Source organism: Symphalangus syndactylus, chromosome 14 (genome assembly GCF_028878055.3).
Source record: "Symphalangus syndactylus isolate Jambi chromosome 14, NHGRI_mSymSyn1-v2.1_pri, whole genome shotgun sequence".
NCBI lineage: Eukaryota > Metazoa > Chordata > Mammalia > Primates > Hylobatidae > Symphalangus > Symphalangus syndactylus.
In genome coordinates this window covers 117,865,883-118,007,424 of record NC_072436.2, presented here as the reverse complement: position 1 = coordinate 118,007,424, position 141,542 = coordinate 117,865,883, and the positions used below count along the sequence as shown (strand labels likewise).

The window sequence follows — 141,542 nt, the reverse complement described above, 5'->3', positions numbered from 1 at the left end:
CCACTTTTATGGAAAATAATCCAAATTCTCTGTTGATCGCAGGCAGAAAATTGAAGACTCGAGCCACCGTGCAGAGAGTGAAGCTGGTGGTGTCGCGATAATCTGGTAGGAACACGTGTTTTGATTCGACGTCTGCCCCGATGCTGGGTTTCACGGTGAGGTCTGGTGTCACTCTGCATTGCCTGGCTTGGGCAGTATCCTTCTTCTCTTGGTATGACGGCAAATTTTGGTTCTGAAAATCCTTTCCCGGGTGGCTTTGACCAGGATTTACGAGTGTGGTGGGCGTGTGTTCTGGATTTAGGATTGCGGTGGTTTGTGTTCTGGATTTAGGAGTGTGGTGGTTTGTGTTCTGGATTTAGGAGTGTGGTGGTTTGTGTGCTGGATTTAGGATTGCGGTGGGTTTGCATTCTGGATTTAGGATTGCGGTGGGTTTGCATTCTGGATTTAGGAATGTGGTGGGCGTGTGTTCTGGATTTAGGATTACGCTGGGCTTGCAGTCAGATAGTTTGGAAGCAGTGGCCACTCTTGTATGTTATGCTGGCTCATGGTCAGCCTGACCTCTGGGCTATCCCTTAGATGCCTTGAGGCTATCTGGGGTCTGTGGCTTCCCAGGAGAAAGTGAAATATCCTGGATGACAATGTCGTCTGATCCAAGAAGGTCCTTAAAAATGGAACCCCCAGAGGATATTAAAACCTGAGACTGCCCCCCAATCCCAGGTCGGCTTCAGGGAGCATTAACCAAAGGTCTCCACTGCCTGCAAACGTCCTGTCATTCTCCAGGGGCTGGGCCAGGGCTGGAGGGCCTCGATTGCCTCCTGTGAGGCTCACAGCCGAGTGCCGGGGACACAAGGGGACACCACGGGGACACCACAGGCCTCTGGGGCTGGGAGGCGCATCAGAGCCTTGTACACGCAGGGGCTCAAGAAAGACGAGAGGAAACCAGAGAAAGGCAAAGAACCCAATTAAAAGACGGGCAGAAGACCTGGCCTGACACCTGTCCACAGCAGGCCCACGACGGCCAGTAGCAGAGTGAGCTCGTCACACTAGGGGGACCCTGGTCCTCCGCCTTGACCAGCCCTCACCTGCTGCCCCCAGTCCCACGGTGGCGGCTATCCCCTCCCCAGGCCTGGCAGCGTGCAGGGAGGCTTGGGTCCCCCAAGTCTGTGGACAAACGTGGTCTGGGGACACCAGCCCCTGCCCAAGCCGTGAAACTGAGGGAGAGTGGACGCCACCCCCAGTGTCCTCGTGCTGTGTCGGGAAAGGGATGCCGCGGCAGGGATGCATCTGAGCGTCCAACCTGGTCCTGGGGACTGGGGCGGGGTGGGGGGGGGCTCCACATCCCTGCAAGGCGTTGGGAGCTGTGAGCCCGTAACACAAGTCATTCTGATGCTGGCTGAGCGTGGGCCTGCTGAGAGCCCTGGTGTGCACGCCACTGTCCCGTCCATGGCACCATCGTCCTGTCTACGGCACCACCGTCCCATCCACAGCACCACCATCCCGTCCGTGGCACCACCGTCCCGTCCGCGGCACCACCGTCTCTTCCATGGCACCACTGTCCCATCCATGGCACCACTGCTGGCCCGTCCAGGATGCATCCCTGCGGGGGGGCTGCCCCTGCTCTGAGGATGTTTGCAGCCTCCTCAGGCTCCACTCCCCTGATGCCAGGAGCATCTGTGATTCGAGATGGGCAAAAACGTCCCACGTTGCCCCGGGGTGCCCTGGAGGGTGGAGTCACCCCGGGTCTTCTCTGGACAGGGAGAAGCCACGATGGGGCACTGGTGCCGATTCCATCCGCGTCACAAAGCCCTGCCTCTTACCAACTGGTGGGTGCTCAGCCTGCCGCCTCTGCCTTCCCCCTCCCCTGCAGATCCCATTCTGTGCACCCCAGAATGTGGGCTGACTTTTGTTCTTCACCGTGAGAGCTTCCAGGAAGCAGAGGAGAGCGGGATTCGTTCCTCCTTGTCACTCTCCGAGCGGGAGGGTGATGGCCGACGGCGTCGGGGCAAATGTGTTGCTTTGAGAGGCTGCGAGGAGGACCCGGGGCCCCCACCCCTTCCCACGTGGCTTCGTGCTGTGAGCCGCAAATGGCCGTGGATCCCAGAGCCAGACGCCGGGTCTGCGCAGTCCAGGGGGAGGCCGGACTGCCAAGCTCAAGCACGTGGCCTCGGTTCAGGGACAGGCTCCCCGTGTGGCGAGGGGCACGGTGGTCTGAGAGCCAGATGAGAACCCGCTGCCTCCGTGCGGCCGTGCCCTCTGGCAGCTCCGGCTGGAGGGAGGTTTGCACGGCTGCTAGGTATCTTCCTTGCGGGATCCCTGGGGAATTCTAAATTTCAGTCACACGCTCTAAATTTTCATTAAGAGCCTTCACCCAGAGAAAATGATGGATTAGATTTTATTGTTGGAAAGGAGCCAGATAAAATTAGATGCCTCTTTTAGCTCCCAGCCCCCACCCCTCCATTCTTTCCTAAAACCTGTACTTTTCTCCCTCGGTTCCCGTCAAACCGGGATTTAAGAATGTTTATTTGCTAAAAGCAATTACGTACAGCCGCTTCCTTTGAGCGTCTGCTTTTATTTTCTGTGTGATTTCGCCTTTATTCCACTTTTTAAAGTCCAGGACGGCTCTCGGCGCCGGGCTCTGCGGGTGTGACAGCGAGGGTCGCTGTGGTCTATTTGTCCCCTTCAGGTAAGCGTGTCAGAATTTTACAGCTGAAAGCTGGTAAGATATTTTGCTGCACAAAATAAATTAATCTGATTCCTCATCCACCTCTCCTTCGCCCTCCCAAGTTCTCTTTCTCCTTGATGTGCTAACGTGCTCCTTCGGCCACTGAAACAGAATTCAGGGTTTGCCACAAAACTGCTGCTTTTTAACCCGGCCGGGCTTGTGTGGGCTGTGTGTGCTGTGGCTGCCACTGTGTCTGTGGATGGTGAATTTTAAAAACAGATGTTGGGCCGGGCGCAGTGGCTCATGCCTATAATCCCAGCACTTTGGGAGGCCGAGGCGGGTGGATCACCTGAGGTCAGGAGTTTGAGGCCACCCTGGCCAACGTGGGGAAACCCCATCTCTAGTAAAAATACACACACACACACACAGACACACGCACACAAAATTAGCCGGGCGTGGTGGCGGCACCTGTAGTCCCAGCTACTTGGGAGGCTGAGGCAGGAGAATTGCTTAACCCGGGAGGCAGAGGTTGTAGGGAGCCGAGATCAACCACTACACTCCAGCCTGGGTGACAGAGTGAGACTCCGTCTCACAAAAAGAATAAGAGGGTCGGGGAAATGTGTGAGTTTTAAACTAAAAAATGTAAAAGCCGTTTCAAGACTCACCAGGCCGAGGAGGGAGGTTCTCTGAGGAGCGGCTGTGCCGTTGGGGAGGGGAGGGTGCGCACATGTGTCTGTGTACACGTGTGTGTGTGCATGTTAGCATGTGCGTCTGTGCACGTGTGTGAGGTGGTTTTGGGAGACCCGGCCCTGGCTCTGCCTCTGCTTATAAACACTGAGGATTTGGTTCTCAGGCCAGGTCTGAAGACGTCTCCCCACCTGCCTGACCCCGTCGCTTCCAGGCCTCAGACGTGGCGCCGCGTCTGTTTTCCGAGGTGTCTCTGCTCGGCTCCCCACGTCTGTCTCGTGGATTTTGCCGCCTGATTCTCGGGTGGCCCCTTGCAGGCTGTGATCTTCCCTGCAGGTTGGTCTCCCAGTGGTTGCAAAGCGGGTTCTGGTGGAGCCCCTGCCCTTGGGCTGCACTCGGGAGGTGCCAGTCACTGCGCCCAGGGATTTCACGGACCTGCTTGTCACTGTGCTCCCCGGAGTCACCCCAGGGATTCTGGGAGGGTCCCTGTTGCACAAACAAGGAAACCGAGACAGAGGACGGAAAACGGGTCGGCCTCTGCTGCCTGGGTTGTGCTGGAGGCCGCGGGGTAGCTCTGGAGGCTGCATGTGTCACCTTATGTCACGGGTGCAATGGCACGCAATGCACACACACAACACGCGTGCACACACGTGCAGACGCAACACACATGCACATACGCACGCACACACAATACACGCACACACACGGATACTCGCTGCCATGCACAGGAACACACCCCTCTCCTCATGCCACACACATGACAACTGGAGCTGGGATGTGCGTCCTGAGGGGACCCTGCTGTTTCTCTCTTTGCCCCCCTGTGTCCTGGGAGAATGTGCTCCAGGAGCCTTGCAGCAGACAGGACCTGGAAGGGTGTCCCAGGCCCGGGGAACAGCCCAGCTCAGGCCTGAGGCGCAGGCAGCCAGGCAGGGGTCTGGCCCAGTCCTAGTGGGGGGAATGAACTCTCAGCCTCCAGGGTACAACTGGGACCACCGTACCTGGACCCAGGTCAGACGAGTCACTCACACATCCCGAAATCCTGCCAGAGGCTGGAAGCCAGGTGCATTAAATGCTGAGATTTACGCACCCAGGGCATTGGGGACGTGAACCAACAGTTTGTTCAAAAGCAGACACCTGCCTACAACAGGGCTGTTGTAAAGCTGGGTTCAAACACTGAGACTTGTGTGATGAAAGGGACCCAGGGTTGGTGTTTCAGGCCTGAGGTTGGAGGCAGGAGGCAGGGAGGGACGCTGGGCCGAGGCCTCGTCTCCTGGAGGCTCTGACCGCACTGGTGCAGGGTGGTGTGTGGGCAGGGCCACCTTGGGAGGGGAGGTTCGATGTGGAGCAGAGGAGCCGCTTTGGGTGGGAAGACCGAGGCCTGGGGGACGCTCAGGACTCTATCCTCAGGGGCTCTGTGAGCTAGAGTGGGGAATGGGGGGAGTGGACTGGGAGCCTCTGGGCGGCCGACAATGGGAAGGCCCCTGACCTGGGAGGCTGGGGGCCACCACCGAGGCAGCCCCATGCCCTCATGGGAAGGTCCTCCGCTCTCTGGACGGGGTCTGTGTTATGAGCAGGCCCCTGACGGCGGGTGGGGTCTTGTCCCTCCGTTCCCACCCAGCCTGGGGTGACAGTTCTGTCTTCCTCCTGCATCAGCCGACAGCCCCTTCCCAGGAGCTCTCTGAGTCCATCTGCTGCTCCAGGGCCGCTGGGGTGAGGACAGGGTGAAGAGGCGCGGCCTTGCCTATACCAGCACGGCCACTGCCCACTGGGGCCCACATCCCACCCACGGTGGCCAGGGACAGATGTCCTTCCTGTGTCCTGTGTCCCTTCACCACCACCAGCCTGGTATGTCCTTCACCCATTCCCACTTGGACACTGCCCTGAGATGGGGCTGCCCCACACCTGGGCACACACTCGGCCCGCACCTGGGAAGGCCTGGGTCCTGTTGGCTGGGAAGAAGTGGGCAGGTGGGCTGTGGAGTGGGCAGTGCTGTTTGCATTGCTGCTGATCGGAGGTGCCTCCTGCTGCTGTGTGAGGTGGACGGGCCTCCCCGGAGTCTCTACGAGGTGCTCTCAGAGAGATTCGAGGGGCCCTGGGCCTCTGACTTCTTTGTGGGGTGACGTGGGGGGACGGGGAATGGAAAAGCCTTCTCCATCCCGCCACCATTAGGAAAGAAAAACGGTTTCCATGGGGCCAAGTTTATTTTATTTTATTTATTTTTTTGAGGCAGAGTCTCACTCTGTTGCCCAAGCTGGAGTGCGGTGGTCCGATCTCAGCTCACTGCAAGCTCCGCCTCCAGGGTTCATGCAATTCTCATGCCTCAGCCTCCCGAGCAGCTGGGATTACAGGCGTCCGCCACCATGCCCAGCTAACTTTTTTTGTATTTTTAGTAGAGATGGGGTTTAGCCATGTTGACCAGGTTGGTCTCGAACTCCTGACCTCAGGTGATCCATCTGCCTCGGCCTCCCACAGCACTGGGATGACAGCCACCGCGCCCGGCCGGTGTTAACTGATTTTAAAGTGCATGCTTGGGCGGCGTTCAGCACATCGCAGTGTCAGGCGGCCCTCACCTCTGTCTAGTCGTGAATGTCCTCGTCACCCCAGAGGAAACCCTGTCTCCATCAGCACTGGCTTCCCACCCTTTCCCAAGCCTCGGAGCCTCCACGACTCTCTGGCTTTGCCTGTTCTGGATGTTTCGTAGAAATGGGATCAGACACTGTGTCCCTCTGAGCCTCCGTCACTCGAGGTCCTGCCTCAGGTTTCATCCCGGCGTGGTGTGTGCTGCAGCCTCCTTCCTTCTCGTGGCTGAGTGGCGCTCCGTGCGTGGCCAGCCTGCGTGTGGTTCGTGGCTCGTCTGTGAGTGGATGCCGGGCTGTTGGGCTGTTGGCTGTGGCGCGTGAGATGCTGTGGTTGTCCATGCACCAGCTCTTGTTGGACAGAGGTTTTTGTGGTGCCTGGGCGTGTACCCAGGAGTGGCGTTGTGAGTGGGTGTTGTGTGTGTTGTGTGTTGTGGGTGTTGTGGGTGTTGTGTGTGTTGTGTGTTGTGGGTGTTGTGGGTGGGTGTTGTGTGTGTTGTGGGTGTTGTGGGTGTTGTGTGTGTTGTGTTGTGTGTTGTGTGTGTTGTGGGTGTTGTGTTGTGTGTGTTGTGTGTTGTGTGTGTTGTGGGTGTTGTGTTGTGGGTGTTGTGTGTGTTGTGTGTGTTGTTTTGTGGGTGTTGTGTTGTGGGTGTTGTGTGTGTTGTGGGTGTTGTGTTGTGGGTGTTGTGTTGTGTGTGTTGTGGGTGTTGTGTGTGTTGTGTGTGTTGTGGGTGTTGGTGTTGTGTGTGTTGTGAGTGTTGTGGGTGTTGTGGGTGTTGTGGGTGGTGTGTTGTGTTGTGTGTGTTGTGTGTGTTGTGGGTGTTGTGGGTGGTGTGTTGTGTTGTGTGTGTTGTGGCCTCGGGTGGGAGGGCATTTGGTTCACTGCGTTTCCCGGCTGGCCTCTTCTGTCATCAAATGCTGAGCGCCCATGCACGGTCCATACTGGGGTTTGGTACCGTTTACCTACAGATTAAAAACGTTCACGGGCCTCTGCTTTCAAAACACCCGGGCTGGGCTTGTTGGTAGAACCCGTCTCACGCCACCTCCTCTTTTCCGAGGTAGGTGAGACTCTGGGCAGGGAAGGAGGGAAGGAGGGAAGGAGGCCGGCTTGGAGCCTTGACCACAGGGAAGAGGGGAGCCTGCCCCTGGATGCACCTTAGGAATGACATCGGCAAGGACCCTGCTTCCAGGCAAGGCAGCTTTTTGATATTTGAGTGGTCGGGGGCACTGTTTAGCCACCTTGCTGCCTCCTCGTAGGACTGAAGGGCATTTTTCCCTTGAGCAGGAGACTCCACACACGCGGACACTGATGTTAAGCCGCAGGGCTGGTCACCGTCCCCCTCCCGTGGCACCGGACGCCAGGGCCCGGCACCTTCTGCCGTGGCTCACGTGGCCTTGGGTCCGGCCCCTGACAGAGGCTGAGGCCCCAGGGACCCCGCTGGGCTGGAAGGTGCTGCTGACACAAGCGTTTTTAGATAAGCAGGAAGCTCCTGAGAGGAAGCTTTATTTTTACTTTGTTCCGGCCTCTGTGGTTTTTGGAGATGTCCTTTAAAGATTTGTTTTTGATTTTATCTCAAAGAAGATGCAGGAAAGCCCATGGGTCAGGCTCCAGAAGAAACATCCGGGAGGCGGCCCCTGGGCCTGGGACCGTGGGGTGGGGAGGAGGCCCCTGAGCCTGGGAGTGTTGGGCGGGGACGAGGCCCCTGGGCCTGGGACTGTGGGGCGGGGAGGAGGCCCCTGAGCCTGGGAGTGTCGGGCGGGGGCTGCAGGGGTCCCAGGAGGAGGCACCCCCGGCCCCGCACGGCCCTGTAGCTGCAGTCCCTGCCTGGGCCTGTGGGCCTGCTGTGTGGTGGTCCTGGGGCAGGGCTCACAGAGCCTCACTCCCCAAAACCCCAGCCTGTGTCCCCGAAGGGCCCCTCTCCTTAGAGGGGTTTAGTCCCACCAGGTGGGTGAAGTTGGCCTGCGTTGCTGGGCTGGTTTCAAGCGAGGGCTCTGCCTACCGTCATCACGGGTCAGGAAAGCCCTGCCGAGCCCTCTGTCCTTCGACTTCTGGCCCAGCAAGGCACCTGGAGCACTCCGCGGCCCTGCTGAATGTCACAGAGGCTGCTGGGCACGTGGGGACGGGGACTCGCCCGCTGGGAACAGGTGTGGGGGCTCCAGCTCTGACCAGCAGGTGCCTGGGAAGAAGGTCCTCCTTGGACAAGAGCTGCCTCCAGCCCCTCGGTCCCAGAACCCCTCGTGCCACCCCGGCACCCTCCGCCCTGTGAGTGTTTTCTCTCTGGGAGACGTTTCCTTTCCTGGCAGTTGGCCAGCATGGCACTCACAGAAAAGGTTAGGGCAGCCCCTCAGCCCCTTTCCTGAGGCCACACCGCCCTGAGAACAGGGTGCGTGCCCTGAGCAGAAGCAAGGACCAGGGCCTCTCCTCCCGGCTGGGCCCTAGGATTCTGAGACCCATCTCTAAGGCCAGGGCAGGGCCGGGGCAGGGCTGGGGCAGGGGGCGTTTATTAAATTCTTAGGAAAAAAAAGGCAAAATCAACACAGAAACAAATGGATGAACCCGGCAATGGGTGGGGCCTGTGGACTCTGCCCCGGCCCTGCTCAGGGCTCTGTGGCCCCAGCTCCTTCCCTGGCGAGACACCCACCCTGCCCCAAGCCCCCAGCGGCTTCAGAAGGAAATGTTCCAGAATGGAAGAGGAAGGGGCCAGGCAGGGGTGTCTCCCAGACTCTGCTCAGAGTGAACAATAAGGAGGCAAAGGGACTGGAGGGGGCGTGAGGCGGGAGAGGGCTGTGAGGCAGGGGAGGGGTGTGAGGCAGGGGAGGGGTGTGAGGGGGGAGGGGCGTGAGGGGGAGGGGCATGAGAGGGAGGGGGCATGAGGGGGAGGGGGCATGAGGGGGAGGGGCGTGAGGGGGAGGGGGCGTGAGAAGGTAGGGGCTTAGGAGAGAGGGGCACAGGGCGGGTAGAGCATGAGAAGGTAGGAGGTATGGGGTGGGGCAGGGGTGGGGCATGAGAGGGAGGGGCTTGGGGGAAGGGCTCAGGGGGAGGGGTGAGGGGAGGGGCGTGGGGGGTGGAGTGTGAGGGGGAGGGGGTATGAGGCAGGGGAGGAGCATGAGGGTGGGGAGGGAGTGGGGAGGGGGTGGGGAGGGGGTGGGGGTGGGGGTGGGGAGGGGGTAGGGGTGGGGAGTGGGTGGGGTGGTCAGGGTGTGGGTGAAGGCGTGAGCTGCAGTGCCTGGCCTCTTTCTGTTTTTAGAGCTGGGTCTTGCTCTGCTGTCCAGGCTGAAGTGCAGCGGTAAGATCATGGTTACTGTGCTCAAGTGATCCTCCTGGGCCAGCCTCCCAAAGTGCTGGGAGAACAGCTGTGAGCCACTGTGCCCACCTCCAGGTTTAGCTGTGGGATGTTTGGGCTTTGAAAGGAGCTGAGCGGACAGAGCCAGGAGGGCTGGCTGCAGGACGGAGCGGCCAGGGCACTGGTGTGGAGGGGACAGGACAGCTGTCACAGCAGCCTCTGCCCTCAGCCGGTGCCCTGTCCTTGCCATTTCTGTCCAGGTGGTCAGAGCAGCAGCAATCTTCTGTGCTGGCAGACGGGCCCTGACCACCCCGTAGGTCCTCAGCCCATCCACTGCCCCATCCCCCCTCGTCCCCCCCGTCCCCCCCATCCCCCCCGTCCACCCTACGGCAGAGGCTTTTCACAGCAGCTCCTAGAACAGGAGGACAGTCACCTCCAGCATTTGTTCTGAGTCTGTTCCCTGGCGAGGTGAGGCCCCAGCTGTTTTAGTGCTCGTGAAAATTTACGGCCATCACAAGGGAGCTCAGCTGGGTGGCTCATAGTGTCGGGGCTGCGCCCCCCTGAGCTACCTTTTGTGAGCCGCTCCGGACACCTTGGCTCTGGGCTGGCATCTCCTGCCACCCTCATGAGAGCAGTGGCTGCAGCCCCCGCCTCTTGGGCTGGCCCCGTTATGGCAGCGAGGGCTCTGCGTGTGGACGGCCGCCCCCTGCAAGTGTGCTTGTTAACGGGGAGTGTGAGGAACTGTGGGGGACTCAGGACACGGGGAACCAGGGTCGGGATGAACATCACTCCCTACTCTGAAAGGACAGCATTGGGACAATGTGGCCAGGCTGCGTGAGGCTGAGTGGGGCAGCAAGGCTGGGAGGGGCATGGGGAGAGGGGGTGCGAGGCATGAGGCTGGAAGTAGGGAGAAGGGGTGTCCCAGTCGCCATCAGCCGTCCCGCCAGTCTCGCTCACAAATCCCTGTAGTCCACAGTGGCTGCCCCTTTAGTCCTGGAACAACGGCTTCGGTTGGGGTCTGTGTCTGGTATGGGGGAGAGCAGGGGGCTCGGGCCCGGGAGCCCGTGGACAAAGGCACCTGCTCCGTGGTAGAGAAGGTTCTGCCCCAGGGAGGGGACTGTCGAGCCGGACAGCCCAGGGCCAACCACATGGGGAGGCTGGGTTGGGGACAGCAGCCTTGGCGCCTCTCCCTGAGAAGCAGCCTCCCCAAGCAGTGCCTAAGCCGAGGGCACCGTCCAGGTCGTCTCAGCCAGAGCCGTGCCTGGGTCCAGGGGAGGGTCGCGCCAATGTGATGACCTCCCAGCGGCTGCGTGATGTGAAGGTTTTCAAGCAAAGGCTGAATAGCCCGGAGAACATCCACACACCCAGCGCCCAGGGTTGGCCGTTTCGGCAACTTGCCCGTATGTGTTTTACACATTATGTACGTGCCTCTGTGTTTTCTGCCGACCATTTCAAAGAAAGCAGCAGACACTGTGACTGTAAATACTTCAGCGTCTCCTGACGTGGGGACACTCCCATTAGAGAACAAATCCAGTGAATTAGTGAACAGGTGCATGCATTCAAACATGAATCTGTGCTGGGCGCGGTGGCTCACGCCTGTAATCCCAGCACTTTGGGAGTCTGAGGTGGGTGGATCACTTGAGGTCAGGAGTTGGAGACCAGCCTGGCCAACATGGCAAAACCCCGTCTTACTAAAAATACAAAAATTAGTCGGATGTGGTGGTGCAGGTCTGTAATCCCACCTACTCGGGAGGCTGAGGCAGGAGAATCGCTTGAACCTTCGAGGCGGAGGTTGCAGTGAGCCGAGGTCGTGCTATTGCGCTCCAGCCTGGGCAACAAGAGTGAAACTTTGTCTCAAAAAAAAATTAATTTAACAAGAGAAGTGCAAGACTTGTACACTGAAACTACACTGGAAAGAAAGAAAGGTCTAAATAAATGAGAAGACATCCATGTTCATGCATAGGAAGTCTTAATATAGCTAAGATGAGAATACTTCCCAAATTGATCTACAGATTCAACACAATCCCTATCAGAATCCCAGCTGATTTTTGCGTGTGCAGAAATGGACAAGGTGACTGTAACGTTCATATCAAATTGCAAGAGACGGCAGAGAGCCAAAATCATCCTGAAAAGGAACAAAGTTGGAGAATTCAAATTCCCACTGAGGGATAGTGGCTCACAGAGCCCGTGTACCAGCCTGGTTGTCTTGGCAGAAGTTTGGCGTTTTGACGCCTGCCTGTGTCATTTGCCTCATTCCTCACTCCTTGAGTTCCCCGTGGGCTGGGGTTGAGGGGGTTGAGCCCACAGTCTCCACCCAGCACCCTCAGCCGGCTCCTCTGTTGGGTGCTGCCTCTCTACATTGTTCCACCACTGACACTGCAGCTGCACTTGTCCCTGTGATGGGCCCAGGCTGGGCTCCTCTCGCCCTGTGCTTTCCGATTCCCATTGCCTGTCACCAAACAGTTCGGCCCCCTTGGTGGTCCTTGCCTGAGTCACCGTGGGTAGCAAAATGGTTTCTTCTAGAATTTTGTGGCCGTATTATTACAGATTTGTCTTTAGTAGGGGCAAAATCCCATCCTCAAGTCCCTCACCAAATTAAATGGCTGTCCAGACTCCATGTGGACTGTGACCCTGGGCCTGTGGGACCAGACTGGCCTGGGGAATGGGCGTGACTCATGTTGTGGAGGGAGGCGGGGAGTGGAAGAGCGGATGCTCTTCCATGTGTGGCCCGCCCTGCCCTGCCCTCCCCACACAAACTCCCTGGTCTCTGCCTGTGCCAAGCCATGAGCCTCCAGGAGGGCCTGGACTGGGGGAAACCAGTCTGGGGGCTGCAGCTACCTCAGGCCCAGCTTCAGAGGACCCCACAAAGTGATGGACCTGAAGGGGAGGGGAGGGCATCTGCCTACCCTGCAGACCCCAGGCCAGGACAGGGGCTGTTCTTGGGCATGACTCCCCACCCCCCGCCCAAGTGAGGTGGCCGTGTGACCTTTGTGTTGGGCCTTTGTCTGGGACACAGAGCTGTGGCCTCGCCCTCTCAGCAGCGATGGCCGATCTGTCTCTTGGTACTGTCTGCCCCCTTCTGAGCCCCTGGGAATAGGGGGTGAGCTAGATGGCTGGACAGTTCTCCCCACACCTCGGCCTGAGTCCCTGTGATGGAGCACCGAGGGTCATCTGGGCGGGAGCTGCCTGCAGCCTGTGGGTGCTTAGCTGTGCATCTCTGGGACCTGGAGGGAAGAATAGCTCAGAAGGGGCTTTTCGGGGGTGACCTTGTAATGCAAATTAAGGAAAGAGAGTGAACAGGGAACATTCGAAGGTCAGAGATGCCTTTTCCCTTTGAGCATGTGTGAGAACATGCTAGGGTGGTCTGGAAGGTCTGTAATGGGGATGGTGCTGGGTATTGCCCTATGCGGGGGTGCAGCCTCCGCTTCACAGGGCTCTGCACCAACAGGCCCAGGTCCTGGTGGAGCCTTTGCATGAGCAGCTATGAGCACAGCAGCCACATGTAGGGGGGCCTCCCCAAGTGGAGCCCGCAGGGTTTGCAATGGTGAGTCCTCAACCCGCTAACATAAAATGCACATATTTTAGGTTATAACTGGATGAGTTTTGACAAATGTGACACCAGTCACCCACAGCTCAGTCAAGACAGAACGCTCAAGACCGAACACCCTGAACGTTCCTCATACCTCTCCCCAGGCAACCCCGCCCCCAACAGAGGGAACCATTGTCCTCGCGTGTGTTTCACGATAGGTTAGTTTCACCAATTCTGAAACTTTGTGTAAACTTTTATTCTGTCAGTGCCTTTGGCAGCATCCATGTTGCTTTCTTTTTTCTTGCCTTATTACTCTTGCTAGCAAGTCTAGCGTGATATGGAATAGAAACAGTGGGACTGGATGTCCTTGTCCTGTGCTTGATCTTACAGTGAAGCTTTCAGTCTTTCCCCATTAAATAGTATGAGGGCTATGGATTCTGTAGATGCCTTTTATTAGGCTGAATAACTTCCCTTCTCTTCCTAATTTGCTGAGTTTCTATTATGAATAGAGTTGAATTTTGTCTAATGTTTCTTCCTGTATCTATCAGAGATAAAATCATATGGTTTTTCTTAGTCTTTTAATTGGTTGATTTGCTTTTTTTTTTTTGATGGAGTTTCACAGTTGTCGCCCAGGCTGAATTGCAGTGGCATGATCTTGGCTTACTGCAACCTCCACCTCACGGGTTCAAGTGATTCTCCTGCCTCAGCCTCCTGAGTAGCTGGGATTACAGGCGCTTGCCACCATGCCCGGCTCATTTTTTGTATTTTTAGTAGAGACGGAGTTTCACCATGTTGGCCAGGCTGGTACAAGCTCCTCATCTCAGGCGATCCACCTGCCTTGGCCTCCCAAAGTGCTGGGATTACAGATGTGAGCCACCGTGCCCAGCTGATTGGTTTTCAAATTGAACCAACCTTGCATTCCTCTGTCACCCAGGCTAGAGTGCAATGGTGAGATCTCGGCTCACTGCAACATCCATCTCCTGGGTTCAAGCGATTCTCCTGCTTCAGCCTCCCAGGTAGCTGGGACTATAGGCATCTGCCAACATGCCCGGCTAATTTTTTGTATTTTTAGTAGAGATGGGGTTTCACCATGTTAGCCAGGATGGTCTCGATCTCCTGACCTCATGGTCCACCTGCCTCAGCCTCCCAAAGTGCTGGGATTACAGGTGTGAGCCACCGCACCTGGCCTCTTTTTTTTTTTTTTTTTTTTTTTTTTGAGACAGTTTCACTCTGTTACCCACACTAGACTGTAGTGGTGTGATCTTGGCTCACTGCAATCTCTGCCTCCTGGATTCAAATGATTCTTGTGCCTCAGCCTCCTGAGTAGCTGGGATTACAGGTGCATGCCACTACACCTGGCTCATTTTTCTTTTTTAACAGAGACAAGGTTTTGCCATGTTGGCCAGGGTGGTCTCGAACTCCTGGCCTCAAGTGATCCACCCACGTTGGCCTCCCAAAGTGCTGGGATTACAGGTGTGAGCCACCATGCCCGGCCTGTGGTTTTTTCTTTCTTTCTTTCTTTTTTTTTTTGAGCTGGAGTCTCGCTCTGTCACGCAGGCTGGAGTGCAGTGGTGTGATCTCGGCTCACTGCAACCTCCGCCTCCCAGTTTGAGTGATTCTCCTGCCTCAGCCTCTCAGGTAGGTGGGACTACAGGTGTCCGCCACCACACCTAGCTAATTTTTTGTATTTTTAGTACAGACAGGGTTTTGCCATGTTAGCTAGGGATGGTGTCTATCTCGTGACCTCATGATCCTCCTGCCTCGGCCTCCCAAAGTGCTGGGATTATAGACATGAGCCACTGTGCCCCTCTGTTTTTCTTTTCTTGTACTGTCTTTTTCTGGTTTTAGTATTACGGTAATGCTGGCCTGATGAAATACACTGGGAAGTGTTTCCTCCTCTTCTGTTTTTTGGAAGAGGTTGTGTAGAATTGGTGTTCTTTCTTTTATTAAGGTTTGGTGGATTCAGTCAAACCATCTTTGCTTGGACATTTCCTTTTATTTATTTTTCTTTTCTTTTTTTTGAGACAGAGTTTCGCTCTTGCTGCCCAGGCTGGAGTGCAATGGCATGATCTCGGCTCACCACAACCTCCGCCTCCCGGGTTCAAGTGATTCTCCTGCCTCAGCCTCCCGAGTAGCTGGGATTACAGGCATTGGCCACCATGAGTGGCTAATTTTTGTATTTTTAGTAGAGATGGGGTTTCTCCACGTTGGTCAGGGTGGTCTTGAACTCCCAACCTCAGGTGATCCACCTGCCTTGGCCTCCCACAGTGCTGGGATTACAGGTGTGAGCCACTGCGCCCAGCTGGACGTTTCCTTTTCATATCTTTACAGATTTAATTTCTTTAATAGCTGAAGGGCTCTTCGGTATCGGTTACATTTTGGGTGAGTTTTGGTTGTGGTTTTTACGGAATTGGTCCATTTCTTCTAAGTTATAAAATTTACGTGCCTAGAGGGGAGTTGTTTGTGCTTTTGACTTTGTTTTGAGCAGCCCTGAGACCAAAGATGAGTCTTGACTGAGCCTCTGAGGGGCAGATGGGCCCCGAGGCTGACGGGAGGAGCCAGACGAGGCCTGAGAAGATGGATCCGTCCCAGTGCAGCTGCGCGGCCGTCAGGAGGGCGCGGGGACTGGGCTACTGTAGCAAACTCAGGGGCTTAAAGCGACAGAAACCCACCCCCACTGTCCTGGAGGCCAGAAGTGTGAGATTAAGGCTTGGGCACAGCCGTGTTCCCACCGGAGGCCCCAGGGGAGGGTCCTCCTGCCCTTTCCAGCTCCCAGGGGCTTCAGGTGTTCCTCGGCTCGTGGCTGCATCGCTCCTCTCTGCCTCTGACTTCACTGGACCACGTCCTCTGTCTGTGTTTTCTCCTCGCCTGTCTCTTAGAAGGACCCTTCCCACTGGATTTAGGGCCCACCCTACTGCAGGACTATCTCTTCTCAAAGCCCTCAACCTACTGACGTCTGGAGAGACCCGTTTCCAAATACTGTAACGTCCACAGGTTCTGGGGCGAGGACGTGGCTTTGGGGTTCCGCATCCTCCCACTGTTACGGTCTCTAGGCCTCTGGGCTGGCCCCTCTGCTGCCCTGGTCTGTGGGTGGCTCCGGCCCCGCTCTGTCTCTGCCCGGGTATGGGTGTGCACGGCCCGACCAGAGAGGGGTGCCCCCCGCCCCCAGTGTGGACGCACAGACCCTGTAGAGCTGGGAGAAGGCGGCTCTGCAGCCCGCGGGCGCTTTGCGCATTCTCACCTCAGGGGTCATGGGACGAGGAGGCCAGCGGAGCTGGCGAGTTATTCACAAGGTGCTTGGTGTCTGGTTCCCACCCTGTGGACCTGAGGACGAAGCTGGGCGTGTTCAGTCACCATCAGGTCACTCCCTTACTGCCACCGAGGGGCCGGGGCTGCTGCTCGGTGGGGTTCCCATCACAGTATCGAGAGAGGGCTGAGGGTGCTGGTCACGCGCTGCCTGTGTTGAGTGGATGTGGCCAGGGCACATGGCCCGGCTGGTTTTCGGTGCCGCCTGCAGGGCGAGGACTCAGCATGGTCCCCACTGTGAGCTGGGCACCCGTGGTCGAGGGGACGCCCTGGGGGACGCTGGGCACTTGGGTCTGGGGGACATGGGTTAGGGGGGAGGCCTGGGAGGCCCTGGGCACTCAGGTTTGGGGGACGCCCGGGGAACGCTGCCAGTTGTGTCGCCCTGCAGCCTGGCCTCTGCTGTTGCCCAGAGCGGGAGGCTGGGTCTACGTGTGAGCACTTTGTTCTGAGCAGCCTGGGTCAGAGGCCTGGGCTCACACTGTCTGCACAGCTGTGCTGCCTGAGCCCCGACATGGACAGTGATGGGCCAGCTGTCCCTCCAGGGCCCCAGAGAAGGGTGTGGGGAGGCACCCCCCAGCTGTGGGTTTAACCCTCACCTGCCCGCACCCCTACTCCCTGTGGAGGGGCAGCCTGGCCTCTCCCATGTCCCCAGGTGGGGTGCGGTCTCCTTGCCCTCTCATTGTTCCCCCCTCCCCCTGCCAACCTGCCCCCAGGGAAGAGGAGTCTCATTGACATCCTGCTCCCCGGAGAGCCAGAGGCCCGGCTCCGAAAGGCAGATGCTTCAAGCCCGGGGACGTGGCGTCCTGGTGTGGTCGGGCTGAGGAGCCCTGGTTGTGTGGCCCCTTCCTTGCTGCAGCTCTGCTTCTGGCTGAGATCACTGGGCTGGGCTGGGGAGGGTCCACCCCAAGGAGGTGTGGAGCCCCTGTGAGGTGGCCACTGCCAGCCCTGGGATAGGAGAAGGGTGAGGACTCAAGGATGTGTGGATGGGTCCAATCAGCTGCCACCACCTGGAGGCCCCCAGGCTTTGCCGCTACCCCAGAGCCCTCAGGACAACAGAGGCCTCGAGTGCGTCCTGCCAGCCAGAAGCCTGGGGCCGGGTCCCCACACTTGGCTCCACGGCCCCCGGAAGGCGGGGGCTCTGTAGGTGTTTGTGGAACGAACACGCGGGCCTCCCACTGTGGGGGCTTCTGGGGGGCCTTGCTGCAGCTCCGGATAGGGTGCTGGGGGCTGCCGTGGACAGTGTCCCCCAAGGGGGTAGTGGACACTGGGCGTGGAGGGTGACGGGGGGGCAGGGCAGCCCGAGGATGGTCAGAGTGATGCGGGACCAAGGAGCCCTCAGGAGGTGCCACACGTGCCCTGGATGAGGTGTCCCCACCCCTGCCCTGGGTGAGGTGACCCCACACCCCCGGAGGCCGGACCTTCCTCTGAAAGAGGCTTTGAGTTCCAGAAAGAGGGTTGCTCCCCAGGTGCCATGTGGCTGCTGGAAGCTCACGTTTCCCCTTGAGAAAGAAAAGCTCTGAGCCCCTTTTTCAGGTGAGCACTTGAGGTCTTGGGCCTGGTGGCTCCTCCTGCAGAAGCCAGGCCCAGCAGCAGGGGCTGGAAACTGGAAAAGGCTCGGCCAGGCTGCTCCTTGCAGGGGCCACTCTGTGCAGCGGTTGCTTCAGGGACGTAGCTGGGGTGTGGTCACCTCCGGGGTCAAGAGCAACCGCCGGGCAGAGGCTCAACTCCACACGCCTCACTCCTATTTCCAAAATACCTTTCCATTCACACAATTAACACTGATGTTAGCAGGAAGTGTGGCACCCACGGCTGTGTACTTAGGTGTGCTGTCAGCTGGTGTGTGCACGTGTTGCCATGCAGGTGCTGTGTGTGTCCCCCTGGCCTGAGAGGAGCGTCACCGGTGCCTCTGTGTCCTGGTGCCCCGAGCCACACTCCCTCCTCTTCCCTCCCAGGGAATGTGGGGTTTCTCTCCCTGAGAAATAGCCACAAACCACGATGCCAGCTCCCGTCGCCTGGGGATCTTCTCTGAGGTTCCTGCACGAGGCTGTCCAGGCCCCGCCGACTAGCCCCCATTATCCCCTGAACTCTCAGACTCGCTTGGACCAGGGATGGCAGGAAGGGACCAGGGACCTGTCCACTCAGCACCTCAGGCAGGTGAAAGAAAAAAGAACCACTCCTGCTGGACGCGGTGGCTCACGCCTGCGATCCCAGCACTTTGGGAGGCCAAGGCGGGCGGATCATGAGGTCAGGAGATTGAGACCATCCTGGCTAACACAGTGAAACCCCGTCTCTACTAAAAATACAAAAAATTAGCCGGGCGTGGTGGCGGGCGCCTGTAGTGCCAGCTACTCGGAGAGGCTGAGGCAGGAGAATGGCGTGAACCCGGGAGGCGGAGCTTGCAGTGAGCCAAGATCGCGCCATTACGCTCCAGCCTGGGCGACAGAGCGAGACTCCATCTCAAAAAAAAAAAAAAAGAACCACTCCTGCTATTGCGTTTCGGGAGACTGGTGCCCTCAGGGGCGTGGCCGTGAGGTGGTGGCCTCGGGTGCCCCGACCTGCAGCCGCAGCCTCGAGCCTGGGCAGAGCCTTCCTCCCGGGGGAGCCTGTGCTTTTCTCGGTGCCTGCTGCGTCTCGGCCTCCCCAGGGTCCCCATGAGTGTGTGAAGGGGGCGCCCACTGGCTCCTCTTGGGATGCGGGGCTTGCAGAGGCCCAGCCCGACCTTCAGCTTTAGGTCCTGACCTTGGACTACAGGTTCTCACCTGGGCCGTGGGTTTTGACTCTGGGCCACAGGACCTCACCCTGGCCTGGGGAACTCGACCTGGGCTTCGGGACCTGACTCTGGGCCTCGGGTGGGGCTGCAGCAGGAGGCTGAGGGGGTGGTGGGGCCACTGCCTGGACGCAGGAGGCTGAGGGGGTGGTGGGGTGGTTGGCTGAGGAGGGGCCTCCACGTGCTCCTCTCGGTCGGAGCCGGGTCTGTGGGGCCCCTGATACCGCCTCCCACTCCTGCTGGGGCCCCGTCTCCTGGGCCTGCGGCAGCCCAGGGCTGTGTTGTGTCTCCAGGCAACGGTGAGGTGTCGCCTCCCAGCTCTGCAGAAGTGAGTCTCGGTGTCTTGGAGACGTGTTCTCTGCAGGCTCTGGGGGATGATGCTTCCTGCCCCTTCCACTTCCCGGTGGCCGGACGCCCCGGGGTGGGTGGATCACTCCAGTCTCCGTGTTCACGCGGCCTCGTTCCCTTGCTGTGTATCATCATCCCTGGCTTTACGAAGCCGTCACTGGGTCTGGGCCGCCCTCAATCCAGGATGACCTGATCTCAAGGCCCTCCCGTTAATCACATCTGCAGAGACCCTAGTTTCAAATAGGTCCCGTTCCGAGATTCCGGGTGGCTGTGAATTTAGGGAGACCGCATTCCGCCCAGTGTCCGCATTGTCCTGGGGTCAAGGCCGACCCTCAGACCCTCCTTGGGGGAGCTGACACCCAGTGAGGGGACAGACAACAGGAACAGCAAGCATGGCCACGCCTGCCCCAGAGGCACTGTGGACAGATGGGTGGGTGGCTGGGGAGGCCCCTGGCGGGGGTGAGAGTGACCGAGTGGGGGATGCCCCTGGGCCCGGGGTGGGTTGGCTGGGGCACCCCCTGAGGACGGCCCCTGACTCGCGGGCTGTGCTGTCCACCTCCACCAGACAGGGCTGTGAAAGTGAAGGGCAGGCAGACGGGCCGGGGCTGTAGCCTGCAGCTGTGCGGCACACAATGGGGCTGGCCCTGGCGGGGACACAGGCCCTGATCTGGCTGATGGTGCCGCGTATCTTGCATGGAGAAGAACTGTGAGTGTGGACATCGTGTGGGGAGATGAGGCCACCTGATGGAGAGCCTGGAGCCCACCCTTTAAAGGAACAAGGCGTTTTTTTTCCACCCTTTTTTTCCATGTGGCTCAGACAGCTGGCTCCTTAAATATTAATCAGGGTCATTGAGATGCAAATGCGTGCTCACCACAGAAGGCCCCGCAGCTGCAAGGCTGGCACCGAACATCCTGGTGGCCCAGATGCAGCCCTGACCAGAGCCAGAGGCGAAGACCACCTTCCCTGAGGACAGACGGGCGCCGGCCCCTCGACAGGAGCAAGGGCAGTGTGGGCCTCGCTGGGTCCTGTTGGCCGTGGCTTTCCTGGCTTTCACTGCCCTTAAAACGAGGTGTCCTGGACGGGCAGTCACTGGGGCCCCCCAGGTCCTCTCGAAGCTGTGAGGCTGGGGGAAGGCGCTGTGTGTCTGGCCTGTGGTGGGTTCAGAGGCTGAGTTTAGAAAAGTCCGGCTTGGGGAGCACATTGCTGGGTGGACATGGTGACCTGGATGCAGGGGGGCGGCTGTCCTCAGGACACGGTGACCCGGATGCAGGGGGGCGACTGTGCTCAGGACACGGTGACCCGGATGCAGGGGGGCGGCTGTGCTCAGGCTGCCTGGGGTCAACCATCAGCAGAAACAAAATAGGATGGAAGAGGCAGAGACGCCGGGAGCCACGATGGCCCCGCATGGAGCGGGGTCTCCTCCCGCTTCCTTACCACACGTGTTAGAGGACAAACCCCAGCTCAGCTCTTCATAATAAACACAGTGGAAGCTTCAGGGACTCGAAAGTGCAGCCCAGGTCGGGTGCGGTGGCTCATGCCTGTAATCCCAGCACTTTGGGAGGCTGAGGCAGGTGGGTCACCTGAGGTCAGGAGTTTGAGACCAGCCTGGCCAACATGGTGAAACCCCATCTCTACTAAAAATACAAAAATTAGCTGGACGTGGTGGTGGGCCCCTGTATTCCCAGCTACTTGGGAGGCTGAGGCAGGAGAATCACTTGAACCTGGGAGACGGAGGCTGTGGTGAGCCCAGATGGCATCACTGCTACTCCAGCCTGGGTGACAGAGTGAGACTCCATCTCAAAACAACAGCAGGACACTGGGAGCCGGAGGCTCACACGCCACAGTGAGAGAGATTTTCTGATGATAACAGTTTCCGTGTGGACTGGAACTCTTGCAAAGCAGCACAGAGTGGACGGTGGCCTCCAAAATGTCCATGGGGTGAACATCAGCGTGGCCACCACCAGGTCCAGAGCAGAGTAGTCCCCGTGCCACCAGTGTCCATCCTCCTCCACATGTGGCCGCAGTTCTGGTGCATGGGGCCACCCGCCGTCCTGCCGCCTCTGACCTGGGCCGTGGGCTTGTGACGCATGTCTGGGCTTTCCAGTCGTGGCCGTGACGCTCTGTGCGGAGGCTCCGTCGTGTGCTTGCTGCCTTCTTCCCCTCTGCCCTGGATGCCCCGTGGTCACTCACTACCTTTGTCTCTGGCCCCCGGGGTTTTGTGACCCTGGAGCCTCCACGTCCTGGTGCAGAGCCTGCCTCTCCGGGACTGGGCTTCGGCCGAGCAGACACTGCCCAGCTGCTCTTTGACCAGTGTTCTCTGCTCTGCGTCTCGCTGGCGTCGGCGGCTCACTGGGTCCAGCCTGGCGCTGACACGTTTCCGTGCTCATTTCACTTTCCAAATCAGCTCCCCGAGGTGAGGCGGGCTCGCGCCAGTAGGTGGGAGCTGGTCGTGCATGTCTGCCCAGCTCCCTGCTGAGTGAGGACGTGTTGGGGGCTTGAATTGGAGATGGGGGCAGGTGCGGTGTTTAGATCACAGAAATTCAAAACCGCATTAATCAGGACTTTATCCAGAGAGCCGGGCATGATTTCCAAACATAAAATGCACCCATTTAAATGTAACCGACGGTTTCTGACAAGGGTACCCGGTACCACAGCTGAGACTCAGAACATTCCTCTTCCAGATCTCGCCGCGTTCCCGCCCCGGCGACATGGGCCTGTGTCTGTCGCTGGAGTTGGGCCACTGTCCTCCCTGGAGTTCCCCGAGTGGAGCTGTGACCTGTGAGCTTTTTCGTCAGTGTTCTTTAGCTGCGCGTGGTACTTTGGAGGGTCCGATGCCGTGCGTATCAACAGCCAGATGTGGCTGTTTCTGAGGACGATGGCCCCGAGATGGCCCGGTTCACCCGTCCTCCTGCTGACGGATGCTGGCGCCACCCCTGGTCCCGGCTGCAGTAAATCGGTCTGCTATAAACGCTGCTTACACATCCTTGTGCTTCCATTTCTCTTGGGCAGACACCTAGCAGTGGAGTGGCTGCTTCCTGAGGAAGTTCGCGCTTCCTGTTTCCAGAACTGACACTTCTCCAGAGTGGCTGCCTCCTCCCGTCCTGGTGGGCGTATGAGGGCTGCCTCCTCCTCCATTCTCTGGAAGAGCTTGGATAGGGCAGTGTCATTTCTCTACCGAGTGTTGGATGGAACTGGCCAGTGAACACATCTTGGCCTCAAGTTTTCTTCGTGGAAAATTTTATATTACAAATTCAATGTCTTTGTTTTTTTCCTTTTTTGAGACAGAGTCTCGCTCTGTCACCGAGGCTAGAGTGCAATGGTGCGATCTCTGCTCACTGCAACCTCTGCTTCCTGGGTTCAAGCAATTCTCCTGCCACAGCCTCCCGAGTACCTGGGATTACAGGCCTGCGCCATCACGGCGGCTAGTTTTTGTGTTTTTGGTAGAGATGGGATTTCACCATGTTGGCCAGGCTGGTCTCGAACTCCTGTCCTCAGGTGATCCACCTGCCTCGGCCTCCTAAAATGCTGGGTGACAGACATGAGCCACCACACGTGGCCCAAATTCAATTTCTTCAATTGTTACGGGACGCTTGGGTTTTCTTTCTTCGTCGGTTGCAGGGAGAGGATTAGGGTTTGGGCTAGCGTACGTTTTAGTAATCTGCGCCTTTCATGGAGTGTTTCTCGTTTAATCTAGGATGCTGAGTTGATTAGAATAAAGTTGTTCATAATCTTACCTTATTATTCCTGTGGCATCTCTGTGGATTTGTGGCGATATCTCTTCTTTTCTTCTCGATATTGGCTATTTGTATTTTCTTGCCTTTTTGCTACATCATTGCAGCTTGGGGTTCACCAACGTTGTTCTGTAATGGATCCCGGTTTCCTGTAACCCGTGTGTGTCCCGTGTCTCTAATGCGTCCCGGTTTCCTGTAACCCGTGTGTGTCCCGTGTCTGTAATGCATCTCGGTTTCATGCAAACCCGTGTGTGTCCCATGTCTGTAGTGCGTCCTGGTTTCCTGTAACCCGTGTGCGTCCCGTGTCTGTAATGGGTCTGGTTTCCTACAAACGTGTGTGTTCCATGTCTGTAATGCGTCCCGATTTCCTGAAAACTTGTGTGGGTCCTGTGTCTGTAATGTGTCCCGGTTTCCTGCAAACCCTTGTGTGTCCCGTTTCTGTAATGGGTCCTGGTTTCCTGTAAACCCACGTGTGTCCCGTATCTGCAATGGGTCCCGGTTTCCTGCAAACCCGTGTGTGTCCCGTGTCTCTAATGCGTCCTGGTTTCCTGTAACCCGTGTGTGTCCTGTGTCTGTAATGTGTCTCGGTTTCCTGCAAACCCCTGTGTGTCCCGTGTCTGTAATGGGTCCTGGTTTCCTGCAAACCCGTGTATGTCCCATGTCATCTGGACAAGGTACCTCCTCCCAGCGGCCTGGGGCCCTGACCTGGCTCAGTGCCTCTTCCTTCCTTTTCTGAGTGTTCTTTCTTCTTTTTTGTGGTTCAGATGAGAGTTTGTTGATGTTTTTCCAGCGTGTCCACATGGCTGCGGGTGAAGGGCTTTGCAGTAGCTCACCGTGGGCAGGTGTTTAAGGGACAACTTCCAGGTTAGGAAAAAGATGAGGCAGAGGAGATGGCCCCACGTGCCGCCCAAGAAGAAAAAGAGGCTTGGGGCGGGGAGGAAAGGGTGCTGCGGCCCGCCATCTGTCTGCACACCAAGCGTCAGACCTAACGGAAGCTTCCGCCAACTTGCTTCCAGCAATGGGCCAACGACAGTCAAGGCGGCTATGACGGCCAGTCCAGGGCTGGTTTGAAAGCTGTAACAGTTTGGACAGTGTGGTACGACCTGGGCAGGTGTAGACCACACTGGGTCAGGTGTAGACCCTAGAACAGTGAGCCACCATCCCAGACGCAGCGCGTCAGCTGCGGCCCCTGGCCAGGCCGCCCAGGCAGAGTAAGGTGGCCGCAGCCCTGCAGGGAGGGTGGCATTGTCCACAGACCCTCCCGGTGCCCCGGGTTCCCCAATGCGCTCAGACCTGGGGGTGGGACGGAGGCCCCCGCGCCTTCCCCTGCCTAGTGCCTGGGGTGCTTCTCCCCAGCGCCCGGAGGTTTCCGTCCCTCCCACACACAGCGCTTGGAGCAAGATGGGAGAGGTGCCTGCTTGCTGCCTCTTGCTGGTGTGTGGGAGCCCAGGTGAACACTGGGTGGTGTGGAAAGCCACGAGCCTGATGTGGGAAGGCCATTTGCTAAGTGCCAGGTGGGCCCGGGTGAGGGCTGGGTGGGCAGCCTGGCTTGCAGCATCAGGGACAAGCTGTGCAGGCAGCAGTGGGCTGAGGATCGCCGGCATCGCCTGCCATTTGCTCGCGTGGTCCTTGGTGAATCGACGTTTGCATGTCTGCAACGAGGCCATCATCAGAGCTCGCGGGACCACTGGTGGCTGTGTGCGGCACTTCCGGGTTAACCAGCATCCAGGTGCACTGAGCCTTGGTCTTAAGCGGCTCCGGCCCCGTGCACGCCACAGAGAAGGAGCGAAGCGCGTTCCCTGCCCAGCATCCTGAGCCCCACTGGACCTTCTGGCGGGGTGAGGGTCTGGGCCCTGAGGCAGGGAGGCCCAGGGTCTCAGGATGCTTAAGACACTCTGCTTTGCTTTGCTATATTTTAAAACATTGAGGTGAAGTTGACATTTACATAAAATTAACCACTTAAAAGTCAGCAATGTGGTGCGTGTAACACATTTGCCACACGTACAACCGGCATCTTTACCTAATTCCAGATATTTTCATCGCCCGCCAGAGAACCTTCTGGACCTGTGAGCCGTCACGCCCGCTCTCCCTGTTCCTGCCAGCAGCCCCGAGTCTGCCGTCCGCCTTCTCCCCGCCCAGCGTCTCTGTGGGTTTCCCTGTTCTGGATGTTCCAGAGGCAGCATCGCAGGACCGGTGTCCTCTCTGTTTGGCGGGTTCACCGGGCATCAGGTTCTCAAGGCTCGTCTGAGTGTCAGGGCCTCGCTCCTCTTTGTGGCTGCGTAATGCTCATGGGTGACCACACCTGGTCTGTTCATCTGGGCTGTCCCGACCTCTGGGCTGCTGCAAATGTTCCGGTGCACGCACACCGAGGTCCCCGTTTCCGGCTCTCCTGGGTCTATGTGCAGACGTGGAGTTGCGGGGCCACGTGGTCATCTGTCTACACTGAACATTTTGAGCAACCCCCAGACAGTTTCCACATGGCCACATCATTCCGATGCATGGCAGGCGAGCCCAAAAGAGGAGCTTAGTCCGAGAGGGTTCTTGGCTTTGCCCAGGAAAGAATTCAAGGGCGAGCCAGAGGTGGAAGGAAACAGCCTTACTGAAGAGGTGGGGTTACAGCTGCGGCTGCCCTGCAGGGCAGGGCTTCCACAGACAGACAGACAGCAGCTCAGGGAAGCTCTGCAGTCTCATTTATGGGCACTTTTTTTTTTTTTTTAATACAGAATATTACTGTCTTGCCCAGGCTGGAGTGCAGTGGTATGGTCTCAGCTCACTGCAACATCTGCCTCCCGGGTTCAAGCGATTCTCCTGCCTCAGCCTCCCGAGTAGCTGGGACTACAGGTGCCTGCCACGCCAGGCTAATTTTTGTATTTTTGGCACAGACGGGGTTTCACCATGTTGGCCAGGCTGGTCTCAAACTCCTGACCTCAGGTGATCCGCCCACCTTGGCCTCCCAAAGTGCTGGGATTACAGGTGTGAGCCACTGTACACAGCCAGAAATGTCAAATTTTATTGAAGTCCAATTTATTTTCTGTTTTGTTGCCAGGCTGTTGGTATCATATCCAAGAAATCACTGCCAAATCCAATGTCCTAAAGATTTTCCCAGGTTTTATTCTGAGTCTTACAGTTTTAGCTCTTATGTTTAGGTGTTTCATCCTGTTTTTTTTTCGGTTAATTTTTGTGTATGCTGTTAGGTAAGGGGCCAGCTTCATTCATTATTTTGCATGTGGAGATGAAGCTTTCCCAGTACCACTTGCTGAAAAGACTGTCCTCTTCCCATTGAACGGTCTCGGAGCCGTTGTCGGAAGGTACCTGGCCGCGTGTGGGACGATTTCTCGGATTGTTCTCGTCGGAAGGTACCTGGCCGCGTGTGGGACGATTTCTCGGGTTGTTCTCGTTGGAAGGTACCTGGCCGCGTGTGGGACGATTTCTCGGATTGTTCTCGTCGGAAGGTACCTGGCCGCGTGTGGGACGATTTCTCGGATTGTTCTCGTCGGAAGGTACCTGGCCGCGTGTGGGACGATTTCTCGGGTTGTTCTCGTCGGACGGTACCTGGCCATGCATGTGGGATGATTTCTTGGGTGGTTACTGTGCTCCGTCCATCTCTAGGTCTCCATGCTGCTGCCACACTGTTTTGACGAGGGAGCTTTCTTTTCTGCCACCGTGGGCCAGCTGCCGCCGTCTGTGCTATTCTTGTGTGTTGCTGATCTAAAGCTCCAAAGCCGCCATTCTCCCAAACCTTCCTGCCCGGATGAGGACCTGGGCAGCCTGAGACCTCCAAGCTGCAGTGAGAATGGCTGAGGGCCTGACCCAGCCAGGGAGGCTGCTCCGGGGACTCCAGGGGGCCTCTCCCTTCCTCCAGGCCCACGGTTGACCCAGCAGACCCACACTGAGGGCCTGGCGCGGGACCAGGGGCAGCTTAGTGTCAGGGCGTAGAGCGGGCCCTGGGGAGCCAGGGGGTTGCTGTGTGGGTGCTGGCAGTGGTTGCTAGTGCAAAGGCCCCACGGCCCTGACCACACAGGGACCCCAGGCATTTGGGGGAGATGGGCTCAGTGTGGTGAGGCCTTGGGAACATCTGGCAAAGACTGATGAGGTGAGGGGAACCCAGCCTTGGAAGGGTCAGGTGTGATGGGCTCTGGGTCTGCAGAGGGTGCAGGCTCCACTCCAGCTGAGGCTGTCACAACCTGACCTCAGGTCACCTGTCGGCCCCAGGTGAGTGGATGTCTCTGGGAACCTGGATCTAGAGACTGGACGCCACCATTAGGGCCCCTCTGCCTGCCGGGTGAGGGGGTCTCCCTGAGCAGGGCTGGACACTCACGGGTCAGAGCCAAGGGCTCTGTGGAGTGGGTCCCCGAGGCCCCCAGCTGGGTCCAGGGGCCCCCCATTTTGTGACCTTGGTGGGGTACCCAGGTGTGGTAGCAGACCTACCTTCCACAGTGACAAGCCCCCGAGGCTGGCCGAGATGGGGAGGGCAGATCACACCATGACTCCCACCCCAGGTGCCCCGACGTCCGCCCCCAGGGGACTTCCTGACCACAGGCATCGGCCTGACACGTGTGGGGGCCACTGGCCCCATTGCCCCACACCGGCAGGTGGGACCCTCCGTCATACAGAACACAGGCAGCCGGGGGTGGGGCATCTCGCACAGGCTCTGTGGAGAGAGTTCAGATGTGAAGGAAGAAGCTGACATGCCCGATGGGAGGGCTGAGGGTCGTGATTCCATTTATATGAAGTGTCCCGAACAGGGAGACCCACAGAGGCGTGAGATGGATTCCCTGGGGCTAGGGGCTCTGTCCGGAAGATGGAAATGGGCTGGACGGACGGGTAGTGGACGCACGGCCTCGGGAGTACACTCCACGCCACAAACTGTTCGCTTAGTGACGGCCCCTGGTCTGTTTCATGCTGTGTGATTTGACCCCACACGCCCTGTGACCCCGCCCCCAGGTCCCCTGGGAAGTCACAGCTGCCATCCCCAGCGGAGGATAAGGGTGCCCGCTCCAGGCTCTTGCAGGCCCTTCCTGTGGTCCCAGGACAGTGCTGCAGCGCCTCTGGGCTGTGGGTCCCATGAATGGGCTGTGCAGTCACTCCTGCTGTGGGCTCCTGCCCTGCGCCCCTTGACCAGGACCTGCAGCCCCACCATGGGGCCCCCAGGAGACCAGCGGTGCACAGCTGCCCTGGGACAAGAGGAGCCTGGAGCAGGGTGAAAGAGCCCAGGAGGAGGGGCTGTGGGATTCGGGACCCACCACGGGGAGGGCGGCCACACGGGAGGGTTCTGGGCAGGGGGCATGGAGGGCTGTTGGCTCCTCAGGCCTCCCCCTTGCAGAGGCTGGGCAGGGGCACCCCGTGGCACCAGCCTTTCCCGGGCGATGGTCCCATGGGTTCCCACAACTCCTGCCACTGCCCGAAATGTCCGCCCCGAGCTGTGCCACAGGGCTGGGCCCCACCAACAGCAGAGTCCCCGGGACAGCCCCCCAGGAAGGGCCGCCCAGGCCCCCGTGGCCGACAGCTCCGCGTGGTCGCTCCGGCAGACTTGCTGGCTCCTGGCGCGTCCCTCCGAGGCCCCGTCTGTCCCTCCACAGACACAGGGCGCCCTGTTTCCCCGGGAGCTGGAACACGGGCCCTCTGTTCGCACCTGGGCTGGCTGCCCCCCGGGCAGGCCGAGGGGGGGCTCCACACAGACCCGCACTGTGCCCACCGCAGCCGGCCTCCTCGGCCTGAACCACCGTGTTGTCCCCACTGGGGCCCCCCACAGTGGCTCAGCTGTGGGCATCATGGCTCCAGGTGCCGTGGATGGAGGCAGGGGGAAGGGGTGGGTGGGGGAACCACCCCCCGGGCTGGGGGAGAGGGGAGGGCCTCTGTCCTATGGTGGGGCCCACTTCTGACTTCTCCCGGGACCCAGCCTCACAGCGTCCTGGGTGGGGGACGTTGCCCCAGAGCTTTGCCTCCTTCCAGCAGAGCTGGCACCCCTGCTCATTCCCATTTTACTCCAAGTATTCCCGCAGCAGACACTGGAAGGGTCGCCAGGCAAAGCAGCACCCATTAACCTCTCCACCAAGCCTGAGTCCCGCTCGGTCACCCGCTGCCCCAGCACCAGAGTGTGGGCTGGGGGCACGGCCACCGCCAAGGGGAGGGAGGTACAATAACTTCTTCATTTAAGCAGTTTGTTTTCGAGTAAGCTGGTAAACGGTATAATAGGAATAGTAGAAAAATATGCAATAGATATGGCATAAGAATAGGAATAATAGAAAAATGTGCAGTAGACGCTGTTTGTCCGACAACGATGAAAGTGCACGGCCGGCTGTCCTCCGACTGAGGGGTCTTGTCAAGGCCTCAGAGGCAGCGTGGTCACAGCCTGGTGGGGGGGCTGGGTGTGCGGTGTGTCCATCTGCACCTCACAGACACCAGTCACTGGGGGATGAAACCGGGCCCAGAACACACGTGTGCACGGGCTGTGTGCCCTTGTGTGTGCCTGTACGTGTGGGATGCGTGTAGGCTGTGGTGGGGTTGGAGATGAGGGACAGGACAGAAAATGGCCTGTCCAACCCCACATCCTAGCCGGGCACGTCCAGGTCCCTGTGGGGTGAGGGCTCGGCTGCCCCAGACATGACGGGGACTCGGCTCTGAGGGTCAGGACCTGGCTGGGAACACACCATTGAGGGGGGAACAGAAACCAGCCCGTGGGGCGCTAGGGACCCTGAGAGCTCCCTGGCTGGGTCTGTGGTCAGGGCTGTAGGGGAGGAAGGTGTCATGATGGCCATTGTGTCAACTCCTGTGGGCGGCACAGCCCCAGGCTGGGCCTCTGGGAGGAGGGTGGGAGGGACCGGAGATCAGAGCCCCCTGAGAAGGCTGGCGCCTGGGACAAGGGTTGGCCTGGATATGGGGCCCCAGGCGGGCAGAGCCTGGGAGCCGCCACAGTGTGTGACAGCAGACCCCACCCAAGACCCCCGTGCTGGGGGCTGGGTCCCACCGCTCTCCTCTCCACGTCTCTCTTGGCGATGCCGAGCTTGGGCCGGGCAGACGTTGCTGAACCGCCGAGGGGCTGGGTCTTTGCCTTTATTTCTGTGCACATCTAGAGGGGCTGGGGCAGAGGCCACCCACGGTCCCTGAAGTAGGGCCTCAGCTCCTCCAGGCTGAGCGGAGGGAAGTAGGCGCCGATCCTCTTCCGCACCCACCACTTGCCCTCGGCGGCGTGCCTGCCCCCAGGACGGCTGAACTTGTACCTGTAGTGCTCTCCTCGGACCCACCTGCAAGAGGGCACGTGTCAGCCCAGGGCCTGCTGGGACTCCCAGCCCCCAGCCCGGCTCCTCAGCCTGCTGCTGAGCTGCAGCTGCTCACAGGGGTCCCCCACGGACAGAGGAGCTGCATGAGGAACCCCCACCCTGAGCACAGGCAGACCTCCAGCAGACCCAGGCAGGGTGACTGTTCCAGTCCACACCCTCGGCAGTGAACAGTTCAGCAAGGGGCAAGGGCGGACGCGGGGCAGCTCCGGGAGAGGAGACCCAGCAGGGCCCACTCGGCAGAGCCCACACGGCAGAGGGACCGGCCCGGGGAAGGCCAGGGGCTTCAAGGGTGGCACTGAGCAGGCCCTAGACCGTTCACAAGGCCCCAGTTTGAGCCCCAAGTGCCCCCCGCCTGGGAAGACACGGAGAGGAACCTGCTGCTCATGGTGTGGCGTCTCCACCATCGGGCCAGCCCTGGCGCAAGGTGCCTGGGGGTTTCGGTCCACGGGGCAGCCCGAGGCTGTGAGGGAGCCAGGCCGGGTCCTATTTCCTGAGGGCGCAGCCTCTGCTTCCCAGGGCTTCAGGCCCTTCCCTGCCTGAGACGTGCAGACGCTGGCTGCCTGCTCTCCTCCGTCATGCCCGAGTGGGATGAAGGCTCCCACCCCCATCTGCCCTGGACCGGGGCAGCGGGCAGGTCTCTCCACTGAGCCCTGTAGAAGGTCCCGCCTGACCCCTGGTGACCAGGCGTGGTTTAGGCCATACCGGGTCTTGGTCCCCGGCTGGCAAACCCGCACTGGACTCTCAGAGGACTGGGAATTTTCTCCTGGGGGTGGGATGAAGCCCCCTCGTGTCCAGGGTTGCTCGGCTGCCCCGGAGGAGGAGGAGGTGCCAGGCAGAGTTGTCACCATCACCAGCTCCCGGCCCTCCGGGCCCCTTCGCAGTTGTGCAGCAGGAGTGGAAGCTTCTCAGTCCACAGGGTGGCTGCTGCCTGGCCGGGATCCACGGCAGAGCTGGGCCCCAGCTGCCCGGTGGGTGTGAGGATGCAGCCGTAACAGGACCCTCTCATGGCCCCTGGAATGAACCCAGGCAAGTGCCAGCGGCTTCACGCTGCACCAGGGGCCGGTGCCGACTGTCTGGGCTGCTGTCATTATTTGGGGCTTCTGGTGACCTGCACACAGCTGTGCCCTGGGGGCTGTGGGTGGAGACCTTGGGCCATGCCCCTTAGGCTGGCAGGGTGAGGGGCTTTGGGTCTCTTTGGTCTGGGTGTGTGATGGATGATGATTCTTCTCTCCCCAAGTCCAAATTACGCCAGGAAAACCGGGAAGACAGAGACCCTCTGGGTGGAGGAGGGTCCCTGAGGCGCCTGATGGGAGAGAGGGACCAGCAGCTCCGAGAGGAGTGGGGTCGGGCCTTCGGAAAACCTCCCGGGCAGCCAAGACTGAGGGCGATGCTGGCAGCTGGTGGTCCCCGTCCACTCCAGGAGGGCACTGCCCTGGGCCCCAGGGGTCTTTCCTGGACCCCCTGGGCCTGAGGCCACCATGGTTTTTCTTGGCTATATGGACTGCAGCGGCCAGCATGGGGACTGAGGCCAGGTGGTGCCAGGCAGAGAAGTCACACTGGACCCCAAGGTCGACCTCTGAGCAGCTCAGCAGCAGGCTGAGGGGACGCGCTGGGGTGCAGCCATGAGGGTGTTGGGCTGTGCTGGTAGCACGGTCCCTGCACACTCTCCTGGGCCTTGCTAGGGCAATGCAGTCCCCACGCAGGCCCACCCTCTCCCAAACCCTGCGTTTAGTGAGGTCGGGAGGGTGGGGGTCCTGGGAAGGCCTCCTGCAGGGGGATCGCCCATCTTTCCCAAATTCCTGCTCTTGCTTTCTGCTCCTTCCCAGGACGTCAAGGCCTGGGGGGACTGGGGCCTGGTCTCTGACATCAAGAGCTGGAACTGCAGTTTGGAAAGGGTTTTGGAAAGGGTCAGAACCCTCTTGGTGGGAAGGGGCCCCAGGCCCCCAGCGGCCTGAAGGGTTGCATTTCATTCCTGCAGACAAAGTACCCAAGAAGGCCATGGCACCGCCCCAGAGGGCTTGAGAGTGTTGAAAATAGGGGCTCTCTCAGCCCTTTTGAAATAGACCCTACTGGCAACAGCTTGGCATCTTGCACAGCTATAGTAGAGGGATCCCAGCCGGACACTGAGGTCACTGACATGGGCCCCATCCACGCCCGGACCCGCGTGTCCTTTCACACCCACCCCCGCCCTTCGGGGTCCTTGTGTGATTTCAAGAACATATGATTTCAAGAATGAGTGGAACCCTGTGGCACGTGCCCGCGGGGCAGGCAATTCTCACTCATGCCAATTCTCAGGGCACATACCCGCGGGGCAGGCAATTCTCAGACCAATTCTCAGGTTCCGCCAGGTCGTGCAATGGAGGCTTCCTTCCTCCTGTCGCTGACCAGCGTCCGTGGCGTGAGCGCACCCTAGTGTGTGCGGTCGCTCTCCTGTGGAAGGACAGCTGAGCTCTTTGCAGTTTTTGTCTATTACAGCTGCCGTAAACCTCTGCAAGCGTTTCTGCATGAACCTGGGTTTCAACTCTGTGGCTTAAGCATCCATGGAAACAGCTGCTGAGTCCGCAGCAACTTCGGGTGTCGTTTTTGAGGAGCCATTTTACCCTCCCAGCAACAGCCGAGTGACCTGATTTCTCGGTATCTTTGCCGGCATGTGGGGTTGTTGCTACTTTTATTCCAGCCGTTTTGATGGGTGTGTGATGTGTCACGGGATGGGTGTGCAGTGGCATCACGGGATGGGTGTGTGATGTGTCACAGGACGGGTGTGCAGTGGTGTCATGGGATGGGTGTGAGTGATGCGTCACGGGATGGGTGTGTGATGTGTCACGGGATGGGTGTGTGATGTGTCACGGGATGGGTGTGCAGTGTTGTCACGGGATGGGTGTGCAGTGGTGTCATGGGATGGGCGTGTGATGTGTTACAGGATGGGTGTGCAGTGGCGTCACGGGATGGGTGTGCAGTGGTGTCACGGGATGGGTGTGTGATGTGTCACGGGATGGGTGTGTGTGATGTCACGGGATGGGTGTTCAGTGGTGTCACGGGATGGGTGTGTGTGATGTGTCACGGGATGGGTGTGCAGTGGTGTCACGGGATGGGTGTGTGTGATGTGTCACGGGATGGGTGTGTGTGATGTGTCACGGGATGGGTGTTCAGTGGTGTCACAGGATGGGTGTGTGTGATGTGTCACGGGATGGGTGTGTGTGATGTGTCACGGGATGGGTGTGCAGTGGTGTCACGGGATGGGTGTGTGTGATGTGTCACGGGATGGGTGTGTGTGATGTGTCACGGGATGGGTGTGTGTGATGTGTCACGGGATGGGTGTGTGTGATGTGTCACGGGATGGGTGTGCAGTGGTGTCATGGGATGGGTGTGCAGATGTGTCACGGGACAGGTGTGCAGAGGTGTCACGGGACGGGTGTGCAGTGGTGTCACGGGACGGGTGTGCAGTGGTGTCACAGGATGGGTGTGTGATGTGTCACGGGATGGGTGTGCAGTGGTGTCACGGGATGGGTGTGTGATGTGTCACAGGATGGGTGTGCAGTGGTGTCACGGGATGGGTGTGATGTGTCACGGGATGGGTGTGCAGAGGTGTCATGGGATGGGTGTGTGATGTGTCATGGGATGGGTGTGATGTGTCACGGGACAGGTGTGCAGTGTTGTCACGGGACGGGTGTGCAGTGGTATCACAGGATGGGTGTGTGATGTATCACGGGATGGGTGTGCAGTGGTGTCATGGGATGGGTGTGTGATGTGTCACGGGATGGGTGTGCAGTGGTGTCACGGGATGGGTGTGTGATGTGTCACGGGATGGGTGTGTGATGCGTCACGGGATGGGTGTGCAGTGGTGTCACGGGATGGGTGTGTGATGCGTCACGGGATGGGTGTGTGATGTGTCACGGGATGGGTGTGTGATGCGTCACGGGATGGGTGTGTAGTGGTGTCACAGTGGTTCTTGCTTCTCTAATGATAGGCATTTCTCCTGGGCTTATCTGCCATCTGTGCATTCTTTGGTGAAACGTCTCTTTCTGTCCGTGCTCATTTTCTAATGAGATTATTTTAGTGTTAAGTTATGAAACTTCTTTATATATTCCAGAGTTTAGACTATTGTCAGATACGTGGCTTGCAAATATTTTGTCTGCAGCTTAAAAACTATGTTTGTCCTCTTAACAGGGTCTTTTATGGAGCAAATGCTTTTACTTTTAATGAATTTCAATTTATCAATTTTCCTTTTACAGGTCATCCTTTTAGTATCAAGTATAATGACTCTGCCTGGCCCTAGATCCCAAAGATTTTCTTCTATTTTTTTCCTGAAAGTTTTTTTGTTTTTTTTTTTTTTGAGATGGGCTCTTGCTCTGTTGCCCAGGCTGGAGTGTGGTGGTGTGATCTCGGCTCACTGCAACCTCTGCCTCCCAGGCTCGAGTGATCCTCCCACCTCAGCCTCCCGAGTAGCTGGGACTACAGGCGCGCGCCACCACGCCCGGCTAATTTTTTGTACTTTTAGTAGAGACGGGGTTTTGCCACGTTGCTCAGGCTGGTCTCAAACTCCTGAGCTCAAACAATCTGCCCACCTTGGTCTCCCAAAGTGCTGGGATTACAGGCGTGGGCCACCATGCCTGGCCCTGAAAGTTGATTGTCTTATGCTTTATGTTGAAGTCCGGGATCCGTTTTGAGTTATTTTTGTGTGGGGTGAGACTTGGGTTGAAGGTTTTGTTTTTGTCTGTGGAATTGCTTTTGCGCTTTTGTAAAAAAACTCAGCCGGGCATGTTTGTTTGGGTGTATTTGTGGGTTCTCTGTTGTGTTCCATGGATTTGCATGTCTGTCCCTCTGTCAATACCACACTGTGTTGACCACTGTAGTTCTATGTCTTGAAACTGGGTAGACTGATTCCTTCCACTTTGTTCTCTTTCAAAATGGTTTTAGCTATTTTCGTTCCTTTACATTTCCATAGACAACTTGGGATGACTTGTCCTGACCCATTAACACATCTTGCTAGGGTTTTTTAGGAATTGCATGAAACCTGTCCATCCATCTGGCAGGAACTGTTACTTCCACTTTGTTGTGCCTTCCAACCCACGAACGCGGCCGTCTCTCTAGGTGTGTGCTGACGTCTTTCAGCAGCATTGCTGAGTTTTCAGCATATAAGTTCTGCGCATGTTTTGTCAGGTTTATACCTAAGTATTTCACTTTTTGGAGTGGTTTTAAGTGGTTCTGTGTATTTAATTTAGGTGTCTGTGTGTTCATTGCTAGTATGCAGGAACACTATTGAATCATTTCTGTTGATCTTGTGTCTTCTGACTTTGCTGAACTCACTTATTAATTTTCTTTTTTTTTTTTTTGAGATGGAGTTTCGCTCTGTCTCCCAGGCTGGAGTGCAGTGGCGCAATCTCAGCTCACTGTAACCTCTGCCTCCCAGGTTCAAGCAATTCTCCTACCTCAGCCTCCCGAGTAGCTGGTATTACAGGCATGCGTCACCACGCCCGGCTAATTTGTATTTCTTTTTTAGTAGAGAGAGTTTCTCCATGTTTGTCAAGCTAGTCTTGAACTCCCGACCTCAGGTGATTGGCCTGCCTTGGCCTCCCAAAGTGCTGGGATTACAGGTGTGAGCCACTGCGCCCGGCCTCACTTAATAATTCTAGGAGTGTTTTTGGTGGATGCCTTGGGATTTCCTACAAAGACAACGATGTCATCTGTAAACAGGCAGTTTCGTTTCTTCCTTTGTGATCTGCATGCCTTTTCTTTCCTTGTACTGCAGTGGCCAGTGCTTCTAGCACCATGCTGGATCCGATGGTTGAAGCAGACGTCCTTTCTTGTTCCGGATCTGAATGGTGAAGGGTGATTGCTTCCCCTCGAGGAGAATGCTGGCTGCAGGGCTTGTGCAGATGCTCTTTATCCAGCTGAGGAAGTTCCTCTCCTTCTCTGTTTTTCCAAGTTTAAATCATGAATAGATGTTAAACTTGTCAAGTGCTTTCCCCATAGTGACAAATGTGATCATGTGAGTTATCTTCGTTAGCTGGTAACATGTGGATCACATCAACTGATTCTCAAATACGGAACCAACCTTTATCCCTGGAATAATCCCTACTTGGTCATGGTGTAGAATTCTTTGTTATATATTGCCAAATTCTATTTAGTAATTTTTTTTTTTTTTTGAGGCAGAGTCTCACTGTGTCGCCCAGGCTGGAGTGCAGTGGTACGATCTCTGCTCACTGCAACCTCCACCTGCCGAGTAGCTGGGATTACGAGCACCCACGACCATGCCCGGATAATTTTTGTATTTTTAGTAGAGATGGGGTTTCACCATGTTGGCCAGGCTGGTCTTGACCTCCTGACCTCAGGTGATCTGCTCGCCTCGGCCTCCCAAAGTGTTGGGATTACAAGTGTGAGCCACTGTGCCCAGTCTGTTTAGTAATATTTTGTTAAAAAATTTTGTGTCTATATCACTGAGGGATATTGGCTTGTAATATTATTATCTCGTGTTATCTTTGTGTGGTTTTGGTATCAGAGAACCACTAGCTTCATAAAATAAACTGAGGCTGGGCACAGTGGCTCATGCTTGTAATCCCAGCACTTTGGGAGGCTGAGGTGGGAGGACTGCCTGAGCCCAGGAGTTTGGGACCAGCCAGGGCACCATGGCAAGACCCTGTCTCTACAAAAACTGAAAAAATTAGTGAGGTGTGGTGGTGTGGGCCTGTGGTCCCAGCTACCTGGGAGGCTGAGGCGGGAGGATAATTTGAGCTCAGGAGGTGGAGGCTGCAGTGAGCCATGTTTGTGCCACTGCACTCCAGCCTGGGTGACACAGTGACAACCTGTCTCAGTAAATAAATACATAAATAAATAGACGTTTTTCCTTCTCTGCTATTTTCTGGGAAATTAATCTTAGAATTCTCCAGTGAAACCATCTGAGCCTGGATATTTCCTTTTGGAGTTTAAAATTACAAATTCGTCTTCTAGTTATAGGGCTATTTAAATTATTATTTCATAGCAGGTGAGTTGTGGTAGTTTGTGTTGAGAAATTGGTGTATTTCATCCAATTTATAAAATTTATGTATGTAGATGTTTGTCATATTCCCTTATTATCCTTTTCAGATTACAGGGTCTGTAGTGGTATCTCTTTTTCATTTCGAGACAGAGTCTCATGGTGTCACCCAGGCTGGAGTGCAGTGGTGCAGTCTCGGCTTGAATGATTCTCGTGTTTCAGCCTCCCGAGTAGCTGGGACTACAGGCGCCCGCCACCACGCCCAGCTAAGTTTTTGTATTTTTAGTAGAGACAGAGTTTCACCATGTTGGCCACGCTGGTCTTGAACTCCTGAGCTCAGGTGATCCACCCACCTTGGCCTCCCAAAGTGTGGTGATTTCAGGCATGAGCCACCACACCCAACCTCTTTTTTCATCTTTGATATTGGCAATCTTATCTTCTCCTTTTGTTATTCTTACTAGAGGATTGCTGATTTTATTGGTCTTTTAAAAGAACCATCTCTTTGTTTCAATAAGTTTCTCTATTGTTTGTTTTCAATTTCATTTTCTGCTTTTTATTATCTTCTTACTGCTCCTTGCTTTAAATTTTTTCCTAGTTATACATGTAATCTTGAGCTTTGATTCTTTTTTTTTTTTTTTTTTTTTTAAGAGATGGGGTCTTCCTATGTTGCCTGATGGCAAGAGGCTGGCGTCAACGTCCCGGGTTCAAACAGTCCTCCCACCTCAGCCTCCTGGGTAGCTGGGACTACAGGTGCGTCCACGGCACCCAGCTGAGGTCAGGTTATTGATTTGAGATCCTTCCTCTTTTCTAACCTCTCACGTCTCTTTTCTAACGTATGCATTTGGTGCTTTCTCTCTCATCACTAGTTTAACTACATCCCAGAAAATGTGACATGTCATTCAGTGCAATGGGTGGCATATTCTATAAACATCATTAGGCCCTGTCTGTCGATGACGGTGCTCCTTTATCTTCTTGCTGAATTCCTATCAACTGTTGAGAGAAGGGTGTTGAAACATCCGACCGTAATTGTTGATTTGTCTAGCTCTCCTTTCACTTCTTTTCTTCACGTTTTGCAGATCCGTGCTTAGTGCACACACACTTAGGATTGCTACGTCTGTTTGGCAGGTTGATTCTTTTCTCATTGTCCGTCTTTGTCTGTGATAATTTTTGCACTGAGGTCTACTTTGACGTTAATACAATGAATCCTTTATTTTCATTAATATTCACATATTTTTTTCTATCCTTTTACTTTCAACCTGCCTATACAGATGGTCCCTAACTTATGAGAGTTCAACTGACACTTTTCAGCTTTACGGTGGTGTGATACGCACTCGGTAGAAACCGCACTTTGAGTGCCCAGACAACTATCCTGTTTTCACTTTCATACAGTATTCAATAAATTACATAAGATATTCAACACTGTATTATAAAACAGGTCTGTGCTAGATGATTTTGCCCAGTGTAGTCTAATGTAAGTGTTCTGAGCACATTTAAGGTAGTAGGCTAGGCTAAGCTACGACTGATGTTTGGTAGGTGTACTAAACGCATTTTTTAGTTACGTTTTCAACTTATGCTGGATTTATCAGGCCATAAGCTCATTATGCATATATTTAAGTTACTACCTTTTTTTTTTTTTTTTTTTTTGAGATAGATAGGGGTCTTGTTGTGTCGCCCAGGCTGGAGTGCAGTGGCATGTCTTGGCTCACTGTAGCCTCAGCTTCCCGAGTGGCTGGGATTACAGGCATGCACCACCACACCTGGCTAATTTTTGTATTTTTAGTAAAGAGAGGGTTTTGCCTTGATGGCCAGGCTGATTTTGAACTCCTGACTTCAAGTGATACACCTGCCTCAGCCCCCAAAGTGCTGACATTACAGGAGTGAGCCACTGCACCTGGCCAATCTTTATCTTTTAATTGGCTTATTTAGACCGTTTACATTGAATATAAAGTCCATCATTTTACTTCTTGTCATTTGTTCTGTTTCTGATTTGTTTTTCCCAACCTGCTTTCCTATGGGTTATGTTAAGTGTTTTAGAATTCCATTTTGATGGGCCGGGCGCGGTGGCTCAAGCCTGTAATCCCAGCACTTTGGGAGGCTGAGGCGGGTGGATCACGAGGTCAGGAGATCGAGACCATCCTGGCTAACACAGTGAAACCCCGTCTCTACTAAAAAATACAAAAAATTAGCTGGGCGTGTTGGCGGGCGCCTGTGGTCCCAGCTACTCGGGAGGCTGAGGCAGGAGAATGGCGTGAACCCAGGAGGTGGAGGTTGTGGTGAGCCGAGATCACGCCACTGCACTCCAGCCTGGGGGACAGAGAAAGACTCCGTCTCAAAAAAAAAAAAAAAAAAAAAAAGAATTCCATTTTGATTTGTCAGTAGGTGTGTTCCAATGTATCTCTTAGTATAGGTTGTTTTTTACTGGCTGTTCTTGGCACATAACTTACAGTCTACTGATGCCATTTTACCACTTCAAGTTAAGTATAGAAACCTCACCTCTATGTCCACTTGCCCTTATCCATTTATAATTATCTTAAATACTTCCTCTACATAAACTTTGAACTACTTCAGACAGTTTTAATACCTTTGCTTAACCATCAAACATGACTGGGAACTCAAGAGAAGGAACGTCTATTGTATTTACCCATGTTTTTTCCTTTTTCTTTTTTTTTGAGATTGAGTCTCACTCTGTTGCTCAGGCTGGAGTGCCATGGTGTGATCTCGGCTCACTGCCACCTCTGCCTCCCAAGTTCAAGCAATTCTCCTGCCTCAGCTTCCTGAGTAGCTGGGATTACGGGCGTGTGGCACCATACTCGCTAATTTTTTGTTTTTGTAGAGATGAGGCTTCACCATGTTGGCCAGGCTGGCAATGTTTTATTATCTCTGGTTTTTAGAAATTTGACTTTGATGTGTTTAGGTTTGAATTTCTTTGGGTTTTTCCTATTTAGGGTTTACTCAGTTTATTGACTCGGTAGGCTTGTCCCTTTTGCCAAATTTGGGAAGTTTTCAGTTCTTACTTCTCCAAGTACATTTTCAGCCCTAAAGCTCACTCTCTCTTCCTCCTAGGACTTTGATGACATTAATTCTGGATCTTTTGTTACAGTCTCAGTCCCACAGACCCCTGAGGCTCTTGCTGTTTTTCCCCGTCTATGTCCTCTCACTTGTTCCCACTGGGTACTTTCTATGTTTAAGTAAGTTTATTGATTCTTTCCTCTGTCCTCGACATTCAGATGTTGAGTGTTTTATATCAGTTATATTTTTCACTTCTAAACTTTTCATTTGGTTCTTTAAAAAATCTATTTCTTTGCTGAGGCTGTATTTTTTATCAGTTGTGTTCATAATTGCTTACTGAATGCATTTTCGACGGCTGCATTCACATCTCTGTGAAGTCACTCTAACACCTCTCTCACCTTGGTGCTAACACCCGTCGACTGCCCTTTTTCACCAGTTCAATGTCTTCCTGTTTCCTGCTGTGACAAGTAATTTTTCCACTGAAAACTGAACACTTTGTGTATTAGGAGATTTTGGATCTTATTTAAACCTTCTGCTTTAGACAACTTCTTCTGACATCATGCTGGTAGAGACGGGGGTATTGCCTCGCTCCTGCCAGGTTGGGGTAGAACTCCAGTGGACGCATTGGGGGTATTCCTTGTTGTTTCTGGGTAGGGTGGGAGTCGTGGCTCCGCACTAGGCCTCCATGACACTATGGCAGCGGTGGCCTAGTCACTACTGGGTGGTGGTGAAGGTCCTGACTTTCTGCTAGTTATTACGTAATACCACTCTGGAGGGGAAGAGCCCTTCAGTACTGCCAGGGGTTGGGGGAGTCCAGGCTCCTCCTGTCCACTGATACCACAGAAGCGGGGGGTCCTTCCTGCCCACTTGGATGAAAATCTCAGCTTCCTATTTGGCCTCCTCTGGTCGCACCCCAGCGAGCTGTTTGGAGGAGAGTCCAGGCTCCCTACTCCATACCTTGCCGGTGTGGGTGGGGCCATGGATCTTTCTGTGGTGTTGGCTGGAGTGGTGATTATTTTCTGTACATTTCCTGTCTTGCTAGGCTGCTCTTTTCTGGCCCTTTAGCCAGAGAGAGCAGATTTTTGTTGAGGTGTTTCTTGTCTGTATCTGCTGGCACTACTGGGTTTCCAGTTTCCTCACCTCCAAGTCTAGAAAATGAGGCCGAAAGCAAGCCTAGGCCATCACCGCCACCTTGGGGCTGTGGCCGCGTCCCGAGGGCCCTGCTGGTGGCTCACCCTCAGTCTCACCTTCAGTCTCCCTGTTTGTTTTATGTGTAACACCCAGGGATCTTGGTGGCACTTAGTGGGAGGAACAGGGATAAGTGTCTTCTCCATCTTCCAGTTTTAAAGTCGATGATGAACTAAATGCAGGCCCACGGTTAGGCCACGTCCTGTCATGGTACCGCCTGCTCCAGCTGCCAAACACGTGTATCATGGAGACGGGAGAGATGTGGTGTGTGGCGATGTTCAATATTTCAGGTGTTTTAAATGTCTTCCCTAAATGTTAACTCATTACTGGTTCATATAAAATAGTTACTGCATTTCACGCTTGGTTTTCACAGTATCCATCCTTTCAGGTGGACTTTGGGACCCATGGATGGACCTGAAACTGCTCTGACGTGATTACTTTTTCCAACACCTCGTGGCTGAGAAACAGATGATCTGACTGTGCGCTTCGCCAGAAGAGGCTTCCGTCATGACCTGACGATGGTAAACCTTCCTCCGGGCCAGCTCCAGGGTCCCCAGGCACCGAGGAGGCTGCGATCTGGGGTGGGGGCTGGGGGGCTCTGAAGGCTGCTGAGATGGGGCAGTAACAGAGAAGACCCAGATTGAGCCTGGAAGGACGAGCTCTGGGGCCGGGTCCCCAGTGAGCCAGGTGAACGGCTGCCTGTCCCAGCTCCAAGGTCTCAGGCTCCCAGGGCTGCTGGTAGCCACACGGCAGGCAAGTCACCTGGGGCTTGATGCGAATTCATAGGAAGGTGGCCCTGTCTGAGGGCGCCAGCTAGGAGGGCGGCCACCCCACCAGAGGCTCTGGGATGGAGACTCCCCTGGACTGCCTGAGGCCGGGCCCATGAGGAGGGACCCCATCGCCCCTCTGCCCCAGCTCCCTGTAATACCAGTGCTGGGGAAGCAGCCCTGGAAGCATCGCTTGGCCAGGAGCACCCTGCCGGGGCTGCCAGACTCGGGGCCCAGCTGCTTCACTGCCTCTGTGGACCTCAGCGCCCCCTCCCATCCCCGCCCTCCAGCTCCTTGGCTGGGGCCTCTAGACAGCTGGGAGCAACTCCAGACGGTGCAGCTGTCCCGGCTCCCGAGTGTTCTTGGAGGGAAAATCCAGAGCTGTGTTTTCCGTCAGAATTGGCGGCTGATGGCGCAGGGGAGGGGCGGGCAGTCCAGACTCTGCTCTGTTCCTACTACCTCCAGGGGGCTGCTCGATCCCAACCATGTGGGGCAGGGGGTGCAAGCGCTTGTCAGAGCGGCCACCCCAGGTCTGGCCATGTAGGCGTTTCCAGTCCTCCACGCTCTGCGCCCCCCCGGACCCCACCCCACACTGTCCTCAGATCCCCTCCCATACCCCAGTGGGGCCCCATCCCTGCCTCCTGCTCCTCTTCTGGAGGCCCCAGCTCTGTGTCCTCTGGTCACAATGTCAGGGTCCTTGGTGTCTCCCTCTGCACCCCGGCTCCCCTGCATGGAGTCCGGAAAGTCATCCCCGGTATGGGGAGGAGGGCGATTCCCCCATAGCTGCCACCTCTGGCTCCTGAGACTCTGACCCCGGAGGGCTCCTTGGAATGTCACCATGTCACTGCCCCGGGTGGGCTAGGCTGCAGGGCCCACAGGGCTCTCACTGCAGTCCCCTGCCCAGTTCACCATGGACTCCTGGAGTGAGGGCCCCTGACTGTCCTTCTTGCCTCTCCAGGCCAGGGGCAGAGCCGGCACCCGGAGGACGCCTCAACAAAGCTATGAGCCGCGGTCGCCCTGCCCAGAGCAACTGTCCTGGGCTCCTCTCACCACGGCAGGTTTGGTTTGAGGTGGGCTATGAGGCAGGGTGGGACCAGCCTTGATGCCAAGGCTGATGTTGGGACCCTTTTTGCTCCCAGCAGGCCCCACCTCCTGCCTCTGCGGGAGGGAAGGGGCGCTTCCTGTGAGCAGGTGGGGGTGCGGGTACAGGTGGTGGGATCCCAGCAGACACCTGGATTTGGGGGAGACCCCTGAGCAGCGGCTGGGAGGGCGTCCTACCTGGGCGGGGGCCTGCCCGCGAAGGGGTTGTGTGCCAGCAGGGACAAGGCCTCGGCATCGCCAGCCAGGAGCTTGCCAGCCAGGTGGATGATCCAGTCGTTGTGCTCGTAGGTCTGGGAGGAGAGGTCGGGCTGGAGACGGCTGTGCCACTCGCTGTCCAGGCAAAGCCCCTCCAGATGCTCGGCTGTGCCCTCCACTCCCTCCTGAGGCTCTCCTGGAGGTGGGTTCCCTGGGCGGCCGCACCCCAGTTTTTTGGCTGGGGTCCCCTTAAAGGACTGCCTGCTTCGCGTGCTCCTTGTCACCCTGACCACTTCGCGTGCTCCTTGTCGCCCTGACCACTCATTCCCATGCCGGCCGCTGGCCTCGCTCCCCTGCCTGGGTGCCTCAGAGCCTGTCTGCCCCAGCACCCTCTGTCTGGGCCCTGCCTCCCTGAGGCTCAGTTTTCTGGTAACTGAGACGGGACCGGGAGGTCAGAAACAGCAGCTCTGTCCGTGGGTGCCTCTGCTACCCCCAGCCCTGGGGATTCCTTCTTTCCTGTTCTCTGAGACAGGGTCTGGCTCTGTCCCCCAGGCTGGAGTGCAACGCCGCCATCATTTGAGGCTGCAGCAGTTGGGCTCAGTCGATCCTTCCTCCTCCCCCATAGCTGAAACCACAGGCGCCACCCTCACCTGCTGGCTAACTTCTGTATTTTTCATAGATACAGGGTCTCGCTATGGCACCCAGGCTGGGATTCCTGGCATGAGACACTACCTGGCAGACCCTGGGGGACGGCAGGGCTGGGCTCCCTCCTAAGGCTGGGCCTGGATGTCGTGTGGGCTCAGGTCTCAGCTCAGGCAGGGTCCCATCTCCCCCAGCCTCCCTCCCCACCAGCCCCTTTGGTGGGCATTCTAGAAACCTGCCATCTGCGGGCAGAAGAGGGTGGGGTATAGGCAGGTCCATGTGCCCGCCAGGGACTGTCCCCCACCTGGAAGGCCGCAAACCACATCAGCCAGTCCAGGCGGTAGTGGTATGGGGAGATGAGGCAGGGCCGTCTGCTGGGGTCGCCCGGCTTGCACTTGAACTCATAGTCCTCCCACACGGCGTCGGGGGTGCTGGCGTTGGCGCTGGCTGTGCCCTGCAGGATCACCTCCGTCCGCTCCTTGGTGATGCTGCCGGGAGACCGAGGCAGGCCAGGCCCACGTCACACACCGGCTGGGCTGAGTGGGGTGCATGGGGGGTTCCCCGACTGTCCATCCTGGCCCAGGTGGAGGGTCTACAGCCTCCACCTGCCTCCCAGTCAGGGGCTACTGCGAGGCTGGGTGGGGCTGAGGAGAACTTTTGGGAACTGTGGCCCTAGGGGTTCATTTGAGAGCACCTTCCCTGCCCCTGAAGACCCAGCCACAGCCGGCAGGTGCCCCATGACCCTCAGCAGCTCGGGGTGGACAGGAAGGGGGCAGAGGCCAAGGGGCTGGCCCCAGGGCAGGGAGGGCGCCTGCGTTCAGCTGGCACTACCCGGCATTCCCACCCAGGGGGTCGGGGCCTGGTCACCTCTCCCTTATGCCCCCAGTAGGCATTCCAGGGCCGCAGCCCACCTGCCTGGTGACCTCGATCCCTGCCCCTCTGCTTCATGGGACCAGAACGGAGAAGGCCTGCATGTCCAGGCCCGGTAATGGGGACAGCACGGCCTGTGCTTGGGTCAGGCTGGGGTGGGCAGGGGACACTTGGGGTCCTGGGGGCCTGCACTCTAATCCCGCCTGAATGTGGCTGGTCACGGCTGAGTCTCCCCACATACCCAGCTCCGGGGGACGGGTGCCCCAGGCCCATACCTCCCGAAGGCCCCGTAAGTGTTGACGATGTGAAGAGAGTTGAAGTGGGTGTTCATGACCTGCCTGGAGCTCAGCAGGTTGAAGACCACGGGCACGCTGAGCCAGGCCAGCAGGACGCCCAGCGAGACGTTGGCTGCACGCCGCACCACAGAGCCTGGCAGGGGAGTGAGATCTTCCAGGTGGGGCTCCCAGGTGCCCCTTGGCCTATCCTGCTGCTGTTCCCTAAGGGCCAGCTGTCCTGGGTCCCAGGGACGGAACAGCACCTGACGTCACACACCTTGTTCCTGGCATGCTACACAGTGGACAGTGCTGACTCTCCGCCTACCCTGGCATCCCCAACCCACACGGGCAGGCTGTGGGGCTGGCACCACCTGACTTTCTCATACCCGTTGGCATTGGGGCAGGGCCCCTCCCCCCCCCACCGGCTGAGCCACCTACCGAATCTGGGCTTGGGCCAGGCACCTCGGATTTCCCTCTGCATCTGCAGAACTTGGTCCTTCAGGCTGCCTGGCCCGGAGGGGAACAAGAATCCCAGGGTGGCGTCATCGAAGCAGGCCAGGCTGGGCACCATGGTCAGCCAGTTCAGGAAGCTGAGGTTCCCGCTGATGATGAGGACGGCCTGTGGAGACGCCGCAGCTGAGCCTTGTGCAGGGCCTCAGGTGGGGCCCCCGGGCGGCTGGCGCCTCTCTTCTCGGAGCAGGGGGGGGCCCTGCACCCAGCTCTGAGCTCTGCCCTTGCTGTCCCCCAGCCCCAGCATCACAACTGAAACCCAGCTGTGCCTTCATGGAGGGGACAGCAGACGCCTCAGAGGTGCCTTCTGGCAGGTGCCTCCAGAACGTTCCTCCCATGACTGCACGTTTCTGTGCAGGTTCTGTCCCTTGCTTAGACCACCAGACCCTGTGCCCTCCTGGAACTCCTCACCTGCAGAGGGTGCCTGCCGGGGTCATGCCCGGGGAGGGCTGGTGCGTCCAAACAGAGGAGGCTGTGCTTGGAGAGTGGGTACCGGGGACGCCCCTCAGCCAATGGGTGACACGGACAACAGGGGCCATGGGGGGGCCACCAGTAATGCCCCCACTCCAAAATATGAAATGCAAGGAAGCGAGAAACGGGCACAGGACCCCGTGCCACAGAGATGAACAGCAAGAGAGGGGAGGGGCTGCATGCAGGGCTGGCTGAGCAGCACGGCTGGGAGAGCTCCAAGGAAAGACTCAGCAGCAGCGAGTAAACCCGTGGCAGGAAAGGCAACCCTGTGGCAGGAGGGACTCAGAGGGACCCGCTTCTGGACACCCCCGCAGGCCAGTGATCGTTAGGTGACGAAACGAGATTGAGCCGCTGTCCCTGCAGCTCTGTCGGGCGAGGTCACAGGTGCCCTGCCAAGCTTCACCCCTGCTGTTGCCGCGGAGGCGTCAGGGAGATGGGCGGCTTGTGTGGCCGGTTGCCCTGCATGGGTGATGGTCTGTGGCTGAGCCGGTGGACCCTGGGCCGGCATGACCCAGGCGTGGCTTCCTCAGATGGCTCCGTCGGCCAGATTTGATGCATCAAAGTCCAGCCTTTATCCCCGTAACTCAGGAGGAAGGTTGAGGGCAGGGGCAGCCACATCAGTTTTATGGGCGATGATGGTATTTTATGAACTGTGCATTCATGGCTCTCCCTGGGTGAATTTGGAAAAATAGCTTTCCTGGTTCTGAGCCCCAAAATAGTTGTATCTTAGTCTCCACTGTCTACTAAACCCTAATGCCAAAAACAGCCCCGCCTTGCCCTGGCTGGGGTTAGACACCTCTGCCACCAGCTCCCCTCAGCCAGTCCAGACCCCCATGCCCTCTGTCCTGAGTGTGACCAGGGCTGGTCTGGGGTGGGAGGGCGCAGGGCTGGGCGCCGAGGTCGGACCTTTGGGCCCACTCTTGGGGATGCTCTGGAGGGGACGCCCCAGGTGACACTGGAATGTCCTGCCATCTGTTCCTGGTGGGAAAAGCTCAGGCCTTTCTGGCCCTTCCCTGTGGTCAGCCTGACTGGCAGATGGGACCAAAGCGAGCTGGGGGCACAGCTTGAGCCAGCGCCTGTTCTCATGCTCGGCCACGCCAGAACCATCAGGAGCCCTGAGCAGCACCCAGCCCTGAGCGCCTGCCTGCGTTGGTCAGGGTGGGCCCCGCCTGAGCGTACTTCCAAAGCCCCCTTGGGTCATCCTGATGTGGGGCTCAGTGGGGAACTCTAGCCTCAGGGAACTGAGGCTCCACGGAGCACAGATCTGGGCGTCAGATCCTGTTTCTAAGAAAGCTTCAAGGCTCGGGGCCCTGCTCCGTGTGGAGGCATCCCCAGCTGCGCCCCGTTCAGCTGCTCTGGTGCATCTCTCGCCCTCCATCTGGTCGGCTGTTTTGTTACGAAAACGCAGTTCCGCGGAGAGTGCGCGGCTTGAGCGCTCCTGGGGGACCTCGTCTTCCTTGTTTTTCTTCTAGCGTCACTGAGCCATCTCCTCAGAGGGAAATCAATCTTCTCACAGCCCATCTGTGCTCGCCCCCGCCGGCGGAGTCCTCACAAGGCTGTGCAGCCCCTAGATGACCCCGCCTGTGGCTGGGAGCGGAGGCGAGGCCAGAGGGGGTCCCCAAGGCCGGCACAGGAAGAGGAGCTGGAGATGATGGAATCCTGGGCCCAAGAGACGGAGCAACAGGTGTTCCGAGGCCAACGGCGCATGGCCCCAAGACGAAAGAGCGGGGTCTCTGCATGCAGCCTCCTGCCTGTCAGCTGCCACAGAGAACAGGTGGCTTGTGGGGACCCTCTGCTGAGGACACGCGTGCTCATGGGGACCCTCCGCCGAGGACACGCCTGCACTCACAGGGACCCTCCGCCGAGGACATGCCTGCTCACAGGGACCCTCCACCTGGGGACCCTCTGCCGAGGACACGCCTGCACTCACAGGGACCCTCCGCCAAGGACATGCATTGTGTTCCCAGGTGGGCACTCTGGTGGGCGTGAACCCAGGTCTCTCTCCAGTGTCATGGAGAGGAGATGAGGGCGGAAGAACATGGAGAACATGGTGGGAGGTAGAGAATCTGCTGAGGTCTAACACAAGTCCATCAGCGTCCACGACAGCAGTGACCCTGTGCCTGACCCACAGAAACACATCCAGCCTTGCAAAGGAATCGGAGTTCAGCACGTGCCCCGAAAGGGACGGGCCCAGGGTCATGGTGCTCAGGGAGGGAGGCTGGATGGAGGCCGCACATCGTAGGATGCCGGTTGTATGGAACATCCAGGTCAGGGGAATCCAGAGATGAAGCTCCCAGTGGCTGGTGGAGGCCCGGCGGGGGGTGTGGGGGGGTATGGGAACTTCTGGAACCAGGTGGAGGTGGTGGTTGCGTCACGCTGTGAACGTACTGGACACCCCCGAGTTCACTTCAAAAGCATGAACTTAGCGTTATCTGTGTTGTTTCATCACAACCAAAACATAGCTAAGGGCCCGTGAGCCCAGCTGCGGGACAGAGCCTCAGGACAGCCGGCCTGCGTGTGCGGGGCTGGCAGGGCCTCCGGGCCTCTGTCTTGAGGGGGCGTGGGGTGCGGCCACCACAGCGCAAGGAGCCCTTTGGACAGCGTGGGGTGGGGTGGGGCTGGACAGCCCCCTGTGAGCAGGCACCTCAGAGGCTCCAGACCTGAGCTCGCCCCTGCCCCTCCTGCCCTGGCGGCCCCGGGCTTCGTCTCCCTGTCCCCAGTGCCCTAGTGGTGGCTGATGGCTCCCATGGGGTGCTGGCTGGGAGGCCGGGCTCTGCGGTCACTGCTCACGTGCACCTCTCCAGGCAGGCAGTGGCCCCAGGGCCCGGCAGAACCCTCCGGAACAGCTGTGTAAACTGCATGGGAGGAGGGAGGCTGCTCATGCCTCAATTCCCCAACGGAAGGATCACGGGAACCAGGACAGGCTCCAGGGGGGCGGCGCTCAGATAGGAACACACGGAACCAGGACGGGCTCCAGGGAGGCAGTGCTCGGAGGGCTCAAGGCACTCGGCTGGTACAGCGCGGCACAGGTGAGGGTGTGGCCCTGGCCAGGACACTACAATGTTAGAGGACGCGGGTCACTCTCAGCCCTACACTGCATCATCCCCCAAACACCCTCTGCCCTGTATGCCTGTGGGGGCGAAAGCCCTAGTTCAAGACCCCACACTGCCTGTGAGGGGGCAGGATACATCGCAGCCGGGACAGCCGGCCGACCATCCTCTCTTCCAAGGGGGATGCCAGGCCAGGCCGCAGAGCACAGCCACGACCCTGGTGCTTCCACCTCACCCTGGACACGGTGTGGGGCTGGAGAGGATGACACGGCCGGACCTCCGAGGCCTGGAAGGGAGGCGCTGCCTGTGCCAGGTCTTTGGGGGTGGTGCTCAGAGTCCCAGGTGCAGTGAGGCCCAGCTCTGTCCCCTCCCCTCCCAGCATCCCCACTGTCCACCGCCACTCACCCCACCAGGCAGCGGACTCCAAAACTGGGCCAGCACCGGCACTAAGGGAACCCGCAGCCCGGCCGTCATGCCTGGGAGGGTCCCTGTCTCCCCGCACTGGGGCCCGTTGGTCCAATTCTTATCTAACCCCCTGGCCAGGTTCCTGCGTTCTGAATAAACAAGGACGTTTTTGAGCCTGTGGTTCAAGGGTCACCTCCCCATTCCATGTCACGGTAGCTCAGCCCTCAAGTGACTCCCACTTGCTCCATTTACTTAAGTAACTCAGCACCTTGCTTTTCATGAGAGCTTCTCCCAGCCAGCATCGGCTTATTTGGAGAGAGGCAGTGGTGGAACCGGCCACCACGGCCTGAGGGAGGGACGCTATAGGGTACACGGGCCATGGAAGCGGGAGGTGGGAGGCCAGGCAACCACGGAGCTAAGCGGACCAACACCCCTGCCTGGGCCGTGCGTCCAGGGGTGCCCTTGGACCAGCCTCAGAACCAGACCTGAGCCTGGCGTGGGCAGCTCTCTGTTCTCCACTGGCAGGGGCAGGCAGGACCCTGGGGGCAGCAAAGCCCACGGAGCAGGTGCGGGGGGTCGGGGGGACTCCTGGAGTCTCCAGCCCTGCCCTCCTCCAGCAGCTGGGACCCCAGGACCCCGTGGCTGAAGACGGCTCAGGGGTCACCCGTGTGCGCGGCCCCACCCAGGTTAGGAATCCTGGCACACACTCCTCCATTCAGGCTGGACACCCCTCCCTGGGTGGCAGTGGGACCCGGGGCTGGCACAGCTGGCCCTGGCCCCACGCCTGTGCTCAGCACAACCCTCTTTGTGCCCCGTGTGGGAAGCACATGTGCCCGGGGCTCCGTCTGTGGCACTTCCGAGGCTGAGTGGAGAGATAAACCGGGGCACGTGCGGACCACGGGTGTCTCGGCACCGAACAGAAACGAGCGGTGGAGACTGCAGGAGGCATGGGGAGCCCACGTGCTGCCGCGGAGGGAAGGAAGCCAGTCCGCAAAGGCCGCACGATGCTTCCCACTCTAGGACGTCCGGAAGAGGCAGCACCGTTGAGACGGAGAGTCGGCGGGGCACAGAGGACTTCCAGAGCCACAAGCGACTCTGCATGAAGCTGTGATGGGGACACGCATTTGTCGGAGCTCACAGAATGAGCAACACTGCAAATGGCTCTCCTGTCAGCCCGGGACTCTAGTTGGCAACAGTTCATCAGTCCTGCCTATCAACTGTACAAGGTCCCGGCCAATGCCAGGTGCTGAGCGCAGGAAAACTGTTTGGGAGGGGGGATAAGGGAGCCTCTGTAGTCTCTGCAGTTTTTCTGAAAACCTAAAACTGTTCTAAAATAATTAATAAAACGAAACAGAGCTGAAACGCTGGAGCAACGGACGCAGATGGCTTGGTGGACAGAGGCGGGCTGGGTGGGCTGAGGACCTCGGGGAGTCAGGGTGGCAAAGATGCTGCCCAAACTGAGGCCTTCGGTAAGTTAACCCGGCTGATAACCACGGAGGAAACGGAGGTCCTTCCTTATCAATTAGGGGAGGGAAGATACATAACAGAAAAAAATGCGAGAGAAAGATACAAAGAACAAAGAGAAAAACACGAAGATGTGGAAATACGTCCAAATATGTCAGCTGAGATATACGAGCCTGTTATTAAAAGAGAAAGACAGCCAGGCTGACCCTAAGCGTGACCTTGCTCCCCGCTGTCTCAGGAGACGTGCGTCGGTGAGGACACAGGCCTTGAGGCCGGGCACACACCTGCAGTCATGGCGCTTTAGGAGGTCAGGCAGGAGGAGTGCTCAAGCCCTGGAGTTAAAAACCAGACTGGGCAACATAGCGAGACCCCCATCTCTGCAAAAAATTAAAAATAGCTGGGCTTGGTGGCACCTGTAGTCCCGGCTACTTGAGAGGCTATAAAACTAAGATAATACTATGACTTTTTTTTTGCCAACAGATTTGAAAACAGATGAACAAATTCCCAGGAAAAAAAATGTTCATCACAAAAACTGCCTCAAGTCAAGAAGGAATGGAAACCCTGCGTGTCCTGTGGCCCGCAAGGGTGATCAGTCACAGAGACTCTGGCGGTGCAGGTGGCTTCACGCAGGGGCACTGCCAGGTGTGAGGGACAGTCGCCTCTGCTTTCCCAACTCCCGCAGAGGAAGAGGCTCCGATGTTCTCGGAATGTGAACTTGCTTCAGCATCCGCAGCATTAACTAACTCGCCACGTTACAGACGAAAGAACAAGTCATCTCGTGACTGATGGAGAAACACAACTCAACATCCATTCATGGCTAAAAGCCCACAAAGGAGAAGCGAATAAAAGCAGCCACGAAAACAACCCACAGCCGGCATCGTGAGAGGCAGTGCGCGGGGCGGGGGGCCCTCCCTGCTGTGAGACCCCAGACCCAGGACAGCACTCGACCCCGCCCAGCAGGGGAGAAAGGGATGGACGCAGAACTGGCAGAATCCCCAGGTCACCCACAGGACGCGTCTCCGAGGGACCCGCGGACAGACGGGGTAGTACCAGTGCAGAGGTTGTCCGAGAAAGGTCAAGGTCACCAGAGTCCCACACTTAGCAACCAAGAGGAGGAAGTGTGATTTAAAAGGGCACCATTTACAGCATCAACAAAAAGAAGTCACCCCGGAGCTGCGGCCTGCAAACACGCGTGGGGTCCGGCTACACAGACTCAACTGAAGCTATTCCAGGAGCCCTGCAAACACGCGTGGGGTCCGGCTACACAGAATCAGCTGAAGCTATTCCAGGAGCCCTGCAAACACGCGTGGGGTCCGGCTACACACAATCAACTGAAGCTATTCCAGGAGCCCCCAAACACGTGTGGGGTCCGGCTACACAGAATCAGCTGAAGCTATTCCAGGAGCCCCCAAACACGCGTGGGGTCCGGCTACACAGAATCAACTGAAGCTATTCCAGGACCCTGCAAACATGCGTGGGGTCCGGCTACACAGAATCAGCTGAAGCTATTCCAGGACCCTGCAAACACACGTGGGGTCCGGCTACACAGAATCAACTGAAGCTATTCCAGGACCCTGCAAACACGCGTGGGGTCCGGCTACACAGAATCAGCTGAAGCTATTCCAGGAGCCCGCAAACACGCGTGGGGTCCGGCTACACAGAATCAGCTGAAGCTGTTCCAGGAGCCCGCAAACACGCGTGGGGTCCGGCTACACAGAATCAGCTGAAGCTGTTCCAGGAGCCTGCAAACACGCGTGGGGTCCGGCTACACAGAATCAGCTGAAGCTGTTCCAGGACCCTGCAAACACGCGTGGGGTCCCGCTACACAGAATCAGCTGAAGCTGTTCCAGGACCCTGCAAACACGCGTGGGGTCCAGCTACACGGAATCAACTGAAGCTATTCCAGGAGCTCCCAAATGTGCGTGGGGTCCGGCTACACAGAATCAACTGAAGCTATTCCAGGAGCCTGCAAACACGCATCGGGTCCGGCTACACAGAATCAGCTGAAGCTATTCCAGGAGCCCCCAAACGCGCGTGGAGTCCGGCTACATGGAATCAACTGAAGCTATTCCAGGACCCTGCAAACACGCGTGGGCTCCGGCTACACGGAATCAACTGAAGCTATTCCAGGAGCCCTGAGCAGCTGCAGAGAGAAACATGCGGTCCTGGATGGGGGACGATCTGTGAGCAAGTCCATTCTTCCCACTTAGATTCACAGCGACATCGATGCCCACAGGGAAATCACCCGATGGGCACCGGCACCAGCCTCCAAGCAGCTAATGCAGAAAGGAAAAGCCCGAAGCATTCAGGAGCTGCTCAGGGCCCCGGTGGCCAGGGGGTGGGGTCAAGAACAGCACAGCTACCCTGGGACACGTGCAGCTTCCAGTAAAGTGAATCACAGGCCTGCTCATGATACAGTAGCGCCCTTGAAAACACGTCCACCGGATGACGAGATTGCGCGTGTGCATGGCAGGCTGTGGTGAAAACCAGAAACCACAAGTGCACAGACAGGCGGACGAACCGACCACAGGCGTGCACCATGAAACAGGACCCGGCCAACAACCGTGGCCGCCCCCACATGCACCAACGTGGCGTGGCACCCATGCCTGCTGACGGAGCTTTGCCCCTTAAGGTGGCGGTGCTCTGGCAGGGGTGGGCAGGGCAGGGCAGGGTGGGGGTGGGGGTGGGGGTGGGGGGGGGCAGGGTGGGGGAAGGGGCATGGCGGGGCGGGCAGGGTGGGGGAAGGGGCATGGCGGGGCGGGGGAAGGGGCATGGCGGGGCGGGCAGGGTGGGAGAAGGGGTATGGCGGGGGCAGGGCAGGGGAAGGGGCATGGGGCACCCAGGTACATCTGTTTTCCAGAGCACATGAACGCCACCCCAGGACCTGTGCATTGCCCTGGCTGTATGTTACACCTCCATCGAAACAATCGAGAGAGAGAGAACCACCTTTAAAATCCCCACCACGTTTTCCTTGGGAATCGACAGTCGGAACGTAGTGTTTACAGGGAAAAGCAAAGGCCCGAGACTGGCCCAGCCCCCCTGGAGGCGGTGTGGGGGTGTCCTGCCCTTCGAGGCGCCCTCAATGCAGGGGGCTTGTGGGGCAGGGATGGCAGTGACCGTGGGCAGGACGGGGGTTAGGGGGTACCCGGGGTTCCGGGGGCTGGGGGAGGCAGCCCCTCACCCTCATGGAGACAAATGACCCTGGCCTCCCTCAGGCTCTGGTTCCCGGTGGACTGAGACGAACACGTGAAAGGAAACCTCTAGAATGGAAGAATCTTAGGAGCAGATCCCAGAAATATGGGGGTGTTCACACATGGCCTTGGCGTGCGGACCCTGTCCCACTGCTGAGCCCAGGACATGGCCGGGCCTCTTGCAGCTGCAGGACATGCTCTTGGGAGGAGCCAGTCCTTGGAGGAAGCCTGGGAAGGAAACCCTCAGCCTCCAGCCCGGGACAGCGCCGCAGTGGGGCCCCTGACACAAACGAAGGCTGGGGAGGACAGGCTGTCCCCAAGAAAGGAGGCCTGTAATGCCCCAGGGGCCTCCCAGACAGTGGGGCAGCCAGAAATAGGGTGATGGGCCAGGGTCTCTGTGGACACGCGGCAGGGCGGGCGACGTGGGCTCACCTGGAACAGGATCTGCAGCACCCCATGGATGATACGTGCCCGCCGGCCGAGGAAGAGGAAGAAGGGCACCAGGAGCTCGATGAAGTGGTTGCTGAGAGTCTCGAAGCGGTGGAACCACCAGGGGGAGTGGTGCAGGTAGTACGCCACAGGATTGGGCACCGGCTGGGTCTGCAGGGACAAGAGGGCCGTGAGGTGCCCGGCCGATCTCGGGGGGTGGGGCTACGGATAGGCGTGTGGGTCCCTGGCCCTGACCCCGGCCCCTACTGCACACAGGATCCCCCCGGTTCGCCTGGCCTGCACCCGTGGAGCCCACCTGCCAGGCTGAGAGGGGCCAAAGGACATTCAGGGAGTTTTTGAAGCGAAGGCAAAGTGTTCATTTTTGTCTTAAAATCTTTACCATCTAAAGGCCAAGAATACACACCCCAGCTGAAGGAGAGACGTCACCTGTGAACCCTCTGTGCCCAACTCGAGAACACAGGCAGTCGGAGAACGCGCCGCCTGCTGCCCACAGGCAGCCAAGCTGCAACCCCCAAGAGCCGGGGTCCACAGGCGGCCCCTCAGGCTCAGGATGCCCTCTCCCTAGGGATGCGCACGTGGGTGGGGACGTGCCGGTTGGGGACCAGCAGGAATGGGGCCCGGGCCCCGCAGGACCTGGCTGTGGGGACCTTGAAGCCTCCCAGGCCAAGGCACAGAGGAGTCCCTACACCTAGGGTCCCACTCAGCAGCCCTGCCAGGAGGAAGGGCGGGAACTTGCCCTGCGCCGTAATTCAAAACTATCAAGGTCAGGCACGGTGGCTCATGCCTGTGATCCCAGCACTTTGGCAGGCCAAGGCAGGCAAATCACTTGAGCCCAGGAGTTTGAAGCCAGCCTGGACAACTTATCAAGACCCCATTTCTATAAAAATAAAAAATTAGTTGGGCATGGTGGCGTGTGCCTGTAGCCCCAGCTACCCAGGAGGCTGAGTCAGGAGGATTGCCTGAACCCAGGAGGTGGAGACTGCAGTGAGCCATGACTGTGCCACGGCACTCAGCCTCGGCGACAGAACAAGACCTTGTATCAGTCAGTCGATCCATCCATCAAGTCAGAGCAGTTGTGCAGACTTGTCTGGAGTGAGAACGCCCCACTGGCAAACGGGGCCCCGGCCCCCACGCTGTTTCCTGAAAGCCCCCAACGATGGGACCCGGAGTGGCACTGCCAGGGCCGTGTGAGTCGGTGAGCCCAGGGTGGTGGTGGGAAGAGTGCCTGAGATGGATGATGCTGCGCGCTCTGCCTGGCTTTGCAGAAGGGCCTGCCCGCGTGCTGCTCAGGGCTGAAGGCCTTGCTAGCACAGCCCGTGGGAGCCATGGGGCCTGGCACAGCCGCAGAAACTCCACTAGGGACAACGATGAACATGCCCTGCAGGGAGGGAGGTGGCCCCCAGACGCTTCAGAGTCCGCACCCAGGTCCTGGGACTCCCGGGGTCCAGATAGGCTGCGTGGAGGTCGGGGCCCCCGGGTGGTAGAAAGCACACATAGGGGCTGTGCCGGGCAGCGCTCGCTCCGGGGTGGGGGTGTGGGAAGCGCAGGAGAGGCGGCCACGTGCACACCCAAGGGGGCATCCGGGCACAGGGCCCCAGGGCACCCCAAGAGCTGTGGGCTGGGGAGGGTCCTGAGGCCTTTGCTCATTTGCTTGGAGGACAAAGAGTTATTTTTGTTTACACTGAGGCTGGGAGAAAACATCACGACCTGAAACTCGGCTGTGAGCCATGAGGTGGGTGTGGCAGTGTCGCATGCTGCAGGCAAGGCCAGGAGCTCCCGTGTGGCCGGGACACTCAGCCCGTGGCCAGGGGAATGGTGGGTCAGGGCATGGCGGGGCTGCTGGCCCAGACCTCAGGAAACAGCCTGCAAACTTCTCCTAAAAAGACAATTTTAAATAAGAAAAACATGAGGAAAGAATGAAGGGGATGACACCTGTTTAGGGACTTGGAAGGCAGCACATCTTGGGGGAGAACGAGCGTCGTCTGTTGGGGCTTGAGCGCCCCGTGTGGGACCCACCCCCCAGTGCCCACAGGGAGAAGCCAGAGAAGAACCACAACACCTGGCCCGCCACCTCCCTTTGAGGCTGCTCGTTGGGTGTTTGGGGTTGTGGCGAGACCCACGCAGGAGGCAGCAGTCTTGGCCAGGTGTTGGGAACAAGCATCTCCAGGGATAGGCCCACACCCGAAGTCCCAGCTCTTGGTCTGGCTTTTGGGGTAGGGGACTTTAACCTCTCCTTCCCTCTTGCACGCTGCTGACGTGTGTCGGCTGAGCTTCGACGGGGAGGGGAGGGGAGGCTGCTTCTGCTTATTAGGTGAGGGTCTTGGGATGAAGAAGAAGGTCCCATGTGTTCCAGGAACAAGCCAATCACAAGGGTCCCTGTGGGAAGCGGCCCTTGGATGTTTGTGTCCCAAAGTGGTAACTGCCACCGGCTCTCAGAACCTCACCTGGGAAGGGGCCACAGCAGGGGCACAGTGCAAAGCCTTTGTGGACGTGCAACGCCTTTGTGGACGTGCAACCCTCCCTTTCCACCAAGGCAATTGCAGATAGACAAAAACGACACTGAGTGATAAAGACAGTGACGAATATAACAGACATGGGGCTGACACGACCCAATACTGTGTTAAAAAGAGAAGAGCATCAGGCTCAGCTGTGGTGGCCACTGCCCCTCCTGAGCGTGGCTCACCTCCCCTGGAATCCCAGCCGACCTTGGGACTCAGCTTTGGCCAATACAATGCAGCGTGAGTGATGTTCTGAACTCTCAAGCTCAGTCCTTGAAGAGGCAGATCCAGCCCCATTAAAGGTCCCTCTACTCTGAGGCCACCAAGCTGTGGGGAAGCCCATTGTGGCCAAGTGGCAAGGCCACTGGGAGACGCACTAAGTTCCACTACAAGTGAAGCCTTCCTGGACCTCCCAGCTTGGCTATCAGCTCATGAATGACCCCACCTGACACCACGTGCAGCAGAAGAGCAACCCAGCAAAGCCCATAAAAGGACCAGGAAAAAGAGGAGCCACCCAGCAGAGCCCATCACAGGACCAGGAGAAAGAGAAGCCACCCAGCAGAGCCCATCACAGGACCAGGAGAAAGCTGTTACTGCTCAGCAGAAGAGCTGCCCAGCAGAGCCCATCACAGGACCAAAAGAAAGAGGAGCCACCCAGCAGAGCCCATCACAGGACCAGGAGAAAGAGAAGCCACCCAGCAGAGCCCATCACAGGACCAGGAGAAAGCTGCTGCTGTTCAGCAGAAAAGCCGCCCAGCAGAGCCCATCACAGGACCAGGAGAAAGAGGAGCCGGCAGTGGAGCCCATCGCAGGACCAGGAGAAAGAGGAGCCGCCCAGCAGAGCCCATCACAGGACCAGGAGAAAGAGGAGCCGCCCAGCAGAGCCCATCACAGGACCGGGAGAAAGAGGAGCCACCCAGCAGAGCCCATCACAGGACCAGGAGAAAGAGAAGCCACCCAGCAGAGCCCATCACAGGACCAGGAGAAAGAGAAGCCACCCAGCAGAGCCCATCACAGGACCAGGAGAAAGCTGCTGCTGTTCAGCAGAAAAGCCGCCCAGCAGAGCCCATCACAGGACCAGGAGAAAGAGGAGCCGGCAGTGGAGCCCATTGCAGGACCAGGAGAAAGAGGAGCTGCCCAGCAGAACCCATCGCAGGACCAGGAGAAAGATGCTGCTGCTCTAAGCCACTGAGGCTTGGGGTGTGTTGGGCAATAGCAGATCTCTGAAACAGCCTGAATCCAGAAGCCAAACAGTGTTGAACTCTGATGTTAGTGGGAAAACCCCATTTTAGAGAAACCAAAGTAAAAGTTTTTCTGAGTCTTTGGGTAACAGATACTTAGTACTGACTCACACACCCTCCACCCCAGACAGGGCTCAGCACTCGCACCTGTGTAAGCCTCCTCACATCCTGGAGAGGTACAGAAACAATATTTGAAGAAACAATGGCCAAGTATTTTCCGAATGTAATGACAATGATAAACCTATAGATTCAGGCAACTCAGTGAACTCCAAGCACAAAAAATACGAGGAAAACAACACCAAATAACCAAACGGTCACATTTTGCTGCATGACAATATGACACTATTCATCACTTTGATTGTAGTTTGATTGACAAAGAATCAAATTGTCACAAACTGCCTATAAATGTTAAGTAGATCATGTTGGTTAGTAGTGTTTTTCAACTCTTCTATATCCTTCCTTATTTTCTATCTACCTGCTTTATCTATTATTGAAATCTCCAACTTCACGGATTTGTCTGTGTCTGCTTGCAGTTCAATCCATTTTTGCTTCATGTCTTTTGAAGCTCTATTATCGGGCGCATAGACGTATGAGAGTCTTCTGACCTCCCGATGAACACTGTGAAATGGCCTCTGTTACTCCTGACATATTCTTTGCTCTGAATTCTGCTTTGTCTCGTGTGAAGGTGGCCAGTCCAGCCTTCTTGTCACTCGTGTTTGTATGGTATGTTTTTCCATCCTTTACCTTACAGCCTGTGTGTGTCTTCATATTTGAAGCAGATCTGTTAGAGTAGTGTTACAAACTATACATCATAATCGAATATTGCTTAAAACTCGTGATAAAAATCTTACACGCAAATAAAGATGTTACAGAGTATGTAGATAAGAAGTTGTCATAGGAAATAATGCAAATGAGACGAGAGTAGAGTACAATCTTTAAAGTACCAAACCTGTCAACCTAGAATTCTATACCCAACAACAATCTCTTTCAAAAATGAAGGTGAAATAAAGACTTTCTCAGACATTGACAAGCTGAAAGAACTTGTCACCAGCAAACCTATGCTGGAAGAAATGTCAAGTCTGATAGGTGGAGGGAGAACGATCATGCAAGGAAACCTGGATCTCCACGCAGGAGTGAAGAGCTCTGGAAATGGTGATGTTAGGTGGAGGGAGAACGATCACGCATGGAAACCTGGATCCCCACGCAGGAGTAAAGAGCTCTGGAAATGGTGATGTTAGGTGGAGGGAGAACGATCACGCAAGGAAACCTGGATCTCCACGCAGGAGTGAAGAGCTCTGGAAATGGTGATGTTAGGTGGAGGGAGAACGATCACGCATGGAAACCTGGATCCCCACGCAGGAGTAAAGAGCTCTGGAAATGGTAAGTATATGGATACACAATGAGGCTGTTCTTCCAATTGAATGAAATGTCTCTGAAAGATAACTGGACCGTTTAATCAAACTGTTTGGCAATAACAGCAAAAGGCCAGGAGGGGAAAATACTGTTGGGAGAATATTGTTGTAAAATTCTTTCAGCATTTATGAGATAAGCATAGTATAACTTGAAGGTGAGCTGTGATGGATTAACGGCATATACCATAAACCCTAAAACCACCACACAAATAAGACAAAAAAGTTATAGCCAAGATAGAAAATAAAAAGGAGTCACGAAAATATTCAATTAATCCAGAGGAAGGTATAAAATAACAGCAACAAAAAGGAACAGAACGCATGGGAGAAACAGAAAACAAATCGCAAGACAACAGGCTGAAACCTTCCCCAGGAAAGACTGCATTGGATGCAAACGGCCCAAACACCCGGATAAAGGGCGGGACTTGTCAAACTGGATTTAAATGTAAAACCCAAGCATACGCCGGCTCTAAGAGATCCGCTTCAAACACAAAGACACACACAGGCCGAAAGGTAAAGGACGGAAAAACATACCATATGAACATGAGTGACAAGAAGGCTGGACTGGCCACCTTCACACCAGACAAAGCACGATTCAGAGCAGAGAATATGATCAAGAGTTAGGAGGCCATTTCACAACGTTCATCAAGAGGTTAGAAGACTCTCAAACACGTATGCACCTGATAATAGAGCTTCAAAAGACATGAAGCAAAAATGGATAGAACTGTAAGCAGACACAGACAAATCCATAATTATAGTTGGAGATCTCAATCTCCCTTAACTCCATAATTGATAAAACAGGCAGAAAATGAGGAAGTACAGAAGAGTTGAAAAACACTTCTGGGCCGGGCGCAGTGGCTCACGCTTGTAATCCTAGCACTTTGGGAGGCCGAGGCGGGCGGATCACGAGGTCAGGAGATCGAGACCACGGTGAAACCCCGTCTCTACTAAAAATACAAAAAAATTAGCCAGGCGTGGTGGCGGGCGCCTGTAGTCCCAGCTACTTGGAGAGGCTGAGGCAGGAGAATGGCGTGAACCCGGGAGGCGGAGCTTGCAGTGAGCCGAGATCGCGCCACTGCACTCCAGCCTGGGCGACAGAGCGAGACTCCATCTCAAAAAAAAAAAAGAAAAACACTACTGGCCAATTTGATCTAATGAATCCTGACAGAACACTGTCTGTTCATTTTTAGCTCAAACGGAACTTTCACTAAGACAAACCATATTCTGGACTCCAGAACAAATCCGACTAAATTTTAAAAGACTCAAGGCATATCAAGTATATTCTGACAATAAAGGAATTAAATTAGAAACCAGTAACAGAAAGATATCTGGAAAATCCCCGTCTCTTTGGAGCCTTTAAGGAACTTTCATTCCACGTCATGTTACGACATTTGATTCTCACAACCGCCCTAGGGTAGTGGGTGATCAGTTTAAAGCTGGAAAGACAGAACTTACTCAGGTTCACACAAGCCAGTAAGGGGCGCATGGAGGGTGGGCAGCACAGGGCTGCGTGAGAACAGGGCTCAGATGCAGGCGCTGCTGTCCTCGGCTGCGTGGGTAGAACAGCCAAGAGCACTGCTGACCTTGAGGCGCCACCCCTGTCTCCCCCAGCCACCGCTTGTCCCTGGCAAGAGGACCCCAGGAGAAGCGGAAAATCCAGGCCCACGGAAGGTCGGTGTCTCCTCAGGCCTGCACTTGCCCAGTGGCCTGCTCTGCTGAGTGATGCCAGGGCACGGGCCTGGGGCTGTGAGCCGGGCCCGGCCAAAACCACGCTGTAGCGGGCCACCTGCCAGGCCAAGCCCCTCCCACCCGAGACCCCGCCGTTCCCCAGGGCCCTCCCACCCGAGACCCCAACGTTCCCCAGGCCCCTCCCACCCGAGACCCCGACGTTCCCCAGGCCCCTCCCACCCGAGACCCCGACGTTCCCCCAGGCCCCTCCCACCTGAGACCCCGACGTTCCCCAGGGTCGGCACTGCCCCTCCTCCCCAGCCCCCAGCACACGGAGAAAACATTCTCTTCTTACAAAAACCAATAAAACAGCCAGCAGACAAGGCGAGAAGCCTCGGCTCCCAGCCTGCCGGATGGGATTCAGGCGTGGTTCCCCTAATGGTGACATTTACGGTCTTCACGGCGACGCCAATCTGAGTATGTATTATTCCCACATTAGCGAGTCCCCATATCTGAGGGCGCTTGGTGACTCACAGCCTGAGCGGGCTGGCAGCCCACAGCCCCTGGTCGCAGTTAAAGGCATTACAGGATCTCCTGGCCCAAATCCTTGCCAGGTGGGTCCTGGGACACGGGAGGATAGAAGGCTGTGTTCAGCTTCCCTGTTGGGAGTCCGCCTGGAGCAGCCGCAGCCGCTGTGCTCTGTGTGAGCCTTGAGGGGGCAGGCTGGAAAGGGGCGCCTGCCTGACACGGGGATGCACCAGCCACAAGATACACTGCGTGGAAGCTGACCGGGCCAGGCTGAACACTTCAACACGGATTCTTGCAGAGCTTGCTGGGAGTGCTGGGGCACACGCGGCCTCGGTACCCATGGGGGAGCTCGGTGGGCAGGGGGGCGTGAGCCGAGGCTTCTGTCAGCAAGGCTGCTCTGGGCAGCAGGCCATGTCCCCCGGGGGCGTCCACAGCAGCTCTGCACCCCCTCAGTCACTCCCACCCACACCTGGAGGCCCCGCAGAACTCCGTGAGCCCAGTCCAGAGAGGGCTGCTCTGTGTGGTCTGCCCCACGCAGAGTGTGTGCTCCTAGCATGAATGGCCCCTCGTCTCCGTGAGCACCTCAGGGTGAGCAGGGTGGTCGCAGACACCCTGGAAGGCATGGCCGTGACCTGAGCCCGGAGTCAGGGTGCAGACCGTGACCTCAGGCAGGGGCAGTGCTTCCGGATCACTCTACTTAACCACTGGCCTAAAACTCCCCCTGCATGTGTGGGAGCCGAGAGACGCACCCCCAAGCCGCAGGCTGCCAGCCACAGGCTGGGACACCCTTGCTCCAGGAGTGTAGGTGGCCCCAGGCAGATCCAGGGGACCCCCGCACTGGCCAGGCAGCTCCTTGAGGGTTTGCGGTGCATGGCTTGGTCCCTGGCGGTGAGCCAACGCTGGGGGACTCTGTGCCCGTCACGGGGCCTGTCTGTAGCCCTGAGAGCATCCTTCAGCAGACAGACCCCGCCTCAGGCCAAGCCTTAGGGTGCACGGGGTGGAGCTCAGTGGGGTACTCCTGCAGGCAGCAAGGGAAGTGGCCGTGGGTCCCTGTCAGCCCAGGCCCTGGCAGGGGCTGCCCTGTGCCGCGTCTGGGAAGTGGCTCCAGAAGGGGAGTGGAAGGAGCGCCGTGGGACTGAATGACAGTGTTGGATTTCCCGCAGCTCTCTGGCAACAGAGTTAAGTTCAACTCCCCTAAAAAGCAACGGAGAATTGTTTGCAACGTTCAGGGTCCATGTACTCCAGATCCAGTGAGTTTTCTCTGCAACAAAGCCATCTGTGGGAGTCCTCACTCCATCCTTCTTGACGACAGCTGACTTCCTAAAACCCAAGTGGAGACAGAGGACAGGCCCAGATTTTCCATTTCAGCAGTCAGTGCCATCCCTGCTGCTAAAAGCAGCTGCATGACCCCCACATTCACAACCTGCTGTTGCATCCGCATCGTCAGGCGACCGCTCCGACGTGGGGACCGCAGCAACCCTCCCCACAGCCTGCTGCATTCCGGATGGCGCCCGTCCCTGGTCACTGACCCTTGTCCTATGCTGGCCCTGGGATCCTGGGGGTCCTCGCAACAGGGCTGAGGACATGGCTCTGGTCCCTCTGCTGGCTGAGAGCAAGCGGCCGTCCGTGCATCCCCGGTGTTTCATGGGACTGAGCCCTTGGCCTGCGGGGTCTGCACTCACTCTGGGTAGAGGTCGTCAGAACTGAGTTAGCTGCAGGGCACCCGGTGGAGTCCACAGAGATCTGGGAACACAACGCGAGGAAAGCCACAGGCTTGTTGTCGGGAGTTTGAGGCAGAGCCGCCTGGTCGCCTTTCACCCTCCGGGGGGCTGGCCTCTTCTCTTGGACCTTGGGGACACCTTCCCCGCTGCTTCTGGCTTAACCGACTGAATTTGCCGGCAACTGCCTTTCGTTACCAGCAGATGAAAAAGCGGTGAGTGTGGGTGTGTGAGTGTGAGGCTGTGGATGGCCGTGGTGGAGCAGTTCCTTCTGGGGAGAGAAGTCTGCACACTCAGAACTCCTGAGCCTGGAGGGAGAAGTCCTGAGGGAGGTGTCCCCGCAGTGCATGGCTGCCTCTTGCTCTGTGCTGCTGAAACTTCCGGAGGTTTCCAGGCTCCTGAAGGGGCTCAGCGTCCCCCACAGCATAGAGGCAACTCTCCGAGAAAGGGGCACCCCTCTCTGACTCCTTATCTGACCAGCAAGAAGTGGAAAGACAGCAAAACGGCCTGAGGCCCCCGCCCACAATGCTGTGGGGCAGAGGGCACGGCTCCGGGGCTGCAGGCAGGGGCCTGCCACCTTCCAGAATAGGTCCTCCTCAGAGAGAGGATTCACAGAGGGCCCTGGGCTCGCAGATGACACCCTGACTTCCTGAAACCTTCACCAGGGCCTCATCATCAAGACACACGGGAGGGAGCATCCTCGTGTGAGAGACAAGTCTGAGATGAGAGGGGGGGATGCAGCTCCCGTCCCAGCTGAGGACCCCCCTGCCTCACGGCTGCTGCCTGACACTGGCTGGCCCTGCTGCCCACCTGTGCATCCCTCTCCCGGGGTCCCCATGTAGCTGTCCCTAAAACCCCACCCCAGATGTGGTGTCCTCGCTCTCCCCACACACTGCCCCCTGTCCCTAGGACCCCCCAGTGCTTCTGGCCTTGGACTGGGCATGGCCACTGCTGCGTCTGTCGAGTGGAGTCCAGGCCCCTGAGGTCGGTACATGGGCCATTCCTGCCGCAGGAGACACAGTGAACCCCAAAGAGCCATGTCACGGTGGTCCACCCACTGCAGGCATGGCGCCGCACTGCTCTGAACACTGGCTACTCCAGGTACTCGCTCCTGGAGCCCCAAGGGGCCCTCGGGAAGTAAGAAAAAGGGCTCCTGGGCTCTCTCCCAACTCAGCGGGGCTCCCTCATGCCTCTTCGAGTCACAGTGGGTTTTGAAATGCGATTCCCCGAGGACAGCCTCCACAGCTGGAGGGAGCCGGCCCCGCCCGCCGGGATAGCAGCTGCTACCAGAGCCTCACGCTGCCTGGCTTGGCCCTGGACCCTGTGTGACCATCAGGACATCAGGCTCATGGCTCTCTGTGAGCTAAGGCTCAGCCTGTCCTGAGATGTGGATGAAAACAGCCCTGACCTCACACACCCTGCACTGCAGCTTCAGTGTCTGGAGATGGGAGTGGCCCCAGCCACAATCCAACCTCCCAGGAGGCTCCACCTTCCAGAAGCTCAGCCACGTGGGCACAGGACCCCCCATATGTCTGGGCCTCTTCTAAGAACACAGTCGCTGGATTTGTGGCTCAGCACAGTCCACTCTGACTTCATCTTAGCTAATCACAAGGAGGTCCCAGATAAAGCCACGCTCCAAGCTCCAGGGAGAGTAGGTTTGGGCCCGGCCTGTGGCCCTGACACTGCTGCGGCCAACCCTCTGGGTGGCAGTGACACCGAGGGTGACTCGAGACATCCAGCATCCAGGGCCATCCTTCAGGCCCAGGCTGCCCCTGCCTGTGTGCTCCAGACCGGGCCCACCCTGACCACCGTCTCGGGCCATGTCTGAACTGGTGGAGTTGATGGCTGACACAGGGCACTCCTCGCACGCAGCACAGCAGAGAGCTCTGGTGAGGGGCAGTCCTGGGCCTTTGAGGCACAGGAAGAACTGGGTGCTCATGGGGGCGAGACCCACTGCATCCCAGCTGGCCACGTGGACACAGGGGAAGGCAGTGCTGACAGGCAGCTGTGGGCACCCCCAGCTCGCCTCCCCGAGTTGCGACCTGCGTCCTCACCAGAGCGCAGCTGTGGCATGACCCGTCCCCCAGAAACACCGCACCCTTGTGGTCCTGGCCAGGCGAGTCCTGGGGATCCTGAGACACTCCTGGGCCCAGAGCAGCCACATTCACTGAAGAGACGCAGCCCAGGATGCCTAACGCCGGCTTTGAAATGCAGCCACTCCGTAGAGAAGGCATCAGAGTGTTTGTCTGTGGGGAAACAGTGCGCGCCTCAGCGTCTCTTGCCAGTGGAAACCTGCGTGGGATGGTCCTCACCAGCACGCAGCCTTCGTGGACCTGAGCCTACTGCACCACTGCCGTCACCACTGGTGCTGGGCCAGGGGGCTCAGTGAGATGCGCTGTGGAGCTTCTGGCCTGGAGACAAGGGGTCCACCGAGCTTTCCTGACCTGTCCTGAGGGCATCTGGAGACACGGGACCCCCCCACCACTTTCCTGACCCGTCCTGAGGGTGATGGGGGAGACACAGGCCCCCCTGCCCACTTTTCTGACCTATCCTGAGGATGTCTGGAGACATGGGTCCCCTCAGCTTTCCTGACCTGGGCTGAGGGCACTGGACCTTGGGGGGGGGGCGGCAGGGTGGCTGGCGTGGGCTGCGGTGTGCACAGCTGTGTTGGCAAAAGCCTCTCACGTATGTGTGCTGTGCCGCTGCTCCCCGTCACGGCTGTGTTGGGACCATCCAGCCACAGAGCTGAGAGTGTTCACCTTCTGGTATTTCACAGACCATCAGCTGAACCTGCTCTCGGACAAAGAGAGGAGCTCACGGGTCCTCAGCAAGGCGGGGCATTTGATGGGGTATGGAAACATCTCAAGAGCCTGAAGAATAAAGTCAGGACACAGCCACTAAATGCAGGCACAAATGCCTGTCCCAGGCCGGCAAGTGGACCAAGACCCGGAATCGCAGCACAGGCGCCACGTGAGGACGGCGCCAGCTCCACGCTTGGAGGCGGTGAGTGCCAGAGCAACCCTGGCAGAAAACGCAAAGGCAATGAGACAGCTGTCACTGGCTGTCGGCGGCACAGAGACAATGATGGCTTCCACGTGCAGTTGTGAGCGACAGGCCGAATGCAGGACGGGGTGTCCAGGCCTGAGATGTGCTAGGTGCACCGTGGCCATGACCAGACAGGCCCAGGGTGGGGACGGTGCTACCAGGAGGCTCCCACATGGACTGAGAGCAAATGACTATCCAAGCTCCAGGCCCCAGACCACTCCCAGCCCCCACATGAACATGTGAGCAGTTGGCAGGAACCGGAGTGTCTGAAGGGACTCAGCCTGGGCCTGGGGGCCAAGCACAGTGGAACTGTGCTGTGGTTCACACCTGCCCTGTGGGACATATCTCCCTGTGTCCAGGTAATGATGGAGCCACAGCTCCATGTGGCAGGGGCTGGGCATGCAGCCAGGCACCTGTCAGGGGACGGTGGGGAGCTGTGGACTCCAGGAAGGAGAGGCCGGCCCGTAGGAGAGGTCCTGCCCAGGCAGGACCAAGGACAGCAGCAGAGGGTGCCAGTGCAGGAACCAGAGCAAACCAGCTGCACTCAAGACCATGGAGGGCTGCCGGGCGCGGTGGCTCACGCTTGTAATCCCAGCACTTTGGGAGGCCGAGGCGGGCGGATCACGAGGTCAGGAGATCGAGACCACAGTGAAACCCCGTCTCTACTAAAAAATACAAAAAATTAGCCGGGCGTGGTGGCGGGCGCCTGTAGTCCCAGCTACTCGGAGAGACTGAGGCAGGAGAATGGCGTGAACCCGGGAGGCGGAGCTTGCAGTGAGCCGAGATTGCGCCACTGCACTCCAGCCTGGGCGACAGAGCGAGACTCCATCTCACAAAAAAAAAAAAAAAAAAAAAAGACCATGGAGGGCCACAGACCCCGTCCCTGCAGCCCCAGCAAGTGAGGGGCGCCTGCAAGCCCCCATGTGACCACCCACCGGAGAAAGGTGGGAGAGAATGTCCTGAATCAATGGGGGTGACCCTGTGACGCGACAGCTCGCCAGGGTGTGCAGGACCGAGCCCCATCAAGAGTGGGAACGGGGCGGCGTGAGGCCGGGTGCCCTGCCTTCACCCTGCACGCTGTGCGGCACGCTCACCTCATAGTGGAAGTCCATGCAGGTGAGGTCCCGCCAGCACTGGTCCCCCCGGATCTTGATCAGGCCCTGCAAGGAAGAGAGCAGAGGGAGAGTCAGTCACGGGGGCTGGGGACACGGCAGCCCCGACAGAAACAGCTTCCCAGGAAGATGAACCGTCCACGAAGGCCGTGGATCTGGGCTGCAGGCGCCGTGAGGGAGGGGACCTTATGTATGAAACAGGAAGGCAGAACTTGAGAAGGGCAGATTCAGGGCTGCTTTGATCAACAGGAGTCAAGTGCACACCGCGGGCGTGAACAACAGCGGCTTCCTTTTTATAGTCAGCACCTGGTGCGCCTTCCCCAGCACTCATTCTCAGAGCTCCACGCATCATCACGCTACAGAAGTTTCGTGTCTTTAAAGAGGACAAATGCACCACGCCCTGCACAGACCCCATGGACAGTGTCAGAGGGAAGCTTCTCGGTGCCTCCAGGATGAGCCCAAAGTCAGAGCGAGCACCCAGTGCACACGCGTCTCAGCCCCGCCCCCTGCGGCACAAAGGGAGCCCAGGCGCAGGTCCCGTGTGTCTCCCACACACTGCAGCTCGCCCGCTGCGAGGACGCCTGGGGCATGGGAGAGGCTTCCAGGGGCCTGCAGAGGGAGCCGTCAGCACTGGGGAAGGTGGGACTTGGGCAGGGAGGCTGGGGGTTCTGCAGTGCCAGGGCCACAGTGAAGCATCCAGGGAGGGGTCGGCTCCCACACCCGTCCGCTTTCCCTGGGGCACTCACGGCTTCAGATGATTCCTTCAAAACTCAGCAACAAATTGTCCCCTCCTCCTGCTCGCCCTAAAATCACCGCTGAGACACACATTCACATCCAGTGTCTCTCACACACTGGTGCGTGGGAGGTGAAACTGCACAGACGTGGAAGTGAGTCCCGCCTCCTCCATGACAGGGTTTCTCCTGCATAACCACTCCCTGCCAAATCCCCTGGGCTCCATCCACCTGTCTACCTGGCCGTCCGCCCACCCGTCCCCTGTCCACCGGACCGTGCACCCACCCGTCCCGTCCACCCGGCCATCCGCCCACCCGTCCCATCCACCCGGCCGTCCGCCCACCCGTCCCCTGTCCACCAGACTGTCCACCCACCCGTCCCCCTGTCCACTTGGCCGTCCGCCCACCCGTCCCCCTGTCCACCCGACTTCCACCTGGCACATAAGCACTGAGTGCCCTTGAGGTGCCGGGCCCCGCTCCACCCCATAGAGGCCGCATGGTGCAGGCGCAGGTGCGGCAAGGTGCAGAGAGGCAGGACAGCCACCAGGCGTGACAGACACAGTGTCACATAAAGGACAGGAATCCATGCCGCAGGTTCGGAGCCGACAGCTGTGGTGGGTGTAGCATGGTGGGCTTTGGGGCAGCTGCATCAGGCTGCAGGTGGCGCCGTCTCGCTGTTGCCCACACGGTGGGAAGGGGGTGAGGGTCTCTCTGGGGACACTTCCGTAACGGCTGCCTCCCATCAGCGAATGCTCCCCTCCGTGGGCGTGCTGGGGTGTCGGGCCTAGATCCTGGTACCATGACACTGGGCTCAGGGTTTCCATGTGAAATGGAATTTGGGGAACATGATCTGTTCACAGCGGAGGCCAGCCTGGGCCCGGACAGAGCTGACAGGGCTGGCCTGGGCAGGGAGCCCGGGGGCGGGGTGGGGATGGCCATGAGGGATGAAGAGGAGGGTAAGGGCGCCCTCCTCAGGCAGAAGAGTGGGGTACAGCAGGGCTGAGGAGGCCGCAGGGGGAGGCCCAGGAGCCCCTGGAATGCAGGGTCCCATCCGCCACGGCGCCAGTTGCGGTCCCATTGCGGGAGACTGGCCTCCAGACGGTGGGGGGTGCAGCCTGAGGCCTGTGGGGGCATCAGGACCTCCAGAGCAGGGGCCGGAGCTGCTGTTGGGATGGAATTTCCTCCTCTCCAGGGAGCCCCAGCTCCAGCCTCGGTCTCCTGCCTGGTCAGGTCAGCCTCAGGCTCCCAGTAGAATCCTCCTCCCCAGGTCAGCCCATCACGGGCTGGAGCCACATCTGCAACATTAATACCTCCCAGAAGCACGGAGGCCAGTGTTTGGTGATGGACCAGGGACCCCAGGCCAGCCAGGCCGACACAAAACCAACCACACACGGCAGGGCCTTCGGGGCGGCTGCGGGCCCCTAGCCGGGGCCAGGCAGCACGGGAGCCGCTGGGTTCTCTGGCCACATGTGACCGAGAAGGCAGAAGGCTCTGCTGCTGTCTGCGCAGGACGACCAGGGCAGAGGAGGGGCGTGTCCAATTCCGACGTGTTTGGAACATGGGGCCCGCGAGACTGGCGGGGGAGCGGGAGAGCCAGGAGAGGGTGCGCCGCGCCCTGAAGGATGGCACGTGGCCGAAGTGACCGACGCCGAGGGACACGAATGAGAAACGGCAGGGGAGTGGGACCAAGACCCCAGCCCGGCCCTACAGGAACACCAAGCAACAGGCACCTGCTCCTCGTGTGAGCCAGACGGGACACCACCCACACGCAGGCTGCGCGGTCCACAGACGGGCCTCAGAGGCTCAGCCACCCAGCGCGCTGTGAAGGCTGCGTCTGGCGGGGCCGCGTCTGGGTCCAGCATCGCCGTCTCTAGGGTCTTGCTGCACGCCCCCGCCCTCACACGCCCTGCGCCCCCAATGGCAGGGAGGGTGCTGAACACCCACGAGTGTTACTGTTTGAAGACCTGAAGGGTGAACTGCTTTAAAAACCAAGAGTCGGGTCTTCTGGAAGCTGGGTTTGCTCAGATCACAAAAGCACTGGCGACTGTTTCCTGCTTGGGCTCCTGTTCTGCAAACATGCATGAAAACAGCCGAGGGTGTCCAGCTGACCGGGTGGAGCAGGCCCCACTCCTCAAGGCACTGCGCACACCCAGGGGAGCTGCTGCTTCTGATGAAACGCACGGCTCCACCGGGCAGGGGCATAGCCACCGCCACCGCTCCCCCCGCATGAGCACCAGCTCTGCTCCCTGCAGAATCCGAGAGTGGAACTCTATGGAGATTCAAACCAGGAAAAGAAGAAAAAAACAAAATAATTAAAATGTCATTCAAATTCTAAGCTGATATGAGACACTTAAAAATCTGAAAAATTCTTTCAGGAGTGGAAGATAATTATATTCCTCCCATCTATTGATTTCTCTCTACATTGCAGATGTCAGATTTTCCACGGATTTTTTTTTCTTCCAGAGCAAGTGTCAAAGGAACAAAGCCTTCTTTGAGGCTTTTCAGCCCAAAATTAATTCTAAAAAAAAAATGGCACAGACAGGCCAATAAACGCACCAGACCCAAAGGGAGCCGGGGACCCACGCTGCCCGTGCCACCCTCCCGCTCTGCTCGGAATGCAGGAACTTTCCAGGCCCATCGACGATGTTCCCACCTCGCAGCGTGTGGCTGCAGCAGCTCCTCTCCTGATGCCCGTGTGTCCTGGGACACACTTCCCCAAATCTGCCATCTGGAAACTCGAAGCATCTGATAGCCGTATGCGGAGAAGGAGACGCTCTGTGGAGACCCCATTTCTCTCACTTGGCCCCCAGAGGCCTGCAGTCCACCCTGCAGTGATAGCCCCCGGTGTACCCTTGCACAATGGCTCAGGACAGACCCCCAGCCCCTAGTCCCTGAAAGCACCGGCTAACGTGGTGTTTGAGGAGGGCCGCCAGGCCTCCCTCCGAGCCACAACCTCCTCCACCCTTCTGGCATTAGGATCCCCTTACCCGTATCAGTGGCCCTTCCTCCCCACGTGTAAACACAGGGAATTACTTGCAACAGGTCCTGCCTCCGCAGGAGAGACTCAAAGGGGAGAGCTTTGCCCTGGAGCCAGGTCACAGCCCGGTGCCCCTGTGAGCAGCTGCAGGCTTGTTGCAGCAGCCACTGCTTCTCCCCGAGTGCTCTGCGAGCTGGGGGTGGGTGGAAACCATGTCTCCGGGTGAGGGGACCACTGGCAGGCTCCGTAGGCAGAGGCATTGCGGGGTCTATCAAGACCCTCTCGTCTCCGTATCTGAGGGGGGCCCAGTCGCAGCAGGGGTGGCGCCTGGGGTCCCACCTGGCTCTGTGGCTCTCCTGTCTTCCTGGGACGGTGTCCGCACTTTCTTGCCCTCATGCAAGAGAGAACTGGCATGGGAGGTGGGCTCCGCCCCCGAGTGCTTCAGCTCAGCACGCAGACTTCCTTGTGGCACAGCTGCACCAGGAGCTGTGTGCATGGCAGGCGTCCTCTGCGTGGCAGGTGTCCTCTGGAGGAGGGGCCTCGCCTCTGGGTCACTTCATGCCTCAGAACAGTGGGCTGAGCATCAAAGTGCGGTGGGCTGGGGTCTCCACGGCTCCTGATGAAGGGGACCCAGGTGCCCCGTGGCTTCACGCTGAGGACAAAGCTCTTCCCTCAGACACGCAGCTGACTGGCTCATCGACACTGGCTGGGCTCCAACTTGCAGACCAAGGGTCCTGGGCCTGGACAAACGCCCTGGGCTCGCTTGCTGCCTGGAAGTGAATTCCCAAGAGTTTGAGGGCAGCTGTTTCCTCCCCAAGCATCTGGAAAAGGCTGTCCCAAGCTGACAGTCGGGCTGCCACAGAGCCTAGGGGGACCCATGCTGCGGGCAGGGCACTGACTTTCTGACCAATGCCGGCCGGGAGAGCCCGGGCTTCTAGGACCTAAGGCCTGTTCTCAGAGGCTTGTCTGTCTGCAAACACCTGAACTGCTCGTTCCCCTGGCTCTGGGTGCCCTCGAGGCCTTGGCCGCTGGGGCCCAGGGCAGCCCAGGCGGGGGGCAGAGCCAAGGGGTGGCAGCCAGGCCGTGCAGGGGCCAGGATTTGGGGCACATGCTGTCAGGTCACCAGACACCACAAAGACCCCAAGAATCGCCACGCCTTGGCAGCTTAGTCGGGGAATTAAGAGGAGGGCAGTTCTCGCCACGGTGTGGCATCTCCGAAGCACAGGTCTGCTGTAGACTCTCAGCCGCCTGTCCCTCTGACGGGATCGCTTTGCCTTCTGGAAGTTGCTGCCCTCGTCTCCGTACCACGTAAATTCCTCTTGCTGTGATCACGGTTTTAACTTAGAAATCGGACAGAAGAGATTTTGGACTTACTGTATTTTTATTTTTATTTTTTGGCAAACAACATGCACTTCAATAGAAACCTTCGGCGTGAACCCAGAAACGCGTGTTCACGGTAAGCACAGCGGCTGGTTCTGTTACCGGGAGATCGCTTGAGCTGAACTGTGTGGTTGGGAAGAGGAATTACTAATGCTCTTTGTAGCCGAGTTTCATTTTGCACCCCCACAACCCAGGAGATCCTTTGAAGATTACAGGAGAGCACTGTCCTGTGTGATCGTCCCAGGGGCCGTGTGAGGGGCTTCGCGGGGATCTGAGACACCCTCACCCTGGAGGCTGATGCGCTTTAGCCGCAAGGAGCACCCTGGCTCCTGCCCCAGCTCTGCCCACAAACGCCAGAGGTCGGAGGCACAAAGCGCTTTCGGGGACTCCGGTCTGGGCCTCAGCCTCACAGGGGGCTGCAGCTGGGGGCCAGAGGTCAGGATGCCATAGACATCATTTTCTAAAAATTCCCACGACGCCTCCATGCCGGAGTCAGAGGTCTGCCCCTTCCGGGTGGTGCATGTCGCCCTGAAGGCGATGGGCCCTGAAAGAAGCCCCTTTTCCTCTGAGCTGCCGGAGCTGTCCCCACACTGATGCAATAAAGCAATGAGGATAATTACTCTCGTTCTGGAGTGTGGCTGCCCAGGACCAGGGAAGGCCTGTCGGGGAAACGGCAGCACATCTGCCTGATCCTGGCCTCACAGGGCTGCATGCCGATATTGATTCCATTACGTTTAATGTGATTTCACCAGTGGCTCTGATGCCAAGCAGCAGCCTGTGGACTTCAAAGTCAGCTCTTGGCGTCGGCAGCACTGCTCCACATTTGCCTTTCAGCGCTGCCCATGACCCACACCTCCCATGGGCTGCGGACCCTCTGGGACGCTCGGGGTAGAAGCACGCTCGGCGTAAAGCGCTTTGCAGGCAGTCCTGGGCCTGTGGGAAAAGAGCAGACATCGAAGGCGCAAACCTGTTGAGCCCCTGACACCTTCCTTCCGACCCCATGAGGCTTGGGGCGGCAGCACACACGTGGGAGGCATGCGCCCTGGACACAGGAGACCTCTTGCCCTGCCCGTGAGGGTCGGAGGCTCCACTGCACGATGCTGCACACTCGGGCCTGAATCCTACAAAAGGTGAGCAGGTCTGGGTGTAATGAGACACGTGGGGCTCAGCTCCGATGCGGGTCCCAAATCCTGGCTTTCCTTGAGGAAAGAAGTCAGTGCACCCGGCACTCCCCCTGCACCCTTCTTCAAGGGTTTTGTCCATCTGATCTAAGTTGTCACACTGACTGGCCTAAGGCTTTTGTGATATCCCAGGCAGCTCTTCATGGTGCCATCTTAGTTACTGGAGTTTCCACGGCGCCTGCAGTCACAGAGCCTGGCTATGGCTCCCTGGCCTTTGCTCAATTCTGACCTAAAAATTGTTGACACTGTGGGCTTACATATTCCACATTTCAGTGGTTGCTTTTTCTTCTCGTGTTAATAAGGACCAAGACAGTCTGCACACAAGGAGCATCAGAAGGCCCTACAGCTGGGGGCTGTAGCCAGGCGTGAGCCCTCCAGGCCATGAGCCGCACAGGTGTGAGCCCCGCGGAGCCGTGAGCTGCACAGGTGTGAGTTTGGACATCTTATTTTATTTTATTTTATTTATTTTATTTTATTCTTTTCTCTTTTATTGTTTTGAGCTGGAGTCTCACTCTGTTGCCCAGGCTGGAGTGCAATGGCACGATTTTGGCTCACTGCAACCTCTGCCTCCCAGGTTCAAGTAATTCTCCTGCCTCAGCCTCCTGAATAACTGGAATTACAGGCGCCCGCCACCATACCCGTTAGTGTGTGTGTGTGTGTGTATGTGTGTGTTTAGTACAGACGGGATTTCACCATGTTGGCCAGGCTGGTCTCGAACTCCTGACCTCAGGTGATCTGCCCGTCTCAGCCTCCCAAAGTGCTGGGATTACAAGTGTGAGCCACTGCACCCAGCCAGACATCACGTTTTACTAATTTTGCCAGTTTTTGGAATTATGAGTTCTGTGGCTTCTCTTTATCCTCCTGTGGGCCTGCGATGCCTCTGCCAGGCAACACTCATGCCAAAGTGGGCTCCAGCAGGAATGGGGAGACAGTGGCGGTGAGCGTCCACACACCTGCAGCCACCCAGGACAGCCATGCAGACGCCCCCTCCAGACAGAAATCAGGTGGGGAGTGGGGGGAGGGTTGGGAGGGGGAAGGTACAGAAAACAGATTTCTAGTTTTTCAATTCTCCAGGGGTCAAACTAAAAATCAAGTGGTCTCCTCTACTGATACTGTCCAGGTCTGAGAATTCCCAGCAACAAGGACCCTGGCTCAATTCCCAGAACATACTCAACAGAGAGCTCTGCACCCCAACACAGCCCAGTTCAGGAGGAAGTGATCAACGGTGGTTTGGCTCCAGGGCGCCTCACGGAAAACCCACCCTTTGCCCCTGTGCAGGTGGCACAGAGGTGCCGGGACACAGAGCTGTGGGCTCCACCAACAGGTATCTGCTGCATGCTGGCCACAGAGTAGGCAGACCCACCCCTGCCCTGAGACGCCGATGCTCTGTCCTCACAAAACCAGGATGGGGAAAGAAAGAGGAAATTATTTTTTTAAATAGGGTCATTAAAGGCCATCTGTTGCCTTAAACACTGTGACTTGATGGCCACGCCATTGATCACGTCCTGAGTGAAAGAGACTTTCACTTTGACGCGACTGAAAGAAACTCATTTAAAGCAGAAAACCTGGCCGAAATACGGGGGAAATGCTCCAGGGCTCCAGGAGAAGCCGTCTGTGTGTAGCCCCGGTGGGATGCAGGCTGGAGACAGCCCTGACTCAGGAAGTCGGGCGAGGCCATCTGGGTCCACGTGGCTTCTCGGTGCTGCCCCTGCAGCTTGAGGCAAGGAGGGTGGAGAGGCACCGCCTGCCCCGCCTGTGTCTGTGAGGAACCGTGGTGACTCCATGATGGCTCTGGCCCGGCCCCAGGAAGGCATGACCGGCACAACCTGAGGATCCACGAAGCCCAGCCAGGGCTGGCCCCGAGCCGGGTGGAGAGCAGTGGGGGGTGGGGTGGGGGTGGTTCTTGTTCTGAGGGGAGCTCTGGGAGCCAGGCTTGCTCTGCCACACGCCCAGGGTGGGCAGCCCTGGGCCAGCACAGCAGCCGGAGTGAGACGGAGCAAGTACAGTGAGTGCCAGGCTCTGCTCCAGCCCCCACAGGCCGATGCGTCTGGCCTGGCATTCTCCCTGACTTGTCAGCTTCCCAGCTCAGAGCCCTCACCTCACCTCACACTCCTGGACGTCAAGGGGCACCAAGAAGCCATTGAGGGAACACAGCGTCCCCCGCCTTGCTCGAGCCCACGAGACAATGCAGCTTCCTGCAGCTGCGCCCTGGGGGCTGCCTGTTTCAGGCTCTGGCTGGGCTAATTGTCTTTCCAAGGCTCAAAGCACATGGTTTTCATCTGGTGCTCAACCCACGGAAGGCCGGGGACAGTCTGGCTCAGTGTGCTGACCTCTGCACCGCCCGCGGGGACGCCCGTCTCTGCTGCGCGGTGCTGACCTCTGAACCGCCCGTGGGGACGCCCGTCTCTGCTGCGTGGTGCTGACCTCTGCACTGCCCGCGGGGACGCCCGTCTCTGCTGCGTGGTGACGACCTCTGCACCGCCCGCGGGGACGCCCGTCTCTGCTGCGTGGTGCTGACCTCTGCACCGCCCGCAGGGACGCCCGTCTCTGCTGCGTGGTGACGACCTCTGCACCGCCCGCGGGGACGCCCGTCTCTGCTGCGTGGTGCTGACCTCTGCACTGCCTGCGGGGACGCCCGTCTCTGCTGCGTGGTGCTGACCTCTGCACTGCCTGCGGGGACGCCCGTCTCTGCTGCGTGGTGCTGACCTCTGCATTGCCCGTGGGGACGCCTGTCTCTGCTGCGTGGTGGTGACCTCTGCACTGCCCACAGGACGCCCGTCTCTGCTGCGTGGTGGTGACCTCTGCACTGCCTGTGGGGACTCCCGTCTTTGCTGCGTGGTGGTGACCTCTGCATTGCCCGTGGGGACGCCTGTCTCTGCTGCGTGGTGGTGACCTCTGCACTGCCGTTCTTGTGGGGAGGAAGTATCTCAGTTTAATTTCAGCTGTTCTTGCGGGCAGGAATTATCTCAACGTAGATTTGCTTGGCATTTCCCTAACAGCCAATGCATCTGAGGGATTTTTCAAGTGCTGTGATAGCCATTTGCATATTTCCTTTTCTGAAGTGCCTGCTAAAATCCGTTCCCTCTTTAAAAAATCAAATTATCTTTATTATTGAACTTTATGAATTCTTTATGTATTCCAGGTACAGGTTCCTTGTCAGGCATAACGGCATTGTGAATATTTCCTCCTGATCTGTGCCTTGTCATTTTCTCGACGGTGTCTTTTGAAGAACAGAAGACTTTAATTTTGAGGAAGTCCAATGTATGTATTTGTTTCTTTTTCTTTTTCTGTAAAGACAGGGTCTCACTATGTTGCCCAGTCTGGGCTTGAACTCTTGAGCTCAAGGGACGCTCCTGCCTGGGCCTCCTAACATGCTGGGGTTAAAGGTGTGAGCTGCTGCACCCAGCCATTTTCTTCTTTTATGGTTAATGTTTTCTGTGTCCTAAGAGACTTTTGCCTATCATAACATTACAAAATATTCTATGTTACCTTCAAGAAGTGTTAATAGTTTTAGCTTTGATGTTTGCAATCCATCTCAAATTAACGTTTGTGTGTGGTGATGGAGGGGGGTTCACTTATCCAGGTGCACATCCAGAACTCCCAGCACCGTTTGTGTGTGGTGATGGAGGGGGGTTCACTTATCCAGGTGCGTATCCAGAACTCCCAGCACCGTTTGTGTGTGGTGATGGAGGGGGGTTCACTTATCCAGGTGCGTATCCAGAACTCCCAGCACCGTTTGTGTGTGGTGATGGAGGGGGGTTCACTTATCCAGGTGCGTATCCAGAACTCCCAGCACCGTCTGTGTGTGGTGATGGAGGGGGGTTCACTTATCCAGGTGCGTATCCAGAACTCCCAGCACCAACTGTTGCAAAGGCTTCTTTCTCTCAGTTGAATTGACTTGGTGGCTTGTCCAGAAATCATTTGATCCTGACTTTGGTGTGGGACTATTTCTTGGTTCTCTATTTTACAGATGCAGCTATCTGTCCTCACGCCTTGTGATGGTTAATACTGAGTGTCAGCTTGATTGGGTTGAAGGATGCAAAGTACTGATCCTGGGTGTGTCTGTGAGGGTGTTGCCAGAGGAGATTCATATTTGGGTCAGGGGTCTGGGAAAGGCAGATCCAAGCTTAATCTGGTGGGCACCATCTCATCAGCTGCCAGAGAATATAAAGCAGGCAGAAAAAGGAGAAGAGGTGAGACGGGCCTACCCCCCCAGCCCACATCTTTCTTCTGTGCTGGACGCCTCCTGCCCTCAAACGTCGGACTCCAAGTTCTTCCCTTCTGAGACTCGGGACTGGTTCTCCTTGCTCCTCAGCTTGTAGGCAGCCTATCGTGGGGCCTTGTGATTGTGGAGTTAATACTCAATAAACCCCCCTTTATATATATATTTATCCTGTTAGTTCTGTCCCTCGAGGGAACCCTACACACACCTGTGTCACACTGTCTTCATTATGATCATTTTTCAGTAAATCTTGGAATCAAGTAGTGTGACTCCTGCATCTTTATTCTTCTTCAAAACTGTTTTGGCTATTTAGGTCCTTGGCATTTCCATATACATCTAAGAGTCAGTTTATCTATTTCTGGAAAAAATAATCCTTCTGGGATTGTTTGGGATGTCATGGAATCTATGGCTCAAATTGGTGACGACGGGCAGTTTAACCACATGAAGGCTGATTCATGAACATGGTATGCCTCTCCATTTACTGAAGTGTTCCTTACTCTCAGCAATGTGTAGTTATCTTTCGAGGCATACAGACTGCATTTCTTTTGTTAAAATTTCCTATTTTATGGTTCTGAATGTTATTATAAATGCTATACTTAACATTTTCTCCTAGCATATAGAAATATAACTGACTTGCCAGGTGTGGTGGCTCATGCCTGTCATCCCAGCACTTTGGGAGGCCGAGGCCGGTGGATCACGAGGTCAGAAGATCGAGACCATCCTGCCTAACACGGTGAAACCCCGTCTCTACTAAAAATACAAAAAATTAGGCAGGGGTGGTGGCAGGTTCCTGTAGTCCCAGCTACTTGGGAGGCTGAGGCAGGAGAATGGCGTGAACCCAGGAGGCAGAGCTTGCAGTGAGCCGAGATCATGCCACTACCCTCTAGCCTGGGTGACAAGGCAAGACTCCGTCTCAAGAAGAAAAAAAAAAAAAAAAAAAAAGAAATGTGACTGACTTTGTGTGGTGGCCTTGAGGCCTGCAGCTGACGTCCAGCTCAGGCAGGCACCGAGGCTGTGGCTTCTCCTTCCCTTCTGCTTGGCACCCTCACCTGGAGGGCCATGGGGCTCCCCCTGAGATGGCTCTGAGGAACCCAGTGGTTAGGGCATCTGAAACCCTCCAGGCCACAGAACCACAGGTGCTGGTTTCTGAGTGAATCCGCCAAGCTGACAGTGCGGCGCTGGTTCTGACCCAAGTGCACAAGTGGGGGAAGGGGTGTGCATGCCTTCCTTGCTGGCTCTGTCCACAGGGCAGTTCCTCACCGACAGGTGTACACTCTGCTGCTGTCACTCTTTCTTATCAACTCACCCTCTGCTTTCCACCAAAGGAACATTCATCACACCCAACATAAGAGTCTATCAAGTAATTGTACCTTGTAGTGCACCTGATAATTTCTTCTCCAGCTGGCACTAACAATCAATCAAAATGCCATAAAAGGTGCTTCCGATGAGCAGATGAATCCCTGCATCCACTAGGCATTGTGGGAGCTGTTCAACTCTTGGCACCAGGAGCTTTGCATACGACCGCCTGGCGGCTCCTCTGCGGGCCGGCTCCTCGCCCTGGAACTCTGCTTCTCTCCCAGGGCTTCGGCCCAACACTGCCTCCCCTGCATGGCTGCTGTCCACACAGTCCTTTGAAATGCCGCATACGCTTCTGTGCATATTCAAGCCAGCAGAGGGTGGAACCTAAAACTAAGTCCTGGAGAGATCAGGACCCACAGCCTGTTGACAGTATCTGTATTCTGGCTGGAGACAATGAAGAATTTCAATGTCCCATTAAAAGGAGCCATGGAAACATCTCTAGTATTTCTAATTAAATGGAAGAATAAACCTGGAGACAGCATCCCACTTTCCTGCGGGATCTGGATGCCAGGTTGCAGCTATGCCCTCCTGCCCTCCTCCAACAAGCCATGGCCAACTGTCTGCAGCCACTCACCCACCCCTCAGCCAGGAACCTGCCCGACAGCACGTCCAGAAGGCTCTGCAGCCACTCACCCACCCCTCAGCCAGGACCCTGCCATGTCCAGAAGGCTCTGCAGCCACTCGCCCACCCCTCAGCCAGGACCCTGCCACGTCCAGAAGGCTCTGCAGCCACTCACCCACCCCTCAGCTAGGACCCTGCCCAACACCACGTCCAGAAAGCTCTCCAAAGACCCCACCCACCCATGTTTCCCTCCCGTTGTGCCACAGCGCTGAGCACACCTGACCAGGCAAGGAGGCAGAGATGGGAAGGCCCTGGCCCTTGACAAGCCCTGGGGACCTGCTCGTGCCCTCGAGGGGATGGGGCAGCTCAGGCCCTGCTGCCTCCAGCTGCTTCAGTGCCCTTCCCAGACATCTGGCTTCATGGGCAGAGGCCAAGCTCACCAGCCCAGAGGTCACCACGCTGCAGGTGGTACTGCAGCATGCAAGAGCGGCTCCTGGGAGGTGGAGCCGGCCTGCAGGGTTGACACAGTAAAAACAGCGAGGACCTAGAGTAAGCACCCAAGACTCCCCACAGCCCCAGAAAACCAACCTGTCAGGGATGCCCTGGTGCCCACCATCCACAGGTGTGCAGTGACATCGCGGATGGGTGCCCACCACCCCCGTGCGGCTGGGGCAGGAACATGTGGGTTGAAGTTGGCATGCCACAGAGAGCAGGGAGGAAAGCTGGAGGCTCCCTGCCTGGGACAACCCTCTGGACACCTTGTCCTGGGGGGTGAGAGGGGCCCTGGTGCTGAGGTCCCTCTCTGTGGGTCTCCTGCTAGCGCAGCTGAGCCTGCAGTGACCCCTCCCAACCCCGGCAAGTGCTCATCATGAGAGGCCATGTAACCCTCCCAGAAAAGGAATAAAGGGAATTAGGTGCTCGCATACCACCAGGGAGCCCCATTTTCCTCAAGAAATGGCCAGTCCACTCCATGCACGGCTGACGTTTCTGCAGCACTGGCTAAGGGCTGGCGCTGGTGAGATGCAAGGGATGTGAGTGAGGGGGAGGGAAAAGGAAGGTGTTTGGGAAGATGGGAGCCACAGGGGGACAGAGCCCAGAGCTGAACGAGATGGAAAGAGCTATGCCCAGACATGGACGTCACAGTGCAGGGAACACACGGTGAGGAATGGGCCCAGACAGCCCCTCACAGTGCACCAAACCACACTACATGCTACACCAAGCCATGCTACACAGAACCACACTACACGCTACAGCAAGCTACGCTACATGCTACAGCAAGCCACACTACACAGAACCACGCTACACACTACAGCAAGCCACGCTACACAGAACCACGCTACTCGCTACAGCAAGCCACGCTACACAGAACGACGCTACGCACTACAGCAAGCCACGCCACATGGAACCACGTTATGCACTACACCGAGCCACACTACACAGAACCACGCTACGCGCTACACCGGGCCATGCTACACCGAACCACGTTACATGCTACACCGAGCCACGCTACACAGAACCGTGCTATATGCTACAGCAAGCCATGCTACACAGAACCACACTACACACTACACTAAGCCACGCTACACAGAACCACGCTACATGCTACAGCAAACCATGCTACACAGAACCACGCTACGCGCTACAGCAAGCCATGCCACACAGAACCACGCTACGCGCTACACCGAGCCACGCTACACAGAACCACGCTACGTGCTATACCGGGCCATGCTACACAGAACCACACTACACACTACACCGAGCCACACTACACAGAACCACGCTACACGCTACACCGAGCCACGCTACACAGAACCACACTACATGCTACACTGAGCCACGCTACACAGAACCATGCTACACGCTACAACAAGCCATGCTACACACTACACTGAACCATGCTACATGCTACACCAAGCCATGCTTCACGCTACATGATACCCCAAACCATGTGGAGTCATCGCTTCCTGAGTCCGTGGCCAGTGCCGTCTCAGGACTGGGTGTCCAAAGTGTCCAAAGCTGCCCCGGGGGGACAGGGTGAGAGGAACTGCCCAGCATTTGGGCCCCCTCCCTGCGACATGACCTGAAGCTGAACACAGGCACAGCAGCCATGCTTCAAGGCCAGGGAGAGAAGAGGAACATTCTGGGCTGAAGGAGTGGCCGAGGCGGTGGCACACTCTGGCCGTGGCCCTGGCATGAGCGCACTGTCGGGTGTGGCAGGGACAAGTTCCTTGGGGCAGTGCCCAACTCTTCTGTACGTCTTCAGCGAATCCTTCACAAAACACTTAAGCAAACATGCTCAGAGGGCATATCTGTATGACATGGTTTCCAACACAAAAACATGAAGATTTTATCATTCCAGCACAAAATTTAAATCTTACTACCAAACCATGTGAAGTGGAAGAGAAGGTGAGAGCTGCGTAGCTCTGGTCAGTGTGGCGACATCAAAAGGACCACGTCGCTCCAGTTTTTAAAGTGCAATCATGTTTTTGTGAACTCAGAGGTCACATTACTGAAGCTGAACAGGGGGCTGGCATGTGTCTTCACCGTTTGCAGGGCAGACGCAGATCAGCAGCTCCTGGCAGGGTAGGAAGCATGCACAGCCTGCCGCCCCCATACCAGGGACTAGCAGGGAACCTGCCACCCCCACGCCGGGGCTCGGCAGGGAACCCGGACAGTCTGGCTGTCCTAGGAGACACCAAAGCCAAGCAGGCCAGGCACCCGGGAGGAAGGACACAGCCAAGAGACCATGAGGAGGCCGCGCTTTCCCTGAGGGTCAGGATGGCAGGTCTCATGCCTCCTTCACCCTTGAGTATGTCTGCCAACACGGCCACCATGGCCTGAGACTCTGTCATTTAAAAACAAGCTCTGAAATATTTCGGGAAGCTCAGGAGGGCTGGTGGGGGAAGCAGGGCGTCCAGTGCTCCTCTCTGAGTCTCCTCCTGAAACGGACTCAGAGGTGTGGTTCTTTCCCAGAAACAAGGATCATGAACATGCCCGGCAAAAGCCAGCCGGGTCCCCAGCATTCAAACACAGGCCCCTGAAGGGGCAGAAGAGTGTGCAGCTGGCCAGGCCAGGCCGACAGGAGGACAGAAGGCGGCGGGGGAGGAGGGAAACAGCCTCACCTCTCCTAGAAGCCATACAGGTTAGAAGAGCCACCGTTATTCCCAAACACCACACGGAAGAGCTCCACTTACTGCTCCGAGCATGGTCCTGAAGATCAGCCACCGGAAGCCCCACAGGACAATCCGGGATGTGGGGGTGTGCTGGGGCAGCCTTGACAGCGTCCACAGCGGGCACAGGAAGATCCCCAGGAACCCCGTCTCCAGAAGCTGGGACTCCCATCCTAAAACGACGAGACACACCAAAGTTGAGTTAATGGAAGCCACACATTTCACAAAGAAATCATTTCAAAAACTCAGTTTAAAGGAAACGGTCCTTGAGACATGGCTGACCTTGCTACTGAGAGGCACCAGCCCCCACGTATTAGTCTCAACGTCAACATGCAAGGTCAGGTCTGCAGGAGTGGGAGCTCTGGCGTGGGACCCAGGGCCTAGGTCAGGGCTTCCCGTGACCTCGGCACCCTTCGCCCTGGAGGGAAAGGCCCCACTCTGAGGTCCGCCACCTGCCACCCCACAGGACACTGCATGGACCTGACATCTGAGAATGCGCCCTGCACACGTGCTGCTGGCAGACCTTGGGGGAAGCCTTTCCCCTCCCACAGGTTTGCATGAAAACAGCTTTCACTTTCTTCCCAGCCCAGAAGCAGCATGGGGAGGCGGCACTGGGGCGGTGGCATTGGGGGGGCGACACTGGGGCGGTGGCACTGGGGGGTGGCACTGGGGGGCGGCACTGGGGTGGCGGCACTGCAACGGTGGAACTGGGGGTGGCACTGGGGCGGCGGCACTGGGGGGGTGGCACTGGGGCGGTGGCACTGGGGAGGTGGCACTGTGGGGGCAGCATTGGGGCGGTAGCACTGGGCAGGCAGCTCAGCCTCCATGTGAGGCAGTGTCTCCCTCTGGCCCTGTCCTTCCCAGGCGGGCATGAAAGCCAGGCAAGGATGCAGAGGCAGGTCATGGTGGGTCCACATGGAACCAACACCGGTCAGCCCCTTGTGGGCCCAGGATAAGGCAGCAGCTCTGCCGCTGGACGTGGGGGACATGCGGGGGCGCAACAGATTCTTCGCACTGGAAACCCCGCATAAGAACGCGGATGCGGGTCACCATCCCAGTGCTATTCTAGAGGTGAAGCCACCGTGAATGTGGCTGCTGGAAACTGCCCACAGCTCGCGTCTGTCCATGGCAGGTCACATCCCAGGGCCCCAGAGACCCCACGGGCTGGGCTCCCTCCTGGGCTCTGAGGATGCCAGATGGGACAGAGGCCACCCGCTGCCCAGCATGACAACAATCACACGACTCACAACACCACAGGGTCTACGCGCCACAGAGCAGACGGGAGAGTGCAGAGGGGAAGCGGAGGGAGGCTCGCGGGGAGCTTCCTCCAACCATTGGTGCGACTCATCTCTACCTGAGATACTACGGTAAAGTCAAAAGCCTGTGAAGAAGCTGCTACAGCAGCACTGGATTGTAACCCAAAGTACAAAATAAACGCCTGCAAGTCCGCACTGACGTGCACCAATTACTGAATAAACAGATCGGCGTGCATGGAGGCAGCGCGACCCTGGTCTCTGAATGGACAGACGGTCGGTCCTTATGCTGCCCCGGCTTGTGGAGGGCACAGGCTGCCAAGCTGACGCCCGCTGGTCTCTCAGCGGGACCCCCTCCACCTCGCTCACGCCCCAGGCTCACTGGGCCCCACCTTCCCCACGGAAGCCAGAGCCGCCTGGCTGGCTGGGCCCTGCGGACGCCCTGGGAAGGAAAGGGTTGCCCTGGGCCCACCTGCTTCTGTTTTCTTTGCTCGGGTCTTGTGGAATTCCAGCAGCTGCGCAGCGTGCACAAGGGCTGCCATTGTTCTCCGCCTCAGCGTGGCGGACGACGCGTCCCCAGCAAAGTCAATAAGCAGCGCGCTGCCAGGGCGGCCTCAGCGCCAAGGCCAGGGCCAGGGCTCTCCAGGCAGCTCTCACCCAGCAAACACCAGTGCTGCCTGAAGCGAGCCCGAGGCACCCGAACGAGGCGGCAACACACAGGGCCACAGCACACGCTGCCGCTGCCCGTGAGGAGCCATCCTCGTCCCCGCCTCAGCGCCTTTCCCGTTGCGCAGCTGCACGCACGGCCTGCTGGGCGCCAGCATCTGCACGCCCTGCTCTTCCCCAGGGACCTCCCTTCCCTTCAGCCAGGGGGACGGCTCCGGGTGGGCCCCTGCTCCACTCCAGTGCCCCGGCGTCGTTTCCACCTCATGCTGCGCTGGGCCTTCCGGGAGACTGAGCACAGCCCTGTGAGGAGCCTGGTGCACTCTGTCTGGGGAACTGGGCAGCAGCTCTCGTGGGGAACATTCACTTCCATGGCCGCTGCTCTCCTTCCTGTGGCACAGACAGCGCTGGCCCAATCACTGGAGAAGCTGCGTGTGCAGGGCCCAGGGCTGAGCCCTGCCCGCTGGACAGGGTGCGACGCCCCACTCCTGCCCTGGCGCCTCGCCGCTGCACCCATGTTAAGGGCTCATTGCCTGCTGGATGCCCCGATGCTGGTGCGGAGGAAATGCAGGTGCCTCAGCACCCAGGCACAGGTGGGCACTGGTGCTTCTCGGCTGCCCTCCCCCTCAGGATTCACGCAGATCCACAGCCAGGCTAGTGCCCAAGGCAGGAGCCTGTGGCCTGCAGGCCCAGCCAGCGCTGCAGGTAACTGTACTGTGCCATTCACAGGCGTCTCGGGGCATCAGAAAAGGCAGAAACGAGGACGCAGCCTCATAACTGCCTTGCTGGAGACAGTTTAGGGTTTGAAGGCTCTGGATGTCTGCAGCCACAGGAGGTGTGGGGCACACAGAGAGAGGCTTCACCGTGGGGCAGCCCGAGGCGCATGGCGAGGCCAGGGTCAGACCTGCAGGCCCCTGACACCCCAACAGGGATTCTGAGGCCTTGGTTTATAATGGAACTATAAGATGAAATACTCGGAAGAGAAATCTGCAGACAATGGCGAATGCCACATGGCGCCTCTTGGAGTGGCTTCCCAGAGCTCGACTTTGGAATCAGTTCTCACCATTGTTGATGGGCCGCGAGGCCTGGGCGGCTGCAGCTGCACGCACAGTGTTCTGAGGCCCTACGAGATGCTGAGCCCTGGGGACAGGGACATCCCCACCACTGCAACCTGGGCCGCCCCTGACCCCTCCTGGGAGGGGAGCAAACGTCTCCACGTTGAAGGGGGACTGCAGGTTGCTTCAGTACAAACCCTTCCGGCACCCTGTGAAGACAGCCCTGACCCAAATGGGGAGAAGGTCGGGGAGGCCAAGACTCGGGGAGGCTCCCCACACTCGACCTTCCTGCTCTGCAGGACAGACCGGACGCTTGCTCGTAGGGTCCACGAGAGAACGCACACCACGGTGGGCCCTGAGCCCTGTGATCGCTCCAGCCCTCCAAGTGCAGAACCAGACAATCTCCCTCCCCATGACCACTGGTGACATTCCCTCCCTCCTCATGACCACTGGTGACACTCCCTCCCTCCTTCATGACCACTGGTGACACTCCCTCCCTCCCTTCCATGACCATTCATGACACTCCTTTCCTCCCTTCCATGACCATTGGTGACACACTCCCTCCCTCCCATGACCACTGGTGACACTCCCTCCTTCTCCATGACCATTGGTGACACACTCCCTCTCTCCCCATGACCACTGGTGACACACTTCCTCCCTCCCTCCCATGACCATTGATGACACTCTCCCTCCTTCTCCATGACCACTGGTGACACACTCCCTCCCTCCCTTCCATGACCATTGGTGACACCCTCTCCCTCCCTTCCATGACCATTGGTGACACACTCCCTCTCTCCCCATGACCACTGGTGACACACTCCCTCCCTCCCTCTCTCCTTCCCATGACCATTGGTGACACCCTCCCTCCCTCCCCTCCATGACCAATGGTGACACACTCCCTCTCTCCTTCCCATGACCATTGGTGACACACTCCCTCCCTCCCTCATGACCACTGGTGACACACTCCCTCCCTCCATCCCCATGACCATTGGTGACACACTCCTTCCCTCCCTCCTCATGACCATTGGTGACACCCTCCCTCCCTCCCCAGGACCATTGGTGACACACTCCCTCCTTCTCCATGACCATTGGTGACACTCTCCCTCCTTCTCCATGACCATTGGTGACACTCTCCCTCCCTCCCTTCCATGACCATTGGTGACACACTCCCTCCCTCCATCCCCATGACCATTGGTGACACTCTCCCTCCTTCTCCATGACCACTGGTGACACACTCCCTCCCTCCATCCCCATGATCATTGGTGACACACTCCTTCCCTCCCTCCTCATGACCATTGGTGACACTCTCCCTCCTTCTCCATGACCATTGGTGACACTCTCCCTCCTTCTCCATGACCACTGGTGACACTCTCCCTCCTTCTCCATGACCATTGGTGACACACTCCCTCCCTCCATCCCCATGATCATTGGTGACACACTCCTTCCCTCCCTCCTCATGACCATTGGTGACACTCTCCCTCCTTCTCCATGACCATTGGTGACACACTCCCTCCCTCTCTTCCATGACCATTGGTGACAAAATTTCATTGCCTTGAAATCAGATGGAAACGTGGTTTCTCTGAACTAAATCTCCGAGTGCTAATCACTAATGTTCCGTAGTGACTGACGCAGAGGGCCACACAGCTCTTAGCCCTAAATCGGCATCTCTGAGGACTCTGGCCTCGCTGCTCCCTGCTTGGCTGGCCCAGAAAGGGCATCCCCCGAGTCCTGAGGGCTTGTAGGGTTTTCACTGTCCCGTGCTCGCTTCCTAGATGGCAGGGTCCTGGGTTACTTGTTTTAACACCACCAATTTAAAAACAGCCAAAGAAAAACTCACCCTAGATCCGGCTCTGCAGAGCCAAGGGGCGACCAAGGGGTGACTCCGGGGACATTCAGGCTGAGCGGGCCCTCTGTGCATAGGTGTGAGGCATGGGTATGGATGGGTCTGAAACACCAGAGGAGCCAGGCGCAGGATGGGGGCAGAGGGCAGGCAGAGACCACAGGGTGGTGTGGAGAGCCCTCTTCATCCTCACAATGGCCGGGGTCCCTCACTCCGCGGCCAATCTCCTAGGCACCTGCTCCCCAAATAAAACCCAGGCAGAGGTGCATGCTCACCTTTCTTTTCTATTTATGGGAATCAGAGGTTGAGGAGGGACCCTCTGCCACTGAAGAGCCAGAAGATTCGCCACCAAGAGGCGAGATCTGCGCCTGGCGGCCTGGAGCACATGGGAACATGTGGAGGGGCGCCTGGCGGCTGCTCTGGGCTGCACTGGGCTGGGCGGCCAGCAGCACACTCATGCACCGCCAGCCATGGGGACCCCAATCAGAGGATGGAGGGTCCCAGGCCAGCCTAGGGACAGGGTGCATTGCTGGCCAGGCAGAGTGCTGGGGTGGAGCCTAAGCTGGGGTTTTCCAGATGAAAGTCCTGGAGGCCAGCAGCTCTGTGGGATGAGAGACACGCAGGGTGGGGTGACTGCCGGAGCCTCAGGCAGGTGAGACGAGCACCATCACCGGGGGCCAGAGCAGGTGAGACGCGGGGGCCGGGGCACGTGGGACACAGGGGCCGCGGCAGGTGAGATGCGGGGGCCTGGGGCAGGTGACATCCAGGCGCTGCTTGGCCACCAGCGAGGGACAGAGGCTCGGAGGGTGCAGAAAGTGTGCAGGGTGGGGGCAGCCAGCCTCAGGACACAGGGAGGGACGCGGGGCAGCCTCAGGCACAGGGAGGGATGCGGGGCCACTCGGTTGTGGGCTGAGCCACCTCTGACCAAGGAAGAAACGTGATTTAACACAACGTTTTGGAGGTGCAAGTCACTGCGATGGCCACTGTAGGAGAGAAAGCCAGCTCAGGCCTCATTAACTCTGTGGAAACTATTTTAGTTACTTAGAGAGAGTCATTAAATATAGCACAGATGGATCCTTCAAAAATGACAGCCACCATCCACGTTAGAAACAGGAAATCCATTAAGTTCGCTGTTAAAATCGGGGACGAGGGAGCAAAGCGCTTCCCTCTTGACTGCCTGTCACTCAGCTCTGCGCCGGGCCGCCCTCTGCCACCCCAGGGGCTTCTAATGGCAGCCCCAGAGAGAGCTGGGAGCTTTTAAAAGTTTCCTTCATTTTTACAGGTTATATTTTAGGCTGAAAAGTTATGAAATAGCACTGCAAATCTTACTTTGCACCATCACGGAACAGAAGGGCTGTGGGCTACAGATGCCCCTGGGGCTGGATGATGGGGGCTGGGGAGTTCAGCTCTCGCCGTGCGCCAGTGGCGGGGGTGGGCACTGGTAGGCCACACCCACATGGCCCTGGGATTCCAGGTGGCCTTGTCTGTGATCTGCCCACATGCAGAGCCCCAGACCCCACTTCTCCATGTCTCTGGCCTTGGGGAAAACATCTTTTGTGACCATGTTTGAAAAGGCTTCAGAGGGGCAAGTGCAGGTTCTGCCGTGGAGGCCTGAGGCCTTGGGATGCCTTGCTGGCTCCCTGGCAGCAAGTGAAGGTATGTCAGGAACACCCCTCTCCTGGCCACTGGCCATATCCTGGGTGTCCCCTGGCAGATGCTCTGAGTGTTGAGCTCTGGGTGTGTTATGGCCGCTGCTGTGCACAGCCAGCTCTGGGATCCCCTGAATACTGAGCTCCGGGTCTCTTATGGCGATTTCTCTGCACAGCCAGTACTCTGAGAGCCTGAGTACTGCTCAGCTTCGGGGAGGGAGACGCCACCCAGGGGCTGCCATGCTGCAAACTCATCTTGAAGGCAGAGCTAAAGTCACGCGTGTGGGCCCATGTGCAGCCCAGCACACAGAAGCAATCCTGTGGGGAACCAGGCCCAAAGCCACTCTCATGCCGGTACCATGGGGGACGGGTCACCACCATCTCACCTCCCCCAAGCACACGGGCAACACACAGCCATGGTGTGGCCGCGCTGAGCACATGCTGTGCAGGCCCACGTGAAGAAATGCCACACATGTGCCTTGTGGGCGGGCGCAGGCCCAGGTGAGGAAACGCCACAAGTGTGCACTGCGGGCAGGCGCCATTCTGGGGGCTTGTGCAGGCCCGCTGACCCCTCCGGCTCACTGGAGACGACCAGGCAGGGCTGCCCTCCCCTAAGAGACATGCCCGCCCCTGTACCGGGGCTGTTTGCAGGGGTGCTGGGAGGTCCTGATGTCAGCCCCACCCCACAGGTGTCCCAGGGGACAGGAGTGCTGCTGTGCTTGCCCGGAACCCCCAGCCTCCTCCTGACTGTGGGCTCCTTCCCTCCTCTGGGATTGCCCAGGCTGTGTCGGGAGTGGACTGCAGCCCTCTGGCCTGTGGTCACCCAGAGCCAAGCTCTGCACGGGAACCTCCAGAACCGGCCTAAGCTTCACAGCTGCATCTGCCCGCTGGCCATGTCTCATGTCCTGAGGACGTTTCATGGGAGGGCCGCCGTTCTGCTGCCCGCAAGACATATAGCTGCAGAGCTGGGGACGTGGCGTCGGGATGTGGCGCGGGGTGGCTGGCTGGGTTAAACCAGAGATCAGATGGCAAACGGGAAGGCATTTTCTAGTAACCAGACATCTCTGAAAGTGCTGGTTAAGGGCTTCTGTGCTTTAGATAAAATTACGTTAACTGCGCGCTCTCAGTTACGAGGACTTTAGCAGACTGTTACATATTTTAAGGCTGTCCGTGGGCGCTGCCAAGAAACAGGAAGTGGCCTCAGTGACCCCTGCGCCCGGCCGCGCGGCTTGTTCATACTTGGTTGCTGTGACAACCAGACTTCCTAGCCCCAGGTGTCCCTGTGGCTCAGCTCTGTGCAGGTGTCACCAGCTCTTGGGAAACAAATCCGCAGTAATGACCTTAGCTATCTTTATTGGTTTTGGATAAATACGAAAATGCTTCCCGTCCACGGAAATTAGACTTCACGGCAAAGAGTGTTTAGGATTAATGTATTCCAAGTATTTCACCTAAGTCAGGCTGGCAGGCACCACACATTACCATTTCTTTGTCTTTTGTGCCCCGGGCATGAAAAATGGCTGAAGTGTGCCGAGCCTCCAAGCGACTCATGAGACCCCAGGAAAGTACTGGCCATCGTGGGCTGCGGGGACGTTGTGCCCACGGAGCTGTCCTGGGTCACGGTGTGCCTCAAGGGCCCCAGCCCTTCAGGCCTTGAAGCACTCAAAGGCAGCCCGCGTGGCTGAGAAGCACATTTTAAATTGCATTTAACTTTGGTTCAGTTGGATGTGAATTTAAGTGACCATGTGGGGCCAGTGTCCCGGGGTGCACCCTGACTCTCAGCCAGTCCTGGGGTGGGCGCCTGCTCAGAGACACCTGTGGGATGTGGGTCTCACTCCCGAGCAGCCATGGGAGGAGCTCACGGCACCTGCCTGCTCCTCCCACGGGGCCTCCTGGGCTGGAGCCTGCACAGCCCGGCAGCATCCACATCCCTGCTGTGACACCTGTGTGGGCAGTCGGCGTGTCAGCGTGGACCCCCAGGCTGCAGAAGCAGGTGTTCCCCTCACCGCACAGTCTCGGGGGACAGTCTGTTTTCACTCGCGGCTTTTCCAGACCCTCCCCTGACACTCGGCAGTCGGCGTTTCCAGGTGTGCTCAGTGTGGCCGACAGGCACGACCCACCCCACGTGGAAGGCGGTGTGTCCAGGGGTAATGTGAGCTCACACACTCACAGAGAAGGAACATGGGGATTGGCACACCTGGGAAGTGGGCGGGTATCACCCCACATGCCCAGGGCAGGGGTCAGGGCAGCCCTGTGGCCTCTGCCTCATCTCTGTCAGGACCTATGGTGGACACACAGAGCTCCCCACCCCACCTCCATCACCGCTGAGCCCCCCGGGAAAGCTCACGTCTCCAGCGCTCGCGTGAGGACAGCAGTGCCGGCAGCACCAGGGCACAGGCCCCGCAGCCAAGGGGCCTAGAGGCCGCTGGGGGCGTCCCACCCACAGACCCGCTCTGGACAGTGTGCGCCCTTGGAGGCAGGGAGGGCGTCTGGGCTGCAGTCTCATGTGGGTCACTCTCGGGGAGCCTCGGGCAGCAGCAACTGACGAAGCCAGCGACATCCTCAGGCCTACGTCCTGGAGGTCTTGGGGAGAAAGACATAAGTGTTTTCCTAGAAACACTGGCGTGCAGAGAGGACTGGGTTTCAGCTACATGAGGTGGCAGGGCCGCCCTGGGAGGAGCCTCACGGGGACCCATAGACAGAACTTGGGGGTGAGGGTGAGGCAGCCAGCACCCACAAGGGTCTCCCCACCCCACAGCTCCGCCCCGGGACTCCCTTCCTCCGAGCAGTCAGGCTCCTGCCCCTGGCACCATCCTTCCAGCCTTGGTCAAGACTCTGCCTGGACGCCACCTCCAGGGCCTTGCTGGACAGGACATCCACACTGGCCCTGGCCTGTCGGCCGCCAGCACAACATCCACACTGGCCCTCGGCTCGGCCCCCGACACAACATCCACACTGGCCCCAGCCCGTTGGCTCCCAACATGATATCCACACTGGCCCTGGCCCTCGGCTTGGCCCCTGACACGACATCCACACCGGCCCTGGCCCGTTGGCTTGGCCCCCGACACGACATTCACACTGGCCCCAGCCCGTCGGCTCAACCCCGAACAGAACATCCACACCGGCCCCGGCCTGTCAGCCCCCACAGCACGCACTGCATGTCCACATTCCCCTCTCTACACACCACACCCCAAGCGCCGGCTCCACACGGATGCAGGAAAGCATCAGGACCGGAAAGCACAGGAAAACGTGCTTGCCAGGCAGGCGGGCCGGAGAGCTGAGCAGAGACGCAAAGCCTCGGAGGAAGGCCAGGCCCACTCCAGAGCGAGAACTAAAATCTCCAGAGCACAAATGCCCCTGGCTGAGCTCAGCAGCAGAGTGGAGAACAGAAAGAAAAGGAAGTGAACGTGAAGACACAGGAGCCACAGTGACTCGCTCTAGAGACGAGAGGCTTTTAGAAAACACCAAACAGAAGCACAGGGCCCAGGAGCTCGTGGAAGGCAGGCAGAAGCCTGATGTCCACGTCCACGGAGCCACAGGAGAGGAGACAGAACATGGGGCAACTCCCCCAAATACTGGCAAAAATTATCCAAATTTGGTAAAAAGTAGGCATATCATAGTCAAAAAACTGGCAACCAAAGATAAAATCCCCAAAGCCATCAGAGATAAATAACACGTTACACTGGAACACGAGGAATGACAGTCGACTTCCCGTCCGAAACGAGGGACAGATGGAGAGAGGGAGCCAGGTGCGGATCCTTCCCCAGGGGCTCCTGCATGCCCAGAGCCGTCTGGGCATCTGCAGGAGTCTCCAGCAGCAAAGGACACTGCTGCTCTCCCCAGGGAGCTTCCAGTGTCATCAGATCCTGAAGGAGGAAGCAACTCGGCACCACGTGGCCCAGAGCAGGTGTGGCGGGAGCTGGCCTCAGTCAGCAGGTCGCCCGGGTCTCTGTCTCAGTGCTCAGCAGGGCGAGGACAGGACAGAACGGGCCCCATCACAGACTGCGCTTAGAAGGAACTCAGTAAAACAAAGACCATTTTCTCTGGAGGTAACTCAAGGAGGTAAGACTGTGAGTCAAGTGCCTGGGAGGATAAGAAGTCCAGGTAAGTAGAAGGCAGGAGGAAGCTTTCCTAATATCACCTACAAATCTGCTTCCCCTGGGGCATTCTGTTCCCCTTTTCAGACAGCGCAGAGCCCTCTTGCGGTGAACACAGTCGCCATAGCCTTTCTTGAGGGGCCGCGGGGTCCAAGACCTCCTGGGTGGGCACACAGACCTGCGCTCCCTGCAGAGACGCGGACTAGACAGGCCCTGTGGAAAGTTCACCTGCGAGCCAGGCACCGGCACAAAGCCAAACCCCCTGGCGGAGTGTGTGGGGGCAGAGACAAAACGCTCCACGCGTTCTCACAGGGGCTTGACCTCAGAACAAGACAGCTGTATCTCTGTACAAATGGGGACGAGTGGGGATGAGGGGATTTTCTGGGGTGACGGTCACTCCCTATACCTTGATGGGGCTCGTGCAAGTTCTTTATTGAGGGAAAGACACAGTACACGGTGAGTTCCAGCTAACGATGTGCAGGCTGAAGCCCCTGGGGAAGTGCTGACACCAGCCCCACCCTGATGCGCGCTGAAGCACCGATGCAGGGACGGGGGACACGGGCGAGGAGACCCGCTACGTAACGACACAGCAAACCCTGTAAGCAGAACCTACGGCATCCAGGCGGTCCCTGTGCGGGTTTTACTATACAACGCACCGACGCAGTGACGGGGGACACGGGCAAGGAGACCTGCTACATAACGACGCAGCAAACCCTGTAAGCAGAACCTACGGCATCCAGGCGGTCCCTGTGTAGCTTTTACTATACAATTCTTAGGAGAAAAACAAAGGTTAAAAGGTTTGAAATGTAAAAAAGATTGACTACATAGAAAATTTAAAAACAAAACGTAAGTAAGAGAATCTACAGAAATAGGCTCAGCCGCTGAGAGGTGTTAGCAAGGTCTGGGCGGAACATTAACCATCCTGTGAGCGGGCCTGGAAACCAGCGCTCCCCCACAGCTGAGGAGTAAGGGGAGAGAAGCCGCTGTTTATCCCAGATGAGGTCCAGAGAGACGCATTCCAAGCAGCCAACACGGGATAGAGGGAGGGCGGCCTAGACAGAAAACTTCCAGGCAGATCGGGGCACCCTGTCTCGCAGGCCCAGCCGTGCTCCTTGGCAGCAACCACCCAGGGGCTTTCTCACGGGCAGATCAGGGCAGCCCCTGGTCCCTGCACAATCTCGCCTCCACGGCAAGGTGGGAGAAGGCAGCCACCTCCCAAGGGGGGCCACAGAGGGGGTTCTGATCCAGCCGTGAGCTCTCACCCCCAGCCCACAGCGACCGGTAGCCAGGTAGGCAGAGTGGCAGGCAGAGTGGCCACCGGGGAACTGATCCAGCAGGACCTGAAGCAGGGAGACAGCGCAAGGGCGTCCACCCAACGCAGCCAGCCCTTGTGTGGACAAACAGCTGAGAAAAGGCATTACTAACATGGACGTGAAGAAAGTCGCCTCGGTTTTCGGGTGTGATGTGGTGTTGGTGTCGTGTTGTTGCAAAGGCCCTGTCTTCAGGTGTATGAGGAGGCATTTCCAAACACGGGAATGTGATGCCTGGGATCTGCCTCATGGCAAAACAGGGCAGGGGCAAGGAGTGTGGGGTGGATGTGGCAGCCACTAACACTAGCACAGTGCACTGTGGCCTACGAGGGTCCCCAGCTGTCCACAGTTCATTCCTCCCCATTGCGTGCCTTCCTGAACAGCCACGTATTTCCTAACTCTGCCCACTGAGGGGCTGAGAAGCCACAGCACCCCGGTAGCAACAGGCACCCCAGCACCCATGTCTTGGTCTCTAAACACCTTCCCCACTAAAACATCAGGCTTCTCAGGGAAGAGCTTGATCCAGGGCTGGAAAGATAAAAACAGGAGATGGTTGTCTGGCAGTGTCATAAACCAGGCAGAGCATAGGACAGGCAGCAGAGGGCGCGGGACCTGAGTCAGGGAGCAGGGGGAGTGCGGGACGGGCGGCAGAGGGCATGAGGGCCCCGAGTCAGAGACAGCAGGGGAAGCACGGGACAGGTGGCAGAGGGTGTGGGGACCAGAGTCTGCATCTTTGTCTGTGTCTCCCCCAGCCTGGGGGCCATGCACTGAATCTGCACCCATGTCTGTGTCTCCCCCATCCAATGGCCACAACAGTGTCTCATAAGACCAAAGGCGCTTCTGGCCTCTCTGCTGCTCGCACAACTCCAGATGCACATGCCTTTGCCCAGCAGGGAAGCCCCACAGGGCAGCGTGAGGACAACGACGGCTCACCCTACCAGACAGTGACCACCACCACTGGACAAGCAGAGAGGGACCCATCTCAGCAGCTGCTTTTACATGTCTTTCTATAAATGTGATCAAGCAAAGAGTCAAAAAGGATCCTGGTGGTTTGCGCCGATAGTCCCGGCTACTCAGGAGGCTGAAGTGGCAGCATAGCTTGAGCCCAGTAGTTTGAGACTAGCCTGAGCAACAGAGCAAGATCCCAGCTCTAAAAAAAGAGAAATCCTCAAGAACACTGCTTTAGAAGGAAGTGGAGGAGGGGCTGTGGACTCTGAGCCTTACCCTCAATACAATGAGGTCATCTGCTCCTGGGAACCATCTTAGGATCCCTGGGATGGGCAGAGGGACAAACTCATAAGTGGCACCCAATCTGGCAGAGTTAACCTGCCCGACAACCTCCAAATCCAGAGGCCTACAAAGCATCTGCTCCAAGCAGTAACAATGAGGTCCTGAGTGGAAATCTTCACAACGTGGAGAGAAAAAACTGATGGATTGTCCAATGGGTTTGATTCTGTAAAAACAACAGTATTGGAAAGGGTTGACCAGTTGTGCTGGTGAAGTTGGAACAAATTAGTGAGATATGATCAGAGATGAAAAACTAAGCCAATCAAAAAAGAAGAGGCAATTATTAACTCCAGGAAAAATGAAGAGTTATTAGAGAAAAAGTTACTACAGTTCACTATTTGGCTCAGCAGTTACAATATTTACAGAGTCAAAATAATGTAAAGACAATTAAACGAATAAAAATTATATTTGTGACACAGCTATACTGATGATGATGAGAAGAACATTAGGGTGTATGAGGGCAATCCCTGTCGTTCATAAGAGGACATGTATATACAGTGTCTAACCATGGTACAGGAAGAATAATCCATATAAACCTATCGGTCAGAAAGACAGGCAAATACCAGAGTAAGTGTGGGAAGTGATAAAAGGGTTGTCTGGAGAACATCATGTGGCTGAGAAGTGGTAAGGCAGGTGCTTCTGTTTTTATTATAAGTCGTGTAATACAATTTGACTATTCATGCACATGCCTAATTTTTTTAATAATTAAAAGAACAATCTTCAGGCCACATTGGCCACAGCATAGTAAAATCAAAGTTGAGAAACAAAAGGGCCACCTGTAAAACCCTGAGCATGTGGCAGTTTCAAAGGATTTCTCCAGGTGGTCCTTGGTCTAGATGATGGGGTCGGGCAGGGACATAGCCAGAAGCGGGTAGCAGCCCTCCAGGTGGCTTTCATTAGCAGAGAAGAAGAGACAGAAAATGGCTGAACCAACTCCAGGCACTGGAAATGATAAACCACTTTCTCCCAGAAAAAGCAAGCAACCTACAAGAGGCAAAAATTAATGAGCTAGAATATATTTTAAAATTCTGATAGATAAAACCAGCTCTTTGAAAAGACCCATAAAGGGGATGATCTATGGCGGTTTTGGCAAGGGAGAGTGAGGAAAAGGAGGAAACAAGTATTAAGCCCCAGGCGGGAGAACGGACGCAGACCTGCTAGGGGGTGGCAAGGCCACCACACAGACTGTGCCCTACAGCCGGCGGCGGGAGGGTGGAGGGGAGGAGCGTGTGCAGTCAGATCCTCATCTGCAGAGTGCTGAGAGCAAGTCCCCGAAAGCCTGCTGGGCTCAGCTGCCCCCTGCAGAATAGGTGGTGATGAAACCACCCTCTTCAGCCACCACAGGGCCACACAGGAAGCTCCATGCTCCCTGTCACTGTCACTAATCCACTACGAATGAATAGCAGATGCCACCAAACATCCTGCATCCATACAGTCTAACAAAAACAATTAAAAGGCAATGTCGAAGATTCTAGATTAAAGCCACCCAAGTGGATTCAGCACCGGAAGTATGAATTACTGCAACAAAACAGTTCTTCAGTAGTGTAGAATTCTGCATAGTAAAGAGATAACCATGTTTTCAAAATAGAAATGGGTAACAAGGTGATGGGAGAAATTCAAAACCAACAAAATGTTAATGACCATGTGAATGAGACAAAATGGCCTTTAAAATCTATTTTCTGGGTGGGCGTGGTGGCTCATGCCTGTAATCCCCTAAAGCCTTTTGGGAGGTCAAGAGAGGACAAGGATTTGAGCCTAGGAGTTCAAGACCAGCCTGGACAACATAGCAAGACCCTGTCTCTATAAAAAAGAAAATAAAAGAATTAATCGGGTGTGGTGGTTCATGCCTGTGGTCCTAGCTACTTGGGAGGCTGAGGTGCGAAGATCACTTGAGTCTGGGGAGGTCAAGGCTGCAATGAGCCATGATTGTGCCACTGCAGTCCAGCTTGGACAACAGAGCAAGGCCCTGTCTCTGAAAAAAAATTATGTGTCTGTGCACATGTGCATGCATGTTTGCATATGATCTGCATGTCTGTGTGCATGTGTGCACGTGTTTGCATATGATCTGCATGTGTGCGCACGTTTGCATATGATCTGCATACATGTCTATATGCACGCATGCACATGTTGGCATATGATCTGCATAAGTGTGTGTGCACATGTGTGCACGTGTTTACATGTGATCTATGTACGTATCAGTGTGTGCACACATGCACGTGTGTTCGCATATGATCTGCATACGTGTGTGCATGTGTGCACGTGTGTTTGCATATGATCTGCATTGTGTCCACGTGTACACTGTTTGCATGTGATCTGCATATGTGCCTGTGTCCATGTGTGCTCGTGTGTTTGCATAGGATCTGCATACGTGTTTGTGTGTGTGCATGTGCGCATGTGTGTTTGCGTATGTCTGTGCTTGGGTACAAATTTGAGTTGGCATGAAGATAAGGACGGACAGAACCAGGAGGTTAACATAGGGTGGATGAAAATGAGATGAAAAAAGACCACCCTAAAAACAAGTGCCCACCAAAGCTGTGCATGCACACGTGTGAAGAAGGTGGAACCCGGCAACGCGGCACACACCCTAAGGGGCCCCGGCGTCCACCCAGAGCCTTCCTCTTCTCCTTCACTGTGCTGGCTGCATGCAGGACCCCAGGGACCCTGCAGGTCACAGCCAGGATGTCAGCTGCTCCCCGGGTCCCCACTTGCCGCCTCTCCTCTCTGCAAGTCCTCCCCTTCTAGCCACAGGAGTCCTCCCTGGGCAGCACCCCGGGCCTACGCTGGGGTCCCTGTGGCCCAAGAAGACAGCCTGGCAAGTAGTGACAGAGAAGCCACTAGGTGAGAACACCACTCCTGGAGCCAAGAAAGACCCCGAGACCCCAGTGGAGAGCACTGGAGGGTCCAGAAAGGCCACTGCACCCAGGCGAAGACTCAGGCCGAGGCCTCCAGAGATGGAGCCAAGTCTGAGGGCAGCCTCTCCTTCTCTCATGGCCAACCAAGGGCCGCTCATGGCGAGGACGCGGCAGAAGCCGTTCAAGAGCCCTTTCTCACCTTGGAAATGGCCCGTGGAGCTGGCTCACGGCTAGCCCATGTCACGAGGGGGGCTCTAAAAGTCACCCAAGTGGGCTCCCCTGTCCTTCCTATGAAGAACACGACCAGACACTGAGACCAGAGGCACGCAGGACCACAGTCACTCACGCCCCAGGTGACAGGGAAGGGCTCTGCCTCCCAGGACCACGGTCACTCCAGCCCCAGGTGACAGGGAAGGGCTCTGCCTCTCAGTTTGAGGGAACCTTCCGGAACCACACTCTACAGGATGCTTCTCCCCCAGGGAGGGGCCGTGCAATTAAATCAACACAGGAATGCAAGAGAAAGGACCCAGAGAGGAGCTGGCTCAGCATGCCGGTTGCAGCCTGGCAGCTGGGTGAGCTCACAGCAGAGGCCATCGAAGCTGCCTCTGATTGGGAATAATTTAATTAAAAGAAACTGCATTCCTGACCCTGGGAGCTGGGAAGGGGAGAGAAGGACCATCAGCTAAAGCAGGGACAGGAGGGCAGGGACTGGGGCTGCTTGGTAGAGCCTGGTGCAGCTCAGGCGGCTCGGAGCTCACCCGGCAATCGCTTCCTGCAGGCAGGTTCTGCTCCAGCACTAATAGGGCTTAATAAAAACTTCCAGTTGGGCCAGTAAACCCCTCATTAAGCTGTTTTTAAAGCACGAATTTAAGAGCGGCAAGGGTGAAGGGTCACACAGAGCATTTAATTCACAACAGCTGGCGGGAGGTACTGCCGCAATGGAAAACACCCTAGCCCAGTGTCTGGGGCCCTGCACACGCCCGGCGGCACCTGGCCTGTGCGGGGACAGCCTAGAAAGCAGACCTGAGAGGTGGGGAAGTTTCCCCCTTGGCAAGAGCACGGCAGCAAAACCCAGGAGGGGCCTGGTGTGCTTGGAAAGCCTCCGAATGTAGCAACAAACAATCGAATTCCAGCACAACCTGCAATGAAACCCGGGCCGCAGCCCCACACAGGCCCCCGACGCTGGGACAGCCCGCCCGTCCCGCCTCCGCGGCTCACACAGGAGCGCCCGTTGCCGCTGAGATTCATTCCTCACACCCGCTACGTGGACGTGCCCCCACAGCCTCCACGTGTTTTCAGCGTAACCACAATCCAATCCCAATGAGACCCAGGCCGCCTGTGTGTCGGTGCTGACACCTGGCCCAGCATGGAGGAAGGCCCCAGGTCAGCTAGCACTGGCCTTCCAGAAGATGAGGATAAACCAACCATTCATTAACGAAGCTTCTTACTCCAAGGACCCCAAATTCCCTCAGGCCCTGACCTGTCCAACTCTCACCTGGATGGGACTGTAGTAAGAAACAGAACCCACTTCCTACAAAGAAATATCCTGGGAAGGTGGAGACTTCCAGAACACTTCCCTGGGTCCTGGGACCCTCACTCCTCTGCACGCCCCCAGCTGACACCCTCACTTCACTACCCTGAGGGAGCAGGGGGGCAAAGGCCTCTAGCCCCTCCCCACAGGCAGTCACCATCAACAGCCTGGTCCCCTGCACGAGCCCATCCCCACACCCCACGAGCCTCTCCCCACATCCCCATGAGCCCATCCCACACCCCCAAGAGCCCGCCCCACGCCCCCACGGGCCCACCCCATGCCCCCACGAGCCCATCCCCACACCCCCATTGGGCCCAGTGGTGCAAGATGGGGGTAGGATCGCCTGGAGGTAGACACCTGTACACACCCAAGTCCATCAGGCTAAGATCACAAAGAAATTACAAAACGATTTTGAGAGCCTAAAACACTCCAAAGGCCTTGGGAACCTGTTGGTCTTCCTCTGGGACTCTATCTGGGCACAAAGACCCTGCAAAATGGCCCAGGAGCTGAGCCGGAGGAAGCCCTGCCCTGCCCTGGTGCCTGTGGCCTCTGCCCCCTCCTCACACAAGGCTGCCCCGATTCTAGAACCCCTCACCACGAGTGTCTCCTTCCCCTGGTCACATCTCAGTAGCCAGTGGGGTCACAATGCTGTCCCATCCCGTGCCTGAAAGCCCAGCCGTCCCTCCCAGCTGCCCCAGGCCTGGGAGGGGCCAGAAAGCGTCTCCAGAAGCACTGGGGACAGGCCCTGGTCTCAGTCCCAGAACAACGGCTGTGACCTTTGCTGTTTCAACCTCACCAAACTCTGCAGATGGGAGCCCCTTCCCAGAGCCTGCTCTCCATACAGAACCAGGTGCTAGGCATGGCGCCCCATGGGGGACGGGGACCACGCTGGAGGACAGGGTCCACAGTCGGGGGATGGGGCCAAGCTGGGGGTCAGGCCCACACTTGGGGGACGGTGCATTGTCGGGAGGGTGCCAGCAAAGGCAGTCTGGTCCTGGAGGGAAAGCAGGCCGCCCCACAGAGCCCCGCCACCCGCTGCTGCGGGTCCTCTCGGGTTCCTGCATCCTTTCCAATGCGCAAGGGCGGCTGGAGGCTTGAGAGACCCCCAGATCCAGGCTCACTGAATATCAAAAGGTGCACTCGCTGCAGGGCAGCAGGAAGCGGCTGCACTCAGGGCTGCGGAATTCATTACCATCAGGCTCCTTCTTTGAAGTGAATGTTACCAAACTCAGCAGCCCTCAAAGCTCTGTTCTATCTAAACTCCAGCAGAAACACAGACGGCAGAATGGGGTTTAACAAATATTGTGGTTTTCCTGCGTCCTGGAAAGCACGGCCCTGACGAACGCAGCTTCATCCTGTTCAGCAGTCACGTCCGTCTGAACGGGGGTGCAGGGCCCTGGGACACAGAGCCCGGGACAGCAGCGGTCGCGTCCGTCTGAACGGGGACGCAGGGCCCAGGACAGCAGCAGGCGAGCTCACTGGAGGGGCTCTTACAACAGTAGAGAGATGTAAACGGAGACCCAAAGACCAGCCTGGGCAGCACAGTGGGACCCCGTCTCGACAACAAGTTAAACGTTAACTGGCCGTGGCAGTGCGCCTGTAGTCCCAGCTGGTCGGGAGGCTGACGGGGGAGGATCGCCTGAGCCCGGGATGTCGAGCAGCTGAGATTGCACCACTGCACTCCAGCCTGGGTGACAGAGCAAGACCCTGCCTTGAAAAGAAAAGAAACGTAAACATTCTGTGGAGGGTGTGGTCATCCTGAGAAAAAGGAAGACACCAGGGACGGGCCTGTGCACACTCCCCGGCCAGCGGCCGTTCACTAACAGCAGCTGTGTGTATTTCAGGCGGGTCCCGCTCATGCCCACAGCATTGTGAGAGCACGTCCCGGGGAGCCCACGCTGAGCCGGGAGCCCTCAGAAGACAGGGTTTGCTGCTGGTGAAATGTTAGGATCTTTGACTGGCAGCCTCTGCAGACTGCTGGGCTGAGAATGGTCTGGGGCCGGGCGCAATGGCTCAGGCCTGTAATCCCAGCACTTTGGGAGGCTGAGGCGAGCGGGTTACGTGAGGTCAGGAGTTGGAGACCAGCCTGGCCAACACTGTGAAACGCCGTCTCTACTAAAAATACAAAAATTAGCCGGGCGTGGTGGCGGGCGCCTGTAATCCCAGCTACTCGGGAGGCTGGGGCAGGAGAATCTCTTGAACCCAGGAGGCGGAGCTTGCAGTGAGCCAAGACCGTGGCACTGCTCTCCAGCCTGGGCGACAGAGCAACACTCCGTCTCAAAAAAAAAAAAAAAGTCTGGGACCCCCCAGTGGGGAAGCCACAGCTACACGCAGCCACGGAGGTGCAGCCAACGCAACCAAGGACCACAGCTTTTTATTTCATTTAGTTTTAATTAATTTTAGAAATACATGTGCCCAGTGGCCGGGCTGGGTGGGGGCCCTGGAAGCCTGGCCCACCTGGAGCTGGCTGGCTGCTGCCTGGGGGCACGCACTGCCCGAGGATGCTGCTTTGCGAGCTGCAGGGTCCCAGTGACCGACCCCGCGCCGCCCCTGAGCCACTTGACCTCCACTAAAGCCCATTGGGCAAAATGAAGACAAGGAATGTCACTGAGACGGACACAGAAGCACACGCGGCTCGGATGAGATGAGGAACGGTCACTGAGATGGACACAGAAGCACACGCAGGGCGGACGAGATGAAGAACACATGCACAAACTGCGTTCTCCCAGGCCGTCCCGAACGAGGCCACAGGAAAGGAGCCTCCCCAGAGTTCTCAGATCAGGAAGCCTGACCTTCCAGTACCTTTGGTCTAGCTGTTCTGAGGTCCAGCACCCGGCGTCATACCTCAGTAACTGGCAGCTCTATGTTCTCCAAGATCAGGGAAGGGAAGACAGTTCAAAGACGCATGGCTGCTCAGAAGGCAGGGAGAGTACTGCCGAAGCTACTATGAGTCTTCTGAATTTCTGCGCGACAGTCCAAAGGGACGTGCTGAGCCGCTGCAGGGTCAGACACAACATGAAACTCAGGCTCACAAGGGCTCTCAGGCAGAAAACATTAACATTAATGAGTCGATGATTCACTTCTGAGTCCCTACAATTACCACCTGCTACCAAAGAATCAGTTAGAATGTGTGACGCTCACCTGAAAACACCCAGGGAGATGCAAACGCAGAAGACAGACTTCCCTCGGCTGAGGGCGCAAGCACAGCCCTGATGGGGCCACATAGGCTCCCGTCCCACCCCCCATGCAGACCCCGTTGCTTTTGCTCCAGCAAGTGGCTGGGGGCACGGGAGGCTGGCTCCAGTGTCACCGGCCTCTCACCGGCCCCTCGACTGCCTCTGCCGCTCCAGAACTGCCTCTGGGAGTCCACTGCCCCAGGCGCTTCCCCCACACCCTACTTCGAGGAGAGCCTGTGTTCCCCAGGAGGCCTCACAGGCGAGGGCACGGGGAGGGTGGGCTCAAGACCCTCCCATCCTCAGCGATGGGTCCTGTGGCCTCGGTGCTGAGACAGGGCAGCACCGTGGCCTCGCAGGCCCATCTCTCACAGGGAACACACAAGCTTCAGCCGCGGCTCCCCGAGCCTGCCCCGGCCCGCCCGCTCACGGCCCTGGCGGTGCTGACCCTCTGACCTGCGCACTGGGCTCTTGGCTCACGGACTCGATTTTGCGATCACTGCTCAGAGTTCCCCACAACAGACAGCAGGGACTTCTCCTGCTAGACACAGGTGTCAGGACCTAAATGCTTCCCTCCTCATGAGAACTGCGAAAGAATAATACTGTTGTAATTGTATGATTTTAATTTTTAAAATTGTTTTTGTGGTGATAGGGTCTTGCTATGTTGCCCAGACTGGTCTGGAATTCCTGGGCTCAAGCAATCCTGCTTCAGCCCCCAAACTGTTAAGATTATAGGCATGAGCTACTGCACCCAGCCTGTTGTAATTTTAAATAAATAAAATTTACTAAGAAAAGATTTGTTTATCTAAATGTTGAAGAATGTAGTTTTCTCTGTGGGCATTTTGATACTGAATGCATCCTGGCGCACTCCGGGAGAGGCCAGGGACTCAGGCCGTCGCACACGCTTCCTCACGTCTACTTGCTCCCACACTGGTGAGCACTCTGCTCCCTTGATGCAGCCATAGGACTGGCAGGCCCAAAACCAGCTGGTTCCAACCAGGCTGTGTCAGATTTGCAAACGGAAAAGGAATTCCTGAAATAATTCTTTGCTTCTTGCTTTAAGAAAAACACGGAAACAACAAACAGATGCGAGCACGCAGAGCCGCACGCCCTGATGGTGCACCCCGAGCCAGGTGGCACCCAGCAGCCAGAAAACCTATGAGTGACAGTGGCCCAAGGTGGCCTGGTCATCTGCAATTACAGGAACCTACCTTTCAAGGTGATTAAAATCAGGAATAAGGTTCCTTTGTATTTACATTTTAACAGATTCTGATGCTCTTCCTTTGATTCGATCCAAATTTCCAGCATCACTGGTACTCAATATTGAAGGAATGAAAATATGTGAGGAATAAAAGCATGAAGAAAGTGACCTCTACCACAAGGACACAGGCCCTGAGGCCTGAGACTGTGAAGGGGGCAGGCAAAGATCCACACCCTGCTCTCCTGGGAAAGGCGCCGAGAGCCAGAGAGGTCAGGGCAGAGACAACCTGAGTGCGAGGCCCAGGCCAGGGCCTTTACCAGCAAAGACCGGCCCTTCCGCCTGCGCCCTGAGGTCAGGGAGAAAGGCAGGCGTGGAGTGTGGTCATCCTTCCCAAGGTCCTGGAGTCAGGTCCGCTTACCAAGCCACCGTGAGTCCCATGACATTCCGGAGGCCTCCGGGCCCAATGGAGGTCACATCCACTGTCCTCCTGGCCCTGTCCTATCCACTGGGTGGCTGCCCTCTTCCCACCCTCCAGTATTGACTGCGTTGTGTGGGATGGGGAAGACCTCCGGTCCCCTCCACCAAACAAAGCACAAGCCAAAGTGCCCGCCAGCGTGAGCGCCGTGAGCACCGTGAACCTTCTCTATGCCGAGGGGCACACAGCCTTGAGCGTCCACGGGGGATGGGCCTGTGGGTGCTTTCCCTCTGCCCCAGGGAAGCGGTGGTAATCACACCTGTGAGATGCCCACAATCATGCATGCGGCCATCCATCTCTAGGTGCCCGGGGCCTGGAAGCCCAGGAGCTCCCACATCCAGAGAGGAGGCACGGATCAGATCACAAGCGCCCACCAGTGCCATCCGTGCATACTGGGAAGGCTGATGGCAGAGGCTACGGAACGGGAGAGGCCAGGAAAAGTGCGTGAAGATACATACCAAACACACAACGCTCAACTCTCGCAGAGCTTTCTCTAAATGCATCTCACTTACCGAAAGAGTACCTGAAAAACAAAAGAAGAAACGAGTATTAACACTGGCTTATTTCAACCAACAACCCACTGTTTCCCCACTGAGTGAAGCCCACCCTGGCGCCCAGCACGGTGTGGGGTCAGGGAAGCCCTGCCAGGAGGACCTGCCCGCTGGGCATTAGGGGAACAGGAGCCCCTCTCCACAGCTTACACACAGGCAGGCAGGCCCAGAACAGGTAACCAAAACATATTCCAAGATACACCTACTAAGTACCCACAGAAATTAAAAAATACGTATTTTGCGAATGAGTGAATTAATACTTATTTTTTTGCAGCATCAATTAAATGCCACGGAAAATGTCATACTCTGGAATCTGAAAATTTAAGGACATCACATGACCTCAAGCACAGATCATTAGAAAAGGGATCTTTAATGAAAGGAATTGGTGGGAAAGGCCTGTGTCTTTACTATTGAATCACAACCAAAAGGGGCTTCAGTGATGCTGTGACCCGCTTCTCACCCTCAGACAGCAGAGCCGTGGGCAAGCAGCACGCATGTCTAGAGGAGGCAGGAGAGCTGCGGGCAAGCAGCACCAACGCATCCCACACCTGCCTCAGCCTCTGGCCTCTCTAACCCCACCCCACCTCACAGCAAGACCTACCCTTGGCTCTAGAAGAAACCCCCTCTGCCACCTATGGTCCCGCAAGAGGCGGGCAGGATGCACAAATGCCCACGTGAGGAGCCCACGTGAGGAGCCCTGCCTCAGGTGCTCAGTGCCACACCCGATGCAGAAGGCACAGCATGTGGTTTGTGGACATGAAATGTACGGAAGAGGCTGGTCCACAGACACAGGAGGTAGATTGCCAGGTTTATTCTGGGGTTGATCAAATTTTTTTTTTTTTGAGACACGGTCTCATTCTATCACCCAGGTTGGAGTGCAGTGGTGCATAAGCTCACTACAACCTCAACCTCCTGGGCTGAAGCAATCCTCCCGCCTCAGCCTCCCAAGTTGCTGGGACCACAGGTGTACACCATGATGCCCCACTAATTTTTGTATTTTCTGTAGAGGTTTTGCCATGCTGTCGTGGCAGGTGTCAAACTCCTAGACTCAGGTGATCCTCCTGCCTCCGCCTCCCCAAGTGCTGGGATGACAGGTGTGAACTGCCCCAGCCAGAATGTTTTAAACTTGGTGCTGATGGCTTCAGAGTCCATCAATATGTACATTGATTTGTACACTTTATATCAGGGTTGTCCAATCTTTTGGTTTCTGTGGGCCACAATGGAAGAAGAAAAATTGTCTTGGGCCACACATAAAATATACTAACACTAGTGACAGCTGATGAGCTAAAAAAAAAAAAAAAACTCAACGTTTTAAGAAAGTTTATGAATTTGTGTTGGGCCTCATTCAAAGCCATCCTGAGCCGCGTGTGGACAAGCGCTTTAAATGCAGTTTTATGGTATGTGAATTACATCTCACTAAAGACATTAAGAAGCAACGTTGCCTAATGAAATCGACAGGAATGAAAGGCTACAGGGTGTGGGACGGCCCTCAGGGCCCACTGCCCATCCCAGGGCTCCCTACACCATCCAACCTTTAAATATGTCTGTGATTTTCCACCTTGACATTACAATAAAAGCACAGCAAGGGCCATGACAAACGACATCTGAGCCGTGGGGGAGGTGGGCGGGGACAGAGCACTGGAGGGCTCATTCTTCAATCGCATCAGGTGTGTGGCTGCCCCAGTGGCTCTGATATCTTTTTAAATCATCCCTTACCCGGTAGAGATCCACACTTTTTATAGGTAACAGAGTACGAAGTCTAGATTTGCTTTTCACTCCAGAGGAAGGAGGCTGCGAGGGAGAGAGGGCACCCCGTGGGCTGAGGAAGGAGGCTAGGAGAGGGGTCACCCTGTGGGCCGAGGAAGGAGGCTGGGAGAGAGGGCACCCCGTGGGCTGAGGAATGAGGCTGAGAGAGAGAGGGGGCACCCCATGGGCTGAGGAAGGAGGCTGGGAGGTAGAGGGAGCACCCCATGGGCTGAGGAAGGAGGCTGGGAGAGAGAGGGGGCACCCCATGGGCTGAGGAAGGAGGCTAGGAGAGGGGACACCCTGTGGGCTGAGGAAGGAGGCTGGGAGAGAGGGCACCCCGTAGGCTGAGGAAGGAAGCCGGGAGAGAGAGGGGGCACCCCGTGGGCTGAGGAAGGAGGCTGGGAGGGAGAGAGGGCACCCCGTGGGCTGAGGAAGGAGGCTGGGAGGGAGAGAGGGCACCCCGTGGGCTGAGGAAGGAGGCTGGGAGGGAGAGAGGGCACCCTGTGGGCTGCAGACTGCACTCCCTGCCCCCCTTTCCATGACCAAAATCTTCCAAGCAGCCGCTGTACACATTGGCTAATGCTAGAAATAAATTTACCCCCAAAATGTTCCCAATACACAACCTTAGTTGAATGGAGAAAGGAAAAGGAGCTGATTTTTTAAATCCATAGAGAATAAAAGCTTTGCTCTTTTATTAGCCAGGTGTGGTGGTGCACGCCTGTAGTCCCAGTGACTTTGGGGCCGAGGCTGGAAGATGGCTTAAGCCCACGAGTTCCAGGCTGCAGTGAGCCAAGATCGCGCTACTGTTGCACTCCAGCCTGGGTGACAGGGCAGGAGATCCTAGCTAAAAAGACGCAGCCTCACGCTTTTATCAGAAGGGACCAAGGCCTGAAAGAGTTTCAGTGACTCAGGGCCACCAAAATACAAGCGTTGTGTGGAGAACGGGTAAGTCCAGATGCAGCTGCCTTCACATCGGCTGAGGGTGTTTGAAAATGCATTCTTCTGTCACTTCACCTGCTTTGAATTTTGAATTTCAAGGCTGCCTGATAAAAGATTCTTTAAATAGCAGGTTTTAGCTAAGGTAATGACATGAAAAACTAAAACGTCTTATTACTTTCATAGCTTTTATTATATTTTCAACAGTTGGAACTCACGTTAGAAGATACCGACTCCATGGAGTTCTTCTGGGGTTTGTTCTGCTGTTTTATTCTTTAAAGAAACTCAAGTCCTTCCTTGGGCAGCGGGATGTAGATTTTGCTTTTGGATGGTCGGGGTTAACGTGCTCCCTCTGACTGCCTAGTGAGGTCAGGAACCTGCTCCCCTGTGAGCCCCCACACCTGACTGACAGGCCACTGGGGTCTCTGTTGACTGACAGGCTGCTGGGGTCCCTGTTGACTGACAGGCCACTGGGGTCTCTGTTGACTGACAGGCCGCTGGGGTCCCTGTTGACTGACAGACTGACAGGCCGTTGGGGTATCTGTGCTAGGGAGGCAGCAAGATCCCCGATGCCCTGCATATGCTGCACACGGCCCCAGCACAGGCCTTGCCCCTTGCACTTGAAGGGGGCTCCCGTTTCTATAGGAAGCCTTTGATTTAAAAGCACATTTGGTTCCAGCTACTTATCATATGTAAAAAGGCTTCATGTATAAATATTTGTTAAATTTTATGCTCCCCATTTTGGGGCAGGCTAGTTGTAAATTTGTAAGAAATCTACTTTCTGGCCTAGCACAAAGAACTCTGCTGGAGGCCTAGCTAGAGTGTGTAGCAGGAACTTAATCATGAACCATGTTCTCCTGAACCACGCCCGGGTTCCCGACTTGTGTCTGCAGCTGATCACATCATCAGCTGTGTCCTCCTGAACCACGCCAGGGTTCCTGACTTGTGTCTGCAGCTGATCATATCATCAAGACTGAAGTCTTTGTCATGTGGTGAAGGCCAAACATGTGGATTTATTTACAGAAGTTACCAAAAAAATACCACAAGAGGAGCGCCTTTGGGTGAGAGCAGCTGCGGGCCTTCCGTGTCTACCCGCCTCACAGGAGAGGGGGTGGAGCACCCACCAGACCACCGTGCCTCCCACCCAGTCACGGGATGGGGTGCCAGCTAGCACTGGCAAGGCCAGGAGCTGGGTCCCGCTGTGCAGGGCCATGGCCTGCCTGGCACAGGAAAGCGCTAGACTGAACGGGGGCTTGTGGGGACGGCAGGGACAGGGCTGGACAGTGGCTTGCAGGGACAGGGCTGGATGGCAGCTCGTGGGGACAGCAGGGACGGGGCTGGATGGCAGCTCGCGGGGACGGCAGGGACGGGGCTGGATGGCGGCTCGCGGGGACGGCAGGGATGGGGCTGGACCACACATACCAGGTCGGCAGCGCCAGTGAGGCAACTGGTTCACTGAAGACACGACCACTGCCACCCTAATGTTTAAGTTCATACAACAGAAAAAATAAAATGGTAATAACAAGAGGTGTCTTTGCAAACATCTGTCGCCTGTTGCCACTTACTGGAGCTGCCAAGAGGAAGTCCAGGTCCCAGGGCTGTTGGGAGGACCCGGGCTTTGAAGCCAGGCAGCGCAGGGAGCACCAAGTGTATGCGCAGCTCCCACGGACAGATGGACGGATAGACAGACGAAGCGATGGATGGACGATGCTCCCATTACTGTGCGAAAACCGACCTCAGAGTACGTGTTCCATTCACTACAGGTGAGCAGTTTAAAACGGGATGTAAATAGCCCTTGAAAGTGTAAGGAAAAAGTGCTGGAGGCCGTTTCAACGAAGCACCAAAGGCGGCAATGAAAATGGGGAAAGATGGGCAGACTGGACACAAGAGGAACCCTGTGCGGAAAGCAAAGTCCGTGCATACAGAATGGGATGCGGCCAAGGGGTTACACCTTCCACGTGCATTTACCCTCCTGGATAGCAGGGCCCCTTACAGATGGATAAACAAAGAACATTCACACCAAAGGGGAACGGCAAGGGCAAAACACAAATCCCCAGAGAAACAACAAGAGCAAAACCGAGAAAAATAACTTGGCAGAGAAATGTGTATTTAAATAACATCATTTTCACTTATAAACTCTCAGTGGTTTTTCGGAAATGGGATGTTCTCAGTAGGGAACAGGACAACAGCACGCTGCCCCCACCGTGAGCACGAACCCTGGGTGCAGGCTGGCGGCACCCGTCCACCACGCACACCCTGACCCAGCAGCCCACCTCAGGAGCTTAGTTCACCCAGTAAGTCACAGCCCTGCAAAATATCCCTGTGCCACAAAGCTGGCCACTGAGGCACCACTTCCAGCAATAAAAATCAGGAACAACCACCGACGTGCCGGCCGGTGGGCTTGGCGCAACGAGCAAACACACGTAACAGACTACCCTGTGGCCACCACACGTGCCGCCAAGTAGCAGAGCGCATGGCATCTGAGGCACTGACCGGTGCATTGCTGAGACTGCCGGCACCAGGCCTCGACCCTGCTGCCTCTGCAGCGACCTGGACCACTCTCCACACGGCCTCTGCCTCTGTCAGGAGCAGTACATGCTGACCAAAGCTGCTCTAAGACGACGTCGGCGAGATGGGAAGATACTTGTGATTTGATGGGAAGTAAAAAAAGTTGTTATTTCCAATATTGTCATAAGGACTAGGTAATGAAAATTGTTTAAGAATTAAGCAAATAGACAAGGAATAAAACAGGATGTGCAGTCTGAGCCCATTTTTGTTAGAGAGAAGCGGGGGCAGTGGGCTAAAAGGAGGCCCCCAGAAAGACTGGTCCACATTTAATTCCTGAACCCTGTCTTATTTGGAAAAGGGGTCTCTGTGGAGGTAATTAAGGATCTCAAGGTGAGGGCCTCCTGGACTATCTGATCACAGGCATCCTTATCAGAGAGAGGTACCAGGAACTCTGAGACAGACCAAAGAGGAGGAGGAAAAGCGGCAGGGACCTGATTATGTGTTCACAAGCCAGGGATGCCTGGAGCCTCCAGGGGCTGGAAGAGATGAGGAAGGACCCTCCCGTAGAGACTGGGGGGAACCTGCCCTGCTGACACCCTGATTTCGGACTTCTGGTCTCAAGAACTGTGGGAGAGTATATGTTTCTTGTTTGAAGCCTCCCCACGTGGTCACTGTCATGGCTGCAGAATGCCACCGTGCGTCTCTCACGGGGCCATGGGAAGTGGTATGGACATATCTCCATTCCCCGTTGACCACCTCAAAGCACAGGCTCACCTACCAGAGACCAGCATCATGGAGGACAAGGCAGGTGGTGTGGGAGGGTCCTCCCCACAGGCAGCATCCTGCCCAGGACGACGACCACAGGAAACAGCTGGCAAACCCCAAAGAGGAACACCGTTTATTTAAAGGAACGCATAACTTTAAAATATCAGTGTCATAAAAGATGGACGTCCCAGAAGAGACCGGACAACTAAACCCAACGCCGAACCCTACTCTGGAAAGTAAATGCTGTAAAGATTATTCTTAGGTCAGATGACAAACTGGAAAATGAGCGGGAGATGCGGTCCCAGAACGGCAACCGTGTTAAACCCACTGCAGCTGATCCCTGCGGGAATGAAAAGAACACTCTTCTTAGGAAACACACCCGGAAGTACTGCAGGGTAAAGGGGGTTCATCAATTATGTCAAAGTGGCTGATAGTACCGTTCTGATCTTCTACGTCCTCTTTTTTTTTGTTTGTTTAGTTGTTCTTTCAATTATTGAAAGAGTGATTGATGTTAAAATCTCCAAACAGAATTGTGAATTTGTGTATTTCTTCCTGGAGTTCTGCAATTTTTGCTTCATATATTGTGAGGTTCAGTATGTGGTACCTTTATGTCTTTGTGATCAACTAACTCTTTTATTACCACAAAATGTCTCTGTACACCTCTGGTAATACTCCGTGTCTTGAACTTTACTTTGTCTAAAGTTAATACAGCCACTCTAGCTATCCAGTACATTTATGTAGTCTATCCTTCTTTATCTTTATCCTTCCTCTTTCAACTCATTTGTACCTTTATATTTAAAGCATAGCTCTTGAAAACTGCATATACTTGATACTTGATTTTTTTAAATTGATTTTTTTTTTGAGACAGAGTCTCACTCTGTTGCCCAGGCTGGAGTGCAGTGGCTCACTGCAACCTCTGCCTCCTGGGTTCAAGTGACTCTCCCTGCCTCAGCCTTCCAAGTGGCTGGGACTACAGGCATGCGCCACCATGTCTGTGTAATTTTTGTATTTTTAGTAGAGACGAGGTTTTGTCATGTTGGCCAGGCTGGTCTTGAACTCCTGATGATCTCAGGTGATCCACCCACCTTGGCCTCCCAAAGTGCTGGGATTACAGGTGTGAGCCACCGTGCCTTGTCTGATTCTAAATCTCTGTCTTTTACCTGGAAGATTTAGTCACTTACATTTAATGTAATCATTGATATGGCTGATTGGTTATTTTTTGTTTTCAGAGTCTCACCTGGTTTTTCGTCCTGTTCCTCTGTTCCTGCCTTTTTACTGGAAGCAAATATGTTTAATACTCCATTTCAATCACTCAGTGGGCTCCTCAGCTACATATCTTTGCACTACTTTTAGGGATTGCCCTAAGGCCAACAATAGGTATCTCATCTACTCACAACAGACCTGGGATTAGTATTTCCCCGCTTCATGTAGAATTTAGAGAGCCAGTGACGTTACAGATTCAGGAAGGATCCCCTCCCTCCTTTGCACTGATGTGTATATTACAGTATTACAGTTTTTGCCTTAGTTGTGTCTATATTTTTTTAAATGAAGAAAAAAAGAAATAGAGAACATTTCATATTTTCCTACCTTTACCATTTCCAGTGGATTTTACTCCTTTCTATAGATGACTTTCTGCCTAGCAATAATTCCTCCAGCCTGAAGATATTCCTTTAACATTTCTTGTAGTGTCTGCTGGCAAAGCCTTCTCTCAGTTTTCCGTTATCTGAAAATGTCTTTATTTTGCTTTCGTTTTTGAAGGATATTGTCACTGGATAGAACTCTGGGTTGACAATCGTTTTTCTTTAGAACTCTAAAGATGCTAGTCCATCATCCTATGGCCTCCAGTGGTTATAAGAAGCCAGACATATTTGAATCTTTATTCTCTGAGTGTAACGTCTTTTTTTTTCCAGGTGTTATCTTTGTCTTTGGTGTTCGGTAGTTTGACTACAATGTGCCCAGACAAGGTTTTCTCTTACTTCTACTGCTTAGAGTGTGCTGAGCTTCTTGGATTTACACATTTACATCATTCAGCTATTATTTCTTTAAATACTTTTTATGCCCCATTCTCTGTGTCCTCTCTCTGTGGGGCTCCAATCACATGTATGTTAGACCATCTGGTGCTATATGCCCCATTCTCTGTGTCCTCTCTCTATGGGGCTCCAATCACATGTATGTTAGACCACCTGGTGCTATATGCCGCATTCTCTGTGTCCTCTCTCTGTGGGGCTCTAATCACATGTATGTTAGACCACCTGGTGCTATATGCCCCATTCTCTGTGTCCTCTCTCTGTGGGGCTCCAATCACATGAATGTTAGACCATCTGGTGCTATATGCCCCATTCTCTGTGTCTTCTCTCTATGAGGCTCCAATCACATGTATGTTAGATCACCTGGTGCTAATATGCCCCATTCTCTGTGTCTTCTCTCTGCGGGTCTCCAATCACATGTATGTTAGACCACCTGGTGCTATATGCCCCATTCTCTGTGTCCTCTCTCTGTGGGGCTCCAATCACAGGTATGTTAGACCACCTGGTGCTATCCCACATGTCACTGAAGCTCTGCTCATTTCAATCTTTTTTCTGTTTGTTCTTTAGCTTGGATAATTTCTACAGATTTCTCTTAAAATTCATTGAGGCTATCTTCTACCCATCTCCAACCTGTTATTAAGCCCATACAACAGATTTTTCAGTACAGATACTGTGCTTTTCAGTTCTAAAATGTCCAATTGGCTCTTCTTTAAAGATTCAGAGTCTCGGCTGGGTGCGGTGGCTCACGCCTGTAATCCCAGCATTTTGGGAGGCCGAGGCAGACGGATCACGAGGTCAGGAGATCGAGACCATCCTGGCTAACATGGTGAAACCCTGTCTCTACTAAAAATACAAAAAATTAGCCGGGTGTGGTGGTGGGCGCCTGTAGTCCCAGCTACTTGGGAGGCTGAGGCAGGAGAATGGCGTGAACCTGGGAGGTGGAGCTTGCAGTGAGCCGAGATCGCGCCACTGCACTCCAGCCTGGGTGACAGAGCGAGACTCCATCTCAAAAAAAAAAAAAAAAAAAAAAAGATTCAGAGTCTTTGCTAAATTTCCAGTGTGTTCATTCATTAAGACCGCTGCTAGGCTGGGTGTGGTAGCTCATGCCTGTAATCCCAGCACTTTGGGAGGCCGAGGCAGGCAGATCACCTGAGGTCAGGAGTTTGAGACCAGCCTGGCCAACAATGCTGAAACCCCATTTCTATTAAAAATACAAAAATTAGCTGTGTGTGGTGGCGCACACCTATAATCCCAGCTATTTGGGAGGCTGAAGCAGGAAAATCGTTTGAACTTGGGAGGTGGAGGTTGCAGTGAGCCAAGATCTCACCACTGCACTCCAGCCTGGGGGACAGAATGAGACTCTGTCTCAAAAAAAAAAAAAAAAAAAAGAAAAAGAGGAATACTTCTCTTGAGTCCTGGTGTGTATCTGTAATGTAATGGCTGCCTCAAATCCTCTTTTCTACTTGTGGTATCTTGGCTATCACAGTCAGTTTCTCGTGACCCTTTTTTGTTTCCTGTATAGGGATCCTATTTTCCTGTTTCTTTACCTGTGTAGTAGTTTCTGATTCTAGTTGACATTATAAAAGATCTTAACATCATCGAGAGGTTAATTTTGTCTGCTTCCTTTGGAGAGTGAATGAGTCTGTCTGGTAAGCAGTTGAGCTACTGGAGGATGAACTTGGTCTTTCCAAAAGCTCGATTAGGGTCAGTCTAGAGCAGCCCTTTTCTAGGGCGAAAGGAACCCTCCTCCTAAGATGTGGCTTTTCTGGGGGCATGGGCTGAGTGCCTGGGGTCTTACACAAGTCACCTCCGGACCGGCTGATGGGGAGGCTTGCCTCCCAGCACTGTGGGACCCTCAGACTCACCACTAAGGTCACCACTCCCTACCTGCCACTTTCCACTAACCCTCAAAGACTCTACCTGCCACTTTCCACCAACCCTCAGAGACTCTCACTCTCCATGTTCACAGCTTAGAACACACCCAAAGACTTAGGGGAACCCATGTAGCTTTCTGTGGTGATGTCTCTGTTAGCTCCTTTACTCTGGTGCCTTGCCGCACAAATGCAAGCTGCCCTCAACTCTGATCCCTGCCTCCTGAGCTTGGAGACGCCTTGTGTTCTGCTGGGTGCCCTAGCTGCGGTGTACAAGGTGCTCAGGCAGAAGGCCGGGGCCACCAAGGCCACCCTGTATGTATCTCCTTTCCGGGGACAGCAGTCCTGGGCACCTGTGCCCTCTGGTATTTCACTTGCTGACAGTTTCATAGTGGGGAGGCTTGTCCTGCACCTGCCACTCTGCCATGGACGGGCATGGAGGCCATGAAGACAAATCTCTTATTTGAAAGTATTGTTTCAATGTGAGACATCCTCTCCCTCAAACTGCCCCTGCCAGACTTGCCCTGTCTACGGCCCCTCCTTGCTGCCTGCTGAAGTCTCGCCTTGTCTACGGCCCTAGTGCCCTAAACACCCCATCTCGTCTCAAGTGTCATCCCTGCCCCTTTGGTGCACCCTGATGATTATGGGACGTACTCTTTGGAGTCAAAGAAATACATATCTCTTGTTAGGTTAAAAAAAACAGGGGGCTGGGCACCGTGGCTCACGCCTGTAATCCCAGCACTTTGGGAGGCCAAGGCGGGTGGATCATTGGAGGTCAGGAGTTCGAGACCAGCCTGGCCAACATGGTGAAACCGCATCTCTACTAAAAGTACAAAAATTGGCCAGGTGTGGTGGCAGGTGCCTGTAATCCCAGCTACTTGGGAGGCTAAGGTGGGAGAATCGCTTCAACCCAGGAAGTGGAGGCTGCAGTGACCTGAGTTCGCATCACTGCACTCCTCCAGCCTGGGTGACAAGAGCGAGACTCCATTTCAAAAAAAACAAAAGGGAAAATATTTGGCTGGGCACGGTGGCTCATGCCTGTAATCCTAGCACTTTGGGAGGCTGAGATAGGAGTATTGAACTTTGAGCCCAGGAGTTCAAGACCAGCATGGGAAACATAGTGAGACATCCATCTCTACAAAAAAAAAAAATATTAGCCAGGTGTGGTGCTGGGCGCCTGTAGTCCCAGCTATTTGGGAAGCTGAGCAGGGAGGATTGCTTGAGCCGAGGAGGTTGAGGCAGTGGGCTGCAGATAACCACAGTCTGGGTGACAGAGCAAGAGCCTGTCTCAAAAAAAAAAGTTCAGCTGGCACTGGGTCAGAGTTAAAAAATTAAAAAAAAGAAAAAATATGTGTTTAAATTGTGAAAGAGATTTAGGTTAAGAATGGAAAGGGTCACAATCTATTTGGATAACTAGAAGGCCTCGGCAGAAAGGGTCGGGAATCTATTTGGAGAAGTAAAAGGCATTGGCAGAAAGGGTCGGGAATCTATTTGGAGAAGTAGAAGGTCTCAGCAGAGAGGGTCGGGAAACACACATTACATGGCTTTAAGGAATCCACTCACCTCTAGGAAATGAAGTAAGTCACGGTTCACACACCACAGCTACTGTGGAAAAAAGCTCTGGACGCAGGACACTGGGTTACCAAGTCCCTGCAGGACCAGAAAAGCCTCAGTACAACGTGCAAAGACAGACTGTTCTCCCCCTGGCGTCCAGCTGCCTGAAATGTTTCTCTTGTTATGCAGCAATGATAGGAAACCCTCTAGAAACAGCTGACATGGACACAGAGCTCACCCCAAAACAAGCTAATGGTGGACACAGAGCTCACCAAGAAGTCAATGCAGAGTCTCGGAGCCGGCTTCAGCTGTGGTTATCTGCAAATGACTCATGGGACATGGGAGTTCTTTCGCCTTTGAAGTGGACCTGCGACCACAGGCCAGCCAGGGAGGGCGAGGTGCGGCGGCTGCCAGCCCCATGTGCCGCGGCAGCCGCGAAGGGGAGGGGACAGCTGGGTGGCAGCGGATGAAGCCACTCGTGTGCTTTCCGCATTCACTGTATTGTTGCAAATCCCAGAAACCTCAGATCCCAACTCTGCCATTACAGCTCCAACCAGGAGGGGAAGACGGAAGGAAGCGCTTCTCCTGGCAAATCCTAGAGAGGAGGAGGACAAGCCTCTGCAGAAGGCACCCACGGCCATGCTGTCCCGTAGCCTCCTATCCAGGGCAGGGTGTCCTCTAGAGCAACTGATCCAAGGCCAGAAGAGGCCTTTTACGGTGTGAGGCCCGGACAGTCCTGGTCTTCCTGCTGAGGCTATGGCAGACTTTTAGAGCAGACTGGAAAGGTGAGCACTCACATGCCCCTCCGTGGGAGTTCCCGTGTACAGGTACGCTGTTCGGAAAGCGGGCTTAACAGAGAACGTTCACAGGTCCAACCTCAAGCCAAACAACATGGGCTCAGTCACCTACACGGTCCATGCCCTGCTGTGGCTTCCTCTGCCTCTCAAGGGACCTCACGTGCCCTGGTGGGCCTGAACAAGCTGAAGTCAGGGCGCCCCCTCCTCAGTGTCCACGGTGCCAAGCAGGGGCTCAGTAAGTATCCGCCAGCTGTGTAAATGACCCGAGTGATGACAACTGTGCCAGCAGACACACACAGGCTCCCACATGAGAGAGGATCAGCAGACACACACAGGCTCCCACATGAGAGACGATCAGCAGACACACACGGGCTCCCACATGAGAGACGCTCACCCACCTGCCAGGCTCTGGAGACTAATCCCCATCTAGCCAGGAAGGTAACTCTGTTGTTTCAGAGGTCAGCTCACAGGCAGGAACCGAGTGCTACACAGGAGTCAGATATCGCAGACAAAGACACCCAGCACACAGCAACAGGGTCCGGCTTTTCCCATGCCATTTGGAAGGAGGATACCACCATGGCCCGGCTGACAGAAGAGACGCCCAGGGTGGGCTCTCTTGAGTGCCTGGCCTTGTGTGGCAACCGCCACCCCTCCCACCACGGGGTCCCTGCACCTTGTGAAATGAAGAGGACGTCACTTTTACCATCAAATATGTCTACGCCTTGTCAAATCCCTTCCCATGTGTTAATACAGAGACAGAGGCTGCAGCCCAGCCAGGGAGGGCCCCAGCCACCCAGTTGGGGCTACGCAGGGGCAGGTGGTGGAAAAGGTATTGCAGGTACTTGTGGAACCTCCTTACGTTGAAGTCCTGGAGCCCAAACATGCTGTTCATGGCAGTGAGAAATGGAGCACCGAGGGCAGTGTCCCTGGGCGCTGGCGGCCTCCCAGCATCCTGTCCAGCCCTGGCGCTGCTCTTAGCACTCTTTGAAGTGGAGCCGCCATCCCTCCTGCCCAGGAAGGAAGCTCCAAGGGCAGCTCCCTCCACAGGAAGAAGGACCCCTGAGGTGTCCTGCCTTTGGTCCAAGTTTCTGGAGAGGATCTTTCCTTCCTTCTGGGGTCGAGACTGGGGAAGGGATGGCAGTGCTGAGGAGCAGCAAAGCAGCCCGCAGGGCCACCGCCAAAGCCAAGCGCGGACGACAGAGTCAGCCAACGACAGAGTCAGCCAACGTTTTGGAAAAGCTGAAGTGAAGCGACTTCAGATACTGCAGCAGATGCTGTGCTCAGGGCTCCAGCGTCCTGCAAGGCTGCGTGGCTTTATGTAACACGAAGGCCAGCTCTGAGCAGAGTCAGAATCCTCTCTTAGATCACTTAGAGTTTTATGCAACAATTATTAAGCTATGGCTCTCTCTGTCATAAATGTTGCCAAACCCCCAGATGTTTAAATTTCTAGACCAAGAAGACAGACCCCCAAAGTACCAAAACAAAAATGTGCAAGTCCACGCTGCCACAAGCCACACTCAGGTGAACGATAAATGGGGAGCAGAGAGACGCCTCCCACGCAGGTGGGCTCATGACTCCTGCAGCCCCTGGAGGCGGGCGGAACCTCAGGCGGAACCTCACTCCTCCAGTGAAGGCTGCAGAGTGACGTCCTCACCAAGAGCGTGCGGTGAAGGGAGAAAAAGCCGCTTCACCATCCAGACACCCAACAAGCATGGCCCCCACCAGGCCACCGTCAGCAGAGACGGCTCATGTGAATGTGATGTGCGGGGGAGGTGTGTCACAGGATCTGAGGCTTCGGGGGCAAACCACAAACAGCCACATGCATTGCACGTGGCCTCAGCCCAGCAGACTCCCGTGAGAGCGCCTGACCCCAGCACACCACTTCAGCCTGTGCTGACAGCTCATGGGCGCCTCAGCAAAGTCAGGCCTGTATGCGTGGAGGGGCCTTGGGGCGGAGCCACGTCGTGCGTGCCCAAGGCATCCCCAGGCCTCCTGTCCTACCCTGGTGACACTGTCTGACCTGCGTGTTGAATGAGGTGATGCACTCAAGTGTAGCTGAGACCTGAGGAAACACCAGCAACTGGACCTGGCAGTGGTAACCACCCCAGCAACAGCCACACAGTGGGGACCCCCCTACAGGTGCCCACCCCAGCATAGCCACACAGTGGGGAACCCCCCCATAGGTGCCCACCCCAGCACAGCCACACAGTGGGGACCCCTCCATAGGTGCCCACTCCAGCACAGCTACACAGTGGGGACCCACTCCCTTACAGGTGCCCACCCCAGCAAAGCCACACAGTGGGGACCCCCCTTACAAGTGCCTACCCCAGCACAGCCACAAAGTGGGGACACCTCCCCACAGGTGCCACGATGCCAGCTGTGGCCCTCCCTGCATGAGCCTGCTGGGCCTGGGCTGTGCCACCAAGCCCACATCACAGCAACCCGAGCCTCCGACCAGGGAACACCGGAGCCACAGGAGCTGTGCTGGAGGCAGAGCATTCAGGCTCCCGGAAGCACACGTGGCCCCAGACACACCAACCTCAACTCAGCCGCCCTGACCAGGATGGGAAACACAGGCTCCACAGCCCAAGGCTGCGCCCTGCCTGCGCCAACTCACCACCCCAGCCTTCCATCCTGGGACAGGGTCCTGGTTCCGACCACTCAGCCCTGAGCCAGCTGCCTCCTGTCTCCCGTCCAAGAAAGGCACAAGAGCCATCCTCAGTCTCCACGCAAAGCCCAGCTCTCCCATCAAGGGTGGAACCAAGCTGGGCACGCAGGAACCAGCGCATCCCCAGCCTCCTACACGTCCACACAGACACGGACCCCACACCAGCCTCCTACATGTCCACACAGACATGGACCCCAAACCAGCCTCCTGCACATCCACACACTCACCCCAAACCAGCTTCCTACACGTCCACACAGACACACACCACAAACCAGCTTCCTACACGTCCACACAGACACACACCCCAAACCAGCTTCCTACACGTCCACACAGACACACACCCCAAACCAGCTTCCTACACGTCCACACAGACACTCACCCCGAACCAGCTTCCTGCACGTCCACACAGACACGGACCCCACACCAGCCTCCTACACGTCCACACAGACACGGACCCCAAACCAGCCTCCTACACGTCCACACAGACACGGACCCCAAACCAGCCTCCTACACGTCCACACAGACACAGACCCCACACCAGCCTCCTACACGTCCACACAGACACCCACCCCACACCAGCCTCCTACACATCCACACAGACACGGACCCCACACCAGCCTCCTACATGTCCACACAGACACGGACCCCAAACCAGCCTCCTACACGTCCACAGAGACACCGACCCACTGCTTCTGCCTCCCTTTCCCCATCCCTCTGGCTCCAGTAAGCTGGCAACACAGTCCTTTAAGTAAGGACGAGCTACTGCAAAGAGGTGGGGTTTTAATCCTGAAGATGAGTGGCTGCTGTGGCTGGTGCACTGGCCGCTCTGCCATGGCCTAAGTAAAATGACGATACCCTCCTGAATGAATTCAAGACGAATGCTCGTCCAGTCTTTCCAAGTGCCAGGAGACCCGCGGGGTGTGTGCTGAGTGACAGCAAGCCCTGAGCTCCGACCGCCCCATTCCTCCTACTCACCAGACTTGGCCCACATTGACCAGGGACATGTAGAGGCCCCACAGGGCAGCCATGAGAAGCATGTTGGCGCAGCCCGTGATCAGGACGAAAGACGAGATGCCCAGTCCCAGAAGAGCCAGCAAGTCCAGGTTGGAGTTCATGTCTGACCAGTCCATCAGCCAGAGGATGGTGGGCATGTAGCTGAAGACTTCCCAGCTCGTCCTGTCCTGGAAGTACTGCTGGAAGTTCTTCAGGAACACTCTGCAGGGAAGCAGCCCCCTGTCACCGATCAGCTGCTTGTTCTGATGGAAAGCCACCAGGAATGCCACGACTGGAAGAAAAAGAAGACAAAACAAGCGTGATTAGGAACAAACCACATGTGGACACCGTGGGCGCAGCTCAGATTGCGGGGCGAGGCAGGCGGGAAGGCGAGGCAGAGCCTAGCCCACGGTTTGGGGTCCAAACCCCAGACTCAGGAGTCTGAGTACTTTCTCAAGATCTTGGGGGAAACATTGGAAAAGCCAAGCTGCAGCAGACGCAGTGTGTGCATACATGCACACACGGAAGCAAACCAGACACTTGTATATAAAATGCGTGCCTGCAGCAGACGCAGTGTGTGTATACACGCATACACATCTAAGCAAACTGGACACCTGTATATAAAATGCGTGCCTGCAGCAGACACAGTGTGTATATACGTGCATATACATAGAAGTAAACTAGACACGTGTATATAAATTGCATGCCTGCAGCAGACACAGTGTGTGTACACACGCATACACATAGAAGTAAACTAGACGTGTGTATATAAATCGTGTGCCTGGCTACACACAGACAGCCAGCTGACCACCCGGATTGCACTCAGCGTTCACCATTATGGCGCCCACCCACAACGGCACTGTCATATCCACAGGTCTCCGAGTTCACGTCTCATGGCGCCCACCCCACAACAGCACTCTCACATCCTCTGGATGTCAGTATTTGTAGAACACTGAATGTTTACCCAGAGATGCTGACAGACGAGAGAACCACATTCCCGTGTGTAAATGTGAAGAATGAAAAAGTAGGTTAAAAGTAAAAAAGATATACCATGCAAATGTGAATCAAAAGAAAGCTGGATCTAATTCACTATGGCTGAAAAAAATTAAAAATAAAAAATGTAAACAAAAGAAAGCTGAAGTGGCTCTATTAACATTATAAAAAGTAGATTTAAGGGCCGGGCACGGTGGCTCACGCCTGTAATCCCAGCACTTTGGGAGGCCAAGGCAGGCGGATCACCTGAGGTCAGGAATTTGAGACCAGCCTGGGCAACATGGAAAAACCCCGTCTCTACTAAAAATACAAAAATTAGCTGGGCGTTATGGTGCATGCCTGTAATCCCAGCTACTCAGGAGGCTGAGGCAGGAGAATGGCTTGAACCTGGGAGGCGGAGGTTGCAGTGAGCCGAGATTGTGTCACTGCACTCCAGCCTGGGAGACAAGAGCAAAACTCCATCTCAAAAAAAAAAAAAAAAAAAAAAAAAAAAAGTAGATTTAAGGGCCGGGCACGGTGGCTCATGCCTGTAATTCCAGCACTTTGGGAAGCTGAGGCGGGTGGATCACCTGAGGTCAGGAGTTTGAGACCAGCCTGGCCAATATGGCAAAACCCTGTCTCTACTTAAAAAATACAAAAATTAGTCGGATGTGGTGGTGCACCCCAGTAGTCCCACCCACTTGGGAGGCTGAGGCAGGAGAATCACTTGAACCCGGGAGGCTGCAGTGAGCCGAGATGGTGCCATTGCACTCCAGCCTGGGCAACAGAGACTCCATCTCAAAATGAAAAAAGTCAATCTGCGAACAAGGAATGACACAAGGATGAAAGAAGATATTGTATAATGATAAAAATATCACAAGAGCAACCCCACAAGTACATGCGGCTTCCTACTGTGTGTAGGAAGCTGGCTTGGGGTCCATGTCTCTGTAACTGTGCTTGCTGGTTTGGAGTGAGTGTCTCTGTAGACATGTAGGAAGCTAGTACATGTACTTTTCCCCATGAATTTATAAATCTAAAAAAATACAAACGGAATCTGCGCCTGGAAAACTACAAAACACTGATTAAAAAAATAAAACAAGATCTAACTATATGAAGAGATAGACCATGTTCATGGATTGGAAGAATCAAAATCATTAAGGTGTCAATTTGATCCACAAATTCGGCACAATCTGAACCAAAACACCCAGTCAGTGCTTCTGCCGAGGCTGACAAGTTGATTCTAGAATGTACATGGGAGGGCAAAGGGATTAAAAAGCCAGAATCATCTGGAAAAGAACAGAGGTGGAGGACTCACATTACCCAATTTCAAGACTTACTAAAAAGCTAATCAAGACCACATCAAGACAGCATAGTATTGATTAAGGAAGAGCCGCAGAACTCAATGGAATGGAAGAGAGGGCCCAGACATAGCCCCCCAGCCCCTGACCCAACACACAAAGTGAACAAATTCTGACAAAGGTTCAAAGGCAACTACACAGACAAACAGCAGCCTTGGGTGGGGGCAGTGGCTCACACCTGTCATCCCAGCACTTTGGGAGGCCGAGGCAGGAGGATCGCTTGAGCCCAGGAGTTCCAGAGCAGCCTGGGCAACACAGTGAGACCCCGTCTCTACAAGATAAATAAAAAACAAAGAAGAGTCTCTCTAACAATCATGTTGGAACAAATGGATGTCCACCTGCAAAAAGATGGACCTGAACACACTTCACACCTTACACAAAAATTAACCAAAAAGGATCACAGACCTAAATGTAAAACATGAAAGCATAAGACTTCTAGATGGAAATATAGAAGAAAATCTATGTGACTTGGGTTTGGCAACAAGTTTTTAGATACAACACCAAAAGCATAATCTATGAAATTAAAAACTGTAAATTGAACTTTATCAAAATGAAAAACTTTTGATCTGTAAAAGCTACTTTTAACAGAATGAAAACATAAGCCACAGATTAGAAGAAAATACTGGCAAATCACACATCTGATCAAGGATTTGTATCTAGAATATTTAAAGAACTTTTAAAATTCAATAATTAGAAAACAAACAACCCAATGCTAAAGGTGGGAAGAAAAAAACCAGGCCACGAGATCTGAACAGACATAGGAAAGGTGTACGGATGGCAAATAACATGTGAAAAGATGCTCAACATCATTCATCACTGGGGACATGCCAATGAAAACCACAACGTGCTGTCACCACACACACGTCACTGTGGCCAAAGTGTTTGAAAATGGACAGTGCCCAGGCCAGGTGCGGTGGCTCAGGCCTGTAATCCCAGTACTTTGGGAGGCCAAGGCGGGCAGATCACCTGAGGTCAGGAGTTCAAGACCAGCCTGGCCAACATGGTGAAACCCCATCTCTACTAAAAATACAAAAATTAGCTGGGCATGGTGGCGCACACCTGTAGTCCCAGCTACTCGCGAGGCTGAGGCAGGAGAATTGCTTGAACCTGAGAGGCAGAGGTTGCAGTGAGCCGACACAGTGCCACTGCACTCCAGCCTCGGTGACAGAGTAAGACTCTGTCTCAAAAAAAAAACAAACAAAAAAAACCCAAAAACAACGAAAATGGACAGTGCCCAACGCTGCGGAAGGTTTGGGACAGCAGGAGTGCCCTCGCTGTGCCTGGAATACTGTGGCGTACCACTGTGGACGGCAGACGGTGGCGTCTGACCCAGGTAATGAAGGGTTACCTTACGACGCAACTGCTGCGCCTCTCAGGCCTTCAACCTGAAAACGTGCTCACACAGAAGCCTCGTGCAGATGCTCATAGCAGCTGTGTTCATAGTCACTAAAAACTAGAAACAAGGAAGACGTCCTTCACGGTGGAAGTGGATAAATAACCGGAGGTGCATTTGTGCAACAGAAACGTAATCAGAGATAAGAATGCAGCTGTTGGTTCAGATAACAACATGGATGAATCTTAAGTGCATTTTGCTAAGTAAAAGAATCTAGACCCAACAGGCTATATACTGCGTGATTCCATTCGTATGTCACACTGGAAAAGGCAAAACCAGAGGGATGCGAGACAGACCTGGGCGTGCCAGGGGCTGGTGCAGGGGAAGTGGCCACTCCCATGCATGGGGGACTTGGGGCTGGAGCTGGGATGATGGAGGCAAAGCCCACAGCACTGAGCATTACACAAGATGAACTTTAATGCGCATGAACTATTGGGGGAAGACCCAACCAGGAGGTCGGGGGATGCAGATGGAATGCAGGCTCCACACGCATGAATGTGAAACAGAACCACACTGGCCAGAGGGCAGGAGCTGCCTAAGCAACTCTGGAAAATGTTCTGAGTGGAGACCACAAGGCCAGAAGGAGCTGTACACAAACACTGCACTCTAGGGCTTTTTCCCCCGGGCCTGGGTGGACAATTCTCGCACGTGCACCAGGGCTGAGCAGATGCCAGAGGAGTCGGGGGAGCCAGGTTCTCACTAGCAGAGAGGGAGGATTCAGATGGGCCAGCAGGGAAGACTGGAATACACGGTGTGCCAGGACTGAAGGCTGGAATACACCGTGTGCCAGGTGAGAGTCAGAGTCATCGGCATGGACCAGGTTGACCTTTGTATACTTACAGATGGATGGGTGGATACGACAGAGAAGCAATCACGTGTGAAATGAGACAGTGACATACAGAGCCTAGCTCTGCCCAGGAAGAGGGCCAGCAGCTGTGACACCCCGGGAGCAACGGCCCTCCCAGTGCCCAGATCGAAGTTTCTATGCTCCCCTAAAAAGAACCAGGGTTCCTTGGAAACAGCTCATTCTAGGGCTGGGGCAGAGAAACAGAAGCTGGGCTGGAAGCATCCCCGCAGGGAATGACGGGAAAGCCACTAGTGGTCAAAGCTGGAGAAGCTGAGCAGCAAACTCACAGTGACAGCATTGGATCACAACCCAGACATAGATTCACGGTGACAACACTGGATCACAACCCAGATCACGGTGACAACACTGGATCACAACCCAGATCACGGTGACAACACTGGATTACAACCCAGGCATAGACTCACAGTGACAGCACTGGATCACAACCCAGACACAGACTCACGATGACAACACTGGATCACAACCCAGGCATAGACTCACAGTGACAGCACTGGATCACAACCCAGACACAGACTCACGGTGACAACACTGGATCACAACCCAGATCACGGTGACAACACTGGATCACAACCCAGGCACAGACTCACGGTGACAGCACTGGATCACAACCCAGGCACAGACTCACGGTGACGGCACAGACTCACGGTGACAGCACTGGATCACAACCCAGACACAGACTCACGGTGACAACACTGGATCACAACCCAGGCACAGACTCACGGTGACAACACTGGATCACAACCCAGACACAGACTCACGGTGACAACACTGGATCACAACCCAGATCACGGTGACAACACTGGATCACAACCCAGGCACAGACTCACGGTGACAACACTGGATCACAACCCAGGCACAGACTCACGGTGACAACACTGGATCACAACCCAGGCACAGACTCACGGTGACAACACTGGATCACAACCCAGATCACGGTGACAACACTGGATCACAACCCAGGCACAGACTCACGGTGACAACACTGGATCACAACCCAGGCACAGACTCACGGTGACAACACTGGATCACAACCCAGATCACGGTGACAACACTGGATCACAACCCAGGCACAGACTCACGGTGACAACACTGGATCACAACCCAGGCACAGACTCACGGTGACAACACTGGATCACAACCCAGATCACGGTGACAACACTGGATCACAACCCAGGCACAGACTCACGGTGACAACACTGGATCACAACCCAGGCACAGACTCACGGTGACAACACTGGATCACAACCCAGATCACGGTGAGAACACTGGATCACAACCCAGACACAGACTCACAGTGACAACACTGGATCACAACCCAGAGGGAAAATAAATGGGCATGGGTCCATAGTGACAAAATCAGTGACCACAAACAAGTAAGTAACAAGATCTTCCTCACAGAGACTCCCTCTGGGAGGCGGGGGCTGGACCCAGTGAGCGGCTTCCAGAGGACAGAGCAAGTGGGAAAGCAGGGACCTGACAGAGAGGACACCTGGCAGGCAGCCTTTGGCCAGGTGATCAGAAAGCCGTATGGATGTCAGGACCCTGATACGGTGTGACGGGAAGGGCCCCGCACCTCCGTGGGCATCTTCCCAAAACCCATCACCCAGTCTAATTGCGAGAAAACACGAGACGGACCCAACGTGAGGGACGCTCTACAGACACCATGACAGGCCTGCTCGACACCGTCAAGGTTGGAAAGCACGGGAAAGTCTGGGAGACTCACAGACCAGGGACAGAGGGAGGAGACGCCAGGACAAAACCGGGTCCCAGAACGGAACAGTCACTGGTGGAAAAGCCATAGAGTCTGCAGTTTTAGTTAATAGTTTTATTTTTAATTAAAAAATTTTAAAAAGTAAAGGCTTGTTGAAGACTCTGCACCACTCAGTGCCCGGCATGAAGTGCTGTGAGCAGCCTCCCTCCAGGGCAGCTGGAGCAGGGCCACAGGCAGAGCACCACAGGGCCCTGGGCGACAAAAGGGCCAGGACTGGTGACCTCTAAAGGGGCTGGGGATGGCAGGTGGGTGGGGGGCAGCTCCAAGTGAGGAGAAAGAGGGTGGACACAGGGTGGACATGGGGTGAGACACAGAGTGGACACAGGGTGGGACACGGGGTGGGAAACAGGGATGCAGCAGAAGGCTCCCCACACCCCTCCCGCTTCCACCACTGGGTGGAAGGGACCTGAGTTGTGAGCGCTGACCTTCTAGCAACATAGAGTACACCTTGCGGCAGGCCCTCAGCCCCAGCAGCCACATGCACAGGGACCCTCAGCCCCAGCAGCCACATGCACAGGGACCCTCAGCCCCAGCAGCCACATGCACAGGGACCCTCAGCCCCAGCAGCCACATGCACAGGGACCCTCAGCCCCAGCGGCCACATGTGCAGGGACCACACCAGCAGCTTCCATAGGAGCTCCGGCCAGTGTGTGTGCATATGGGTATGACATGCCCATGTGTGCATGTGTCTGTACACATGTGCACATGTATACATGTGCACCTGTGCATGGATGCCCTGTGTCTGTGTGTGCAGGGGTGTGTGCATGTCTCCGTACACGTGTGCACATGTATACATGTATGTGCGCGTGTACAGGGATACGTGTGTGTATGTCCTGGCATGTATGCAGGTGGGAGAAACACAGATGGTGACTGTTCAGCCACTGCACACTCCAGGGCACAGCCCTCATCGGTGCCAGGCTGGGGCCCCTTTCCCACAGGGACCTAATCGGCGCTGGCTGAAGGGTGGGTGTGCTCCACCCCTCACCACAACACAAACTCCAGGACCACAGAGGAAAACAAGATGTGGCCTCACCAAAGCAATAGCCTAAATCAGTAATTCTAAGGCAAGAAGCATAGGATACTTCCTGCTTATCAGGAAAAAGAGAGACTGAACTGAGATTTCAGAGAAAAAAACTATTTCAACCTCTACTCATGTTATAAAAATAGCTACATAAAGAGATGCAGCAAAAATTTTGAAACATCACAGGCTCTCAAAGCAAAACTAACCAACCAGTCAAGCTTCGGAAGGCCCCATCACTACCCCACACAGGAGGCAACAGACAGCCATGGCGACCACCTGCCTCTCACAGGGACCCAGAGCCTGACCTGGGAGCTGCAACCAGGAAATACCGCGTCACCCGACCAGCCAACAGCAGGCATGGCTGGTAAATACTTTGTTTCAGAATCAGAAAGAAATAGCTGGGTGTGGCAGCCTGTGCCTGTAGCCCCAGCTACTCGGGAGGCTGAGGCAGGAGAATCCCTTGGAACTAGAAGGCGGAGGTTGTAGTGACAGGAGATCGCACCACTGCACTCCAGCCTGGGCAAAAAAGTGAAACTCCATCTCAAAAAAAAAAAAAAGAATCAGAAAAAAAAAAAATCAGCTTTCTCTTTCCTCCTTTCAGATAAATTGTTGTAAAATTAAAACAGTCATCCCAGAAACGCCGTTCTCTGTTGATGGTTCTTACTGGCCGTGGTTAAATTCTGGGCCTCGGCACAGTGACCTCAAGTGTTTTTTCTTTAAAGGTATGTGCTGCAGAGCTCCGAGGTAGGGCAGTGCTGTTTGCTTTTTAAATAAGCAAGTATTTTATAGAAGAACTTGTAAAACCAAGTGGTGCATTTCATTAGAATTCAAGTGACCTGGAGAAAAGAAAAAGAACTCATTTCCCATGAGCTCTTAGAGCCACTGAAAGCTCAGAACAAAACCAGCTGAGCAGGGTTTCAAGTATTCTTTTTGGTTTCATTTTCTCCTCAAATTTTCTGAAGAACAGCTGAGAGTTTAGCAAATACGGGTGCAAACAATTCTGCCTGCCACGTCAACCCTGCCTTGGGTGTCATCTGAGGAGGATGCCAAGCTGCAAGGGCTGCGGTGAGACTCAGAGACACCCTACCGATGGCACTGTGGCCCCACCTCGCCGGAGCAGCTGCCGGGGAGAAGCGATAAAACCGCCCCATGCGGAAAAGAAGGAAGGGCGGTGAGCAGGCGCACAGAATAGACGCCACAGTGCGGCACGCATGCCTCCACGCCTAAAGGACAAAACTAGCATGGAGATCCCCTAGAGGTTGGATTTTCAACATAATCTCACTGAGCCCAGGACTCCAATGTGACAATGTGGAACTGGAAAGACGAGCAAGAAAAACCCCTCCGTTCCCGCCAGCGTCGGGCATTCCTTCTGCAGCCCAGGCTGTCCCCGTCACTCGGGATCACAGCCAAGCGGTGGGTTCTGTGTGGTGCTTGGCTCCTAGGGCCTTGGGGAAGCCATGTTCTTCTCCATTCAGCTTCACGGAGAGACTTTCCCAGGTTCCAGCCCACGCTAGGAAGCTAGACAGGAGAGTGGCCCCCGCCCGCCCTGTTTGGAACCCAGCTGGGGCATGCGGTGTTTGGAACACATGGGCAGACTGGGGTGAGGCCAGAAGAGCCGCATCCAGAGCCAAGGACAAGCCTTGAGGCTGAAGGGCTCACCGAGGCCACGACGAGAGAAAAAAAAAGAGCCTCAGAGACTCCTAGATAAATAAGCAGAACAGAGAGCAAAGGTGGAGAGCAGGAGAGCAAGGCACTGAGACTCCAGAAGCTTCCAGGGAGAAGAAGAAGAGTCAGATGCTTGAAGATGCCTCCTCAATGCTGTAAAGCTCTGAGAAAGTGGCTTTGATGGGGAATTACAGATCTGGGCAAGTTGGTCCTTTCTGGAAAAGCTGCTTGGGGATACACTCCAGCAAAAAGAGACTCCACCAGCAAACAGGAAGACATGAGCAGCCCAGGAAGTATGAACACAACCAAGGGAGGGCTGTGGCAGTGTCTGTCCTGCTGGGCCACACCTCAGGGCTGGAGGCAGGTGGAGGAGGAGGAAGGGGTAATGGCTGGAAAAGTGTCCCATGCTGACACTACCTGCTACAGGTCAGCACATTTCACTGAGCAGGAGATGCCCCTAGAAGACAGGGTATAGAGGTATAAAGAAAGTCCTCTCCCTGACTGCAAGCAGCTAGAGGGGAGACAGGCACAAGAACAACACTGGAACGGCGACAATATCAGCTGCAAACGAAGCAGAGAGCAGGTGGTCAGCCCTGGGTGGGGTCAGGAGTCCACGAGTGATGAGGGCTAAGTCTGAAGGCCGGGAGGGCGTTGGCAGCCACAGAGAGAACAAGTGCAGTTCAACCCTGGGAAGGCAGAGGCCAGGTGGTCTCAGGACCACGGTCAGGAAGAGATGCCTCACGTGGCAGGGACACAGCGGGAGCAGTTCAGGCACCATGGCTCGTCCACTGGGGCCCCAGCCTCTCACTGCAAGCAGTGCAGGTGGACATCTGCCCCAGAGGCAGCAGGGAGTGTGTGTCCCAAAGCTCCCAGCACTCATGCACTGTGCAGGCGCTGAGCGGCCGGCCCTGGCTGGGGCGGTTCCCTCCTAGGCATGTCCAATACTCCGACCCCACAAACACACGGACCGACAGACCAAATCCCTCAGGAGTATCTCTGCGCGGACGCCATGGCACCCACGAAAAGTGCCAGTCATAAAGTCAGTCTGCAAATGCCAGCGTTACCCAGTCTTCATGTCACATTTCACCTATAAATCCCTTCCGAATTGTAACAATATCTCATAAATGTTTGAGCTTCAAAACAAAGGTCCTTTCCGATGTTCAGATATACTCTGTGGCTGCCTGCGAGCCGTCTCACGGGCCGGTGTGTCCTCGGTCCACCTTCTAGGAAGTGTGCACAGGCAGGGAATCCCATGTCAGACTCAGGACGGCCCAGCGGTCACTCTCACCTCATCAGTGACAGGAAGGTCTTGATGAGCAACTTGGCCAAGGCCACACAGCTAAGGTGTGGCCCACCAACTCTGAGCCCCACTACTTCTACCTGTCACAGCTTCCAGAAAGTTCTCTGCAGTGAACTGCTATCAACCCAATTCTGACCAACTGTAATTACACTGTTTCCAGATAACACCTTAATTCTGAGGCAGTTAAAATGCACTGTGTACATATTCTATGTGACTCTCATCAATAGCAAACCAACGTGAGTTCAGTCCAGGAGAACCCAGCCGGGGTGGGCAGCTCTAGCCTAGGGTGTCTTCAGTAGCACCTGCAAGACTGTCCTTTCCCTGCCTTGTCAGGGAATCCAGCTCTACCACTGGCGCTGTAACAGACGCAGGGCTGCTGGAAATTCCAGGAGTCCAGCCCCAGCTGCCTGTGGCTGCCCATGGACCAACCTGGCCAGGCCCCCTGTGAGGGGGATTTCAAAGCATCAAGGAGCCGGCCTGGGTGACGAGGCTCCAGACCAGCTGTTTGCCACACACGCCCTCGTACTGCAGGGTTGACCAGTGAGGGCCTCAGTCTTCTGCGGGGAACGCTGGGCCACAACGTCAGCGCACGACCCTGCGATAAAACAGTGAGGGCTTCTGGCCAGGCTGCTCTACCCTCTGTCCCGGTGACCCTGGGCATGGTGCCCGCTCTTGGGTTTGGTTTCCTCACTGCGCACACAGACGGGAGCAGGCCTGACTGCAGGAGGCACCGGCACCCATGGGTGGCCGGCACTGCCCCTACACACCAAGAACACAGCACCCAGGTCCTGCTGCTTAGGCCGGAAACTCCTGTCACATGAGCTTTTACTCGTCCGGATTTCGGCCATTCCTGGGAGTGACATCTGCGCTGAGGGGAAGCTCAGTGTCAGGAGTCCCCGACCACCTTGGGCAGCCTTGGTCCTCCCAGGGGCCGTCACGGCCCGAGAATGCCACTGCCCAGATGTGAACCAGGTGTCCAGGATACACAGGCTGCACAGCGGCGTGAATGAAGGGCAGGGCTGAACTCCAGGGCCTACCGACACTCGCGGCACAGCCGGGTTGGCAGCTCACCCTGCTTCCTCGCTGTCCGCTGGGGGTAGTGGCGTTGTCACCAGGAGGTCAGCACCAGGCAGGGTGCTACTTCAGCATCTGCTCAACACAGTAATCACACTAGGGACCGGAGTCCACACGTCAGGAAGACAGGTGTGTCTTCAACTCCGAGCCCTGTGAAAATGCCGCTTTCCGCTAACACACCCCGGCTCCCACAGCACAGAAGGGCATGCCAGACACCCCAGGATGCCCGCGGCATGCAGGCCTGTGTCCAGTGAGCACATCCCTAGCACCTACACACCTCGGTGGCAGCACATGGAAACGCCCAGGCCCGCGGGGGGAAGGAGCCAGCCCCAGGACGGATGCAAAGTCAGGCTGAATGCAGAGGCCTGTCGCTGGCAGCCGGCCTCTCCAGGTCTGGCTTCGAAGCTTCCCCGACAAGGCAGGCGTTTCTGTGTTCTCCTGATCTGTACATCTTTACTACATGTCTGCTGAGACAATCTGCCTAAGGGTAAGCCTCCCTCAGTTCAATGTCTTTTAACGAGGGGAGTTTCCACAGAATACATTTGGTTACGTGTTTAATTACAAGTGTTTCAACAGCTATAAACATTGTAAAATTCAGTATCAAGTGAAATATTTGGAGAGCCCCTATGGCAACATGGAAAAACCCTGGGATTCTGAGGAACAGGGAGTAGCGCACAGTCCCAGTAAAATCCAGAACTTTCTAGAAGGAAATAAATGCAGGATGACTGCCTGCTTGCCCTGGGCCAGCTCAGCCAGAAAACCATGTTCCTGGAAGATGGGAAACCGGTTGATACAGCAGAAAAACACTGATTCTACCCCAAAGGTACTCACAAGACAGAAGAACATGCATATATCAAGGAGAAATGTTCAATGCTGGGCACCAGGCTTAAAATATCCCCTTGACCCAGTGGCTTAAAAGCAGTTCCTTCTGAATTGAACAGAGAATCTCTGCGGAGATGAAAGGAGCCTCAGCTCGTTTGAAAGAGTCTGAGATGGTTTTATGAAGCTGTGCTCTGGAGGCCAGGCCGCTGGGACTTCCCACTGTATCTCGGGCTCCCCTGTGCAAGGCCTATTAGAGCCTCACCGCTTCACTTTATCTCTACTTCATCGTTTGCTAAGTGACAGCACCAACATTTAGAATGACTGTTTAATACTGTGGAGGGAAAAGCAACCTGGGAAGAACTACTTCTTAAAATAATTGCAGGCCGGGCACGGTGGCTCACGCTTGTAATCTCAGCACTTTGGGAGGCCCTGAGGTCAGAAGTTCGAGACCAGCCTAGTCAACATGGTGAAACCCCATCTCTACTAAAAGTATTTTTAAAAATTAGCCAGGCGTGGTGGTGCGCGCCTGTAATCCCAGCTACTTGGAAGGCTGAGGCAGGAGAATCGCTTGAACCCAGGAGACGGAGGTTGCAGTGGGCCGACATGGTGCCACTGCACTCCAGCCTGGGCAACAGAGATTCCACCTTGAAAAAAATAAATAAATAAAATAAAATAGTTGCTTTAAAGAAAGAGAAAGAGAGAGAGACCCAGTTGAAGCCGATACTGCAATCCCACAGGAAACCTTGTAGTGATGAGCACGTCTCATCACTCTGCACCAGGAGGTGGAAAGTATCACACAAATGTCATACAAAACGTCAAACTGAGCGTCACTCCAGCACAGCCAGGCTCCCAAACTTCCCGCGATGTGTGTGGGACAAAAGCTGTGCAAAGAACTTCTGCAACCTGACCCTTTCCTTTCACGCGTGAGGGAAGTAGACGACGGAAGGAAAGGGAGACGTCCAATGCCCACGGCCTACAACCAACGCGTGGGCAACGCCTGGGGCCAGCAGCTCAGGAGCCCTCTGGGAGGGTGACTGCCCACGTGCCCCGCTGGCTGCATCTCGGCCTGGCAGGCTCCCCTCACTTCCAGGCTTATTTGAGAGCCTCAGTTTGGGCTTCGTTGCTACTAACAGGTTGGGCTTATGAAACATGTATCCGTGTGATCACATGTCCCTGTAATCACAGGACCGTTCTCTTCCAAACCAGTTCTGGGTTGTAGGGACTGGGGAGGGAGGGAGTTGGAATCGCCAGCTGCCCCTGGCCAGCGGGTCCAGAGGTTTTGAGCGTGAACTGACTTTTCTCAGAGCTCTGCTCTGCAGGCTGCGCACGCGGGCCCCGCACAGCTGTGGGGTGAAGGGTCTCAGCCAGTGGACCCGGCCAACCACCTCCGACAGTGAGGCGCAGGCCTCACTTGCAGACGAGGTTCCAGAGCTGTCCCCAGGCCTCTGCTGGGAATGTTCCCGAACGCAGACTGAGCTAGTCGAGCACACTAAAGAAAAAACTCCAGTCTGACCACCAGCCAGTCACCTTCCCTCAGCCCCTGGGAGAAGCGAAGGAGGCTCCCGGGCCGGCTCCTCGGATTTTGGCAGGGGCCGCACGCGGTAGGGATGTGGCGTGCGGGCGCCCAGTTACAGTGGGAACCTTCACCGTCAGCACAGCGCTGTGCCGGGGGCAGCAGGAGCGCCTCGCCCCTCCAGGCCGCCCACCGCCCCGCAGCCAGGACGCAGACCCCCGACCTGCCCACGGACGGATGACCCTCCACCTGCCCAACTCTCCTGCGAACTCCTGGGCCAGGGCCCGGGCCGGCCCCGCCTCGCATAGCTCCGAGCCGGTCCTGGCGGGCGCGGCCGTGCAACTTCGGGCCTGCGGGTGGAGCCGGGAGCCGGGAGCCCAGGAGCCCAGGCCGGAGGCTCCAGGCGGCGACAGGGGTAGGGCCGGGTGCGCTGTCGTCAGCAAGCCTCGTCCTGCCCTGCCCGCCCGGCCTCGCCCGGGCCCCGGCAGGGAGCAGGGCTGCATGGGGGCGCCGCGGCCGCGAGACCGCGCGGAGGAGTCTCGAGGGAGGGCGGGGGTCGTGGTGCGCGGAGGTGACACTGGCGGATGTCCCGGGCCCGCCCGGCACTCACAGTACACGAAGGCTAAGGCCTTCAGGAGCACGATCCGGGTCAGCCAGAAGGTGCCCGTGTGGAGATGGGCCGGAGAGCCTGCGGGGTCACGCCCCGGCGCGGGCGGCGACTCAGGCTCCGGGTCCGAGTACCCGGTTTTCCGCCTCCTCAGCGACTCCTCGGGCGCCGCCATTGTTGGGCTGTCAGGGCGCATGTGCAGGAAAGGCGCACTCCCGGAGGCTCCGCCCATTGTCGGAGGCCCCGCCTCTCCCTGGCCGGCCCTGCCCACGGCCGAAGGCCCCACCCACGCCCAGGGAGGCCCCGCCCCCTCCAGTCGGCCCCGCTCACGCGCGGGAGCTAGTGCCAGGAGCCTGCTTCCTTCGCAGTCCTCGCTGGGCGCTGCTGCGGGTAGGGCGCGGGGCCGGGTACTTGGGAGGTGGTGCGCGTCGCCCGACCCGAACTCACTGGGGCATGCACGCACGCCTTTCGTCGGAGTTGCAGAGGCCAGGTGCCCTCCCCCAGCCAGGCGCCTTCCCAACTCTGGTCCTGGGGAAGGTGGGCTGCACAGCCCCTGGCGGTGCTGCCACTGCGTGCCCCTGCCCCACAGCTGACACTCACTCTCCGCGGAGAGTGCTGGGGCGATCGTCGCAGCCAGCAAGGGACAGAGTAGGCGGGGCTGGGCCTGGAATGCTCGGGGGACCCTCCTCTTCCTCCCAGCCTGAGCACCCTTCCGCCTTTGCACAGGCCAGCTCCTGCCAGCCCTTGGGACTGGACTTCAAGCTGTGGGGGAAGAAGGGGACTCAGGACTCAGGAGGGAAGGGCTAACTGCCCAATGCCCCAAACAGAACCTGAAGGAGGACGCCAGCACTCTACACTGATGACTGGAGCGGGGTTCTGGGGTCTGATCCGGAGGGGGTGCTAGGAAGGGCTGGGGTCACAGGCATTCCTTAGAGGAAGGAAAGGGCGTGAGGCCAGAGTAGGCATTGGAGACCTAGGGATTATTGAATAAACTGTGGGGCACTTGGAAGTCGTGGCAGTGCAGATTTCTCCTTATTCATTTGTCAGAGCTCTTTACGTATGAAAAATCCTGTTCTTTTGTGTATATTGGAAATATTTGTCCCGGTTTTTTGTTTTTGTTTTTACATATTCTTCTCTTTCGCCTCTCTAGTGTTCCTAGCGTTTTGGCGTATAAATTATCGCCACTCGGTTGGTCAAATGACCCGTCTTTATTGCTTGTTTAATTACCTGTTTAATTATATCTTCACCACCTGTAGTGTGAGCCTTGTGTGGTCAGGGATTGACTGTGGACGTCGGGCCCCCAAGTCCAGGCCTGACCAGCAGTGGCCAGAGCTTCCTCTCAGCCTCCAGCCTCCCTGTGTTGCTGGGGTCGTAGCATACGTGTACATCTTATGGTTTAATTCATTTTTAGTTTCCATATCTTTTCTATGAAACCCCCCTTAGGAGCCTAGCTGTGAAATGGGACCCTGTTAAAGATGTTGCAATGGGCGTGAACACGCAAACATCCTCCGCATGCTGGCCCAGCCTCCGGGAGCGTGGTGTGTGCCTGAGGCCTGGGAGCCTTGGGGATCGCAGGAGCCGTCGGCCCTGGCCGGCGCCCGGCTCCCAAGTCCCTCCACAGAGCCCACGACCCGTACCTCTCCTCGTGACCTGGGGGCCAGCTTAGGAAGGGCCGGCACAGCCCACACTGTTCCCCTCCTCTGTGGGGAACAGGGAGCCCCACACTCTCAGACCACTCCTGCAGAGCGGGCCCTGTCTGGATGCCAGGCCTGCTAGGGGACGGACGACGAGAGAGACTGCCCTGCGTCAGGTGTGGCCCTGCGCTGTCCTCAGGTGGGGCTGCCCTCACAAGGAGCCTTTGTACACAGCTTCCCCTTGCTGGGCCGAGCTGCTCTCCCTGCGAGGGGCACAATGGGGCATTGTGCAGAGCAGAAAAGGGCCTCTTGTTCCAGCTTCCAGTGCTCCGGGCTCCGGCTCTGCGTTTGCCCAGGGTGGGAGCAGTCAGCGGAAGGATCTGCTGGGAGCTCCTGTTCTCTCTGAGCTCAAGTTTCCCTCAGGGTCTGCTCTCTTGAGACGCTGACCGCAGGGGTCCCATCCACTGCCTAGAATGGCTCCAGAGCAGGTCACCGGGGGCAAGGGTTGGGCCGAGGAGAGGTGGACCAGCAGCTCTGTTCGTGCCCATTTCAGCCTGAATTTAATCAAAAGTGCACTGGGTTATGATTCAGCCATAAAAAGGAATCCAGGAGCCGGGCGCGGTGGCTCAAGCCTGTCATCCCAGCACTTTGGGAGGCCGAGGCAGGTGGATCACCTGAGGTCAGGAGTTCAAGACCAGCCTGGCCAACATGGTGAAACCCTGCCTCTACTAAAAATACAAAAAAAATTAGCCAGGCGTGGCGGCGGGCACCTGTCATCCCAGCTACTCGGGAGGCTGTGACAGGAGAATTGCTTGAACCCAGGATGTGGAGGTTGCATTGGGCCTAGATAGCGCCACTGCCCTCCAGCCTGGGCCACAGAGCGAGACTCTGTCTCACTAAAATAAAATAAAATAAAAAGGAGTCCAGTTCTGCCACATGCTACAGCACAGATGAACCTCAGAACATCAAGCTCAGCAGGACAGGACAGACGCAGAGGTCCTGTGTTGTGTGAGCCCTATTTACATGAAACGTCCGGGGCGGGCAAAGCCACGGGGAAAGCAGGGAGCTCTGTGGTCCAGGTCTGGGGACGGGGAGTGGGGAGCAAGTGCTCTGTGGGTAGGACGTTTCCTTTTGGGCTGATGAGAATGTTCTGGAGCTAGGTGATGGCTGCCCAGCACTGCGAGGTGCTAAACACCACTGAGCCATTCACTGGAAAGTGGCTTATTTCATGCTATGTGAATTTCGCCTCGAGTTTTAGAAAAGTAAAATGAGGGTGGGCACCATGGCTCATGCCTGTAATCCTAGCACTTTGGGAGGCCGCGGCGGGCGGATCACGAGGTCAGGAGATCAAGACCATCCTGGCTAACATGGTGAAACCCCGTCTCTACTAAAAATAACAAAAAAATTAGCCAGGTGTGGTGGCGGGCACCTGTAGTCCCAGCTACTTGGGAGACTGAGGCAGGAGAATGGCGTGAACCCGGGGGGTGGAGCTTGCAGTGAGCCGAGATTGTGCCACTGCACTCTAGCCTGGGAGACAGAGCGAGACTCTGTCTCAGAAAAAAAAAAAAAAAAAAAAAATCAAAGTAAAATGAAAACAAAAGAACAACAGACAGCCCTGCACTGGTGTTTCAGAATCGCCTGGAAGGCGCTGTCACCTGTCGGAATACGTCATGTCATTTACACTCACCTTACTTGTCTATATTAAGGAGCATCTGGCAGTTTAAAAATAACATTTGGATACAGGTGTGTCTTATTCCCTAAGAAGGCGCTTCACTTAAAAACAGAGGCTTCTCTGCAAACCCAGAGTGAGCTGCAGTGGCCGGGAGATCGGCCAGGTGGGGTCCTTTCACCCTGCAGCTCAGCGCCCTGTGGCCACAGGCACGTGGGCTCTGCCCTGAGCGCCTCACACCAACCCGAGGCTGGAGGAGGAGGGCGCCCTGAGCTTGCCCTGTCAAGCAAAAACTCTAATAGAAAAAGCCAGGCTGGCCCAGGAGAGGCCTGAGGGAGTGGAGATGAGGCTCAGCCACCCCAGGGCTGCCCAGTGCTGGGGAAGAAGACGCTGAGAAGAGGAGGAAAGTGGGGAGGGAGGCAGGGACTCCCCAAGAGCGCACAGGCTGAAGACTGGGCTGCCTCCCTGGAGACCCACCGACAAGCCTGCCCTAGGTGGGACCCTGTCCCCGCCGTCCCAGCCTGCGCCAGCACAGCCCCTGGGACCCAGGCACACACAAGCCCGTGGCTGGCCACGCTCCCAGCAGCTGCGGGCCGGCTTCAGGGAGGAATGAGCCCCTGTCGGCACCTCGTCCAGCTGTCCCCCAGCACCCCGGCCTGGCAGCTCCTGCCTCCTCGGGGCCATTGTCCCTGGCATGCGGTGGCAGCTGTCTCGGGCACCCACAGGAACCCAGTGTGGGCCCGAAGCTAATCGTGCACCCTTCATTTACCCCAATTTTTCATGTCCTGAAGTCTATGTATGGAAGGGGGGCCCAGGACCCATCGATGATAACATCTGTCGCCTCCTTCTGGAAGCGTGCTCAGTTTGGGCAGATCCTGCCGTGACTGTCCAGCGGCCAACCCCCCCCCACCCCCCACATGAGGCTGGCAGGTGCGGGTGGGGGCTGAGAGAGCGGGTGTTGTGCCATTTGCTGGTTGTCCTGGGACGATGACTCACAGACGGCTGTTCTGCTTGGCTCACCCTGTCCTCTCCCTGCACCCTCAGCTACAGGCCACGAGTGTTCCCACCCCTGCACCCCAGAAGGAGACGCGGCTCCATGTGACCCTGGAAGCTGGCAAGCCATGGTTTCTAGACAGAGTGGAAAGCACAGCTCCCAGTGGGGTGGTGGTCTCTGGTTGCAGGGCCCTATGTGAGGAAATGAATGTGTAATTTTTTTTTCTCTAGGAATCATTCTGCACTGGAAGAAGCCTTGCAAGGTGCCTGGCCCAGAGGTCACAAACCAGAGCCCTGCGGGCTGAGCTCTACCCACAGTGTAGTTGTCGGTCAGTGTAGCGCCCACCGACGGCCACATTGATGCTGCGTAACAAACAGCCTCAAAGCCCAGCGTTGTGTGTTGCTGGGCGGTGCTGACCATGCCCAGGCCCAGGCCCCAAGAAAGGCAGGGGAAAGGCAGAGCTGGGCCTGTGCCCTCTGTCCCTTCCTATGAGCCTCGAGCAAAGCTTTGCCAAAGGCTCTCGTCCGAACCAAGGCCACAGAGGAACCA

The 141,542-nt window shown here is 56.4% G+C and overlaps 1 protein-coding gene across 3 annotated transcripts; it reads right to left on the bottom strand.

The window, feature by feature from the left end:
• Positions 1-29,055: 29,055 nt before the first annotated feature.
• LMF1 (lipase maturation factor 1) lies at positions 29,056-136,911 on the bottom strand. Of its 3 annotated transcripts, none has more exons than XM_055241269.1 (11): positions 136,700-136,911; positions 122,315-122,624; positions 106,429-106,439; positions 83,558-83,706; positions 67,934-67,999; positions 54,715-54,882; positions 45,630-45,810; positions 45,192-45,345; positions 44,431-44,534; positions 43,387-43,499; positions 29,056-30,135 (listed from the first exon to the last, which is right to left on the bottom strand). In XM_055241269.1, the coding sequence occupies exons 1-11, from the start codon at positions 136,890-136,892 to the stop codon at positions 29,719-29,721; spliced, it is 1,866 nt and encodes a 621-aa protein (XP_055097244.1). In that variant the 5' UTR covers positions 136,893-136,911; the 3' UTR covers positions 29,056-29,718. The 3 variants fall into 3 exon arrangements, with proteins under 3 accessions (XP_055097244.1, XP_055097245.1, XP_055097247.1); XM_055241270.2 differs by having other exon boundaries at positions 29,932-30,135; positions 44,351-44,534; positions 136,700-136,897; XM_055241272.2 differs by lacking the exons at positions 106,429-106,439; positions 136,700-136,911 and having other exon boundaries at positions 29,932-30,135; positions 44,351-44,534; positions 122,315-122,476.
• Positions 136,912-141,542: the final 4,631 nt, after the last annotated feature.

Coding starts and splice junctions, on each gene's coding strand:
- LMF1 (XM_055241269.1), bottom strand. CDS start 136,892: ATGCGCCCTGACAGCCCAACAATGGCGGCGCCCGAGGAGTCGCTGAGG. Junction 44,535..45,191: donor ACTTACGGGGCCTTCGGGAG/GTATGGGCCTGG, acceptor GTCTCCCGGCAG/CATCACCAAGGAGCGGACGG. Junction 30,136..43,386: donor GCGGGCAGGCCCCCGCCCAG/GTAGGACGCCCT, acceptor GCCCTCTTGCAG/GTGGGTCCGAGGAGAGCACT.